General features: G+C 41.6%; 3 protein-coding genes, 1 non-coding gene and 1 pseudogene across 15 annotated transcripts; 4 read left to right on the plus strand and 1 right to left on the minus strand.

Annotated features, from left to right (window-relative positions):
• Positions 1–5,754: 5,754 nt before the first annotated feature.
• On the plus strand, positions 5,755–39,570 carry ZHX1 (zinc fingers and homeoboxes 1). Of its 12 annotated transcripts, XR_006354729.1 has the most exons (5): positions 5,755–6,186; positions 12,582–12,698; positions 30,376–33,385; positions 33,837–33,944; positions 36,270–37,903. XR_006354729.1 is itself a non-coding variant. In XM_043982272.1 (4 exons), the coding sequence occupies exon 3, from the start codon at positions 30,581–30,583 to the stop codon at positions 33,380–33,382; it is 2,802 nt and encodes a 933-aa protein (XP_043838207.1). In that variant the 5' UTR covers positions 5,755–6,186; positions 12,582–12,698; positions 30,376–30,580; the 3' UTR covers positions 33,383–33,385; positions 39,103–39,570. The 12 variants fall into 12 exon arrangements, 7 of the variants coding, with proteins under 7 accessions (XP_043838207.1, XP_043838162.1, XP_043838145.1 ...); XR_006354727.1 differs by having other exon boundaries at positions 30,376–33,944; XR_006354730.1 differs by having other exon boundaries at positions 30,376–33,944; positions 36,823–37,903.
• An 8,377-nt stretch (positions 39,571–47,947) lies between these two features.
• C1H8orf76 (chromosome 1 C8orf76 homolog) lies at positions 47,948–66,592 on the plus strand. The gene is made up of 6 exons (XM_043976091.1): positions 47,948–48,145; positions 52,014–52,109; positions 52,744–52,887; positions 58,032–58,501; positions 59,652–59,784; positions 66,225–66,592. The coding sequence occupies exons 1-6, from the start codon at positions 48,020–48,022 to the stop codon at positions 66,420–66,422; spliced, it is 1,167 nt and encodes a 388-aa protein (XP_043832026.1). The 5' UTR covers positions 47,948–48,019; the 3' UTR covers positions 66,423–66,592.
• Positions 66,593–81,250: 14,658 nt separating this feature from the next.
• FAM83A (family with sequence similarity 83 member A) lies at positions 81,251–110,406 on the minus strand. Its single transcript, XM_043979672.1, has 4 exons — positions 109,927–110,406; positions 95,209–95,376; positions 92,068–92,192; positions 81,251–81,812 (listed from the first exon to the last, which is right to left on the minus strand). The coding sequence occupies exons 1-4, from the start codon at positions 110,404–110,406 to the stop codon at positions 81,251–81,253; spliced, it is 1,335 nt and encodes a 444-aa protein (XP_043835607.1).
• Positions 110,407–127,072: 16,666 nt separating this feature from the next.
• LOC122736056 lies at positions 127,073–127,777 on the plus strand (annotated as a pseudogene).
• A 13,370-nt stretch (positions 127,778–141,147) lies between these two features.
• TRNAM-CAU lies at positions 141,148–141,220 on the plus strand. Its single transcript has one exon. It is a non-coding gene; the product is annotated as a tRNA-Met (tRNA).
• The last annotated feature ends 2,959 nt before the right edge of the window (positions 141,221–144,179 follow it).

A 144,179-nucleotide genomic window follows, 5' to 3' on the forward strand; every position in this document is an offset into this window, starting at 1 on the left:
CTTGAATACTACCAGCCAATTAGCTTGGAGCAGTATGTAGGGACCGCCTCTTTTCTGGACTGCAAGTAACTTCCACTCTGACGGGAACAGGAACTAACTCTTTTTTGGCCTAAGACTCTAGGTGAAGGCACCTTTTCCCCTCCTCTCTCTCCCCTAGATCCTAGCTAGGCTTTCCTATCTTTCAGAGCCATGTGTGCTTTCTTTACTAATATTTAATATACTTTAATAAATGCTTAATGCCCCAAACTGGCGCAGTAGCCTCTAATTTCTAAGTAACAAATATACAATAAACCTCAGCTAATTTTCCCTACCCTTGGGACAGAAATAAGGCAACCACATTAAATTTTATACATCACAATACAAAATGTTTTTTTTTTCCCCACCTCTTCTTCCACATCAGATAGGTAACACATATTTAGAAAAGGAGTTAACAATTCATGGAGGAATAGTGAGATAGATGATAGATAGATAGATAGATAGATAGATAGATAGATAGATAGATAGATAGATAGATAGATAGATAGATAGATAGATAGGTAGATACATAAATAGACACATAGCTCGATATAGTTTGACCAACATGGTAGCAGATTGCCTATTTCCCCATATCTCCTCACTATTAAATATTATATGTGCATGTATACACATGTATATGTATAAATATTTTTAATATATATAATATATTACCTAGTGATTACTATGGACTAGGTACTGTGCTAAGCACTTTTTATAAATATTATCTTATTTGATCTTCACAGGAAGTGGAGGCATATAATATATTGATATATTTATTATATAGGTGTATTGTGTTATACACAATATATCAGATATTGTATATATAATATATACTTTTTGTTTGTTTGCTTGTTTTTGTTTTAGTGAGGCAATTGGGGTTAAGTGACTTGCCCAGGGTCACACAGCTAGTAAGTGTTAAATGTCTGAGGCCAGATTTGAACTCAGGTACTCCTGATTCCAGGGCCAGTGCTCTATCCACTGCGCCACCTAGCTGCCCCTATACTTATATATATATAAATTTTATTTATATAAATTTTATATACCTCTTTACCTCCTATGAGGATCAAATAAGATAATAATTATAAAAAGTGCTTAGTGCAGTTCCTGGTCTTTAGTAGTCACTATATAACATATAAAAATATATATTTATACATGTACATATTTGTGTACACATAATATTTAATAGTAAGGAGATGTGGAGAAGCACACAATCTGCTACAGCATTGGTTAAACTATAAATTTGTACATTTAAAAAATATCATATACATTGAGTTACAACATTGGACCACTATTTAACTATATAAGTTACTAATTTTTTAAATACTTAGAGAAGAAATGGGGTACAACTGGAAGAGAATTCAACCCCCCAGATCTGCCCCTTCTTTTGTGTGATTTTAGTTGTCATTTAAATTCTCTGACCCTCAGTTCACTCATCTGCAACATGAGATGGTTAGACCAAATGTTCCCTTTCGATTCTAGATCTATGTAATGATATAAACCTATCATCACTAATGAGCCAATGGATCTGTGATCATATTGATGTGAATAACCTGCATATCACAACCCATCCATATTATCCATGTCAACAATTGGGATCTGCCTAATGTACTAAGGACTTTACTCACATTCTCTTGATCTGGAGCAGATAGATCATCTACTAATGATATCTTTGTCTTGCCATAAGACTGGGCCATCTTTTTCATCATATATTTCAGTGATGACATTCATTATACTACTTCTCCTATGTAATTAATTCCTCATTAATAATGTATTACAGTCTTCTCATTCTCTATATGTACTTCTCTCTTCTGTTTGGGTAATCCTCAACCTCCTCACTGCAGAAGCTATCATATCCCATGATTTATAGCCATGCAGTGTCACAACTAGAAGGATACTGAAATTAGAAAGAGGAGGCTTTGATTCAGAGAGAAATTTGGAGACAGTAAAAGAGCTGTGAGATTTATCAAAGGCGATTCACCCCTCTCTCATTCTGGGGCAAGCCCACTGTCTTTTTTCAGTGTTTGTCCATGATGTATCAAATGATTAATAAACTCAAATCATTTCATTTCATAATATGGAAAATTGGCATTCTACATCCTCTTGTTTTTTCCTGTATGGATAGTAAGGCCAAACTCTTTGGAAAGTGTATGAATCTTATTAAGGGGATTCTGCGGCATTCTGGGATCCGATGCAATCAGCACAGTGTCATGTACAAATCATCTGGAGAACTTCATTATCTATAGAGAATCCCTCTGTGAGTATGACTCTGTATTAGCTCTGTATTAACTGTCTTCATGACAGTTGTAAATATTTTTGAGAAACATGTCTGCTTTATGCCTTAATAATCAAAAGATCATGGAACAAAGTGATCTCTGTTGTTCTTGCAGCAGCAGCTGGTGACATGATGGATAGGGCTCTGGTTCTGGAGTCAGGAAAACTTGAGTTCAAATCTGGCCTCACACACTTAACTATTTGTGTGACTCCGGGCAAATCACCTTGCCTCTGTTTGCCCCAGTTTCCTTAACTGTAAAATGGAGAGAGTAATAACACCTACCTCACAAGTAGGTAAATAATAATAATACCTACCTACTCCACAGGTAGATGATAATAATACCTCTTCACCTCCTGTGAGGATCAAAGAAGATAATATTTGTAAAAAGGGCTCAGCACAGTGCCTGGTACATGGTGATCACTATATATATGATCCTTCCCTTCTCTTCATTCCCTTCCCTTTCCTTCTTCCCTTCCTCCTTTCAAAGAATCTTATATGATTTTGACATATGCATGGAAGATACTTTGCTGGAGGAGAGAATTTCAGGAAGAATTTGGCTACTGTAACTTGCTCTCTAATTCTTTCACTAAGGAGAAGCCCTCTGCTCTTGACACAAACTAGGTTGTGCTCTTGACACAAACTAGGTTGATCCCTGAACATATTACATTCCTCTGGGTTCCTAAAGCATATAGAGTGTCTGAAATTTCACTAATGATCTCTGCACATGAGGCATTCCAAGTGGAGATTCAAATGGTCCCCACAACACATAGGGCACCTCAAATTTTCTCAGTGGACCCTTTCAATATAGGACAATACAAACATAAGTCCAAACTAACCCCTCACTAGGACAAACAGGGTAGCTTAATAGGAAAATTAATTCAGAAAAGTCCTGTAGAGTTAGCAGGCTCTCAGAAAGGGATTGAGTACTTGGAGGTGGTTACTTGGAGTGTCTATACCAGCAAGCAACATATATACTATTGCCCTTAAGTCCATAAAGATGTCAGACAATCTCTAGTCACACTAAAGCAAATCTCCTTCCTTATAATCATCTTCACCATTAAAGAAGAGGAAGGGGCTATGAATAGCAAAGACACTTCTTTTTAAAACCTATTGAGGGGCAGCTAGGTGGCGCAGTAGATAAAGCACTGTCCCTGGATTCAGGAGGACTTGAGTTCAAATCCAGCCTCACACACTTGACACTAGCTGTATGACCCTGGGCAAGTCACTTAACCCCTATTGCCCAGCCCCCCCAAAAAAAACAACAATAACAACAAAAAACCAAAAACCTTAATTAGCATGAAGCTTGGTATTTAATTCTGGCTCTGTATTCCATATTAAAGTTTACTAAAGTCATCTGATCAGATATCTCTTCTATAATGTCTTTATGACGTTGGGTAAGTCATTTTTATCTCTTTGGGCCTCAGTTTCTTATATCTGTAAAATGTTGTTAGTCTATCTAAATCTGGACTATTTGTGCCTGACCTGTGGTAGAACTTTCCAAGCTCATACTGGTCTGATCAGTCAGAGTTGTACACACTGTGCCTTAACCTAAACATAGTGATGTCATTTTGGTCCTTTTTGAGCATGAAGGACAACAACCAACCAAAGAGGGGGTATGGTTTTAACTGGTGGTTATATGTAAAATTTCTAGACTCTTCCAATGTGCCAATCTACTGATTAAAATTCCTTACTTTTGTAGCCACGCAGCTGTTGAATTCAGACATATTTACAATTTTTACAAATGAGTTGATTTTAATAAAAACAAGTTACTCTGAAGCATGATCTGAAACCAGATTTATGTGGGCTGGCACAATCTGCTATGCTAAACATATATTCATATTGCTTGGGTCTGTAACAGCCAGTTTTTTGAATAGAGATTATGACAGTCTTGATTCATGCCAACATACAAAAAAACCTGGCAATTGATTTAAGATGCTAGTCTCAATGTGACTTTCATGGACAGTCCCTAGGGAAGGAGAACCAGTTATCACTCCAGTCCGGGTGGTTTTGGCACTGGACTCATGAAGGCTGCCACCGAGCTGCAGGAGATAGATCACTAGCTGAATCTTAGTCATTCTATCATTCTAAGCATATCATTATCACCAAGGAAAATTTGCTTCTTTTCTTTCTACCTTTAGGTTGTTTCTTTGTTATTTCTTTACCTCTTCAAGGCTGCTCTTTTTTATCCATTCAACAAGCATTTAAGTGTCTACTATGTGCCAGGTGCTATACTAGACACTAGAGATATAAAAACAAATGATACTGCCCTTACCCTCGTGGAGCTTACGATCTATTGGAGGAAAGTTAAATCAAAAAGCATTTATTAAACAGCCAAGTATGGCCCCAAAACAGTGGTATGCACTGGAAATATTGTATATTCTCTAATACTGCAATACGGTATCCATGGTCTATGATCACATAGATTGGGGGATTCTTCCAGTAATGCAAACTCAAAATCCCTTCATGCTTGCTTATCCTTTGTGACTGTCATCCATTTTCTCCAACCTAGCAACGTTCACACAGACAAATAAATATAAAACATATGTGAAGTATATACAATATAATATGGGAGGGAAGGAAATAAGAAAAGGCTGGAGATAAGAAGTGGTACTGGGAAAAAAAACCTGAAGAAATATAAAAATAAAAATATAAATATATTAAGAGTATGATTTGGTCTGGGACCACAGTAGAGCTGACTTATATCTGTAAAGTATGCAACTTCAGTTTACAAATAAGAAAAGGAATCTAATCTACCAAGGGAACAGAGTCAGCTTCGTAGAATAGAATGAGCATAGGCTCTGACTTCAGAAGACTGATTCAAACCTGCTTCTAGTGGTCATTTAACTGTATGATGAAGGAAAACTTCTTAATCATCCTGGCCTTAGTTCCCTTCTCGGTAAAATGAGGGAATTGAAATAGCTCCAGAGGGCTCAGAGAGAATGAGATCAGCAAGTAGAGGTGAAGAAAGGTTTAGAAGCCTAGAACTAAAGGAGGAAAAACGAAAACCCAACAACAGCAGAAGAGGAAAGCACCTACGGTGACTGTGAATGCTCATCTTGGAACCCAGTACAAACTATTACTACCATTTCTCTTCAACCAAAGTGAAGGAAAGAACTTCTGAGCAGAAGGGATAGGATTTTTAACTATTGCAATCCAGATTTCCAGACCCTCCTTTGAGGAAGCAATTGAAGAATCTAGTTGACTTTTTGTTTTTGTTTGTTTATGTGGTTAAGAAGGCGGGGAAGGGCACTGCGCTTCTGTACTACTTGGTGGGGGGGGGGGGGAGAGCGAGATGCCCCCAGGTGGCAAAAAGCTACTTGAAAAGAGGGGGGAAATTGAATGGAACACGTGGGGATAGGGGCGTGACCGACGGGCATGGTGACGCATGACGCAAGGAGGCGGGACTGTCATTGACAGAGGGGCGGGGCTTTCTCCTCCTCCTGGCCCCTCCTGCGTTGTGTCAAACAGTCGGGCACAGAGCTCCGCCAGCAGAGCCCCCGGCCGGGCAGAGTATACAGTGCAGAGTGAGGGGCGCGCGCGGCGCGCGGGTCCCCCCTCGGGCCGCCAGCCGGCCTCTGCGCGCATCTCGAGCCCCAGTACCACGAACTCAGTGCCCCCTTCCTTCCCCGTGCCCCCTCCCTTCAGGGGCCGCGGGGACGCCGGGGCTGGCGGGGCCCTGGGAGTATGTGAGGTCCCACTCCGGCCCGCAGAATGGTTCCGGGTTTAGAGTTCACAGGTCAGAGTTGACTCCCTGAAAAGTGCAGCTGGTTTGAAATGCAAGATGGCGGCGGCGGCGGGGCCGTGAGGAGAGCCCGAGCCCGCGGCGGCGGCGGCGGCAGCGGCAGCGGCAGCGACTACGGCGGGGGACCCAGGCACCGAGGCGGCAGCAGCCCCTCCAGGTAGCAGCGCTCGGGCGCAGGGCGCGGGCCGCCTGCCTACCCGGCCCCAGAGCAGAAGCCATTCTTCTTACTACTCACCCCTTGGGGCTGCGGGGGGCTCCTGGAGAAGGAAAGAAAACGCCGTCCTCGGAGGGAGCGGGAGGAGGCCCGAGGCCCTGCTATCCGGGGCGGGGTACGGGGAGGGCAGAGCCTCCCTTCCTGGGGGTGATGGGGAGGAGGGCGAGGGGAGGACGGGGCTTCCTTCCTTCCCTAGGGGTGATAGGGAGGAGAGTGAGGGGAGGACCAAGATTCCCACCCTCCCCAGGGGATGAGAAGGAGGGAGGGGAGGGGAGGAGAGGGCCTCCTTCCCTTCTCTGGGGATGCTGGGGGAGTGGGAAGGAGAGAAAGTGGAGAGGAAGACTGTGAGAAAAGTACACAGGGGTGTCAGGACCAGGGGAACATGTGAGGGGAGGACAGCATCTCGCTCCAGCTTTGCTGGGTGACATGGAGAGGATGGAGAGGGGGCGCATCCTATTGGGAAGATGAAGACTGCTGGAGGACGAACCTCCTTCTCCGGTGGGGGATGGGGGGGACAGGTCAGGAGAGTGCGGAGAAGACAGAAGCCCCATCCTCGGTGGGGGGGGGGGGACGGGACACAAGGGTTCGGGCATTGAAGGAAGCGTTTGCTTTCTTCTCCTGGAAGTGGGGTGGTGTCACACAGACTCAGATGGGAGGTCTTGAGGAAAAGATGTCCATGAATCACTCACTAGTCCTTGATTTTTGGATGTCAAGACCTGCCTTAGCTAGACCCCTATTAAGACTTGGGGTCTTAGTGAAGGAAAAACTGGAATCTCAGAGCAGAGAAAGTGAAGGGCACTGGTAAAAATAATTGAACCCTGCTTGAAGGGAGGGAGCCGTGGGAACACTGAATTGGACTCTAGGTGATATAGGGGACTATCCTGAGAGACTGTTTTTTTAGGAATATGTACTTAGGGAGTGGCAGGATGCGTTGAAGATGCAAAAGTTGTCAGAAAGATGTACAATGACAGGACTGGACTGATAGTAAGAGAAAAGTTGTTGGGGATAAGGGCAGGTTTTAATAAGACTACCCCTTTATTCCCAACAAAGACACCAGGCTTCTTAGGAATAAAGGAGAAATCAAGCTCCTTGGGAGGTGGGTGACGGTGAAGGAAGAATTGGAATACCTTAAGTGTTGTGCTGGAGAAATGTGGGGAGATTTTTGAAGTGGGGAATTTTGTCAGTTGAGAATGGGAACATTTAAAACAGGAAAAATACAAAGCAACGTGAAGAGCAGAAATGCTTTCTGTGAAGGGAGAACTACTTAGAGTAAAATTCAGTAGTTATGGAGTTAACATATTTGTTTGTGTAGACATCAGGATTAAGAACCCTGAAGTTCACTTGAAGAAAGTCTCATTTGGGGCCAAGAAAGGGAATGAGGCAAGAAATAGGTGGCTTATTTCTTTGAGAAAGAAGCTTCCTGCAGGCAACCTCAGGATTGGTTGATATCTATTTGCTATTTTGGAGGTTTTAGTTCTATTTGGTATGTTTTTGTGGTTTCTCCCCTTTTCACTTCCTGCTCAAATCCACTGATAGTGTTACATTATTTCCAGAAGGATGAAATGCCCCTTTTCCAAGAGAATTATTCACAAACTGTTTGGCTGGAGGTGAGGATGAGCAGATATTGAATGATAGTGATACTATATCCAGACATTTGATTTCTTAAATAGCAATTGTGCCACTGATGTTAAACTAAAGAATTATATACGGGCTGTCAAAGGCAATTATGAGTTAATGAAATGAAAAGGAAAGGGCATTCAACTGATTTCTTCTCCATGTTCTATTCTTTTTTCCCCTGCCTTTTGGGGGTTAAGTAGATATGTATATAAAACAAGAATTAAATTTTATGAATACTTTAAATATAAAATACTATTTCATTCATCAGTTTCTCTTCCATGAAAGCAATCTCTTACCAAATGCTTTAAATATAATTAAAATGAAAAAAGAAAACAAGGAGGGAATGAAGCTGAGGGATCAGTAGCTCATGCCAGCTGTGATTCATGCAGATTTCTTAAGCTGTTCTCCATTTACAAGAGCTTTTAAGCTCTTACATTAAAAGTACCTTTATAAATTTCAAATATTATTATAGAACAATTCCTAATTGCAGAGTTTTAAAAAAACATCGTGTGTCCTATTCTTCAGTTTTGGAGAGGTTCATATAGCTCTAGTTTAACATTCGGTTCCTAACAGATTAAGATGGGCAGACCAAGAGTAGCACCATTGCCAGATGGTATGAAAATATGCTAATACTGAAAATGCAAATGTGATTGTGGTGGGGAACACTCATTAGTAGACTTCTTCCTGTTGTGGCTGAACTTTATCATTTCATTAGATTTGGGGGCCATTATTCTAATTTATTAATAATGGAATGATTATTTTATATTTAATGTTTTCATTGAAAAAATCTAAAAAAACATACACTCAAAATAGGGAGATTTTCAGTTCTGGTAACATAATAGTTCATAAATGATGGATTATATTGGATATTTTCACCTTTATTACATATTTTATTTTAACATGTGAAAGCAAGGAGTTTTAAAGTTATGTTTTTATACTTTATTGTATTAGTGTTAAAAGAAAAAATAAGAAGGAATAACTTTTATTATAAGTAAAAGTTACAAGTGCTTTTACTCAAACAGTGGTTCTTGTACATTCTATTTCTCTAGTTATCAGTAAACTAGTCACTTAACATATTGTTGAAACCACACTTCATATTTCAAAGTTTATTGGGGATTTGGAATAAAATACTGTACTTGAATTTGGGAAGTGCTGAAGATTTTAGGCTGGAGGTGGTTAGCCTGTTTTAAAAGCTAGTATTTTATGATTAGCACACTCTTCATTTCAGTATTAGGAAGTAGTCTCTTCAGCATTGTTTGTAGTGAGAATACTTCACATTTACTGTGGAGCTTCTCATTTTTCTTCAAATTGTAAAAGTCAGTGTGCAGTTTTATGTCAGGATTTTTGTAAAGTGCATGGCATTATCAAGAGTATACTGTGAGACTTCAGATAAAAGTAGATCTTTCTATAAGATTACTAGTTGATGTTTTCTTGTGATTGTTGGTTTAGTTATATTTATTTATGCAGTCATGAATACTTACTTAGGTTTGCATAACTAAAGCAACTGATTTAATAGGATAGAAATATAATTTTTCCTGGAGATCTCCATATTTTACAGCTCATTATTTTAAAAATCAATAGGTACCAATTTGTATGTGATTGCTTTTTTGCTTTTTAGGGAAATGTAATCTTAGTAGCATTTTGTCTATTTTACAGTGTGATTGAAGGAATAAAATTGGTTTTGTAAAACTCAAATATTTTTAATCAGGAGTTGTTTTTTTTTAAGCACAGTGTTGTTTTAGTCAAGTATTTAGTGCCTCTGGACTAATGTGATATATGATGTGTGTGTGTGTGTGTGTGTGTGTGTGTGTGAGAGAGAGAGAGAGAGAGAGAGATAGGCAGTTAAATATTATTGAAAATTATACAGAATCAGTGGTGTTCATAATTTTGAATATATTTAATTTCAAATTGCTTAGAGGATGGCATGATAAATAATTCTAAGCTTTTCAAAATCAAGGAAACAATAATATTTTGGGAAAATATTACAGTTGTAGTATATTCTTATATTAGAATATACTTGCACTTGTCTTCTTGAAAATCATGTTTTAACATGTTTAAACATGTTTATAAAAGTTTGGCTTCAGAGCATTTCCTATGTGGCATTTTGGTTCTCCCTCTTTTTTTTTTTCCAGTGGTTTTCCCCCTCAACTTTTGGTTATTGGGACAAGGGATTGTATGATGGTACTGTCGACTTTAACTACTTTCCTCATCTCTGTGTATCTTGCTCCATCCCAGATGTACTCCTTTGAAGTTTTTTGTTAAACCCAACAGGCCCTCTTAAAAGTTTCTGGAAAATGTGACCCATATCTAAAAAAAAAAAATAATAAAAAATAAAAAAATTCAGGACATTTTCTCCTCTTATTGTTAAGATATTCATATGAGAATCCTTGTTAGTTTTGTAAGATGACACTTGAAAAGTTGTAGAGAAAATTTGCATTTCAAGAAAAAGCCTGGGGAAGGAAGTACAGAATAATTCTTCTGTCTTTCACTGAGGAAATAATTATCCATTAGTATATAGTTGCTAAAGCTGACTGGGTGTAACATTGTTTTATATTGTAATGACATGAAATGGAAAACATTGCTTGACCAACTACTTTATGTATGGTACATATTTTCAGCAAACTTAAGAAGCATCTTTTGGGTTATATAGAGAACTTTTAGACTCATTATATCACCACTCTAGAATACTCTTGGACTTCCATAGTGAATGTAATCTCAATTTAAGCAGGTTAAATAACATGATCTCTAAGATCTATTATAGTTCTAAAATACTGTTTGTGTGAATGGGAATGGTGCAGTTAATTCCTACATTTTCCATCTATCAAAATATCAAAACCACTCCGTTTTTGAGGGTTTAAAAAAAAACTTTCTCAAATATATTAAAAAGGTGACAATTTTTAGAAATCTTAAAGCAACTTTAAAAATTTTACTTTGGTAATTTTGAAGATGTTCTAAAATATACTTTATTAATGCTAGTTTTAGGAATCAATACAATATCAGATAGGTCTAATCATTTTTATCATCCAGCGTATTAAAGTATTTTTTAAAAAAATAAACAAAACCTACATTTTGAACCAGTGGACACTTATCCATATGAATTTACCCTAGCATACCCCTTTCCCTTTTAATCACTCTCTTGTTCTGTGAAGCATGTTGCAAATGCAATGCAATTTGAAAACATAATCTAATAGGCTGCTGATTTCTGCAATATCAATTATTCATTTTGGAACACATTTAAAATTTGGCAACTGTTTCCATCAATATCTCTAGTTCATATCCTGTTGAAGGCTAAAGAGTAACAACACAAAGGTACCAAATGGAATCTGTAGAATTTCAGCAATAGGCAAAAAATGTAATCCCCTGGGTTTATCAGGAAATGCTATTTATTTTCTCCTGAGCGCAACACAATTCTTAAGTGTCAGTATTAAATGCTCTTCAGAAAGATATATAGTAAGAACTATGAATAGAATTGTCATTATATAACTTGAAAAAGCCTTGGGTAGACTTGTTTGCCATATCTGAGGAAGCCCCCTGACAAGCAGAAATTATGTATCTTGGAAAAATTATCTCGCTATATATGATAGACCTCTGACTTACATATGAAAAACAAATCCAATTTTATATACACTTAAAAAATATTATTTTTTAAAATTATCGTGAGGGTGAGAAAATCATTTTAAACATTTGTTATATTCCCCCCAAGTCTTAAATACTCTGGTTATATGCCATGTTTTTGGAAACAAATCTTTTACTTTTCTGAGTAAAAATTTCCAGTTTATTGGATGGAATGGTGATAATGTTCATCCAACAAATGTTTGGATGCTACATTTTAAAATATGATCGTTGTAAAGCCATTTGCTACTAGTTTTCCAGCAGAAATAAATAGGTGGTTTCCTTAAAACAGACTGTCACCATCTGCCATTGTACTAGATATCATTTCATACCACTGGTTTACTGTTTAACTTGGACTATTGGTTTATGTAATTTAGCACTAATAAAAACAACAACAACTTCACTTTAAAATAATACAAATTGTTATGTTAGGGTAAAAATATTGGCATGTTTAAGTCTAAATACACATATTTCCAAAATCATAGTTTAAACATGCTATATTCAAATTTAGCAAAGATTTGTAGGATTATAGCTTTTAGAAACTTTGTAGATAATCTAGTTTTTTACATATGGAGAGACAGATCCAGAGAAGCTACAGGCAAACAGGTAAGAAGAAGTAGGATTAGGATTTGAACCTAGGTCCATTGATTTCAAATCCAGTATTTTTCCATTATACCAAAGTTATTACTTAATTTAGAAATTCTACCCAGATTTTAAAAAAGTTATCTTTGCATCTTAATTTCCAAAATTATGCTACACAAATAACATGTAACAAGTAACCTTAAAATTTTGAAAATGACTACTTACCAACAAGAATATTCATATTATGGAAAATTCATCATAATAGAAATTTAGTTTGGTAGCTTTATATCAATTTATTGTATAATCTTATAAAGACATTTGCAAACGGTGTGCCAGTCTTCCAGTGTTAGTTTTGGCCTTGTAGATGATCTGACATTTTTCATGAGGAAATTTTAAAAATCTGTTTCTTTTTAACAAAAGCCAGGGCCTCTCCTGTAGAGTTTTGCTAACTCCTATGCATAACCTTATGTGAATAAAAAGCACACTTGAAATATATCAGGATCTAATTGTCTTTATTCTCTTTGTAGGAAAAGGTGCATGGCTAATTCGGCATTTGTAGTTAGTAATGGCTTGAGCTAAACTCCTCTAACTGAAAGGCATTCCCTACTTCTTCGAAGGAGAGAGTACTGAAGAAAATATGGCAAGTATGTGTTCCTTGGTCTTGGAGTGGGAATGTTAGATATTTATATACTTAATTTATATTTTAGGGAGATTAATACTGCAGATGATCAAATCTTTCAAAGTTCACAAAGCTAGTATGTAATTAAAACTACATTTAAAACTTATTTTCACAACTTTAAAAGCAATGAAGGTACTGGCTGTTTGATTTTAAAATAATAGCATAAGATCTTGATGCAGATATAAATTGATTTAATAAAATTTTATTGTGCTTGTGTTTGCACATTAAGAACACCTTTAAAGTGAACAGCTGGAGAGAAAAATCCCAGAGTCCCTCAAAATGTATACACTGATAGTAGGAGATTAAACTAAAGCTTGTTATTGTTGTTTTATTTCTCTTACAATTACCTAAATCAAAATATTTGATAAAGTGTGTAATTTTTTTAACTCAGTTTTGAAATAAATTTTTTGTATTACACATTTTAAGAATTTGACTTAATCTGTTAATTCATTGATTTCTTTAGGAGGTATTAGTTAATCATCCATTATAAATAATGTTGTTCAATATATTTCCAAAATACTTTAATCCAACTACTAAAACTACAATAATTTAGCAAATACTTTTTACCTGATTTTTTTTTGGGGGGGCACGTGGGGCAATGAGGGTTAAGTGACTTGCCCAGGGTCACACAGCTAGTGAGTGTCAAGTGTCTGAGACCCGATTTGAACTCAAGTCTTCCTAAATCCAGGGCTGTTGCTTTATCCACTGTGCCACCTAGCTGCCCAGCAAATACTTTTTAAGTTCCTATAATATGCAAGGCAGGAATTTGTTTAGTAGTATATGAAAAATTCACTTAATCCTTTTCCCTAAACTGAAAGAGTTCACCTCATTTGACTTTATTAATACTGATGACTTTAAACCTGAAAGTAATTAAACTTTAATCTTTATGACCTCTGGTACAGTACGTAAATGTTATGCTTTGGAATTTAGGGAATACTAATGCACAGCAAGTGGCTTCTTTGAGCTTTTGCAGATAATCTGGGTCAGACCTGGAATAGGAACTTTTGTGTCATACTTTTGTGGTAGACTTAACACCCCTTCTTGAAAGAAGCAGGGAAATTTTATTTTTATCACAAATTTCACATCCCACAGTTATCCGTAGTTTTTAATAGTGGTAAGGATTTTCACTCTAGGACTAATATTTCACTAATACACTATTGCTATAGTAATGTTAGACATACGTATAGTTAGAAATATATGTTCCTAACTATATATTTCTGACTACACGTATAGCTAAGTACACATATGTGTATATATACACATACATGTATGCACTCTATCATGTGTTAGAAAAATTGTATGTTAGAGATGTAAGCTAACAGTCCCCCTAAAGGAAGAGTTCAGAGTCCGAGGGTAGTTCTTCCTTTCTTCTAGTTTTCCACTCACATTTAATAAAATTATTAAGGCCAACTTCCCAGTATTGTGAGATTAGAGGCAATACTTGTGCAGCATAGGACAGTATAGCAGGCACCAGCAGTTTTCACTGGGGACAGAAATCCATCAGACTGGGATGGTTATTGCTGCGTTTTATTTTTCTTTCTTTCCTTCTTTTTTTTTGGGGGGGGGGGGCGGGGCAGGGCAATGGGGATTAAGTGACTTGCCCAGGGTCACACAGCTAGTAAGTGTCAAGTGTCTGAGGCCACACTTGAACTCAGGTCTCCCTGAATCCAGGGCTGGCGCTTTATCCACTGCATCACCTAGCTGCCCCGATTGCTGTATTTTCAACAAAGCATGGTCAGGGTCAGATAAGGTAAGATCAGTTTTACAGGAACTTATAATTATGAATTATCATAGCTGATAAACTAAATTTACAGGCTGAGGACTCGGGGTACCCATAGGCCATTTTTATGCTAAGGCATGGTCTTTGATCATCTGTGCTTCTAATATTCCATAGCTGTGGTAGCAATAAAGCCTGGACATCATCCTCTAGTTCCTATGGGTCTCCACTGGTAGTCGCAGTTTATGCAGATACTGAAAACAGAAGACATTTATCAGGGTTGGTCAAGGTTCTGTTCTTAGTGGGCTCCCACTTAAACTTGTTCAGTGTTTAGCCTTTCTGAGTACTAGAGGTGGCCCTGTCAGTGCTGGGAGGCCAGTCCTTCTTAACCATTAGTCATTTCTGGAGAAGAGATCATGGCATTGGGAGGGGGTTGTTAGAGACCTAGATCCAAAGCAATAACTGGGAGAAAACTAGGTAGATACAAATCTCTATCTCTGTCTTTGCACTGGTTGTCCTTTATGCCTGAAATGTTCTGCCCTCTCACTAAGAGCTCCTTCATTTCCCTGCTTTCCTTCATGACTCAGCTCATATCTCATTTTCTTCTGGGGGCCTATCCTTGTCTCTCCTGACACTCATGCCCTCTCTTTTCAGATTATACATATATATATATATATATATATATATATGTATGTATGTATGTATGTATGTATGTATGTATATATATATATACATACACACATGTACATGTTATTTCTATTAGAATATATGCTTTTTGAGAGTAGGGACTTTGTATGTAGGTTTTGTTTTTGCTTTTGCCTTTCTTTGTATCCCTAGAAGTTGGCACAGTCCCTGAGACATAGGTAACAAATGTTTGTTGTCTGGCTGCCTGACTGCCTGATTAACATTGTTAGGGAGCTTTAGTCAAAGACCATCAAATTCACTACTTTCTTTATATGGAAGAACCAAATGTGCCTGATATCTGTCTTAGGGAAGAGCTAGTAAGTATAGAGGTTCTAGGTCAATTAGCCAGGCTTGATTACCATCTTGCAGGGATTTGCTTGGGGTTGGATGATGGCTGATGGTGAATGCCCCCTCTAGGATAGTTTGTGTATCTGGCTGAGTAGCTTTTATCAGACTACCCTCATAGTTGATGTGAAGGATTAGAAAAGCCATGGGTAGAATTCCGAGTTGATGTATTGTGAATGGAGATGGTAAAGGTGTTGTTAAAGCATTTATTAAGCACTTGCTGTGTGCCAGGCATTATATTAAGCACTGGAATACAAAGAAAGGCAAAAGACAGTTCCTGCCTTTAAGGAGCTCCTATTATAATGAGAGATACAACATGCAAACATTTACCATACATACTAGTTATATATAGAGTAGATAGTTACCTCAGGAAAAGGTGGTAGCAGTGGATAACCTAGAAAAGTCCTCCCAAAGAGGGTAAGATTTTACCTTAGTCTTGAAGGTAGACATGGAAGCTACTAAGTGGAGGTGAGGAAGTGGGGAGCATTCTAAGCATTGGGGATAGCCAGTAAAAGTCATGAAAATGGGAGATGGAGTATTTATGCAAGTAAGCCAGTAGAGTTAGATAATACATTTTTATAACTCTTGTGTCTCTCTTCTTCCTGCTCATTCCATTTCCAGATAGCTTTAAATGTTAAGCATGTTCTTCCTTATATCAAGCATAATACTGCATTTCTACAATTTTCACCCAATGCTCCCAGTGCTGCTCTCTGAGGCCAAGGTGAACATATCTAAACCTGTCAAGTCTCTGTAAAAACCCTTCAGATAATCCCTCACTTGCCACCTGCCCAAGTCTTCTAGTCTTCAGGCCAAATACACCTTTTGTTCTAGTTCTTTTTTCTTAAGATACAGGATAGAGATGGCATGCCTCTAAAATTTTCTAGAAGAGAGGTTACATATTAGATCTGCAAAGATCTTCACAAACTAGAATGGTGGGCTCAAGCTAATGACATGAATTTAAAGGGGATAAATGTAAAATCTATACTTAAATTAGGAGAATGTCTGCATTAAATATAAAATGGGGAAGGTATGAGCTAGATAACATTTCATATGAAAAAGATCTGTGTGTTATACTCAATATATTATCAATGTAAAATGGCAGCCCAAAATTTTAATGATTGCAGAGTACGTATTAATAGACATAATTTTCAGAACAAGAGAAATGATAGTACCTTCTATTCTATGCTGGTTGGACACTTTGGAGTATGGTGTCCAATTCTGGATACCATATTTTAGGAAAGACATCCACCTGCAAAGTAAAAGTCTACCCAAAAGAGTATAACTAGGATAGGGAGAAAACTAGGGACCATACAAGGATCATTTGAAAGAACTGGATGACAGGTTTATATATGTTCTGCTTGGCCTTAGAGGGAAGCACTGGGAGTAATAGGTGGAAAATGTAGAAATGAGGTCTTATTCTTGATATGAGGAAGAAATTGCCTAACATTTAAAGCTAATTTGAAATGGAATGAACAGTAAGCAGAAATAATGGATCTCCCTTACTAGAGGATCCCTGTTGGGGAAGGCTCTTACTTCCTACTTACTGACTAAACTACATGAACTCTAAGGCCCTTCCCAGCTCTGAGATTCTGTGACTACCACTAGATGGTAAGATCTTTGAGATTGTGGTATCTGCATCAAAGGAAGCTTTGACTCTAAGCAATTCCTTTTGCTAGATTGTAGTTTTTTTTGGAGAACACAAGGAGTAAGCATGATGAATTGTAGTGTAATCAGAGAATATGATCTCTATAAGGGGCATGTTCAAGGCCCCTGCTTCAACCATGAAGGCAAACCAGGAAAAGACAGTAGTGAAATGCCTCTTGAACTTCTTAAGGCATCTCTTTGACATGTATGTAGTGTAGGAGTGAGCATCAGGACTTTGGTGGTGGTTGGCTAGTAGCAACAGGAGTCTTCAGTCAGATGGCTATAACACCCAGTTAAACTCAGGGGCAGCTAAGTGGCACAGTGGATAGAGGACTGGGCCAAAAGTCAGAAAGACCAGAGTTTAAATCTGACCTTAGACACTTACTAGCTCTGTGACCCTGTCGAGTCACTTAACTCCTGTCTACATAAAACTGGAGAAGAAATGGCAAACCACTCCAGTATCTTTGCCAAGAAAACCCCATGGGCATTTGGTCCACAGGGTCACAAAAAGTTGAACACGACTGAATGACTGAACAACAACAACAAAACTCAGGAACTGCTGGAGGTCCTTCCTGGTCATGAGATTCTGAGATCAGGATGAATGTTGTAGGCATATATGGCATTTATGAACCACTGAGACGTGGTAGGCATGTTACAAAGTCCAATCACTTCTGAAAAGTGGTTTTTCAGTCATCTTGGAAAATGCAAATTAAGTTGTCACCCTGTTCCAGCCTGGTGAAAACCAAAATGTGCCTAAGTAAACCTATCTCAGATCAATGCCAGTGAGTACTGGACACAGATGATGTTTGCATTAATGACTCCTTAGTTGTTATAGTTTGAATTTGTCTTTATTTGAATGAAAACCCCAGATGGTTGGATTATGGCTAAGAATTCTTTAGGAGCCTAAGTCCCTAGACCATTAAGTATAGCTGTGCCTTTGGAATCAAAGCCCTCAGGACCAAATTGATTTCATCAAGCCTGTAAGTCCCTTTAAAAATGGTCCATGATCGGCTAGGTGGCGCAGTGGATAGAGCACCAGCCCTGGATTCAGGAGTACCTGAGTTCAAATCTGGCCTCAGACACTTGACACTTGCTAGCTGTGTGACCCTGAGCAAGTCACTTAACCCCCATTGCCCTGAAAAAAAAAAATGGTCCATGAAAGTGGCTACACTGGCAGTAGCATGGTATATTAGAAAGACTAAAAGACTTGAAGTCAGGAGAGATCGGGGTTCAGATTCTGCTACTGGTGTTTATTAGATGTTTGATCATGGACAAGTCACTTAACTCCTTTGATCCTCAGTTTCCTTACGAAAAAACAAAGATAATATCTAGAATGCTTACCTCACAAAATTAATATAATTAAATGAGATAATTTATATAAAATGCCTTGCAAACCTTAAAACACTATGTAAATGTAAATTATTATTCTAAGCAAGCCTGACTTACGATATAGAAAACATTGGAGTGAAGAATTACTGAGCATTTTGATAAATTGAAAGTATAAGACTTGTTTCTTTAGCAACTTGATTAATATATTAATATGTTTTATATGATTTAATGTGTATAATCTATAGCAAATTGTTTACTGTCCCAGGGAGGTGGGAGTTAAGGGAGGGAGAGAGAAAATTTGGAACTCAAATTTTTTTTAAAAATGAATAGTAAAAATTGTCTTTACATGTAACTGGGGAAAAACAAAATATTTTTTTTTTAAAAAGAAAGTATAGGACTTGGAGTCAGAAGACCAGAATTTGAATCCCCTCTTGCCATTTATCAATTGTGTGACTTGAAATGAGTCACTTAAATTCTTTGAATTACAATGTAGTTTAGAGGTCATCTAGTCTGTCTCCTCCAGTTTGCATATTAGGAAACCGTGCAGCAACATTCTGTAATTCTGCATCTTGTTTACAGACCATTACATCATGTTACATCTTCTGAGAGTTTACACCTAGTACAGGTTTTCAAAGTTCTGTTAGATCTCAGAGACAAAACTAAGCCACTAAGCAGGAGTCCCTATTCTGTAAACAATGTTATTACCTATTAGGGCTATTCTTTAATAATTAATAAGCTAGCAGATCAACTTTGGCTTGATCATGAGGGGATTCATGGGAGTGGAGTTTGAGGTAAAGAAGTAGATCCTTTAACCAGTCTGGGAGTTCTGCAGCTGCAATGTCTCTGGGAAAGATCTCACACCATGTATTTGGGCTTGAGAAAATTTTTGACCATTAAAACATGTGAAAGTATGCAAAATGCAGGCCCTCCTGGTGCTGGCAGTTCACACTAAGACAGTTCTCACTTAGATGGGAGTTTAGTAGAGGCCAGCTCTTACAAAGATAATCCATTCATTCAGGAGAAAACTATACACTGAGTTCAGGGTTTCTGACAAGGAAGGTTCAGAAAATTGGAATGAGTCACATACGGAGATATCAGCCTTTGTAAGAAGCATATATGAAGTGGAATTTGCATTTCTTTCCTCTCTTTTTTGGGGTCATCATTATGGCTAGTTCCCCCCCACCACCATCCTCACCCTCCATGGGGAAAAAAAACCCTCTGTAAAAAATAAGCATAACTAAGTAAAACATATCCATTTATTGGCCATCTCTAAAAATATTTGTCTCAGTTCTACATCTCTTTGTCAAGTAGTGGGTAGCATGTTTCATGACTGTCTTTTGAGTTATGGCTGGTGAGCACATTGATCAGAGTTCTTAAATCTCAAAATTATTTTTCTTTACAATGTTATAGTTATTATATAAATTATCTCCCTGATTCTGCTCACTTTACTCTGTATTAGTTCATGTAATCTTCTCAGGTTTCTCTGAATCCATCCCTTTGACAGTTTGTTTTGGCTCAATAATATTCTGTTATATTCATATACCATAATTTGTTCAGTCATTTCCCAGTTCATAGGTCATCCACTTTGTTCTTTGAAACAACAAAAAGTGTTGCTATAAATATTTATATATTTATGGGTAATTTTCATGTGTTGTTATTTTTTTCCAATCTCTTTGAGGTATGGGCCTAACAGTAGTATTGCTAGGTCAATAGCTACAGTTTAGTGACTTAAGGGGCGGGCCTATGTCAAAATTGTTTCCCAGAATGACTGGGCCAATTCCACCAACAAACAGTGTATTGATGTGCTTATCCTCCTGAAGGCTTTCCAACATCTGTCAATTTCTTTTTTGTCATCTTTGCCAGTCTAATAATTGTGAGACAAAAACCTAGAGTTGTTTTAATGTGCCTTTATCACTTTATTAGTGATTTGGAACATTTTTTTGAATGACTGTTGATAGCTCAAACTTCTTCCTCAGATAACTGTCTCTTTATATCATTTGACCTTCTATCTATTGAGGAATGGCTCTTGTTCTTATATATTTGAATCAGTTCTTTAAGTGTCTTAGATATCAGACCTTTATCAGAGAAACTTTCTTCAAAGATTTCTCCCAATTAACTGTTTCCTTTCTGTTTTTAACGGTATTGATTTTGTTGGGGGGGGGGTGTTTTGTGTAATCAGAATTGTCTGTTTTATCTTCTGCAATCCTTTAGTACTATTAAAACCTTTGTGCTATCAAACATTTTTATCAGTGACTTAGGCCTGAATGGTATGCTCATTAAGCAGATAGCCCCAAGCTGAGGGATAGTTAGCTCACCAGATGACAGAGAAGATTCAAAAAGATCTCGACTAGCAAAAACATTGAGCTGAATCTAATAAGATGAAATTAATTTGGAGTAAAGTTTTGCTCTTGGGTATAAAGAAATCTGCTTCACAAGTGCAGGATGGGAAAGGTATGACGACATAGAAGTACAAAGAAAGATCTGTAGGTTTTAGTTGAATGCAAACTCACTAAGTGAAAAGTATTATATGGCGTCTAAAAACTAATATCTTGAGATTAGCTTGTTTGTATCACAGCCTTTTGTCTGTCACAGTTACTTCTTGTGGGAAAAACAGCTTCCCTTGTCCCTTGTGTCCCACTCAATTAAATTCTCCCTTGTAACAAAGAAAAACAGGTAATTAAAACACCTATTATTATAATGACTTCATTTGACAATATATCTAACATTCTTCTCTGGTAGGTCTGTCTTTCATTCCTTTCCCCACTTACCTGTCTGCCACAAGGAGATGCATTTTATTATCTAGTCTCTGGGGCTGTCTTTGGTTTTTCATTTGTCCAATTTGGATTCCTTTTAGTGATCATATATTGTATCTGGACTTCTGGTCCTGCTTACTTCAATGTGTATTAGTTCATAAAATCTTCCCGTGTTTCTTTGTTTTTCTCATATTCCTCATTTCCTTCTCTGTATGTATATGTATGTATATATATGTATGTCAGTTATTTTTATACCACTTTTTTTCCAGCCATTCTTAACTCTCCAGCTCAAGGTCAGTGAGCTTATGATGGGCTGGGTGCCACATTTTAGAAAGGCCAATGAAAATCTAGAGCATTTCAAAAGTGTATTGACATGGTTAGGGGACTGAAAACTACACCATACATGGATCAGTTGAAGGAACTAGGTGTGTTTAACTTAGAAAAGGGAAAATTTCAGTGAGAGGGTGGGGGGTGGGAATGATTCTAGTGTTCGAATATTTGAAAGGTTGTCATGTGGAAGAGAGATTAGACTTGTTTTCTTTGTCCCCAGACAGCAGAAATACATATAAGTTGCAGAGAGGCAGATTTGGTGGATCACAAGTAAGGAAAAATTTACCAAGAATTACAGTTGTCCAGAAGTAGAATTGGTCGCATTAGGAATTAGTGCATAGCCCATCATTGAAGGGCTTCAGAAAAAGGTTGAGTGGTAGTTTAAATAAAACCTTCTTGACAGTCATGGCCCCAAAAATGGAATCACTTGTCTCAGGGGTTAGTGTGTTCTTATTTACTAGATGTCATCAAAATAGAGGTGGCTTCTATGACCATGTTATGGGAATATTATAGATAGAATTCATTACTTAGATGCTTGTGTAGCCAAATCTTTACCAGAGGTCCTTTCTAACTCTCATCATATAACTGTGTGTGATTCAGTTTCTCTAGTAATGTTCTTGCAGTGTCCAAGATTTGAGGGCACCTCCTTTGTTAGTACTTTCTAGTGTTTAAAGTTAATGACAAAGACTTTACTATGGGTATAGACAGCAGTTAATTTCTGAGCAACCACAGGATTCAGAACTGAGAGGTCCTTAGGGATCATTAGTTCAACTTCTGTTATCAACGAAGAAACTCAATCCCAGAAAAGTTAAACGTATTTATCAGAAGAAGAGAATTTTCTAGTAACTTATACTATCATTTCTTAGAGACATATGACTTTTTGTGAATGCCACAAGACTGTTAACTGTTTTTGGTTAAGTTAAGCAAATTTGAGATTAAGATACTTGGGATTCCATGCCATACTCTGCTGTTTATTCTCCTCTAAAAGAGAGGTAGTGAGGTGGTACATTGGATTGAGTGCTGGGATTATTAAAATCCAGCCTCACACACTAGCTGTGAAATCCTGGACAAATCACATAACCTCTCTGTCTCAATTTTCTCATCTGTAAAATGGGGATAATAATAGCACCTACCTCCCAGGCTTATTGTGAGGATCAAATGAGATAGTATTTATAAAGGGCCTGGCACATAGTAGGCACTTAATAAATATGTATTTCCTTCTTAAGTCATCCTATTTTCATATGTTCTTAACACACTCATTCAACAAAATATTTATTAAATGCTCACAGTGTGTATGACCCATTATTAAATTCTGAGAAGACATAAAGAAAAATAAAACCTGTTACCTGCTCTTCGGGAATTTATAATCTTAAGGATTGCTAGTAATTATATATTTCTAGGCTTTCCTAGAAGCTGGCCAAATTAGGGGCATTACTGTAAGCTAATTGATTTTTATCTCAATTATGATAACCTACAAGTTAGTTAAAAGAAATGCCATTTATAGTCTGTGGTAGGAAGTATCAGAGCCTACTCATTTGAAGGGGTTTGCTTAATTTTGGCCCCAGAAGCAGGCAAACTATTTTCTCTACCTTTAGTGTTAAGTAGATAAAATAATGTATTTTGTGATCCAGGACCTTCCCCAAGGAATACAAGGAATATTGGGGAATATGAACCAGATTCAGTCTTGGGACCTCGACCCCAGAAGAGTCAGGTTCTTTCCCTGGCCATGGCCCCACTTTAATCCTTCAATTATAGTGTCCTCTTGTTGGCAATCTACTTTTCCTCTGAGGAGGATGCTGTTAAGGAAATCTCTCCCTGGGTAACCTGCATTCTCTCTCAAACTCACAGCACTAGGACTTTCTAACTCAGATTTCCCTATTAAGTAGCCCCAAGACTGGAAAAATCTGTTATCAGGATTGTTAGTCTTTCTGTTCTGTGTTCAAAAGAGGAAGCAGACTGAAGATATTCAGAAACTGGGTCTAAGGATATAAGTCTCGGGGGGGTAGGGGAGAATGGGAGAAAAGTCCCTCTCCCACCTTGCTGTGCTCTGGAAGTCCAAAGCAGGAAAAGGGCAAGACAGCTTTATGGTCTTATACACCATAAGACTAGTACCTCCAACAAGTCTAGCTTCCTGGACTTTAGTCAGCCAATCAGAAAGAGTCACCCCCCAATCACTGGGGAAACCAGCCAGGGACATCCTTGTCACCTTTTAGCAAGGGGTTAGAGAACATGTTTCAGCAAGAGCTTATGGTGAATTTCTAGCTCCTTTGGGGGTCCTTTTGACAAAGTTTCATGCCCTATAATTTCATCAAGCTGATTGGAGGTAGGAGAAACTCATCAAAGTGATCAAAACTTTCCCTGATTATCCCCCATTGCATCAACTTTTAGTAAAATACCTTCCATAATAATACTAATATTTCATATTTTAGAATTGTTTTAATAAATTGTATGTTACATATCAGATTCCATTATAAGTAAAAATTCACTGATAAAAGCAGTTCCAGTTTCCATGATTCAGCAAATAGCCTATAACAACAACTATATATCTTTTAATACTTAAATTCTCTTATATAATTAATTTAGCAAACCTGCTTTTTCCCTAATCCTTGCCTCTTGATTTCTCTATTTTAAAAAATGTTTGGTGTTCAAGGCACTTCACAGCTTATCCCTTCCTACCTTTACAAGTCTTCCTACACCTTGACTCCTTCCACTCCATTCCCCATCCAGTGAACTTTTCAGTCCAGTGACACTGGTGTCCTTGATTTTCTTCAAACAAGACACTCCATTTCTCAGCTCTGGACATTTTCTCTGGCTGTCCACGATGTATGGAACCCTCTCCTGCCTCTCTCCCTCCTGGTTTCCTTCAAGTCTTAGCTTATATTTCACCTCCAGCCTTTCCCAGCAGCACTTAGTTCTAGTGCCTTTCTTCTGTTGATTATTTCCTTTTTTTCCTGTACGTGGTATATTTGTACATATTTGTTTGCATGTTATTTTGCCATTAGACTATGAATGCCTTGAGGAACAGTGACTTTTTTTTCCTTTCTTTGTATCCCTAGCTCTTAGCACAGTTCTTGACACATAGTGGGCATTTAATAAATGCTTCTTGACTGACTGACTTTTTCCGATATTTTCCTACATGTTTTAATTTACTTTTCCTTTCAACAACAGTCTTTTTTTATAATCAGCTCTCATCTAAGGTAATGATCTACAAGCAAAAGTGTTGAGAAGTATGGAGCCCTAACTAGGAAATGAGGTGGTCCTTAAACAGGATTTCACAAAATTTCATTGTTGGGAACAATGTTGGCCAAAAAAAAGCATTCCTACTGCAATATTCTGGCATGTGCTCATTTAACTTTTGCTTGAATATGTCCAGTGAGGAGTTACCCATGCCTTCCAGAGGAAGCCCATACCTATTTTGGATATCGCTAACCATTGGGAAACTTGACCTGATGTCAAGCCAAAATTTGCTTTTTTTTTGCAACTTCCACCTGTTGGTCCTAGCTTTGCCAAGCAGACCAGGTATGATTACTCTTCTGTATCCCAATGTGCATGTACCTGTGCACAATGCCTGACACATAGGAAGCACTATATATATATATATATATATATAGACACACACACACACACACACACACACACGTATATATATAAGCAATTACTGTTATACCATCATAAACTGCCTGAGCCTTCTCTTCCCGAGGCTAAACATTCCCAGTTCCCTCATCCAATCCTTACACATGACCTGGACTTAAAGCTCCTCTGGGTGTCCTTTAGCTTACCATTGTTCTTTCTAAAATGTGACGTTAGTACTCCAGATGTGACCTGACCACACAGCGTTATTACCTCCTCATATCTGGACACTGCCTCTCCATACAACCCAAGGTTTCATTAGGGTTTTTATGGGGGTTTTTTAGCTAAGACTTTTAAATTTTTTTATTTTTATAAAGTGACTTTCCCAGGGTTACACAGCTAGTGAGTGTCAAATGTCTGAGGCTAGATTTGAACTCAGGTCCTCCTGAATCCAAGCCTGGCGCTTTATCCACTGAGCCATCTAGCTGCCCCCTTTGTGGGGGTTTTTTGGCTGTATGTCACACAGTTGACTCATATTGAACTCATAGTCCACTAAACCTCCTGGGTCTTTTTTAGATAAATTGCTCTTTAAATATGCCTCACCTGCCCTGTATTTGTGAAGTCAGTTTCTTAAACTGAAGTATAAAACTTTACATTTAAAATTATAAATTATTAAATCTCATTTTAAAAAAATTTTAGCCCAGTTGTACAGCTTACCCAGATATTTTTAGATTCTGTTATTTATTGTGCTAGCCATCCTACCTAGCCTTGTGTCATCTGCAAGTCTGATAAAGATGCTTTCTATGCCCCTTTGCAAGTTATTGATAAAAATTTTAATGTTAAGTCAAAAACAGATTCCTGAGGCAGTCCACTGGAGACATTCTAAATTGACATAGACTATTGATGACTTCTCTTTGAGTCTGGTTATCCATCTAAGTCTTTGGACAGGGATAGGGATTGAGCCTGTAATTTCATTGGCATAGGGAATTTCTGTATCCCTCTCCCAATATAGGTTGGTACCTTCTCCACAACTTATAGTGTTAGATAGTTACTTAGAGCAGAGGTGTCAAACCAGCCAAATTAAAATGTAATTGGGAAATGTTTAACAAAATGAATAAAAATACAATACAACATAGACTGTGTTAGTTTATGATTTTCTGAGTCCATATATTTCTTACAGGGATCCATTTCTATTTGAGTTCAACACTTCTGGCCTACAACATGGAAAGGCTGAGTAACTTGCTCAGGGTCACATAATCCCAATATGGGTCACAGGCAGAACTTGAATCTAGATCTTCCTGCCTCAAAGACAATTTTCTGTAGACTTTCTAATTCATCTCATTGGACTTTTGTCTAGTTTGCATCCCTCCATTTTCTCCCCATAAATAACATAATAAAATACTTAGTTAAAATCTAGGCAATTATATCTATAACATTTCTCTGATTACTATAGCATTTTACCATCCCACTGACAACAAGAAGAGGTTTGACATGACCTGTTCTCTATTCACAAAAAGCTCAGTTGATGCCTTTTGTTACATCACAGTTATTTCTGAAAATACTTACCCTTCCTCCTGTACTTACTCCTATCTACTACACATGTAGAACTGGAACTAAAAACCAAATGAATACCCATCAATGGGTGAATTGCTGGAAAAAACCAAACACACAGGGCATGTGAAAGTAAGGGAATGTTATTGGTTTGGAAGAAATGACAATATGAAGAATTCAGAGAAACATGGGAAGATTTGTCTGAACTGATGCAGAAAGATCCAGAAGAAGAATGTTTAATGACCACTATACTGTAATGCATAAAACCACTTTATGGAACCCAAACTGGCTATAAATGAAAAACCAATAATGATTCTGGAGAACAGATAAAGAAACATAACTCCTTCCTTTTGGCAGTTTGGTAAATGGGCTCTGAATGAGGGCCTGAAGAATCAAGCTTCACTTGAGCTTTTAGTGAATTGTATGCCTAAACTTGGTGACATTCATTTTTCTCAGAGACTTCTTTTGCTTAATACCTTTCCCCTCCCCCCCCCCACTTCCTAACTCAACTCACTTGTAACAAAGAAAAAAATTTTTTTTAATGATACAGGGGCAGCTAGGTGGCACAGTGGATAAAGCACCAGCCCTGGATTCAGGAGGACCTGAGTTCAAATCTGACCTCAGACACTTGACACTTACTAGCTATGTGACTCTGGGCAAGTCACTTAACCCTCATTGCCCCACCCCCCCCCCAAAAGATACAGTGACCTTATCTGGCAGTGTCCTTAACAATCTTTTGTAGTAGTTTTCTGTCTGTACCCATGTGTACCAAAATATTTAATGTGGCAAGGAAGTAGAAACAAAAGCGGGTGCCTAATAAGTGAGGAGTAGCTAAACAAATTGTAATATATGACTTTAATGGAATATTATTTCACAGTAGGAAATATAAAAAAAAACATGGAAAAGCATATTATCTGATATAAATTTCAATGAGCAGAACCAGGACAAGAATAAAAACAATCACAACTTGAGAGGATGTATGATGAAGAAAATTACTCACCTCCTGATAAGGGTAGGTGGACTCAAGATACAGAAGTAGAAATACATTTTTAGATATGACCAATGTGTGGATTGGTTTTACATGACTGTGCTTATTTGTTACAAGGGTCTTAGTTCTCTTTTTCATTTAGGGAGAATTTTGAGGGGTGAAGGAAAGCAAGAGTTGCCCCTCCAAAAGGGTCATTGAAACGTTTAAAAGAAAATGCACAGAAGAGAATGGAAGTACATTCAAATGAAAATACAAACAGGCAGGATAGCCTTGAAAGTAATGTGTTGAATTTATTACATTTTTCTTTAAAAAGAAAGCTACTACTAGGTCTGTATCCCAAAGAGATCGAAGAAAAGGGAAAAGGACCCACATGTACAAAAATATTTATAGCAGCTCTTTTTGTGGTGACAAAGAATTGGAAATTGAGGAAGTGCCCATCAATTGGGAAATGGCTAAACAAGTTGTGGTATATGATAATAACGGAATACTGTTGTGCTATTAGAAATGATGAGCAGGATGATTTCAGAAAAGTCTGGAAAGACTTAGACAAACTGATGCAAAGTGAAGTGAGCAAAACCAGATGAACATTATACACAGTAACAGTAATATTGTACAGTGATCAACTGTGGATGACTTAGCTATTCTCAGCAATACAGTGATCCAAGACAATTGCAAAGGACTCATGATGAACAATGCTACCCATATCCAGAGAAAGAGCTGATGAAGTCTGAATGCAGATCGACGCATACTGTCTTTATTTTTTTCATGTTTCTTATGACTAATGACTAATATAGAAATATGTTTTAAAAATAATAAATATCCACATTTATATAGAAAAAAGCAAGCTCTGTAATATAAAGTTTAAAAATATACATAGAAATAATCTGTTTATGTTCTATATAGGAAGTGTTGTTTTTTCTTTTGGTGTTAAGTTCAAATGTAAAAAATTTTAAAGGAAAATTAATTGAGAGTTTCAACTTGGAATTCCAGAAATATCTCCTATCTCTGCAGGGAATCAGGGACTCCCTTCCCTGAACCATCTCCATCCAGACTTATTGAAAGATAGGACTTTCACCAGGTCCCAACTATTAGTTTCAGATTCCTAACCTATGTCAGAGGTGAAGGCATTTAATGGGGATTCTGTGAAGGGAAAAGAGTCCCTAGAAATAAAGTAAAAACCTAGGATCTGTTCCTTCTCCTGGTATAAGCCTATGGCACTGGTTCTCTAACCTAGATTAGCTCCTCAGCTACCTCTTTTCTTTTTCAAGTTCTTGAATTCTAGCTGCCATTTTTCCACAGCAACTTTCAAGGATTAAAATTGTCTTCTACTTTATGTTCTAACACCTACTACTCCTTTCTCACATAGAGCCGATAGAGAATGTTTTAATAAAATAAGATTAATTTATTCAGGATATCTTGTCCTGGTTGCTTCAACTCAGGAACTGGAGTAAGAGTTTAAGTAAGCTTTTAGGGTTAGAAGCAGGACCTGGCCTTTTGGAAAGACAAGATGAAATGGGTCAGTCTAGAACACTGCCAGAGAAAACAAGGAAAATAGTAGAAGTGATGCCTTTGGGGGTCCAAGGAGGCATTAGACATTGGAGGGGATGGAAATCCTGAGTGTAATTGGCATCAGGAAGTGAAGTAGAGAATTTCACATCCTGGTCCCAAATTACGTTTTTGTTATTATTTTATATTACCCCAGTTTCTATACTCTTTTGGCCAGCCCTCTTACTGTTCCTCACACAGGACATCTCCTGTTTCTGCCCTTTGTACTGGCTCTCCCTGAATAAAAGAAATGCTTATCCTCCTTACCTCCGTTTCTTAGAATCCCTGTTTCCTTCAACTCTCTGTTTAACCTCCATTTTATCCATGAAATCTTTCCCTTCCCATGCTCCCCAGCCGCCAGAGCCCTTATTCCTCAAAAGGCATATATGTAAATAGCTTCCCAATAGAATACAAACTCTTCGGGCAAAGACAATTTCATTTTTGTCTTTTTATCTCCAAGTCCCAACATATACCTGACACAGAGTAGATACTTGATAAATATTTGTTGACTTGGACTTCCAGATGATCAATTATTTATAGTGTACATAATCTGGAGATTTCCTTTCAAATTAAAAAGCCAAAGAGACTTTTGAAGTTCTTAATAATCTTCAACATAGTCCCAAGAACATCTTTGTATTCTGCTGCAATCTACTTTAGGGCCTTTTAAGGTATGGAGAAGCTATTTGTCCCTTTGTTTAAGGGCCTTAGATTCTGCTTTCTGAGTTTTGTCTAGGTTTTTTTTTTAACTTTTTTTGACTCTTTCTTCATTCTCAAGTATAATTTCCTCAATATCTGTGTGTCTGCCTATTCTCCCACCCTGTTATTTGGTCTAGGAAGCCAGGTTACTCTTATTTTTACAAAATTCTAAAAAGTTTGGTAAATGGACTCTGAATGAGGGCCCAAAAGAGTTCTCTCCTGAAGAAAGTACAACAATTTTAATACATTATATAAACTTTGTGATAACCATTTTGCTTCATTTTCTCAAAGGATCAGATTTGAATATGTATGTGTGTATGTTTGTAAACCTCTAAGTGCTATGTAATTATCAGCTATTATAAACATGATGATTACTGATAACTTCTGGGTCTTGTCTGTGTTTTATAGCTGATTTCTATACAGTGTTACTGTATTTAATTTTTTTAAAAACCATAATCATTCACTGTAAAACTTGTTTTTCTTAATATAGGTGATTGGGTGTTTGCTTCAAAAGTTTCAACAACTCAGCTTTGCAACTACCAGCTACAAGCTCTTTTCTCGATTGCACTATGAAAAAGCTGCAGATGGGATGGACTTGCAGAACCAAAAGCCATTTTTTTCAAATGAAGATAACTGAAAGAGTTTGATCTTCATTGCTTTCTAATCACAATTGAGATTTTCCCCACAGAAATAGAATGGCAAGCAAAAGAAAATCAACAACACCTTGCATGGTCCTTGCCAGTGAACAGGATCTGGACCTAGAATTGATATCAGACTTGGATGAAGGTCCCCCTGTACTTACACCAATAGAAAACACAGCAGCAGAAAGTATCTCAAGTGATGAAGATGTACAAGAACTTGTAGATTCTGACAATCAGCAAAATAAAAAAGTTGAAGGTGGCTATGAATGTAAATATTGTACTTTTCAAACACCAGATCTTAACATGTTTACCTTTCATGTAGATTCAGAGCATCCCAATGTAGTGTTAAATTCATCCTATGTTTGTGTTGAATGCAATTTTCTTACCAAAAGATATGATGCGCTTTCTGAGCATAATTTGAAATATCATCCTGGAGAAGAGAATTTTAAGCTGACTATGGTGAAACGAAATAATCAGACAATCTTTGAGCAAACAATTAATGATCTGACTTTTGATGGTAGTTTTGTTAAAGAGGAGAATTCAGATCAGGTAGAATCTATAGAAACTCCCTCATCAGGGATTTCTATCAGCAAAACTCCTATAATGAAAATGATGAAAAATAAAGTAGAGAATAAACGAATTGCAGTTTTCCATAACTCTGAAGACATTCCAGAAGAAAAAGAGAATGAAACTAAATCAGGTCATGAAGAAGTAGTAAAAAATCCAACTTCATCAGCATCTGAGTCTAATACAAGTACTTCTATTGTAAATAGTATACATCCTAATACCACAAACACAGTAGTTACCCCAGCAGCAGTTCTTCAACCTGGGCTAGCACAGGTGATAACAGCAGCTGTATCAGCTCAGCAGAATTCTAACTTGATTCCTAAAGTTTTAATCCCTCTTAACAGCATTCCTACCTACAATGCTGCTTTGGATAACAATCCCCTTTTGCTCAACACCTACAACAAATTCCCTTATCCAACAATGTCTGAAATTACAGTTCTATCTGCTCAAGCAAAATATACAGAGGAACAAATCAAAATATGGTTTTCAGCCCAACGCTTGAAACATGGTGTTAGTTGGACTCCAGAAGAAGTAGAGGAGGCAAGGAGAAAACAGTTCAATGGCACAGTGCATACTGTACCACAAACAATAACAGTGATTCCTACACACATTTCAGCAGCTAGTAATGGGTTACCTTCCATTTTGCAGACATGCCAAATAGTTGGTCAGCCAGGTCTGGTCCTTACACAAGTAGCTGGCACCAACCAATTGCCAGTAACAACACCTATAGCTTTGACAGTTGCAGGAGTTCCCAATCAAACTCATATGCAGAAAAGTCATATGCATAGTGCTCAGCCTATTGCAGAAACAAAGCCAGTAGCTGCAACCCCAGCCCCAACCCCTGCCCCAGCCCCAGCCCCAGCCCCAGCCCCAGCCCCAGCCCCAGCCTCAGCCCCAGCCTCAACCCCAGCCCCTGCCCCAGCCCCTGCCCCAGCCCCAGCCCCAGCCCCAGTCCCAGCCCCAGCTCCAGCCCCAGCCCCAGCCCCAGCCCCAGCCTCAGCTTCAGCTCCAACTCAGTTAATCAAGCATGAAACTGCATTGGTGAATCCTGATTCATTTGGTATCCGGGCAAAAAAGACAAAAGAACAGCTGGCAGAATTAAAAGTTAGCTACCTTAAAAATCAGTTTCCTCATGACTCAGAGGTGATCAGGCTCATGAAAATAACAGGGCTGACTAAAGGCGAGATCAAAAAGTGGTTTAGTGACACAAGGTATAACCAGAGAAATTCCAAGAGTAATCAGTGTATCCATCTCAACAGTGAAGCTTGTACCCCAATCGTTATAGACTCTAGTGATGAGACTGCAGAATCCCCAACAGTTGTTGCTCCACAGCCTAAACATCTGGGAAATTCTTTCCCTGACTTTACTTTACAAAAATTTAAAGAGAAAACTTCAGAGCAGCTTCGAGTCCTCCAAGCAAGTTTCCTCAATAACCCCGTACTTACTGATGAAGAATTGAACAGGTTAAGAGCACAAACCAAACTTACCAGGAGAGAAATTGATGCTTGGTTTACAGAGAGAAAGAAATCTAAAGCTCCAAAGGAAGAGAAAACAGAAATAGATGAAAGCAATGCAGGCAGTTCCAAAGAAGAAGCTGGAGAAACTTCTCCTCGAGATGAATCTGCGGCACCTAAATCAGTGACCACCACAAACAAAGTGTGTAAAAAATCACCAGAGCAGTTGCACATACTTAAAAGTGCATTTGTTCGAACACAGTGGCCATCACCAGAAGAATATGACAAGCTGGCTGAGGAAAGTGGGCTTGCTAGAACAGATATCGTCAGTTGGTTTGGAGATACACGATATGCTTGGAAAAATGGGAATTTAAAATGGTACTATTACTATCAGAGTGCCAGTTCAAATAGTATGAATGGACAGGCTTCCTTTAGGAGAAGGGGGAGAGGAAGACCAAAGGGAAGAGGAAGGGGAAGACCTCGTGGACGGCCTAGAGGAAGCAAAAGGCTAAACAACTGGGACCGTGGACCATCACTCATAAAATTTAAAACTGGAACTGCAATACTTAAGGATTATTACATGAAGCACAAATTTCTTAATGAGCAAGACCTTGATGAACTTGTTGCCAAATCACATATGGGTTATGAGCAGGTCAGAGAGTGGTTTGCAGAAAGACAAAGAAGATCTGAGTTAGGAATAGAGCTATTTGAGGAGAATGAAGATGAGGAGGAGGTAATAGATGATCAGGAAGAGGATGATGAAGAAACAGATGACAGTGACACCTGGGAACCCCCACGGCATGTTAAGAGGAAACTCTCTAAATCAGATGATTAAAATGTAAGTGTTTTAATATATGTATATGCACATTTCATCTATATACATTTGGAAATGTCACTTTGTTTAAATGACCTTCAGATGTAACAACTTCTAGGGTTACTTTTCCTTTATCTAATGAAGGAATCAGATTCTATTAGCATGGCCAACAAATACTTTGTTCCTAAATTAGCTAAAAAGAATATGCTTATTCTCATACTGAGACTGAGTATTTTCTATTACATCCACAATTAGTGGCCCCCAGTGTCATTTAGTAGTAAAATGGTTTAAAGTATATATCTCTTTTCCCACTGAATATTATATGTAAATGTATTTTAATTGTTTTAGCTTTTTACACACTCCTTTGGGGGAGGGGACTTGATAATCAAAACTAGAAATTACTAAAATGTGTTTATTTCTCTTTTTTTTTTTGCAACCCACCCTTCACTAAAGCTTCATTTTTTGCCTATTTAAGGAAAGAATTCAAAAACGAAAACTAAAAAGAAGGGGAAAAGTATATCCGAAGGAAAGAATAACTACAGGGGTGAGGATTGCTCAGTTTTAGGAAACTAGGTGAAAATAGGTATTTGTTTATTTTTTTCTCGTTGTGTTTCAGGTTTTACTGAACCCTAACTTGTTTCCCCTCACCCACTAAATTTATTAGCCTTTTAGTTTAGAATTTAAGATGCTTCATGTACTAAGAGTAGTCATCTGTTCAATTAAAAACCAACAGATCTATTCCATGCCATATTAGAATTCATATTTGATTAGGCAGTTGTTTTGTTTTTTGAGATTTGCTTTTGAAAGCTGTAAGATGAATTTATTATCTATAGTATGTCCTTGGTGTCTCGGAGATCAAATACTTGCAATTCTCCTTGTAATGGGATCTCCAGAGTAAACTAAAGTGTCTCATCATAAAAAGAGCTTACACTTCTATAGTGTGTAGCAGTTCTCAGTATTTTTCTTGTGAAAACCCTGGGAGATAAAGGATTTATCACTCCCACATTGTAGATGAGATCAAGGCTTGCAGGTGTGGAATCACCTGGGAGATTACAGAGCTGAAACTTGTGCCAGCAGTTTGGCTCCAGTGGTTTTATTCAACTTACCTCCCAAATGAAGGCTTTGTCTAGACTGTGAACCCAGAATCTCATAGAATTAAATACTCCTAGACCAATAAAACTTTCCATTTGTTTAAAGCCTGGCCATTTCCCTCTGCAAAATTCAGTTGTTTATAACTTTTCTGTAGTTTTAAATTGGAAAAGTTATTTCCGGTTAGAAATGTAGATTCTTAAAAGTTCTCACTGTCAATATTCATCCATATAGTTATCTTAGATTATTAGGCGTTCTTCTGTTTTTCTTTTCTTAATATTTTGAAACATTTTGTTTATTTCAAAGATAGACATGCAGTTTAAAAAACAACAGTAATCATAAAATGTTAGTGTATCTATCTATACCAAGGACTATGGTTGGACATTCACATAAAGTAGCATTATACTGTCTGATAATATTGTAATGTTCTCAGAATGGGGGAGGGAAAAGATCCTTTTCTCACTATTGTGCACATGATATATAAATACATAGTTGTCTCTTTCCTTAGCCCATTCTCCTTCATTCCCTAACCTCTAACTTTCTTCTCCCAGTCTGTTCACTCTTGCCTTTCATGCTATCCCCAGGTTTACAAGCATTCTATCTGTGATTACCAAAATAGCTCGTTTTCTAGTTTTAAAAATGTAACATTTTGGAACCATGAAAACAGATGAGACTAAAAATGCAACTACTTTATTAAATAATATGAACTCCATTTCTGATAATAAAGCATAACATAACCATTATAAGTTATAACTTAAATATTTTGGATAGATTAATCCTAAAGTTCCCTTTGCCTTTTTATAGTCTCTGAATTATTTAAGCCATCCTTCTTCTGACCCAGATGCACAAAATGCTTTTAACAGGCTTTTCTTTCCCTATTATTTCTAAAAAACAAAATACTTATGCAGCCAAAATAAATCAAGAGAATTGCTGCTGTGTTGATTTCTCTATCTTATACTCTGATGTACTTTTTGGGAAGGGATTGAGATCTACTGAAAACATGAAACTCTTTGCACTACTCTAAAATGTAATATTACTTTAACAAGTTTGCATGGGCAGTATTTCTGTTGCATGGTAAATATAATAATACTAATTTTGTTCAGAAAATTCACATGACAACCCTACTGTTTTCAAAAATCTTATGTATATTGTATATGCATTTGTGTGCCATGTAGATAGGGTAACTTTCTTCTAAAATAAATCTGGATTTACAAAACAGATACATTATAAGAGAATTTTTAACTTTACAAAAGGACCCATTATAATTTTGTTTCAAACAGTTCTGTTAGTTTAGTAAAAATGAGTTAATCTTACTAAATGGCATAAAAGAGAGTATACCTGTGTATACCTACATATATGTACCTATATATTTATATATATATACATATATGTACCTATATACATATATAGGTACATATATATATATATATATGTCAGTCTTGCAGATAAAAAGCATACTAGTTCCTATGCCCCATAATGCTCCCCTCTATATACATATACACACATTTATAAATACATGAAACAAATAAATAGAATCTACTTTTTTAAACTAATCATCTTTGATAAATCATTATAGGCCCTACTCATAAGTAAAAGTTATTATATGCAAGGTTTATGTATATAGTTTATACATATATTAGTTACACATGAAATCTAATGCATTTTATAAACTCTGGATGGCAAGTAATTTCACTAATAACCAGAAAGAATAAAAGATGTATTCACTTTTAGTTAACTTTTCCTGTAGTTATCATGTCTAAAGTACTTTAAGAAAAATCCAGATATGGTTGTGACTAACATTTTTTCTTGACTTTTTCAGTCTCATGTTTTTCCTTTATAGTTACCAACAGTGGTGAAGGGGACTCAATTCTTGAAATCAAGATATCTGATTAACTGTGAATGGGCCTAATCTTTTATGAAACTGAGAATATTTTTGGATATACACACATTTCTCATAACATAGGATTGAATACTCGAAAGGAATGGAACTTAGTGTTGTGCCAAAGTTAAACTACTGCAGTTGGCGGAAGTTCTGCACTGTAAATAGAACACTGATTAAAAGACAACTTGTAAAAATTCAGATTTTAATACAATACATTTTTATTCTGATCCAGGATGGAAACATTCTGTTTCTTAGGCTTTTTTGAGGGAATTAAGTGACCACTAGCTTTTGTCCTCTTATAATTTTGTCCCGCTTAATACTGTATGTTCTAGTAAGATGGGCTTTATCGCCTGTGTTATTTGATATGTGATTAAGCTTATAGCTTTGAGTGACCAACATTTTACAGAGTAAAAGTTCTTAGAAACAGTAAAAAAAAAATCAAAAAACAAAACAAAAAACAACTGATTTATTTCTGTGTCTTATTTATCAGGCCCTGTACTAATGTTGAAAGTTGTACCTGTGCTTGTACAACTTATACATAAATGAAAATGCAGCATATTTATACATTTTGGAACCCTAAGTCACAGGGCCTATGTCATTGGCTTTTTCAAGTTGAAGACATCATTGGATGCTACTATTAATATCTGTAATGCTTCTGGTTCTACTTTAATAAAAGACTTTTGCTTTTCATTAAATTGAAGAAAATGATGTACTGAAAAAGGGGGAAAGCCGGCATAAGAATTTACAGAGACTCTCTGAAATAAACTTTGTACCAAAAATGTGAAAAAGAATTATCTAGTAAATATATGCTTAATGAGTGTTTTTAACAGTAATGTAGAATAATGTACAGATAATGCATCAGTCCAGAATTTTCTAGAATTCTCAATCAAGTTATATTGTGTATAACAATTTCAGTGGCTTTAGAAAAAAATACCTAAACTAATAAGTACCATTAGCTATTTAAAAGCTAGCTTTTGCTTGCAAAATGTTATAGTATTAACAACTATTTTTGCCATATCAACAGACTGAAAGTTCATATTAACTTATTTGTAAAGACTGGTGCTTTTCATTCCTATTTAGGGAGACACTTTTGTTTGTGACTGTAGGACCATTTAAAAAAATATGCTGTCTTCATGAAGGAAAAGTTTAGTTGAGTTTTTTGTTTTAAAATGCTTTTCTGAGTGACCAGATCTAGTGGGCTTGGCTAGTTTGTTTCACCTAATTTAATGAATGATGAATATTAAGCTTTTGATTTTTACTTTAAACACTTGTCAACTAAGAAAAAGTTATGGAGGAGCCTTGAATATACATGCTGTTTTCGTTTTTATAAATTGTTATTTTTTATTTTTAAAACACAGCTTTATAAAGTATTTCCAAAATACTACAATTTAGCTGATCTATTCACTACAGACATCTGGCTTTATGGATGGCTTTTTTTCATACTACTGTTAACTTTTATTTTTACGATGTAAAGACTGCAGCAATTTAATGCACTATTTTTTTCACTTTTTAATAACTTCATAGAGCACTCTGTAAACTATAATAATTAAATTGCTCCTTTTTTAACCTTTGCTAAATGTAGTCTGAGTTCTGTTTGACAGTAGGTTTTTTAAAAAATGTTTTCAGTTGCTGCAATAAGTTGTGCTTGGAGTATTGTAAAATTAAGCCTTTGAACATATTTGTTGTGTTTCCATTTCAATAATGTTAACTCTACATAGTTATAAGGAATTACTAGTTATTTTTTCCAGCCCCATGTCCTTTGTAGGCTCAGCATTTGATATTGCTCTGACATTTGCTAGCTTTTAAAATAATTATTTCACAGAGCAAAAGAAAAAGTCATCTAGCTGAAATGTGGCTGCATATATAATAAAAGTCAGTGATCAGTAGTTCTTTCAGTGATTTTTTTTCCATTTTCTTAAGCCAAAAATCTTAAAACACAATAAAATACCCAAGTATTCTAAAATTTGAGCTATCATTAGTAGTTTTTAAGTGTAGGAAAGTAACTTAATGGAAAGCTTTGTTTTTTCCTGAAAAGGGAAAGTAGTGGCCCTATAGGTCAATACTGAGAAGCAATGGATGGAAGTTAGAGAAAGATTTAAGCAGAATGTTAGAAAACCAAACTTCTTAATAACCAGAACTATCAAAAATTATACAGTCTGCCTCAAGGGGTAGTAAATTCTCCCTCACTAAAGGTCTCCAAGTAAATGCTACATGACTACTTGATGGGAATTTTGGTTTAAGATACAGATTTAAGTAAGTGGCACCTGAGGTTACTTCCAGTTCTTGAGATTTTTTTATTCTGTTTAATTTCAGAGCTTATATGTGTTTTATCCTCTCCTGGTCAGTGATGAATATTTATTTAGCTCAACTAATATTAAGTGCACATGTGAGAGACATCATGGCATAGTGGATAGAGAGCCCAGTCCCAAAGCCAAGGAGACCTGGGTTCAAGTTTAGCCTCTAACATATACTAGCTACATCACCCTGGGCTAATCATTTAACTTTCCAATAGCTGTAGGTAGCTCACTCTGAACTGTATTGGTAGCAAGGGAGTTCTTCATCTGGGAGTTCCCTTTAACAAGTTACAAGTGTCCAGTTTCTATCCTGATGTGCAGATGGTTCCGAAAAAAGTTTGGCCTGACACCCAGCTAAGTTATCTCATCCAAATAGCATTAATAGATTAAACTGCAAAGAAAACAGCAAACAGATGAAATAGAAAATAGATTTTGTCGGCATTTCTTTTCATTTTTTTTTCCATCATTAATGACAGTGGAACTACCACATGTGGACTCTTAACATCCCAGTCCCTGATAAACTGAATTAGGAAGTAGAAAATGTACTAAAGAAGATGAAGACAAGAAGAGAAATTGAACCAGACCAAGTACATAGAGAAGAGATCTGTGCCGAAAACAATATAGTTTCATAAGCCTTAAGAAATAAGTTTCAAGATCTATGAATAAAGAGAAGAAAGTGAGTGGAAAAAATCATGGGTAATATTGTTATTACCACCACTACCCCCAAAAGACATTTGAGAGGACATACATGAAGACCATTCTTATAAAGATGTAACTTTATGAGAATGGTCTAAATGTATATTAAGGAATCCTTGATAAACATATGACAAGGAAAATTTAAAAATCAACATTTAAAAATACGACAAGGAAATGGGCAGTATTTTTTACAGATCATATTTTCAGTCACACAGCTGACTGAAAGATGCAGAGAATGCAAAGATTCTTCCCTGTTTATTTGTGGATTATAAAAAAGTCTGAGTAAAACAATATAGTCTTTTTAAAAAATAAAGTATTTTATTTATTTTTTTTCCCATTACATGTAAAGATAGTTCTCAACTTTTGTTTATACAAGCTTTCCAATTTCAGATTTTTCTCCCTCCCTTCCCTCTTTCTCCCCTCCCCTAGACAGCAGGTAATCTGATATAGGTTTTATATATATATATATAACATTAAACATAACAATATAGTCTTAAAGTCTCTTCTCTAACAAGATATATCATGCATATATTAAGATCATAAAAATTCCCTGATAAATTCAACCACAAAGATAACTTTGATCAACAGTCCCATGATTATGCACATCATGTACAGCATAAAGCAGGAAGGCCTATTCTTTCCAAAATTGTTCAGTCTTATGGAGAATGTCCAGTGTAGAGTCATTGGTTGGATGAGGTGGATATTTGCAGATGTTGAAGTCTTCTGGATGCTCCTATTCACAAAATATACTATGTCCCACAATACTCTAGAGCAGAGGTATCAAATACACAGCCCAAAGGCCCTATGTACAACCTACATCATTCCTGAGTGCAGCCTAAACTAAATTACAATGTAATTAAGAAATATTTAAGACAATTAATGAAAATACAATAAAACATAGCAATGTGTTTTTCTGTCAAATGTGGCCTTCAGGGAACCTTATTATGGTTGAGTGGTTCCCATTTCTATTTGAGTTTGATATTTCTTTTGAGCTTCCTCACAAAAATCTGTGACAATTCAAAAGGGAGCAGTTAAACAATTCGCAAAGGAGAACCCAAATAGGTAATTTCTCTTGTCTAGACAGTAGTGTGCAATTGGATGGCATCATCCCATTGTATGTGTCCATTAGTGGACACACTAATACTTGGACAGGTGCTGTGATCTGGGGCTAGCTTTGAATATGGGGGGAAAAGTAGAATGGGCTTAATTTGATAAACTGCATAGCATTCTCAACGATCATAAACTACTGACTGGGACAAAAACCCAACAATAACATTTTTAAATTTAAACTTTCTTTTTATTATTTTTGCATTCATTTTTTAAAATGTTGACTTCCAAATTCTCTCCCTCCTTCCAGCCCCTCCCCCACCCATTGAGAAGGCAAGAAATATGATACCCGTCATACATGTGAAGTCATAAAAAATTCCATTTTACCCATGAACAACATTTTTTAAACATCAGTATTCTTCTAGTCATACCATATAGCTGTGAATAACAAAACAGTAATTTCTAAAGAACTGATATTACAGTTGAACCAAAGGGCAACAGGGGGAATGGAGAAGGTGGAGAGGCCATTTTGTAATTTTCTTTTTTTCATGGGTTGTCAGGGGCCAAGGGAATTATTATTCATGCTACCTTATTGATTGACTTAGGGATGACCCAGATTCCTCAAAGGCTATTCCAAAGAACATAAACCAAAGCCTGTCAGGTCCTACAAAGCTGAAAAAACCTTTAGTTTTGATTATAATCAAGTAAAGGTGAGCTATGCCAACTATCATCTAGTATACAAAAGGTCCAAAATTTCAACATGGATCAGATCCATAATTGTACTAGGGGGTTTTGTTTGCTTTGTTCTATGAAAGGACTTTGCTATCCTTCAATAAAAATGTTTTCCCTTTAAATTCAATTCTATCCCATAGGCACTTTGTTAAAAAGACAAAAATGAAACAAGTTTTTGCTACCAAAGAATTTGCATCCTGATATGGGAGATAAACATATGAGTGGATAAAGAAATAGAAGACAATTTGATAAGGAAGATAGCTTTGAAAATCAGAGGAGTATTGATAGGACCAAGGAGGTCAGTGATAAAAAGAAGGTTCCACTAATGTAGGGAAGGAAGAAATAAACATTTATTAAGCACCTACTATGTGTCGGGCACTAAGCTAAGCTATACCCCATTTCATCACAACAACCCTTTAAGGTAAGTACTATTATGATCATCATTTTACACTTAAAGAAACTGAGACAGAGGTTATGTGACTTGCCAGGGTCACACAACTGTTAAGTATCTGAGAATGGATTTGAACTTAGGTCTTAATGATTCCAGGTCCACAGCTCTATCTATTGTGCCATCTAGCAGCCTCTGCAATAATGTACTGTTGATAGAGCTGGAAATCATTTGGTAACTATAAGTTAAAAATTACTAATACCACTATTATAACTAGTCATATACTCCAAAGAGATCCTAGGGAAGGGGCCTATATGTATGAAAATATGTATAGCAGCACTTTTTTGTAGCAATGAGATGGAAACAAAGGGGAATATGTGGACAAATTATAATATGTGAATATAATTAAAAATTATTGCCTCATAAAAGTAAAAAAAGGAATGGATTCAGAGAAATTTGAGAGGAATAGTATGAACTGATGCAATATTGTGAACAGAACCAAGACAATTTATGCAACTACAATATTGTAAAGAAAAGCAACTGTAAAAGGCTTAAGAACTCTGAACCATGCAGTGATTAACCATGATTCTAAAAGACATGCTTTCCATCCCTTGGAAGTAAGGTAATGATGGACTAGAGGTGCAGAATGAAACATAAGTTTTTAGACATAACCATTGTGAGAGCTTGTTTTATATGACTATACTTATTTGCTACCTAGGGGACCTTCTTGGGGGGAAATTAAAGGTGATACCTATCCCATTTCCTTGCAGAAGTCAGAACTATGGGTGTTGAACACTTAGAGATAATCTACTTTTTAAATTAATTGGTTAATTTGCTGAACTGTGAATAAAATAATATTTATTCAAATACCCTAACTTCCTAGTTCCTCAGTTTTCATGACCTACTCTACTTCAACTGTATACAGAGTTGACCGTACCCTTGCTATGACCATGGCCTACAAGAATTCCATTTCTTTGTTCACAAACTCCAGAATATCCATATCTCATCATAATCTTTTATCATTCCATTTTCCTCTATGTCTTACCATGCTTAACCTTGTTTACCATGACCTCCATTCCCTCTCTCCTTCTGTTTTTTTTTCCTGGCCCTCATCCATTTACTGAGTACATTATCTTCACCCCCCCTTCCCTATCGCAACCTCTTGGTGAACCTATTCAACTCCATATTATTCTCTACTCATGAATCACATGCTTCTTTCTCCTGTTGACAATCATGCCTTGCCAAACCCCAGCTCCCGTCATCAGCCTACTTCTATTCATGTGCTAATGTATGGATCTGAAAAAAATAAAAACCCACCACAAATTCATTTTTTCTCAACTGGGTCCTCATTGCAGTAAGGCAATCTTTTCCTTCTTAATTAATTTGCTATCCCACTCCACAAAGTCTGTTCCAAATGTATGTTTCTCTCTTTTTTTAAATCTCTCACAGCAACCCCTTCCCCCACCATATCAGCTGAAGATCTTGCCTCATTTCATTGAAAAAATTGAGGTAATTTGCCAAGAGCTTCCTCTTCTACCCTTCTCCTAAATCACATCTCTCAGATGCCTTCTGTGATTATATCCACCTAAATGTGCCTGCCTCACATAAGGTGGCCCTTTTCCTTGCCACAGGCAAACACCTCCAACTGCACAAATGATTCCATTTCATCCCATCTTCTCTAGCAGATTGGTACCTCTGTCATACTCACTCAATTTTGACACTATTGATTATCCTCTTCTCTTTAGGTTTTCATGACTCTGTCCACTCCTCCTTCTCCTTTCTATTTGACCACTCCTCAGTTTGCTTTGCTGGACTGTCATCCAGGTCATGCCCCACTGAGTGTCCCATGGGACTCTGTCCTGGTCCCTCTTCTCCTCTATACTATTCCTCTAGGTGATTTCTTCTCCCATGGATTCAGTTATCATCTCTGCTGATGATTCTCTAAAAGGTGAAAGATTTATTCAATCTGAAGAGAAACCAGAGTATCTGCTGATGATTCTCAAATCAATTTTACCTTTATAGCATCTCTCATATATGTCTTCTCTGCAGACTCATCACCTCATGCCCGGACCTCATGCAATAACCTGTTGGTTGGTCTCCCTTCCCAAGCCTCTTCCCACTCTAGTCCATCCTCTGCTTAGCTGCCATAAACTTCCTAAATACAGGTCTGACCATGTCATTCTTCTACCCAATAAACTACTATGGCTCTTTATCATGTCCAGTACCAAATAGAAAATCCTGTCTGGCTTTCAAAGCCCTTCATAACCTGTTCCCTTTCTACCTTTCCAGTCTTCTTACATTTTAGTCCCCTCCACATACTCTATGATTCAGTGACACTGGCTTCCTTGCTATTCCTCAAACAGGTTGCTCCATCTTCTGACTCCAAGCATTTTCTCTGGCTGTCTCCCATGCCTGAAATTCTCACCCTCCTCATTTCTGCCTCCTGGCTTCCCTGGGCTTCCTTCAAGTCCTAGCTTATTTCCATGATTGTTTACTGGTTTAAAAGTCTTGTGGTATATTAATGTTTCTTCTGTTATGTCTAGCCAAAAAAAGACAAAAAACTGTCCCAGTTTTAGTACAAAAAACAAAATTGATGCCTTTTACTGTTATTAGAGACAATTTCAAAGTACATTTTTGAGCAGTTTGTGTTAATGCTTTTTTTAAAGAGGAATTACTCTAAAAAGCCAAAATATTAACCAGATTCAGTTGTTTCAGTTTATACATAATTGGGCAAAAGTGTGGCTGGTTTTGGTTATTTGATGTTGAGGTCTTTAATGCCGTTTACATTTTTTAAAGTATTTGAAAACCAATAAGAGATTTAATAGTTTAACAAAGTTAGGTTAAGCAAGTTTACATAACTTTTGCCTTTGTTAACCAACTGAGCTATACTAAATATTCATTGTGTGTCAGCACTATGAAAGATGCTGAGATACAATGCTGAAAAAAAAGGGAACTTGAGGCCCACATCTTCAAGAGTTTGTATTTGCATCAGGAAATGGCATAAGATGCAGATTTTTTTTTTAAATCATAAACAGGGCAGCTAGGTGGCGCAGTGGATAAAGCACTGGCCTTGGATTCAGGAGGACCTGAGTTCAAATTCAGCCTCAGACACTTGACACTTAACTAGCTGTGTGACCCTGAGCAAGTCACCTAACCCTCATTGCCCTGCAAAAAACAAACAAAAAAAAATCATAAACTATTGCAATAGTTAAAAGACTGCATGAGACATATGAGTAAGGTAGAATGGGAGAAAATGACAGCATAGGTCCCCTCCACCCCTCTCCTCCTCATACAAATACTTCAACAAAGATCTCAGAAAAGTAAGATAGGAACTAAGGAGAGACCACAATAGGCCATCTTTTGAATACAAGATCACAAATTTGACTAATAGGCAAGTGACCAGAATAGGAACTCTGGAATGGGGGTGAGTTTGGATTATGGAACCAGGACCCAGGATCATAATAGTGGTGTAGTGATACTGTAACTGATCCCACATGGAGGAAGTAGTGTGTTGGACTCGACCCCCTGAGGTAAGGGGCCCTATCACTGCATAGGTGGGTGTGCTGGTAAATGTCTAACAATGAGCTCCCTGGGGGGGGGGGAATATATATATATATATATATATATATATATATATATATATATATATATATAACGTGACACACTTTTAAGTTTAATCTGCCTTTTGGGGGGGGGCAGGGCAACGAGGGTTATGTAATTTGCCCAAGGTCACACAGCTAGTAAGTGTAAAGCATCCAAGGCGGGGTTTGAACTCAGGTCCTTCTGAATCCAGGGCCAGAGCTTTATCCACTGCACCACCTAGCGGCCCTAATCTGCCTTATTAACATTTTCTCCATCACTTTCTTAAGTCTAGAAATCAACAAAATGATAAATCAACCCCTGATTTGTAGCATTCACCAATCTCCAAAGGACAAATGCTCACAATGAAAATGTAACAATTCAGCTGACTCCCTCACATTCCTATAGGCAGCACTGTGGTACTACTAATCTTGGAGATGGGAACTTGGACTCAGCCCCCAAAGACTAGTTACTCAGTGCAAGGACTATCACTCCAACTGGAGAGAGGTAATGTCAGAGACAGAGCCCTGGTACATAAGTGGGCCAGAAGACTAACACACTAACCCTGGGAGAAGAAAGGTACTGTCTGTCTTTAACCCAGGAGAAACCAGATCCCAGGAGTAAAACAAACATGCTATCTCTGTCACTCTAGACTAAGAGGGGTGGGGTCTCAGAGTCAGATGCTGGGAGCATAACCGATTTGGAGTTCTGTAGCTCTGACCCCAGCCACCTGACACCAAATAAGATAGGCCAGGACCATGAAAGGACACAGCAGTGCTCAGAGTTTGACCTTAACTCAAGGTCCCAATCAGGGAAGAAAAGTTGGAAGAATGAGTGAACAAAACAAACAAGGAAAAAAGATCTCTATTATGATGCCAAGGATTTTCGAAATACGAATCCAGAAGAAAAGTTCCCAAACACCTAGAAGCGAAACTTCAAAGAAAGGTTCATACACAAGAACAATTGGAATTCATAGAAGAAATGAAGCAGGAGTTTTACTTAAGTTAAAAATATAAGTGAAATGAGAGTGCTACAGGAAAGAATTAGAAAAGCAAAGAGAGCTAAAAAGGAAAGACTTGGAAAGAGACTTAATATCTTTGCACAAGAAGTCCAACACATTACCAAAGTAACAGACTCCCTAAAAATTAGAATGGGCCAAACTGAAGTTAATAACTCCAATGAAGCAACAAGACACTTGAAACGTAAAAACTCACACAGAAAAGGTGCTTAAAATAAGGGGTTGGGAATCCTGAGAGCAATTTGGAACTATGCCCAAAGGGCAATAGAACTGCGCATACCTTTTGATCTAGCAATACCACTGCTAGGTTTATATCCCAAAGGCATCCAAAAAATAAAAGAGAGAAAAAGACCTATTTGTACAAAAATATTCATAGCAGCTCTTTTTGTGGTGCCTAAGAATTGGAAATCAAAGGAATGCCCATCAATTAGGGAATGGCTAAACAAGCTGTGGTATATGATGGTGATGGGATATTATTGTGCTATAAGAAATGACAAGCAGGATGATTTCAGAAAGGCCTGGAAAGAACATGTATAGTGAAGTGAGCAGAACCAAGAGAACATTGTGCAGAGACAACAATATTGTTTGATGAAGAACTGTGAATGACAACTATTCTCAGCAATACGATGATCCAAGACAATCCCAAAGGATTATTGATGGAACATACTATCCACCTCCAAAGAAAAAACTAACATTGATTGAACACAGAATGAAGTATGCTATTTTTCGTTCATTCTTTTTTCTTATATTCAAGTTTTCTTGTACAAAATGACTAATATGGTAATGTTTTACATAATTGCACATTATAACCCATATCTGCTTACCTCAGGGAGAGGTGAAGGAGGGAGGGAAGGAGGGATAATATTTGGAACTCAAAACTAAAAAATGTTTATTATTTTTTAAAATAAAATAAAATGGACCAGAATTTTAAAAAGAAATAAAATAAAATTTTAAAATAAGGGGTCAGGGGGCAGCTAGATGGTGCAGTGGATAAAGCACTAGCCCTGGATTCAGGAGGAACTGAGTTCAATTCTGGCCTCGGACACTTGACACTTACTAGCTGTGTGACCCTGGGCAAGTCAACTTAACCCTCATTGCCCCGCAAAAAAAAGGGGGGGGGGTCCAGGGCAAAATCTATTATACTTCAGCTGAACTCAAAAAAGTCAAGGTAGCAATTATGATCTTAGATCAGGCACCAGAAAAAATAGACATGAGACAAACAGGAAAACATCATTTTCCTGACAGGTACAATAGAAAATGAATTTATTTCAGTACCCCACTAAACGGCCTGGTATCTAAATACTTAAATAGCTAAATGAGTCACCGGGAGAAACATTAAAACTCTAAGAGTGGGGGACCACAATGTATCATCTCCTTTCAGAGCTAGATAAATCCTGCAGAGGAGGGGCACGGAAGATCACACAGCCGCTAAGCGTACGAGACAGATTTCCACTTCAACGTTGTGCCACCCTCTGACGCTTCCTACGCCTCTGTACTTTTGCGGCCGAGCTGTGGAAGTTGTGAAAGGTTAATCCACCTGACATTTAGTAGACTGTGACCAGCTTCTTCAACAGTAAACAGTGGGGTTTGAACTTGATGCCTTCTAATGTCACTTTCAGCTCTGAATCTATAACCCTTACGACACAGAACCCAGGGCCATTATCACCTCAATTAGGGCCCTTTGCTTCCAGTCCTGGGTCGACTACAATTCCCAGAATGAAAACCGGCATAATGCTGTATGCTTTCATTTGACTACAATTCCCAACATGCCCGGGGGCGGCTTCTGCGAGGAAAGCGGGGCGCGAGGGCTAGACTCGAAGGGCTCTGCGCATGTGCATCTCTTCGGGCGCCCCCCCCCCGCCCTCTTTTTTCTTTCTCTCCCCTCCCCTCCCCTCTTTTCCCCTCCCCTAGCGGGGCTCGCAGACTTTGGGCCATGGAGACGGAGTCTTTCTTTCCGGTGCTAGGAAGCGAGTTCGAGGACTCCGTGTTTGAAGAGTGCCCGCGGGCGCGGGAGCCTGAGCCACTGCTGGCCTACAGCCCCAAGCGCTGCGAGCCCCAGGTGAGAGACGCGGCGCCCGCGAGCGTCTGCCCGGTTCCGGGCCATCCCCTACTGACCAGTCCAGCCAGCAACCAGCACTTACAGAGCGCCTGCTGTATTCGTGGGGTGGGGGTAGGGGCGGGGCCTCAGGAAGACGGAGATACGGGGTGTAGCCGCACGGGGAAAGTCCAGAGATTTAAGGCTATTCAAGAAGACGCTCTTGAAGGAAGCGAGGGGTACCCAGAGGTGGAGGTGTGGAGGGAGCGCATCCCAGACGCGTGGGGACAGCCTGTACAAAGGCGTGGAGGCGGGAAATGAATGTCCCGCCTGAAGAGGAGCCGCTAGGAAAAGGGTGTGAGAGAGAAAAGGTTGTAATCAGCCTGCAAAGAGGATGTGGAACGGACCCCAAAAGACATTTAAATGCTAAACAGAGGAATGGGTGTTTTCTCCTAAAGGCAGTAGGGAACTAAGTATATATATGTGTATGTGTGTGTGTGTGTGTGTGTGTGTGTGCGCGCGCGCACACACACGCGCTCTCTATGTGCTAAGCACTGTGCTAAGTGCTGGGAATTGTGCCATAGCGGGGTTTATGTATTCCCCAAATCACTACCCCATGCAAAACTGTGCAATAAAACCCACAGAATTTATGGGGAAAGCGGGTGTGGGGCACAAAGACATAAAACTGGAACCTAATTTTAAAAACTGGTAGCACGGTTGTATGTGTGTTAGATAAATACCATAATTGGTAGTGATAGCTGTGAAGGTTGAAACTTCGGATCTGTGAAGGGGATGTTTGGGAGAGGGGGGTTGTTGGGACCAAGCCTTCTTTGCCCATACCTTCTACTGCGGAAGATACAGAGTAGACTCGACCTTTTGCGAGACAGAGACCTGTGGTTTGCTTGTGGAAGTAGGGGTAAGAAGGTTTGCAGCTTGTGAGTTATGGTGAAGCGGCTCAATTTTCTGCATTCTCGGTGTTTCTTGTAGGAGGAGTGGAGCAAAAGCAAACTCAAAACTCCAGTTATGCTCAAAATGTTCCCGATAGAGCAATTGAATTGCAACGAAGTTGTGTTTTCGGCTTATAACATGCATTCTATCAGAGAGGACTGTGGGGGCAAAAGTAAAGACTGTCCACTCCCTGCTCTCAGTGAGCTGACATTTTAATAGGGAAGGGCAAAACTTGACAGCCATCTGACTAGGGGCCTGGGGGTGGGGAGAGCCACTGAAGCTTCTTGAATGAGAAGTGTTTAGTCAAACATGAGCTTTAGGACGATCAGTTTTGTTGCTATGTAGAGGACGGTTTGGAGAGGGAAGAGGTTGGATAGAGAGACCAATTAGGGGGTTATTGCAGCAAGGTAGATGAGAAGTGAGGAGTGCTCGGACCAGGCAGGTTGGAGTGTGTATATAGAGAGAAGGAGACCTGAGACTGGTACCAAGTGATTAGAGGGAAGGAGTCAAGTTTGATGCCTGTGTGGCAGGCTTGGGCAACAAGAAGAACAGTTGTGCCCTCGAGGGAAGTAGTAGGTCAGTAAGCATTTATGAAGTGCCAGGCACTGTACTAAGTATACAAAAAGAGGCAGAAGACAGTCCCTGCCCTCCAGGAGCTCACAGTCTAATGGAGTAGGAGGGGGGACAACAAGCAAATAGATACAAATGGGATAAATAGGAAATAATTAAAAGAGGGCCTGGGAAAGGCTTCTTGTAGAAAATGGGATTTTAGTTGGAACTTGGAGGAAGCCAAGAGACAGAGATGAGGAGGGAGAGTTTTCCAGGGATGGAGGACAAAGAAAATACCCAGAACCAAGAGAGGCCAGTTTCACTAGATCAAAGAATACCCATTGGGGAATAAGGTATAAGAAGACTGCGAGGTAGGAGGACTGGCTTTGAATGCCAGAGGATTTTGTATTTGAGTCTGGGGACAATAGGGAGTCACTGGAGTTTATTGGTACGTGTGTTCGCTTGTGTGCATGGTAGGGATGGGGGGTAGGTGGACCCACCAGCAACTGTTCAATAATTCAGGTGTGAGGTGATGAAGGCTTGCCCCAGGGAGATGGCAATGTCAGAAAGAAAGGGGGCAATTGGAGAGATGCTTCAAAGGTGAAATGGACAAGCCTTGGCAGCATATGAGTGCTGAGATATAGCGGGGAGTCCAATGTGACTCCTAGGTTGTGAGCCTGGGGTGCTAGGAGGGCAGTGATGCCCTCTTTAGTAATAGAGAAGGGAAGAGGGTTTCTGGGGCATGATAGAGAATTAGGAAGAAGATTGGATTTAGGGCCTGTTTTGGATATTATGAGTCTGAGAGACCTATGAGACATTCAGGGGACATCCCATAGAGGCAGTTAGTGTTTGGGGCCTGAAAAGCAGGAAGGAGATGAAGGCTGGATATGTATATTTGGGATTAATTTGTAGAGATGATCTTTGAATCTCAGGGAGCTGATGAGTTCACCAAAAGAGAATGGAGAGAAAGATGAAGAAAGACAGTTCTCACATTGGCCATGTCCAAAAAGGTGTCTCATGGTGCAGCTGACATCCGCCACACCCCTTTGGCAGGAGATGGACAGCAGGCTTCTTCTTCCATCCTCTGCAATTGTAGTTTGCCATGCATTGATCAGAGTTTCAGAGACTTTCAAAGTTGCCCTTCTTTCTAATATTGTCATCATCGTATGATATGAATGTAATATAAAGAATCCCATTCTGTGAATGTAATGGAATTCTATTACATTCACATACCACAATTTGTGTACCATTTCTCCAGTAGGTGGGAATCCCCTTAGTTTTCAGTTTGGGAGGGCCACGTTGACTAAACTTAATTGAGCATTTCTGCCTGTGGAAATCGCCTAGGGAATAAATAGTCCTTTACCTGTTCAGTTAAAGGAGCTAGGACCCTCAACACAGCCATAGGATCCAGGAGAGATGAAAGTAAAACAAGGTTGCCTTTGAGTTAAAGGGAATAACCTGGAGTCTAAGTAATTTTGACTCAATAAAAACGAATAAAATATTTCAATCCTGTGTTTCATCAGATTTTTTTCAGCCGAGGACCTTGTGGCATGGGACTGAAGTTTAAAACCGTTATGTTCTAATTCTCATCTCTCTCATTCCTTCAGGCCTCTCTTGTTGTTCAGTCGTGTCAGACTCTTTGCACCCTGTGGACCAGCCTGTCCACAGAGCTTTCTTGGCAAGGACACTGGAATGGTTTTTCATTTCCTTCTCAAGGCAAACAGAGTTTAAGTGACTTGCCCAGGGTCACACAGTTGGTAAGCTGCTGAGGCTGGATTTGAACTCAGGTCTTCCTGATTCAGGCTCAGTGCACTATGCCACTGTAGCGCCACCTAGCAGCCTCTGTATAGGCAGCTGTTTTTGATTTTGAATCAGAGGTAGCCATTGTAGTAGTGAGTAGAAAGCTAGTCTTGGAATCGTGAAGACCTGGTTTCAAGTCCCACCTCTGACACGCATTGGTCATGTGACTCTGGGCAGCCTGCTCTCTAAGACTTTGTATCAGTACTGCTCTGCACTGGGAGGAAGTTTCCTCACTTGGAAATTCCCTCTGCCGATCTCACATACAGTCCAAAACACAACACTGACTTCCTTCTTGTATTGTTCTCTTCTGTCTCCTTCCCTCAAAGTCCTGCTGACCCTGCTCTTTCCCTCTTTGTCCACTGGAAAGCCATGGGCCATGCCTCTGCTGAAAGTGTTATAGGCCCAAAGACTTGGTACCTGGTGAGCCTATAGTTTTGTACTGAGTTCCTTTAGCTTAATGGTTCCCAATATATTTGTATGCTTGTCTGGCTTCAAATTAAAACATTGCAGTTTTGGTTTTATAAATTACATTTTCTTTTAAGTTGTTGGTACAATTGATGGTTTTACTCTGTAATGTGAAATTTCTGTTTCCTAGTGGTATTATGAGGAAACAGGAAGCAAGGATGAAGTTGAAATACTCACCATCAAGAAATTTAGAGGGGACTTGGCGTACCGGCAACAAGAATTTCAGGTACGTAATCTCCTTACAGGTGAAAATCACATTACTTTATGGGGAACGACACTTTCAGGAAATTTAACAGGGCTAACATATTTAAATTGTGTGAGATTGGGATGTATCAAAGCAGATTTCACCTTTTATAAAGGAAGTGTTTTTGCCTATCTCAGAATTCTATTTGCCTGTTCTCAGAATACTGAAATTCTTTCCATATCTGGGTGTTTCTAGTCAGTGTTGGTCTCCTGCCCCCAAATCCACATACTCCATTACTGTATGACTGTCTTCCCCAGTGTCAGAATCTCACAAATGCAGGAGTGCCTCCAGCACAGATGGATGTGTTGTAGTGGTAAATCCCAGTCAAAAGCTATAGGAGCCACCTGTTCCCTGTGCTGACAAGGTGTTTTTTTCCAGACCCTTTTCCAGTAACCATTAGAAACACAGTCCTGGAGCTGACATCCTATGTGTTTTATACTTTGGGCTCTAGTATCTTTCAAATTGGGGTGGGGGCAATGTCATATGAAGATACCTTCCATTTTGCTCCCTACACCCTCACCCCAATCACATATGAACCCACCAACCTTTTACTACGTTCCTTTCTATAATACTGGGTGGTTGGATTTCTTTTTTTCTTAAACAAATCCCTACATAGAAAGCACTTCAGGAGTACTCCAGCTGCTTTGAGTTGTTGCCACCTACCAACTTTGCCATGAGAAGAGACGTCCAAGAAGGGCAGGCTCGATGTTTAACCCGCTTGGGAAGGCATGTGGAAGCATTGGAGATCGCTGAAAAATTGGTGAGTGGTATATGTGGTCACTTTCATGTCTTTTCTAAGTCCTGTTCTCCAGAGTTGAGTTGGTTTTCTGATAATGCCTCTTATTAGTGAAAAGTGCAGGATTTGGGTCATAGAGCTCTGTGTTGGAGGTTGAGCCCCAAATACCATGGTTACCATGTAACTTTTTTCTGAATGTTGAAAATCTTCAGTTCTCTGAGAACTTGACCTTTGCAGGGCTACTTCCCTTGTTAAAGGCAAACACTACCACTCAGCATGGCTTAGTAGCCCCTTTCCTTACATTCCCAAAGTAAAATTGTGAGTGGGACAAGAAAGGCAATTCTCGGTTTGTTAATGTTTATGTTTAATAAAAGTTTGTTGAATTTACAATTTCATATACAATTTTGGTTTTTGAGGGGTTTTGGGGAGCAGTGAGGGTTGACTTGCCCAGGTTCACACAACTAGTCAGTGTTAAGTGTCTGAGACCGGATTTGAACTCAGGTCCTCCTGATTCCAGGGCGGTGCTTTATCCACTGCACCACCTAACTGCCCCCACTGCACCACCTAGCTGTCCCCTGGTTTTAAGACATTTTATGGCTGATTTAATACTACTTTTGGTGTATAATTGAGAGAATAAATTTTAAAAGAATAACACTTTAAAAAATAGAGTAACAATATTTTGTAGGTGTCCTTTTTTTCTCCTTCAGCAGTAGTTTATGAAAAAACATTGCAGTGATTTTTGGACTAGGTATCATGGCTGTGACACCTTTAGCAGGCCTGAGGTTAGCATTATGTTTTCTTGCAGATTTAACCATCCTATTTCGTCATTAATAAGTTTTTAACCCTTCCCTGGTAATTGTTTTGTGTTTTCTTTATTGTGTAGGTGCTTAGCTTTGGGAAGTAGAGGAAGTTTTGGTAGTACCTTAGATCAGATTATTTACTTCAAAACAGGAAAAGAATCTGTCTTGAACTTTTAAACTCCATATTTAAAACACGTGTTTAAAACAGGCTAATTCTTAAGTTGGAGCCTAGTCGGCCTTGTCCACTAAGTGATGGTCCTGTAAATTTCATCAGCCTACAGAGAAGCAGGCTGCTTTGTCTTTTCCTTTCCCTTCTAAACTACCCATCATCCCTATTATTCAAGACTCCTGCCAAATTACCCTTACCACCCTCTACTTCATACTTGCCCATTCCAGTTTTTTCCTTTCTTAGACTGCCCATGACTAGCACTTGCAGCAGTCCTGGGGTTTGAGAAGGGAAACAGGAGCAAGGGACTATCCAAAATCTTTTTTTTTTTTTTTTTTGCAGGGCAATGAGGGTTAAGTGACTTGCCCAGGGTCACACAGCTAGTAAGTGTTAAGTGTCTGAGGATGGATTTGAACTCAGGTACTCCTGAATCCAGGGCCAGTGCTTTAACCACTGCGCCATCTAGCTGCCCCAGACCGTCCAGAATCTTAAAGCAGGGAAAGCTTTTGGAGCTTGGCTGCTCTGACATGTCACTTTGCAGATGAGGAAAAATTCAAACTGAGGCCTCCTAATTCTAAATCTGAGACTCTTCCTACTGGCTCATACGGCATTGAGGCCAGTATCAGGTTGGTCCACATGGCGTGGCAGCTGCCCTGTAGGCAGATGACCACCCAGAATCTGATACCCACATCAAGAATGTCAGAACCTTGGGGTGGCTAGATGGTGCAGTGGATAAAGCACCGGCCTTGGATTCAGGAGTACCTGGGTTCAAATCCGGCCTCAGACACCTGACACTGACTAGCTGTGTGACCCTGGGCAAGTGACTTAACCCCCATTGCCCCTCAAAAAAAACAAACAAAAGAATGTCAGAACCTTGAGGGTCACTTTTCACCAGGCTCCATGCTCGGGAACAGTAGATTGGAAGGAGTACAAGATAGAACAGCAGATGCTACCCAGTTGGCTGACTTTGGTCCTTTTCTCTTCCATTCTCACTTCTCCTACTTCTTCCCAACCATGTCCTTTTCTGGTACTCTCTTTTTGCTTTTAGCCCAGAATGCTCTCCTGACCTCTCATTTGCCATTTCTTGTTCACTTCTTTTATTATTTTTTGCAATGGTTGCAGGCCACTCCTTAATTCCTGGCCTTTTTAACATTCTGAAAAGGAAATTGAGTACCTTGATTAAAAAAAGCCATCAGGGAGCGGCTAGGTGGCACAGTGGATAAAGCACTGGCCCTGGATTCAGGAGGACCTGAGTTCAAATCCGGCCTCAGATACTTGACACTTACTAGCTGTGTGACCCTGGGCAAGTCACTTAACCCCCATTGCCCTGCCCCCCCCCCAAAAAAAGCCATCAGGTTGTAAAATTTTTACATTCTACCTCATTATATATATATATATATATATATATATATATATATATATATATATATATATATATATATATATATATATATATATATATTTTTTTTTTTTTTGCAGGGCAATGGGGGTTAAGTGCCTTGCCTAGGGTCACACAGTCAAGTGTCAAGTGTCTGAGACCGGATTTGAACTCAGGTCCTCCTGAATCCAGGGCCGGTGCTCTATCCACTGCGACACCTAGCTGCCCCTATATTCTTTTTTCAAAACTTCATTTGGTGGTTGATTTCTAGATAAAATTTACAGTAAACTTAGTTTCTGCTGTTCAGCACCTAATTAGATGTTTTTACACAGTGCTAAGTACGAGTGGACTTTGAAGAGTTTTAATTAGCGAGGTGGGATAAGTCAGCTACCAACAGGGAACAGTTAGACTTCCTTATATATGCAAATATTTTTCCAAGTATGTATACAGTCATTTATAGGATTACTAAGAGAACCATGAGGTTTCCATATCATCTAGCAGAATCTATAATTTTTCAGAATAGTTTACCTGAAACCTCTCAGAACGAGTCATAATTCATGCATACAATGCATATGACATGATGCGTGTGGAAGTGTGTTAAAAGGTAGAAAGCACCATACGTAAGCTAGCTCTGTCTCCTTTGCTGGATCTGCACCAACCCTGGGTGTAGCCCAAGGCTCTGCCTTGGGCCTTCTCTTCTCCCTCTTGACAGTGTCTATTAGTGATCTCATCATTGCTCATGGGTTCAATTAACATAGCTATGAAAATGAATCCCAGATCTTCAACCGGATGTCCTGACAGCCCGGTATGGCCAAAGTAGAACTCATTTTCCTCCTCAAACCCTTTCCTCTTCCTAACTTTCCTATTATTGTTGAAGGCGACACCATCCACCCCCCCCCCCCAAGGTCACTACCTCATTGTCATCCTTGGTTCCTTAACTGCACTCACCCCATCTCTGTTGTCAAGTCTTGTTATTTCTACCTTCACTACATTTTTTAATATGTCTCCTTTCCTCCACTCCCTCATCCCCCATCCTCTTAGAAGCCTTCATCACCTCTGACCTGGACTATTGCAGTTGCCTTATAATTGATCTCCCTGACTTGAGACTCTTCCCCATTCCAATCCCACTTCCACACAGCTGCTAAAGGGCAGGTGTGATCTTGTCATCTCCAGCATTCCATATAAACTCCTCTGACCTTTAAAGCTCTTCACAGCCTGATCCTTTTCCTTCCTTTCCATTCTTCTTTCACTGCTCCCCTCTTTGTACAGTACGGTCTACACTGACCTATTTGCTATTTCTTACACACAACATTCCCATCTCCCACCTCTGTACCTTTGTACTAGCTATCTGCCACCCTTCAAATGTTCTCCTTCCTCACCTCTGCCTCTTAGAATTCCCAGCTTCCTCCAGTACTCAGATCAGCAAGAGTCCTTTCTCAGTCCCCTGTACCACTTGTACCTTCTGAAATTACCGTCTGTCCAATTTGTTTATGTATCATATGTGCATGGTTATTAATATGTAGTCTTCCATTCCAAATGCAAGCTCCTTGGAGGTAGGAACCATGTGTTTACCTTTCTTTGTATGCACATCATTGAGGTCAGTTCCTGGTACATAGTGTTGTCTGACTCCTTTTGTTGGTATCAGGGTACAAGGATGACTGTGCCTTCCTTCATTGCACACATGCTGTGTGTGAGGACGACAAGACGGAATTCCAAGACAATGGATGCTGTGGCAGAAGGGGCTCCTTTAAAACGAGATCTTCCCTACATGCATCATTTGGAGCCTCTCCATCTTTTACTTACCCACATAGTTTTACTGGACCACAGACTTATTGAATGCACCTTTTATGCATGAGAGTATGACACTGGTACCGTTAAAGCCAGCTCTAAGTGCTAAGATCAGGGAAAAGGTATCTGTGCCTTCCTACTTTATTTGACTTAGCTGAGAGGAAGAGGGCTTCTATCCCCCCACCCTGGAGGCAGAGATGGGCCTTGCTGTGGCATGAAGCAGCGCACCTAACTTAGAAAGACTTTCTGTCAGCTAACTTAGGAGTTTGTGTTCTGGGGGAGGCCCAGCAGCCCTATCTCTGGCCAAGAATAATTGACCTCAATAACAGTTACTAAGGAAGGCATTTGGATTCAATTATCATGCATCGGGAAGCACTGAGAGCTTCAGGGCCATCCTGCTTAAGAAGTGTCGGCCAAGTAGAATCTGAGCTAGAATCTGCTCAGCTCCTCAAGGACTTAACCATTTATGTTTGAAGATAACCATGGAAAGTAACTGCTGACCCAGGCCTGAACTGAGGCCAAGTCTGCAAGAAATCGGGCTTTGATCAATCAGAATGATAGCAGAAACTGAAAATATCAGCCGCAGTTGTAATTAGCTTCTAGTAGTAAATTTCCTCCCATTACCAGTGCTGGTTATTGCCTGGCTTCTCCTGACATTAGGACAGGTGGGGAAGCTTGTGAATATTCTGGCATACATTTGTAGATTTTAAGAATGCTGTAGGGGGCAGCTAGGTGGCACAATGGATAAAGCACTGGCCCTGGAGTCAGGAGTACCTGAGTTCAAATCTGGCCTCAGACACTTAACACTTACTAGCTGTGTGACCCTGGGCAAGTCACTTAACCCCAATTGCCTCACTAAAAAAAAAAAAAAAAGAATGCTGTAGGATGGTTTAACTATGCATAACTTAATTTCCCAAACATTTTGACAAATATCATGCATTGTTATGGATTGATATTACATGGAAAAATGTGCCTCAGTTTATCTAAGTGTCCAGCCTATTCTGCAGTTTAATATTTTTGATCTTTTGGTTTTCAGAGGAATGGAGCCACTAACAGTGACCATTTAACTACTGTACTCTACCTCCAGTTCACTATTTATTCAAGTCTGAAGAACATAGAGAAAACAATACTGTGCCTACAAAAACTGATTTCTTTGCATCATTTTAATCCTTGGTATTGGACCAAGCTTGCAGAGGCTTACCTGAGTCTTGGACTAGCTTTCTCAGCCTCATTTGCTTCATCTCAGAAAGAAAACAGTTTTACCTCAAGTGACCAAGAATCCAAAGCTCCCTTCCCATCACCAAAAACAGATCTTTCTCTACATTTTTCCAAATCCTTGAATGGAGACTCTGGGTTTTCTATGGGAACAAGTAGTAGCTGTGTCCAGAAAAGTGAAAACTCTGTCAGTCATGTGTGGCCCGCAGCAACAGAGACCCCCTTCCGTCTGGCATTTCAGTCTTGGGCAGAAACTCAGCTGAAGGTTTGTGCCTCATTTGTCAGAGCCAGGTAAGCTAAAGATGAATGAAAAGAGGCAGGATAATGCTGTTGGATAAGGGTTTTTTTGTTCTGCCAATTGGCACATTGTGCTTTTCATTTTCAGCCTTTTGCTTTGGCTCTGATCAGTACAGGGCTTCAAAAGGACATCCAGTTTGGGTAGAAAGGGAGACAGTAAAATGCCCCTCTGTTATACAGCTCATGCCACCTGTGTTACTCTGATTCATAAGAAAAAGAATACAGCTTGTCTTGCTCTCTGACGTAATAAATCTGTGAGAATTGAGAAAATTGAATGTCAGATTTATCCCATTATATAACTGAGAGTGGCTTCGAAAAAACCAGATGATTCTTTTTAGTATGTGCTCTTCTCTTAAGAAATTAAATGCTCAACTCTCTTGGTGTTTGTATCCACAATAATGAGAGTAGATCACCCTTACCTCCTCACCCTACAGAGGGGTCAGAGGATCCACCCCTTGTGAATTCAAGCCTCTGGTCTCCTTAAAACAAAGAAATTCAGGTACTTGCACATTTTATGAGCAAAGAAACAGCCTCCTAGGTGTATGTTTTTTTTTTTAAAGCCAAAAACCTAAAAAAATTCAGAAATATTTTAAAAAACTCTCAAAAACAAAAAAAAAACCCACACAGTCTGAAGAATGTGTGTGTGTGTTTATGCATGTACTTATCATATATATATATGTGTGTGTGTGTGTGTGTGTGTGTGTGTGTGTGTGTGTGTGTATATATATGCTTAGCAAATTCTACATTACCTCCAGAAGGCCAAGCCTAAAACATTCAGTTTCTTAGTTGATAGGGTTGGGCTCTCTCAAATCCTGGTTACTAGAAAATAAAGACACCACTTAAATTCATTGGTATTAACACATGTTATTTCCAGATAGCAATGAGCTATTGTAAGGGTATTTGCCCCCTTAAGTAGTATCACTGATAGATTGTAGTATATCCAGTTTAGAGGCAGTGAGTCTAAAAGGCCAGCCAGCAAAATAAAAGAGAAAAAGCAGCTCAAGGAAATCATTCAGATCCACCTTCATGATGATGCTCCCTAAGTAATACTCAACAACAGGATTACTTCCAAAGTGACCATAAATACATTCTTTATGCATTCCACTTAGATAACCTATAACCCGTCACCCATGCTGCTTTTCAGGCTTTTGCTTCAGCTCACTCAGTCTCAGCAGACATCCTTTGCTTTGGAGAAGAACTTCAAGGCTCAAGAGGAAATTGAAGACAGACTAAAAGGATTCAGCTTTGGAGAAGAAACTTTTCTTCTGATTTCCGAGGTGTGTGTCCACCTGACTTGGGGGCAGCTGCTCTGCATTGTGTTGTGAAGGCATCTCCTTGGGAGAGACAGTGCGAGTGTCTCACAATCATTTCAGATCCAGAGAGGAGCCTTCTGTTGTCAGTTCCCCTCCCGCTCTTATCCACACTGTCCTTCAAAGCCCTCCAGAAAAAGTCTGGGGAAATAGCATCGGAGACCATTGACCAATATAGTTTGGGGACACTTGTAAATTGCACTGTGTCCTCTGTGGGAGAGCCTTAGAGGTCATCTGGTCAAGATTGTGCTTCCTTGTGGTGACAGGATTGGCTCTTTGTGCTCATCAAGCAGTGTGTCGCATTTTAGAGGGCTCTCCTAGTTAGAAATATCTTCCTTAGAGTGAATGGAGACCTACCTGCCTCCTTTCACTGCTGCCTTTCCTTCCTAGAAGTACGGTATGTCCGGTCCTCCACCATCAGCAGCTCCTAACGAGTACATTCCTTCTATCCAGTGCTTAGTTTCTCCTAATGATACAAACGATCTACCCTTCTCACTCACTCACACTGGAATAACAAGTAGCTTCAAGAGGCTTGTAAGTCTCTCCTGTTTCCATGCCACGTCACAGGAATGCTGTGTGTGCACATTTTGGCTCCCGAGGATAACATCCCCTGGATCAAATGAACAGACAGATGACGTGGTCAGACCTGAGCTTTAGAAAGATTAATTTGTCGGCCAAGTGGAGGATGCGGTGGGGAGAGACTTGAGGCAGAGAAACCAATTGGCAGCTTGCAGTAGCCCAAGATGATGAAGGTTCACACCAGGGTGGTGGAAAGAGTGAGGAGCGTACAAAAGATGTTACAAAGTTAAAATGGACAGGTCTGGGCAGCAGATTGGATATGAGGGTGGTGAGAGAGAATGAATAGTCGAGGAGGTGCTTAGGTTGTGTGGAAGAACGACATTAATAGGCAAGTTTGGAAAATATGAATTTAATCCTAGATGTGTTGAGTTTGAGTTGTCTAAGGCACATCCTGTTTCAGGTGTCCAATAGGCAGTTGGAAATGTGATTATGGAGGTTAGAGCTGAATAATTCTATTTGAAAATTATCAGCACAGAGATAATTAAATCCATGGTAGCTGTTATGATCACCAAGCAAAATACTATGGAGGGATAAGAGAAGAGAGCCCAGAACAGCACCCTGGGGGACACCCACAATAGCCGGCATGACCTAGACAAAAATCCAGCAAAGGAGACTTTTTTTTTTTTAGTAAGGCAATGGGGGTTAAGTGACTTGCCCAGGGTCACACAGCTAGTAAGTGTTAAGTGTCTGAGGCCGGATTTGAACTCAGGTCCTCCTGACTCCAGGGCCGGTGTTCTATCCACTGCACCACCTAGCTGCCCACTCAAAGGAGACTTCTAAGGAGTGGTCAGACAGGAAAGAGCAGCGGTATGGAAATCTAGAGAAGAGGCTAAGAGGATGATCAACAGTGTCAAAGGCAGCAGAGAGGTCAGTAAAGATGAGGTTTGAAACAAGGCTTTAGCCATTAAGAGATAATTGGTCATTTTGGAGACAGCAGTTTTGAGTGATGATGCTAGACTGTAGGAAGTTAAGAGAATGAGAGGAAAGGAAGGGAAGGGGAGACACGAATTGTAGGCCTTTTCAAGGAGTTTAGCTGCATAAGGGAAGGGAGATATGTGACTCTCTGGGATGAATTGATCCAGTGAGGGTTTTCTGAACATAGGGGAGACTTGGGCATGTTGGGAGGCAGGGGGGAAGCAGACAGCAGTCAGGGAGAGATCTAAGTGGAGGAGGAGGCAGCCTGCCAGAGGAGCCTGGATAGAGTGGAATCACGTGCACAGGTGGAAGGGCCATCCCTTCATGTGAGACTGTTGTGGAGGAGAGAGTGGCAGAAGGCATCCACAGGATGTAAGATGAGGAGGGGACAAGAGGAAGTTTTCCACAAATGGCAGAGAGGGTGGGGCTGGAGGAGGAGTGACAAGATTGGAGAGAACTGCTGCCCTGATTCCTTCAGCTGTTCCTTCTTCTTATCGCCTTCTGTTCCTTCAACTTATGATCACAGCTTTTTGTGTGGCCACACGATAGTTTCCTTGTGTCCAGCTTATAGACAGCTACAATTCCTTTTTCAGATGACTGCTGTTAACCCACCTCTTCTGTACCCGTGCTTAGACAGGTGGGTCTTTTGAAAAAACTTTGTAAGTACTAAAGTGGGATTCAATCACATCTTCTTAGATGTGGCCCATCTTTTCATCATTCCAGTCATTTTAAATCTTTTGCCATCTGGCTTCTTTAATTCACTGGATTAGCTAGCTGTCTTCAGCTTTGTGTCCCCTGGAAATTTGATGAACCATGCCATCGATTTCATCATTTAAATAATTGATTTTAAAAAATTGAAAATCGCAGCACCTTCCTCCCAGTTGGTCTCAGTTCCTTTATCGGTAATCTTTGGGTATGGTTGTTCTACCAGTTAAGAATCCAATTCAATGCATGATAGTATCTTTCCCACATTTTTTCATCTGTATGCAAAGATACCTTGAGAAACATTGTCATGTACCTTGAATCCAGATAACAGTGTGCAGCATTTCCCTCATCTACCAGTCTCATAATGCTATGGAGAAAGGAGATGAGAATAATTTGGTATGATATGTTCTGATTGAGCCAAGTTTCTCTCTTCCTATATTTGCCTCAATTCCTAGAACTCTCTATTCTCTGAATGGATATTCACCTCTAAAGTAAAGACACTGCTGCTCTCCAAAGATATCTTTTAAGGAGTAAAATAAATAGTCTGCCAGGAGCTTTTATTTATGCTATTTCAGTTTCTATTAACATGGATAATTTAATGTTTCTGAGGGAAACTCAGGAGAGCACAGGCCCATTAACATGGACAATTAAGCCTTGACTACAAATAGGGGAGGCAGTATAGCATGATGGATAGAGTGATAGACTTGGAGTTCAGATCCTGCCTTCAAATATTTAACTAGCTGGATCTGTGAGTTTGAGCAGATCACTTAATCTCTTGGAGCCCTAGTTTGCTCCTCTGTAAAATGTTTGTGATGGCTGTAATACTTACCTCATAGGGCTATTGTGCACCTCACATGAGGTAATGTGTGTAGAGCATCTTCCAAACTTCAAAGCACTGCATATAAGTCAGTTATTTTATTATTATTGGCATTTTTATCATGGAAATAAGTAGACCTAGTCTCTCATCCTTCCTTATGGTCCCAGAGAGCTCACACTCTTACATCTTCAGCCTTCCTCCCTCAAATGACTATCTCTGACTTTTTCTTCCTTCTCCAGCTGTCTGCTGGACCTTCCTTTTTGGATGTCTCACCTTCACTTTACACATAAGAATTTTTAAAACCGCTTTCCCCAGGATGGACTCTTAATCATTTCTGTATCCCTGACAGTGCTTCACACAGAGTTAAGTGATCAGTAAGTATTCCATGAATGAAAGATGAGGGCTCTTTTTCCTGGCTTCCTTGTTTCTGTTGGTTGTCTATCTCCTGTCATCCAAGCTCAGCACCACGGCAGAGCCCTGTCTGATTCCTCCCATTCTCTGATCATCTGTATCCACACAGTCATTGTGGGACTTTCCTTCTTAGGAAGGAGCATCATCATGAATTCCTTTCAATGTCTGTCTTCCCCAGACATTTTTTTCCCATTTAATGGCCACACTTCCCTAATAGTGGGTCCTCATGTCTCTTATTTAGATTATTATAATATCCTATATCATGTATATACATATACCTACATATATATCTATAAAAACACCCTATAATAGACATAGATATGTGATACAATATGCAGTCTCTCTGCAACCGGACTATCATTTAATCCATTCTGAAAACTATTCCAAATGAATGTTTTAAAAATCAAACTTTGGTCAAGTTACTTTCCTTCTGAAAAACTCGGATTGGCTTCTCATAACCTACAGCAGGACTTCTTAAAACGCTTTCCACTCTCAAGTCCTTTTTCACCCAAGAAATTTTTATGCCACCCTGGGTATATAGGTATGTAAAATAGGTGTACATAACATTTTACTGTTGTCAAGTTTATTACAACCCCCACATTCAGTTAAGTGGCCTCACACGGGGTCATGACTCAGTTTAAGAAGCTTTGACCTACGAGAACAAAGTCCCACCTCTTTTGCATGGCATTCAAGGCCCACCAAACCCAAGTCCAACCTCGTTTCCTGCTACTTTCCTCACACACATACCCACGTCAGGCTAACCCACGTTTCCCAGATGTGAGTCATGCCTTCTAGGCTGAGACCGTGGCCTGATGCCAGTCCCTTTGCTCAGTTGAAAGGCTGAAGCCAACCTGGCCTTCAGAGTCCATTTCAGGCTCCATATTCTCCATGAAGCTCTTCTCACAACTCTAGCTCACAGTAATTCCTGCTTCCTCTGCAATCTCCAGAATTGTCCAAACCACTTATTTGGCACTTTTAGCGTGTGTGTGTGTATGTGTGTGTGTGTGTGTGTGTGTGTGTATGTATACACACACTCACAACATCTCCTCCCTTAGTCGTCAGAGACTTTGGTTATATCTATTGGGGGGTGGGGGTGGGGAGGAGAGAGCCTTTAGGGTTGAAGCTCTAAGGTCATGGGAATCTTTAGGGATCAGTGGCGGTTGGGGTGTGTTTGGGGCAGTGGCAGTGGATGGGAAGGGTTTATTGGGGAGTATTTGATTGTTGGTTTTTTTTTTTTTTTTTTGGTGAGGCAGTTGGGGTTAAGTGACTTGCCCATGGTCATACAGCTAGTAAGTGTTAAGTGTCTGAGGCCAGATTTGAACTCAGGTACTCCTGACTCCAGGGCCGGTGTTCTATCCACTTCGCCATCTAGCTGCCCCTATTGGGGAGTATTTGTAAGGAACAAGCTGGAAGGTTCTAGCTTGTGTATGAGAGCAGGCTCATCTTGTTTTTCCAAAGGAGATTCTAAATCTCTTGAAGGTAGAAACCATCTTGCAGTTCTTTAAAGATCCCTTAAATAGTGGTGCTTCATAAGAAAAAAAGAGTGGTGCTTCATCTCTCATTCTTCAGAAAGGGGAAAATCATTATTTAATTTAGACACTAAAACAAAGTCACTGATGGTCAATTTGTCAATACATAATTCACTTGCTTTTGTTTCAAACAGCAGTTTGGGGCCATCTGAAGCATTTCTCTCTCTCTCTCTTTTTTTTTTTTTTAGCGAGGCAATTGGGGTTAAGTGACTTGCCCAGGGTCACACAGCTAATAAGTGTTAAGTGTCTGAGGCCAGATTTGAACTCAGGTATTCCTGAATCCAGGTTGGGTGCTTTATCTACTGCACCACCTAGCCGCCCCTGAAGCATTTCTCTTAATGAGTTGCAACTAGGTGCAACTATTCTTATAAAATTTTCATTCTTTTTAGAACTACTTATTGAATATATTAAGGTGATTTTTAAAAAGTTTTACTTGATATTGCTTGGCTTAGTTCATTCCATAGGATATGAAATGGTTTCAGATTTCTCTTCACACATTGTAGCAAATTGAATCACATATATTGGCCAAGAGCTATGACTTGATGTCCACTTTAAGGCTAGTTTTTTTGTTTTTTCCTACCAACTACCTTTGCAAAGGCCCTACAGAGAAGGGTTTCCAAAATCTAGCCCAGAGTTTTGAAAACACACCCAAATAGCATTTGCATGGACCTACTTCTCCCCAGTAGGGAGTAGTAGAGTGTCCTCATTATGTTCTGCATAGCTGTTGTTTGGTTTCCCTACCCCTAATTATATATACATTAGCTCCTTGTGTCCCTTGTTTCTCACTTGTACTGGTTTTAGCATTTACTTTGAGGGGCTTCTGGTGCCTCAGCACTTGCATATTTTGACTTTTTAACTTAACAACCCCTAGAATAATTTTTTGGGGGGGCGGGGCAATGGGGGTTAAGTGACTTGCCCAGGGTCACACAGCTAGTTAGTGTCAAGTGTCTAAGGCCAGATTTGAACTCGGGTACTCCTGAATCCAAGGCCGGTGCTTAATCCACTGCAACACCTATCTGACCCCTAGAATAAATTTTAATCCCAGAAGGCAACAAGATTCTTCCCAACGATGCCTCTCTATGGTTTGACTAGGTGTGAGAAGGAATGTGAGTTCTATTTCTAAAATCAGAAGGTGCTTGATACGGAAAGGTTAGACCCTTATTCTGTGAGAACTGAATCCCACTATTGGTCTGGTCCATTTTAATGGCACTTTCCCAAGGGGAGGTGAGATTGAGATGGAAACAAGAACATTGTGGAACTAAAAAGGGACCTTTCCATCAGCACAAGAGAATGAGACTTTCTTCTCCAGGTTGGAAATGTCCCCGTTTCTGCTCTCATTTGGAAGTATTTAAAATCAGTAATTCACATTCTCTTCTCTCCTATGCCTGTCTGCTGCCTGTTTTATTGGGAGTGTGTTGTTTTTATTGTTGTTTTTTTCCTTTCTGCTGCAGGTTATGAAAGAAGATCTCATTCCAGAAAAAATAAAAGATGAAGTTCATTCAGAGGTGAAATGTGTAGGCTCTGAAGCCTTGACTGCCCTGGTAATCGCATCTTCCAAAGAATTTGAAGACAAATGGTTCAGAAAGATCAAAGACCATTTATGTCCCTTTGAAAATCTGTTTCACACAGAGATACACATCTCGCCTTAGCAGCCCATTAAAACAAAACACACTGAAAAATCTTGTTCTGGATTATCTTTTTTTATTTCATCTGGGGCTATGGCACAAAATGAAACATAGCAAATTAAATTGTTGTTTTTATCTTTTTTGTAAAGTAGCTCTTCCCACTTCCCACCTCCCAAGATTATTTCCATTATATTTCATTGTCCTTTATTTGTTTTAGAACTTTCAGTATGTTTATTTCTATTAAGTATTAAATTTTAAGCCTTTCCTTGAAAACCTTGGGAACATTCTTGTTATTTAGCACCACTGAGTTAACTGACGGTGTACTGCCCAAGTCTGAAAGGTCCATGACAAGGCATTAATTCATTTCTTCTACCTTCAAGTATCCCCGATTGTTTTTGTGAACTATCTCTAATCTTCATTACTGTACTCCAAAAAGACCTCTGGACAGCATGCTCTTTCAAAACCGTTTTTGTGCCCTCGCCAACAGTTTGGTGGTCTGTATTGCTTAAGACCCTACAGTTCAGCAAATCAGGAAACATCAAGTGGGAGAATCTGAAATACAGTGTTGAAAACCTTTGTAAGGAGATCATCATCTTTATGATCCTTTCAGCCACACAAGACCAGAGCACTTGTTACGGCAGAATTGTGTTAGACCAAAAAACCCTTATAAATCATGAGGAGCAGACAAAATACCTCTCTGCATTGCTTCTCTTTCTAGGCAGTTGAAGATACACAGGGCAGGTCTGAGGGAAATCCAAATTTGTCTTCATCCTTTGCTTCTCAGTTAGGACACTTCTACTCTGCTTCAAGCACCCAGTGCCCTTTTCCCCATCAAAACAGGAAAGGTATCGTTATCTATACTTGTTCATCAACTGATGACACCTTAAAGTGAATAAGGTTTGGAGGGTTTCTTTACATTTTAAATCTCATCTCTAATAATTGATTTGTCTTATTAAATTTCGGTCTAGTTAATAAGAGATTTTCAGGGCAAGGGAGGTTTTCTAAAATCCTTTTAGGCCTACCCTTAAAGTTGGTCCTGAAAATAAACTTGATTTGATCTTTTTAGGGCAGGAGTTCCTGACCTCTGGGGTATGAAAACCTTTTTTTTTTTTTTTTTGAGTGAGGCAATTGGGGTTAAGTGACTTGCCCAGGGTCACACAGCTAGTAAGTGTTAAGTGTCTAAGGCTGGATTTGAACTCAGGTACTCCTGACTCTAGGGCCGGTACTCTATGCACTGCACCACCTAGCTGCCCCAGTATGAGAACTTTTAAAATATTTTGATAACTATTTCAATACAATCGTTTTTCTTTGCAATCATGCATTTTATGCATTTAGAAACATTTCTGTAAATGGAATGCATAGGCTTCACCAGACTGTCAGAAGGGTCCGTGGAATTAAAAAAAAAGTTTAAAAGCCCTATTTTAAAGTGACTAAGGATCATCCCTTTGTTCCTAGAGGAGGAGTGGGTAAGACTTGGATGAAGGGGAAGAAGGGTTGGTGGGAGGTAGCTGCTAGAAATAGATTCCTGGGAAATTCTGGGGCTAGACTAGTGCCCATACTTTCCTCCCACAGATCCTCTAGTAAGACTTCCTCCTTCTAAATACTCTTCCCCTTCCCCCAAATATACCTAGCATGTGGAGCCTGAGGACAAGAAGCTTCTATTTTCTAGCATATGTGATGTTATTTTTGTTTTTAATAATATTTTTATACACCTGCTTGAAAGCCCAGACCACGTTCCAGCATCTTTATTATTTTTACTTCTGGTAATGAAGTTTCTGAAAAAGTATCATAGGCTTTGTGATAAAGTATTACTCTACTTTCTTAACCCACTCTTGGCAGAATCTGATGGTGTCATGACACTCATATGTATCCTTTTGTCTGTGCTACTACTTGACATGATCACTGGGGAATTGGCCAAATAAATGGGCATGGGCCTATGTACTTTGTGACAGCTGCATCCAAAGGCCAGGAAGAAAGATAATAGAAAAGAGTAGCTTTTGTGCTACTCTTTTGTGGGGAAATGGAGAAGGAAAGCCCATGAAAGTAGAATCATGCCATGGTGGACTAGGGGAAGTGGGTAGAATGTGAGGATAAAGAGCTAAATTTTAAACACCATTCCTTGTGAGGTGATGAGGAAATCCTCGAGATGGCATGAGTGTTGGGGGAAGAGGAATTGCATGTTTCCCAGCCAGATGCTGCCAAAGCTGTGAGTGCTTCAGAGAAATTCATCCAAGTCAATAAAAATGGTGACCAGATTAGGACTGAACACTAACTCTTGAGGCCCTCTGCTAAGGGCCTCTCTTCCAGGCAGCCACCAGTCCCCTTATCACAACTCTGGGTGCATTTGTTCAGTTGCTTCTGAATTCATCTAACTATACCATCGCTCATGTCACATCTCCATCTTTTCAGTATAGTATGAGAAGTTGTAGGTAGGATATTCAAGTGTATCATCTCTGCCATTTTCTTTGCACCAGTCTAGTAATCCTGACCAAAAAAAATAAGATAAGCTTAATCTGGCATGTTTTATACCTAGTGAACCCATTCGAGTGCCTGATGACTACCACTCTTCCCCTCGCTAAGTATTCTCCAACCACCCTTCACGATCTCTTCCAGAATTTTAGAAGGATGGAGTCCTAATGAAAGTGATATTTAAATTTAGCCTTGGAAGGATTCGTAGGGTTTCAGCAGGTAGCCATGTGCAGAGAGAGGCGCTGAGAGGGAGAGAATGATGTGAAGGAGACTTGGATTCTGGGAATGTCAGGTAGTCTTGTTTGCTGGGGATTCGCAGAAAGGCAGAAATAGGCCCTGCCCTCAAAGAGTTCACAACTAGGGGAAACAGCTGTGTACAATCAGGATATTTACAGGATAAATTAGAGGAAGTCTCAAGGGGAAGGCACTTATATTAAGGACTAGGAAAGGCTTCTTGAAGAAGTTGGGATTTTAGATGAGACTTGAAAAAAGCCAAAGATGAGTCGGGAGAGCACACTAGGCATGGAGGGCAGCCAGTGAAGTCAACATCAGGGTGGAGTGAGGAGGTGAGAGTCATTGGAATAAGCTGTAAGAAGACTGGGGTTGGGTTATGAAGCGCTTCAGAAGCCAAACAGATGGTTTTATGTTTGCTTTTGAAGGTAATAGGGAGCCACTGGAGATGATTTGGATAGAGGGGTAACATAGTCAGACCTATGCTTTAGGAAGATCACTTTGACGCCCAAGTGGAGTGAAGAGGGGAGACACTTGGGGCAGGGAGGCCAATAAACACCCTGTTGCTATATTCCAGGCATGAGGTGATGTGGGCCGGAACCAGGCTGGTGCCAGTTTCAGAGGAGAGAAGGGAGCATATACTAATATAAAATATAAATATAAAATGACAGGACTGGGCAACAAGAGGGTGAGGTGTTGAGAATGACACCTGGGTTAGGAGCCTGGGTGACTGGGAGGATGGTTGGTGCCCTCAGCAGCAGTAGGGAATTTTGGAAGAGTTTTGGGGGAAGATAAGGAGTTCAACTTTCATGTTGAGTTTAGGATATCTGTGAGACACTCATTTCAAGTCGTCCAGTTGGCAGCTGGAGATGAAACTGATGAGGTCAGAGAAATCGATCTGAGAATTATCTGCTTAGAGATCATTGAACCCTTGGGAGATGACAAGGTAACCAAGCAAAAATAGCATGGAGGGAGAAGAGAAAAAGGCCAAAGACAGAGCATTGGGGTCACCCATGCACTAAGCATGACCTGGGTGAAGATCAAGTAAAAGATACTCTAAAAAACAGTTACATAGGTAGGAGGAAAACCAGGAGAGAGCAGTGTCATGAAAGAGAAGAGGGTGATCAGCAGTATCAGAGGCTGCAGAAGTGTTAAGAAAGAGGATCAAGAAAAGATCGTTAGATTTGTCAATAAGAGGTTATTGGTAACTTTGGAGAGAGCAGTTTTAGTTGAATGAAGATATTTGAAGCCAGCCAGAGATTTAAGAGAGTGTTGGAAAGACAGGAAATAGAGACAGTGCTTGTCACAGATGGACTTCTCAAGGAGTTTGGCCACCAAAAGGAGACGAGGTAATAGGATGCTGGCTTAGCGGGGATGGGCCAAATGAGTGGGTTTTTTGAGGATGGGAGACATGGATGTGTTTATTTAAGCCAGGTAATTTGTCTTTCAAATTTAAGACTTTAAGGTTGAATAGGGGAACGATATAATTAGTAAGATTAAACAGGTATTATTGTGTAAATGGGAAAGAGGAAGTAGTTTAAAAAAAAAAGCCAAAAAGTGAAGCGTTTAATTCTTTAAAAAAAAATCATCTCAATCATGTAGTGAAAGCAAGAGATGCCAGCCCAAGTGTCACACTGTTATCTACAAATGGTTTGAGGCCCAGCCGGCCAATGCACTGACTAGAGCCTTGAGGGAAGATTTCTGGAGGAACATGGGCAAGGATTACACAGGATGAAGAGGCATAGGTGGGTTGCTGTTTATACAGGTGGGTTCCACACTGATGCCTCTACAGATCTATCAAATTACAGTTTTCCAAGGAAGAGGCCACAGGCAAGGAGGCCAGTTAGGAGGATTTTGAAGTAGTCTAGAAGATAGGCAACCAGTTGTACTAGGATGATGGCAGTGGGGAAGGCAAGAAGAAAGTCAATACAAGAGGTAGAGTTGACAAGATTTGGTAGCTGACTGGACATGGGGTAGGGGAGAAAGGTCATAGGATTATAGTTTAGAGTTGGAAGGGACCTTAGAGGTCATCTCATCTAACCCTCCCCCCTCATATTCCAAATGAGGAAACTTCAGCCAAGAGCAGTAGGTGACTTGGCTCAGGTCACACAGGTAATAAATAGCTGAGCCAGGATTCAAACTAGGTTCTCTAAAATCTAGCAATGTTTCTGCTGGATCAGGTAAGAGTCAAGAATGACAGTGAAGTTTGAGGCAGGTTTGGGAGAAAAGATAGACCTATTCAGTTGGAGGCATTCTTGTAACGGCCTGATGCTAGGCCAGCTTGAATTTGCAACCTTATTTGTATTCCTGAGAACTTTGGCAGTGGTGGACAGACTCCCCAACAGACAAGAGATCATTTACTTTTAGTTCCCACCCATTCCTCTTGGAAGAGACTGCAGTTCAGTACCTTTTATGGTGGACAGGGACCTTTCCTGGAGGACCCAGCCATATTTCTGGCCCTTCAATCAATAAAATATGATGTTAGTAATAAATATTAGGCACCTGCTATGAGCAAGATGCTTCACCTCCTGTATTCCACCTGTGATCTGAGGAGTAATGGAATCTTGACAGCCACCAGTTGAAGACATGCAAGGTCTTGTGGGTTGCAGGAAAAGGGGACACTACTACCTATGAACAACTGGCCTTTTCCCCCACTTCTGTAGACAGTAGTGCTCCAGTGGGATGACTCATCAGTGATTCTGAATATGATGTATACTGCAGGCTGCTAGGGGATTTCAGGCTGCACACTCCAGTTATCTAGATTGCCTTCAAAGCAATGATCTCAGTGTGCTAGATCACTCTTATTTCCTCAGTCAGTAGCCTGAAGCCATTGTAAGGAAATAGGCTCAGGCTCTTATTTGAACACCAAAGGCTAAATCTGTCAATACTTTCATCCAGAATTCATTCAGAGCACCTGAATAAACCTGAGGTGACTTTTTACACAGGGAAGTTCTATTCTGATAAAGAGGATCATTAGACCAAGAGGCATATAGAGTCATCTAGCCCCTCTCCTGCCTCCAAGAAGGGCAGTGTTAAATTGTCTCAAGCAGAAGACAGTTGGTTGTCTTTTTAAAGATTTCCAAAAAGGGAGATTCCCCATACTTCAATAATCCTTCATGTTCAGTAGCCCTCACTATTTGAAAATCCTTATATCTAAATGAAATCTTATACGACAGAGTAGAGACATTTTTCTCTTCTGCAGAGTTGAAGAGCTGGTCCTGTCCTTTATGTGGAAAGACTCATCTCATGGGGTCTTTCTTCATAGCTGTCACTTTTTCAGGAAATGAATCCCTATTTTTTTCCTTTCTTTTTTTTTTTTCTTTTGTGGGGCAATGAGGATTAAGTGACTCATGCAGGGTCACACAGCTAGTAAGTGTCAAGTGCCTAAGGTTGGATTTGAACTCAGGTCCTCCTGAATCCAGGGCCTGTGCTTTATCCACTGAGCCACCTAGCTGCCCTTTTAGCCTTCTTTTTTTTTTTTCTTCCTTAATTTTTTTTCAAACCAGGTCTAAGTCATGTGTCAGAGGATCCCTTCCTGACCTAAAGGACCTGGGTAAACTGGGAACTTCTCAGTGCTCCCTACCCAGATGATGCGGGGAATTCACTCATGAGCTTCATAAGGGCTCCAAATATTAACAAGTTTTAGAAGTTCATTGAAACCTGTTGTCTCCTCGTGAGAGCCCATAGAAAATACCAATACTCACCAAGGAGCAACCCTTCCCTCAGAAACCTGCAGTCCTACAGTTTTGCTCTGGGGTCAGGCCGCTTAGTCACTGCACCCTGGCTGCTTTTGGAGGTGCTGCTTTTGGCTACTCCTCATTCAAGTTCAACTTAGTACAGCTCTACTCAGTTCTCAGAAGGTGGTGGTGGCTTGTGAAAGGGCCTTCATGCTGGCCTCCTTTTTCCCTCTCCTGCCTATTCTCCTGAGATGTTGGCACTTGCTCCCTTTCCCAGGAATTTAAACTCTACAACCACACCTGAGATCATGCCCAAAATCTAGAGCCAGAATCCAGTGCTACACCCAGATGACATCCCAAGAATCATCTGAGAAAAGACTTCCAAAGACTTGAATGGACATTTTCCTGTTTTCCTTTTCCATTGCATACGCTATTTGTAATAGTCACCTCTTAAAGGGGACTGCCTCCTTTAATTTTTGTCAATGCCTTGCTCAATTTCTTTTCTCTCTTTTCATTCCCTTTACATTGTTAGTCATAAGTAGCTGTAATGTTATTGCTTCATTTAAGGAAACTATGTTTCTTAATGAAGCACAGGGGGGATTGTGAGAAAATTACTAATAATAGGGGTTTGCGGACTTTCAGGGGCTCCCCTGCTTAAAGAGCCTGGCTGACCTTTTTAAGGTCAGCCCAGCGTCAGGAAGTTACCTCCCAAAGCCTTGTTCCCACCAGAGAATCTGAACTCTGACCTCAACATGTTCTATTCATGGATGGCCTTCAAGTCATGTCAATCAATGGACTTGAATGCTACCAGCCAATTAGCTTGGAGCGATGTGTAGGGACTGCCTGTCTTCTGACCCTCGGGGAGCTTCTGCTCTGAGAAGCACAGGAACTTCCTCTTTGTGTGGCCTGAGACTCATAGGTGAAGGTGGTTTTTTTCTCCTCTCTCTCCCATAGATCCTAGCTAGTCTTTCCTATCTTTCAGAGGCATGTGTTCTCTCTTTACTAATATCTAATATACTTTAATAAATGCTTAATGCCCCAAACCGGTGCTAAAGCCTCTAATTTATAAGTAAACCCTAGCTAATTTTCCCTACATTTGGGACAGAAACAGACCACCAAAAATTTGTTTTAATCGTCACAGCATTAGAAAGGAGCCACTTCAATGCCACCTGAAGCATAACTACCATCTCCAATGTCTCTGACAAACAACTACCCAACTTCTCTAACCCTGAAGACCTTTAGTCGTACCATTCTCTTCCCCCCTGCCTGCCTAAGATGCCCAGTAATGTTTGGACAAGCCACGATTGTTAGGGAGTTCTTTATTTTTAACCCAAATTTGCTTCCTTGCAACTTCTACCCATTGGTTCTACTTTTGTCATCGTGGAATGAGCAGAATAAGTCTAGTCTCTTTTCCAGAAGGAAAGCTCAGATGGCCTCTTTCAATCTTTGCCTAAATATGCACCATACTTTTCACTGAGCCTTGTATGGGATGGTTTGAGACCTCCCCCTCCCTTTTTCTGTTGTTCCTTTTTCATTGGAAACCTCAGAGCGCAGTGCTCAGAACTGAGAGCAGGATCTGGGGGTGGTCTGGGCAGGGCAAAGTCTGAAAGGTCATCTTTTTAACTGCTCTACAACTAACCCCCCCCCCCCCGTCAATAGAAGAGCTGGCAGGGAGAGGCATTTTAAAGTTTGGTCCAGGTGCCCTTGGAAGTGTATTTGATGATGTTGCTATCCCAGCGCCCTCCCAACCTGCCCTTTCCACTTTTCCATGCCATCTAGATAATTAAGATACATAAGCAGCTATTTGTCAGCTATGCCATTCCATTCCTGCAGTCCTCTCCACACTTCCTGCTTATATCCTTAGTTATGGAAAGGCAGAGATTAAATGAAGGAAAGGATTAAGTCATGAATTACTCCTACACGTTGTGCTCCTAATTAGGTGTCCCCCTTAACTGCATTTCTATTTGCCTTCCTATTCAACAGTGCTATACTCCTTAGCCCTCTTAAGAAGTATGTTGACATTTAATAGGAAAACGGCAATTATAAAATCCTCTGAGTCTTCCCCTTTATAGATCCCATTTTTGAGGAACAACCATCAGAAATGTATTCTGTTGGCATTCTGCCCACTCAGAAGACTCATTAGAGGGTTCTCAGCAGAGATAAGAGACATATGTCTAGTCTAGTGCTTCAGTTATATTGGGAAAAGTGTAGGACTTTCAGAGGACTTGTTCAGTATGTAATCAGAAAGCAGTTTCCTTGATGTGTGAAGCTCTGACCATTCTGCTTTGGTAGCTCCTGTAAAATTACCCCCAACCTCTCTTTTTTTGGAGATCTGTCCTGCCTTGTGGCAAGCTGTCTCTGCTGTAGGCACTATCACCATCATCCTACTGACTGTTGCTAGAAACATCTCTGCCCTTTTCTGGAATCTTCCAAGCCTAGAAAATCCCACTCTGGAAATGTGTGTTCCTTGACAATACCTACTGCCTCTCTGCCTGTGACATCAGAGAAGGGAAATCAATCAGACCTGCCCAAGTGAGATGTTGCCCCTCCCTTTAAATCCATGGTGCTCAGGGGTGTCATTGAATAGCCTTCGTCATCAAGCTGCCCCATTTGGCATGTCCTGCCTAGTTTGGAGGTTTTTCTGGTTGCCTTTGTAATTGTCTCTTGTTGCCCCTACCCATGTTTTTGTCCTCAGGCATCTTCTTAAGCCAAGCCTACTCTTATATGAATAAAAATGTGCTAGAATAAAGGCTAGGTACTTTAAGCATTCACAAAAGGCCAGTTTCTTTTTTGAATCCTTTAAATCCCCAGACTACTCCAGTGTACCAGGACATACACTGATACCAAAAGTGGAGTAGATTTCACAAAGGATCAAACTAATGGTTCTCTTCTTGGAATTACCAGATGTCCCTTAGATGAGGAGCAGCTCAGTTGGAAATCCAGGGAGGAAAGATGGGGCTTCCAAGGCTCACATCACAGACCACAAAGGTTGGATTGAGACTGACTTTCCTCTTCCATTCTTCTACATAATGGACTTCACAAATTGGCTTCTACATATTTCTGATTTACATAGAATTTCAGAGTTGGAAGGGTCCCCACAGTCCGTCTAGCTCAATCTATTACCCAGGGAGAACTATCCATAATATATTTGACAAGCAGACATCCAGCCTTTGCTTGAAGATCTCCATTAAGGGGAGCTCACTACCTTCCAAAGAAGCTCATTCCCCTTTTAAATCACAACAACAATTAGCAGGGAGACTTTTTCATGGCCAAGGTGGGACCCTGCCGGGTGGACTCAGGAACCCAAAAGATTTGAAACGAATACTGTAGGAGAATGAGTTCTCCAGCTTATGATCCAATTCCACAGACTCTTCCTTTGACCCTGTTTAAGGGTTGCTAAGATAATTTCCCTTTTTGGTTCAGTGGTGACCGGTCAAACCTACCGCATGACCGTGGGGTAAGATTGCTGACACTACTAACCAAGAAGGTGATTTCAGTCCTGGGAAATTCCAAGGGTTTGCACAACACCACTCACAAAATAGGTGAATTTCTGGTGGCTCTGCTCCTCCATCTTGGCCATGAGGGAATGGGGTCTGCAAAATTCCTTGAGGGCTATTTAGAAGTCTCCATCAGATTTGGTTTCAATTGGGGGAGGGGGACAGTGAATGCTAGATAGTAATCACTTTCATGTTGATCCAGGGTCTTGCCTTCTCCATCCCCCACCTGGTTGACCACAGGATTCTCTACTGTACTCTTTGAATATTATGAAGACATATTGCATGGATTTACAATATCAAAGCAGGATGAAAGGAAACAAGGTCCAGCAAAACTCTGTAAATCTGGAGTTCCTTTTCAGCCACAGAGGCCAATGTAACAAATTACTTTACATCAAGAGATTGGTGAAGGATATTACTGATCAGAGATGAGGTCCAAGTATGTGTGAGGGATGCCCTCCTCTAGAAGGTATAAGGAATTAATTGTGATTTGGAGTTTTTATAACCCCATCTTTGCTTCATCATGGTCAGACTGAAAAGATGCAAGCTTTAAAAGCCTAAGGGAAGATGGGTATGTACTTTAAGAGATTATGGAACAAACAACACAAAGAATATTTATTGAGTCAAAATATCAAACTTAAGTACCTAAGCCCCATCTGGAGTTCCCCCACACCCACATGGGCCTGGCCAAATTATAATGGGGACAGCCCAGGGGGTATGTTAAACCAATTGGAGACTCAGCCTGGCTATAGAACCACACTTCCTGTGAGAGAGGCAGGAAGGGGGAGAAAGTACTCTCAGAGAGACACAGAGGAGGAAGGTTGAGAGAGGAGCTGCTTCCAGGACACACTGTTTGAGGGACTTTGAAGAGAAAGTAGGAGAAATAGAAGAGAGAGAAAGGAGCTGGTGGGTCTTTGATCTTCGGACCTAACCAGGAGACACTGCAAAGCTGATTCTCCTTAGAATGGCAGATTCCTGGTGGTGGTGAGTGTGTGTTCCTTCCAGTGAGGCTGGCTCATTAAGCCCCTGAGCTGGAAACAAGTTTAGTGTTTGAGTTAGTTTTTGCCACACCTAAGATGTTCTGAGTAGCTGAGGAGGCAGAGCTTATTCGAGGTACCTGGGAGCTTTTTTACCCATAGAGATTTAGATTCTAACTATCTCTATCCCCTTTCTCATTGTACCTGGCTTTATTAACGCCATTTGTGTTGTATTATTGTTACCATTAATAAAACCTGATTTGTTTGTGGAAAAGAAGCTGTTAATCTCCTTTCTTATTAGTCTGGGGGACATAACTGAAAAAGAGGCAGTTTGGAGAAGGGGAAATTCTGGACCTAGAGGTCTTCCATTATTTTCTGAACCCCAATATTATGGCGATCCACCCAATGAACTCTCCCAATACTAAGTTTGGCCCTTACAAAGGCTAATTATAAACTAAGTTAGAGATCCCTTTATGAACACATCTCTGATAATGTAGATGCCAAGGGAAAGGATGCAAGGGCTGGATAAGAAGTGTGTCAAAGAACCTTTCTCTACAGGTAGGTGAGTATTCTAATTTTTAAATTTTTTTCCATCCCCCTGCCATGTCATCCTACTCAGAAAGTCAGTGCTTCAATGGTGAGACCCTTGCTCAGCATGAATTCACTCCCTGGACTGCTTTATTATAATTTTAAATTTTAATTCCACCCTCTTAGCAAAGAGGGCATGCAGACCTAGTTGGGTATAATTGTCTTCAGGTATAGTCATCTTATTGATGGATAGATTTGCTAATCCAAGGTTCCTCTCTGGGCTTTGAGGCCTAGCCTGTCTTATTACATGCTGCTTCTCCCAAGGAAACTTCCCTTCCTTCCTCCTGAATCTTTTCTTCCATTATGGAAACACAACAATGCTCCATACAATTTAGTCCCCAGTGGCACCCTTCTTGTTACATTAGAAATGCAAGACCAATTAGATGCACCCAAGAGAGACCTTCCCATTCCCTAGAAAACTTGAGCACCTTGGTGATATCCCTTCTGTGCCTTGGTTTACAGGTGCCAGTTCCTGGCATGCTTTTGGGGTGTTAGTCATGGCTCCGATGTGGAGCTTCCTGAGGCTACCCTGATTGTATCCTTTCCTTGTAGCCCCTGTTCCCGTGTTTCTGCCTCCGTGTACCACCATTACCCAAAACTTCCTTTGTGTGAGTTAAAACATCCCATAATGAAGACTTGATGCTTTGAGCATTCATTCATTCATTGGTCAGTCTGATGAAAAACGGGTCATGAAACCTTTTAATTCTGATAACTACTTCAGTGACCTGGGATAGACTCCCATTGATTCCTTCCTCTCCAAATTAAGAAAGGACACTCAGAGAATTTTCTTCCCACTTCTCTTCAGGACCTCAGCCATGGTTTACCACTGTTCTATTGAAAGTCTTCTTAAGCATGTCTTGTAGATAGACAAAAGTTTGTATCGATGCTTAAATTTGTGCGTCTGCAATATTTACAGTTTCTCCTTGCAGTTTTTCTGACACACGCTCTTCAAAAGGAAGCTGTGAAAGTGAGTGACAGCGTCTCTATGTTAGACAGCTCCTAAGATTGAGGGAAAATAGAGCCTCTGTGTGTGTGACTCATCTCTGCTACCTAGGTAGCAGGCCAGCCACTTAGAAGAAGTGAACTGAGAATAAGGGAGATGTGCGTGGGCCTAACAGACTTTCTGCTGTCCTTCACTAATTGCCACAGGGTTATTTAGGGAACTAGGTTTGTATGGCCCTGCTAATATTGAAATACTTTGTAGGTGCCTGGAGGTGAAGTCTGCATCAATAGCAGATGAATGATGAATGTTCACGGGAAAAAACTGCCTGGGATCAGGATTGGGGTATAAAGTGGGTGTTTGGGTATAAAGGAGGTACAGGGCAGGCAATGAGAGATTAACCTCAGTGAATTTGGTTGTACTGAACATCTATTTTTTTTAAGTTACATTGATGCTTTTTGTTTTTTATACCCAAGTAATTTCCTGTTATTATACCTCCAAGCCCTTGAACCCTCCCTTTAAATGAAGGAAAACTATTAAGGAGTCCTGACTGACAGAATAACCACTTCTGAAGGCAAAGGTAACCCTCTTAACCTCTCTCCTGAGGCATAGAGGGAAGCGGGTTCTCCAGGACCTCAGTTGGTCATTTCAATTAAACTTGTTTGATTGTCTTTTGGTGTTTGCTTTTATTTATATCATAGTCGTCATGTATGTTATTTGTCTGGCTCTGCTTACTTTACTCTGCATCAGTTCATACAAGTCTTCCCTCGTTTCTCTGAGATTATATTTGTCCATTTTATAGCACAATAATATTCTATTCTATTAAAATAACACAGTTTGTACAATCATCCCAGTTCATAGGTGTTTTCTCCCACCCCTTCATTTCTAGTTCTTTGGTTTCATACAAAAAAGTGTTGCTTTGAATATTCTGGTGTATGTCAGAACTTTCTTATCTGTGACCACCTTAGGGTATATACCCAGGAATAAGCTTGATGCATCAAATTTAGTGACTTTGAAGGGTCTCTTTTACTAATTCTCATGCCCAGTGTGAGATTCGCTGATTTCCTGTCTGTGTTGTCAGGGACAGTGGAACCAACACCTGTTAAGACGATCTTTGTGAAATCCAACAATCAATTTTTACTCCATCACCTACAGTGATAGATATCATACTCTGATGGGGAAAACATCCATATTTGAATGATGTAACAGCATTTGGGTGACTGTAATTGTAAGAAAAGAGAAGAAGAAAGTGCAGGACAAAAGAGACTTCTATTCATCAGCCTTCCCTGAAATAGAGGCAGCAACATTGTGTAAATGTTGATAGGAATTTGTGGCTCAAGAGAACCATGCCCCGGGGATGGGGTCTCTAATGAAGGGCAGCAAGGTCTTTGCACTGTGATCTCAGCACAACGTGCTTTCAGGCTCTGAGTGGTGGGATCTGTTTGTCAGATGCTGGCTGAGAGGAAACCAGCCAAAGCCACTTGAGTTGAGGGTATTGGGTTTTAGGGCAGGGTTGACAAACAAGAAAATCCTTTCCAAGGAGTTGCTCCTAAGCATCCAGAAGTGACATTTCCACATGGTCAGTTTATCAACCATTGCTGGAGGATGTGGATAGATGCTCCCTCCTGTGTACTCCCAGCAGTTCACATGTAGAGACATTTCCGTTCCCCCCCTACCCCCCTTCTCCACCTCGAGGTTCCTATGGTTCTCATTGGAGCATTGTTGATACAGGAATCATGGTATCACAATAGGGTTCCCTGACACCTCAGTTCCCCAGCAACCCCTCCAGCCCTAGTTAACCCCCCCAAAGGCAATACACAACCTTTTGGCTCAAATCAGCCCTGCATCCTCCTGACCCCCACATACTGCTTTGCCAAGGCTAATGACTGACATTATCCAAGAATTGCAGGAGAAGACAGCTTAAGGGTACAATTTCAGGGGCCTGATCCCTAAATTGCCTTGCCTGTGACCTCCAGTCTCATGCTCCTGGATCCCATTTCTTGACAGCAGTAGGCTGGCCACTTCAATCTCCCAGAATCCTATATGCTGCTTTGAATTTCCAGGCATGAACATTTTTCTTCCTGGATGCTCTGGTTGGGACAATCATAGGCAGCTGAATGCTGGAGAACAATTCCACCATGATCAAGTGTCATATCACCTCCCAAGCCCTGGGATTTCTGTGGTGGTTTTTCACTGTTTTTGTCTTTGCAGACTCAGTGGGGAGTTTCAGTCTGGAGGAGTTCAATAAACGTTGAATCAGATTGAGGCCTGGAACATGCTTAGTAAACCTGAGCTGGGACTATCGAGGGACTCCAGGAGCCAGGGGCCAAGCCAGGGTACAGGGGTTAGAAGTGAGCTTATCTGAGAGTCATTAAATCTCGCAGGATTTTTTTTTCCTGAGTTAATACCTCCATTGAAGGCATTATCAAACCCCATTAGCCTTTCAATTAAGGTCCAAGGCCTGGGAATGTAGGGACTATTCAGACACCAGGTGAAGCTTGGAAAAGGGCCTCCACCCTGGAGCTAGCCTGGCCCCTAGACCCAATTCCTCCAGCCGGAGCCTCCCAGGCCTACTGTAGACATTGAGATTGCTGCTGTAGAGGCCCACTGGACCGTCGGTGACAAAATGCCTTGGATGGTAGCTGGCCTGGGGAGCCTGAGGTGCCCAGGGGACATAACTCCTTCCATTCTGGAAGGCATGGACCCTGGGAAGTGGGGGGTTTGGAGCGGAGGGGCTGCTTGGCCCCGAAGACACAGCGTTGGACTGGTGGTGGGGATTGCTGCCAGTAGATGGGCTGCTGAAGGGGTCAGAGGTGGTGTGGTCACTAGATGGACAGCTGCTGTCTGTGAAGTTGTCCTGAGGGAATCTGGACCCTCCCCTCAGCTGGGGGGGCCTGACCAGCCCAGGAGATCGCTGGCCCATTACAGGTTTAGAAGAAGAGTACAGGTGGCGGAACTCCTCCTCAAACAACTCCACGGCCTGGCCCGTGAACTTGGAGAGGAAGTTTCGGTGGACTTGGCCACAGAGCCACGAGAAGCTAGAAGGTAAGAGAGAGACCGAAGAGAGCAAGTAAGACAAGGTGGGAGTGGGAGGGAGAGGCAGCTCTGAACCAGCAACTTCTGCTGGGTGTTCGAACCAAACCCCCAGAATCAGGCTTGGGGGTTATCAATCACCTCTGCTATGAAGCACCCGCCAACACTTCTGTCGGTTCAGTCCCACCATACAGAAGGGCTAGTGGCCTCTGAAGATAGTTTCACCTGGAACACTTTGGCCATGTGTTCTTTGGCTTCCTGATCCTCAGCCCAAGACTATAACCATGCCTGATGCACCGTGATCACAGCCTTGGGTAAGAAAAGCCAAGTGGGATTCTAGGCCTAGTCTGGTCACCCCCTGGATAACCTACTTCACTTTTTTGCTCCTCTGATCTGCTATAATCCAGTCATATCTGCCTCTCTTTCCTTCAGCCCCTCGCAGGGGCTTTCCACGTGACAAAAGAGAGAATCGATACAAAAGTGCTTAAAGTACAGGTTTGGGGAGAGGGGAAGAAAGTGTGTCCAGAATGCAGCTATTCACTCTCCCTGGGAGGTTGTAAAATGTCTATGGAAGAAAGGTTCTAGACTCCCCCCCCCCCCAATGAGGAAGGTGATAGCATCCCTAGACTGGTTGGGAAGAAAAGGAAGAATCTCAATCAGAAGTTAGCTTTGTTTATGCTTATGTTTAAGGAGGAAACGTGTCCACATCTTCCCATTTGAAATGCTGTAGATTTCTATGGCAGTCTTTTTTTTTTTTAATTTTAAGTGGAGCGATGAGGGTTAAGTGACTTGCCCAGGGTCACACAACTAGTAAGTGTCAAGTGTCTGAGGCTGGATTTGAACTCAGGTCCTCCTGAATCCAGGGCCAGTGCTTTATCCACTGTGCCACCTAGCTTCCCCTATGGCGTTATTTTTTAAAAGGCTATACTTAAATCCAGACAGACAGAGGTTACTAGGTACCTTTACCCAAGAGTACTTTTTTATGACTTCCTATTATCTGAGAGCTCTTGTACCCAACCTGTAAGGTACTTGCTTAATTTGTTTCCTTCCCTCCTTCCCTCCCTCCTTTCCTTCTTTCCTTTCCCTCAGCCTGCTTGCGAGAGGAAGATGGATATGAACCTTTAAAACCTTTAAAGGGTCAAGTGAACTAAACTTACATTATCACTATTCCCAGACTTTTCTACCATCACTATCACTACAGTCTTGAGCCGCCCTCTGCTCTCCTGTTCTGTCAGGTAAGATCAAGGGAAAAGGGGACACAGGATCCTAGTCTTTTGTTGATCCCTATAGGCTGAAGCAATTATTATGATGATGTTGCAGATAAAGCGCTAAAGTCTATAGTAAGATAGAACTTCTTTCAGCTTCTTCTGCCTTACAACCTGGGCAAAACAACTTAGCGCTTCTCTCCGGCTCAGTTTCTTCATCTATAAAATGGGGGTAATAATATCACCTAGTTCATAGGGCTGTTGGGAAATCAAACTTTAAACCACTCTCTAAATGTCAGCTATTACGATGTAGCATCTCCCTAGAAGTCCACAAAGCACACTCCAAAGGATGATTGGCTGATTATTTCCTGACAGCTATGGGGTGGTACACTGTAGAGACCAGATTTGACACCTGCTTATGACCTTCACAAGTCCTCTGAGCCTCAGTTTTCCCATGTGTAAAGTGAGGGGGTTGGAGCAGATGAATCAGTTATAGTATAAGGATGTAATGGGGTAGTGTGCCAGAAGGAATGACAAAAGGCACTGTTTCAAAGAAAACTGGAAAGGTTCGTATGAGCACAAGAGTGGAGCAAAGTGAGCAGAACCAGAGCCATCTGTATGGCTATAATATAGAAGGTGAAAACCAAAAGACTTCAGAACTCTCATCAAGGCAGTGGCCAGTTAGGGCTTCGGGAGACGTGACATAGCATGTTTCCCAGCTCTTGGCAGAAAGGTGACGGATTAGAGAATAAGACACATATTTTCAGATAAAGGCAACGTGTTGATTTGTTTTGATTAGCTATATTTGTCACAGTCTTCTATCTGGGTGGCAGGAGTTTGTGGGCAGTGATAGAGATGTCTCCTGCCTCCCCTCCCCCCCCCCAAGAAAATTAAGAGCATAAATAAAACTTTCTTTTTCTTTTTCTTTTTTGAAGGGCAATGAGGGTTAACTGACTTGCCCAGGGTCACACAGCTAGTAAGGGTCAAGTGTCTGAGGCCAGATTTGAACTCAGGTCTTCCTGAATCCAGGGCCAGTGCTTTATCCACTGTGCCACCTAGCTGCCCCATAAATAAAATTTTAAGAAAAATACCCAGGAAAGAACAGAACAAAATTACAGTAACTGACTTCTAAGGTCCATCCAAGCTCTAAATCTATGAAAAGAAATATGAAGAAGGTTGTATAGTATAAAGTTAAAAAAACAAAACAACACTAGAATTCGAATACTCTTTCCTGTATTTTCAATTTAGTCTTCCAGGCCATTTGGAACATCCAATTCTTGACCCACATGTCATTACTGAACTAGGTGTGTCTAAAGCCTGCCAGAGTGGATTAGCTTATGCCATTGCTTTATTCCATGTAACGAGTTAAGAAAGATGCCTCTGATGACTGTTCTATTAAACCTGCTCATGTAGTTATGTGTGTGTATGCTAAGGATACGATGGAGAAATGACATAATCCCTGACTTCGTAAAGCCTATTTATATTCTATAGGGAAGACTAGGATATCTCCACAGTTCATTTGAAGTTAACTCTGAAACATTTTAAGAGAACTTGTAGGTGGAAAGGAGTCATCCCCAGTCTTATTTTTTTTTTTGGCAAGGCAATTGGGGATAAGTGACTTGCCCAGGGTCACACAGCTAGTGTCAAGTGTCTGTGTTGGGATTTGAACTTGGGTACTCCTGACTCCAGCCCCAGTTCTTTATCCACTGTGCCACCTAGCTGCCCAATCCCCAGTGTCTGAGGGCAGCTGTCACCTGGTTTGGGAAGGAACAGTTCTTGGGATTTCACTATCAAAGAAACCTTTTGAGGTAGGTACTATTATCACCATTTTATAGATGAAGAAACTGAGACAAACAGATTAAGTGACTTGTCCAGGGTTATACTTGAACTTGGATCTTCCTGATTCTACATCCTCCATCCGCTTCACCATCTTGCTGCCTAATTTACATATCACTTACAGGAACTTTACACATATAACCTCATTTGATCCTCACAACAAATCTGTTGGGGCTATTATACCCATTTTACAGGTAAGAAAACAAGCAGAGAGGTTGAATGTCTTGTCCAGAATTACATTGCTGATAAGTAGTAAGTAGGATTTGAACTAATGTCTTCCCAGCTCCAAGTCTTTCCATTAGTTGCTGACCCTGTTTAGATACTTCAAGGATACAACAGACTTTGTGAAACTCATCCTAAAGCTAAAGACAGGGAAGCTCATATTGGTGAAGGATTATTTGGTCATGGCCACACTGGAAACAAATCTCTTGAAATAGGAGTGGTTTATGAATCTAAAATAATATTACTACTAGAACACCTCTAGTAGTTCCCCTTAATGGATAAAGCCAGTGGGCCATTGCATGACTAATAATGTATGTCAGTTAAATTCATTGTCTTATCCCAAAGTAGCTATTTATTATTATTGCTGTTAAGGATTATAACTATAGCAACAATAACCTTGATGATAATCAGCAACCTAATGAAATCAGACATGCTCCTTTTTTTTTTTTTTTTGGTGGGGCAATGAGGGTGAAGTGACTTGCCCAGGGTCATACAGCTAGTAAGTATCAAGTGCCTGAGGTCACATATGAACTCAGGTCCTCCTGAATCCAGGGCCAGTGCTCTATCCACTGTGCCGCCTAGCTGCCCCCCATGCTCCTCTTTTTCAAACATGGGCTATGGACTTATTCTCCCAAAGATGGTGCCACTGGATCTTCCATTGTGAATTTCAAAGCAAATCAACAAAGACAAAGATCTCCATCACTGTTCTCTTTAGAACAAAGGTCATTTGAGGGATCAAAGGAAAAGGCTGACACAATGACCTTGTGGGGAGGGAGGGAAATGAACATTTTGATGAGTTTAATGTCAAGGGAGTCCTTCAAGATTCACCTTCCCTGAAGAAGCACCACAGGCCTGAGTTGTTGTTCATCCTTTGGGTTTTTTTGTTTGTTTTTTTGTTTTTTGGCAGGGCAATAAGGGTTAAGTGACTTGCCCAGGGTCACACAGCTAGTAAGTGTCAAGTATCTGAGTTTGGATTTGAACTCCTGTCCTCCTGAATCCAGGGCCAGTGCTTTATCCACTGCACCACCTAGCTGCCCCCATCCCTTGTTTTTCAAAGAGGACCAGTGGCATCACAGGGTGATGTCTTGATTTGAGAGTGAATTGGATTTAAGTGAGGCAGAGTTGCACAAAGTTATCAGCTTCACTCTCCCAGAGTCATCCAAATCCAGTGGCAAGACAACAGTCCGGATGACCTGTTGGTTGCAATGGTTGACCTAGGCGTCTTCAGTGTCTGACCAAGCTCCACAGCACCTCTCTCAGCTGCCTTCCTGACTGTTGGAACAAATTGTTCTCATCTGCCCATTCCGCCTGGGGAACTCTTCACGTGCTTGGGCTGGACATCTCCCTAACTAACCCATGGGTTTGAGGCCTGTCAGTTTACCCTAAAAGACGGTGGTGGTGATTCGAGGAAGGGAGTGGAAATAAGTCTGAAATGTGTTTCCACTTGAGTGGAGCCCACCCAGAGCAGGAACCTTTAAAAGATTCTTGCCACGTGAAAAGCAGATCTGGCAGACCCCTGTGTATCCCATAGTGGACCCAACTTAAATTTCCATGAAACAATCCCTTGGCCCTAAGACTTTTATAAACAGCTCTGGGTGGGAAGGAAAAAAGAGGGGAAGGGAGGAGAGGGCAACCAAGAGGAGGAGAATCATAAATCCATATGAAATCGGGGCTGCAGCTGGGCTCAACTTGGCTCCCTCATGCTGAAATCATCTCGGATCACTGCCCTTCATTATGCTTGATGATAGTGGGAACTTGTTATTTTGCCTTTTATCTCTACATCAGTTCATTAGTGCATTTCCAAATCTTAGTGTTCCCAGGCCTCAGGGGAAACTTCTTGTCCCATCTTGGTGGGCTGGGTTTGGGAATTTTCTTTCTTTCCATTAGGATCACTTCACCCTAGACTTTAGGGTGCAGCAGACCTTAAGATTGTCTCAGCAACTTGCAAAAGTTGCTTGAAAGCATTTGCCTAATTGCTAACTTTGAGGCAAAGCTCTGCTATGAAGAAATGTTGTGCAGGGAAAGAATAATTTAAAAAAAAATTCAGCAACTTCGGTCTAGTGAAGGGCAAAAGCATTCTAAATCTGATCCCCATGTCGTGTTTTGGGGATGCGAGAATTCCAGAGGAGGGGAGGAGGAAAGAGGGAAGGATCACTCGATTGTTTATTTCTTTCCTGAGTCACAATAAATGTCAAATTTTTCCAGCTGGACCCAGACTCCCCCTCTCCTCTCCAGCCAAGAGGGAAGCTTCGAGTCCCAAGAGGAAAACATTTGTATAGAAATAAGGATTTGGAAAGGGAATCTGCTGAGAGAAAGATTTTCTTTGTCCCCTGTCTCTTTCTGTTCTTAAGCTCCCTTCAAAATGAACTGGCTGGAGCTGCCTGGGTTCGATCTCACAAGCTCAAGGGACAGGCCCAGTCCCTCTGATCTTGCCCACAACTGTAGGCCCAGAAAACCTTTGGATCAAGTTTGGGTTGAGTGTAAATCTCCCAGATGGCAGGCTTCTGTGTGGAGCTGCCACCTTATAAGGTGATGCTTCATTTGCTTGTTGCCATGTCCTGATCTCTAGTAAATGAATAAAAGGCAGAAGAAGGCAGACAGACCACCACATGAGGGCCCTTTGGTAAGACGCCCTTCCCAAACTGCACTTGGGACGAGGGGAAGTCCCTACAAATGAGAAACATGTGGATTCCATTTCCCCTTAAAATGCACCAGGGAACATGAGAATAAAGAGAAAATAAACCCAGAACAACATGCCTTTTAGATCTCAATGAAGCAAAATGTTTGAAATGGCAAAATGGGTCCCCTCTGGTCACCAAGCCCCTCCAGCAGCAAGCACTCTGGCCCAGGCTCACAAGCAACAGCTTCAAACCAGAGAGTTCCAGCCCAGTTAGGACCAGCCAATGGAATTTCAGATTCCAATTCCAACTGTTGGTCTGAGCTGCATATGGCAGTTGGAATAGGGTCTCTGTGGGAGGGGAGGGGGGAGGTACTGAGCAGATGCTGTTCATTCCTGGGTCTCCTATGTTTTCTTGCTGTTTCTTCTTCACCTTTCAGCATTTCCTGGGATATTAAGTCTTTATAACCCAGGGCTGGCCTTGGGCAAAACAGTGGCCTTATGTAGCTGGGTAGCACTGTAGCCAGACCTCTGGACCTGAAGTCATGAAGGCCTGAGTTCAGATGTGAACTCAGACACTACTACCAGTGTGACTGTGGGCAAGTCACTTAACCTCTATCTCAGTTTCCTCACCTGAAAAATGGGGGTAATAGCACTTCCCATCCAGGGCTGTGTAAGACAGCTAGGTGGTACAGGGGGTAGAATGTTGGGCCTAAAATCAGGAAGACTCATCTTTCTGAGTTCAAATCTGGCCTCAGACATTTACTAACTGTGTGACATTGGGTAAGTCACTTCACCCTATTTGCTTCAGTTTCCTCATCTATAAAATGAGCTGGAGAATGGGGCAGCTAGGCGGTGCCGTGGATAGAGCACTGGCCCTGGAGTCAGGAGGACCTAAGTTCAAATCCGGCCTCAGACACTTAACACTTACCAGCTGTGTGACACTGGGCAAGTCACTTAACCCCAATTGCCTCACCAAAAAAAAAAAAAAAGAGCTGGAGAAGGAAATGGCAAACCACTATCTTTGCCAAGAAAACCCCAAATGGGGTCACGAAGAATCAGACACGACTGAAATGGCTGAACGACAACCAACACTATGTTGGAACTCCTTCCACACTTAGAAACTCTAACCACCCAGTTTAGGACTTTTATACACTGTCTCATACCACTTACATCTGCTTCATTTGTGAACAGTTTATTTCTCCAGCCAGATTATAGCCTGGGAGGCTGGGGTCTGTGTTTCATAGAACTCCTCTATCCCCTACCAAGCCCAGCACAGAACTGGACCTACAGAAGGTGCCCAGGAAACACTAGTTGACTGACTCCCCTGATGGGGTTTGTGGGTTTTTTTTTTCAACATGAGATATGGTGCATTTCCAGTCTTCTCTATGCAAAACACATGGAAAAGATTGTCACTTAATTTGTAATGACAGCCACTACTTGTAGAGACCAGCCCTGCTTGAGATGTTGTTTCTTCATTTCCCTGGCAGATTTAGGGACCTGGCAGCCTACCTGGCCTGAACTGTGCTGCCCTCAGGGTTATTTGGGGCCCTCCTCCCATCATCTTAGGAGTTACTTGATCCTACTATTGTCAGTCTTCTGCATGGGTCCTGCTCAGAGTAACTGAGCACTGGCATCTTGCGTCATGCTCTGATGTGTCTGTCCCAGGAACTTATCCATGATCCCATCAGGACAGGTGGTTTGCAGGTGGAGCAAATAAAAGGGCTTAAGAGGAAAGATGGAATGTCTCTAGTTGATCCAAGCCAAGTTGATACAGGCCTGGAGATCTCAACGTTGGGTTCTTTTTCCTTCTCCTTTTCAAGATCCTTCTTCCCTGCCTAACCCTGACTGACAATTATTGTCCATTCACTAAAACTCTAGTCTCTTTCTTGGGGCAGCTAGGTGGCAGGGTGGATAAAGCACTGGCCCTGGAGTCTGGACAACCTGAGGTCAAATTCCACCTCAAACACTTGACACTTACTAGCTGTATGACCCTGGGCAAGTCACTTCAGCCCTATTACCTCAAACATCTGGGGCCATCTCCAGTTGTCCTCATATACATCTTGCCAATAGACCCAGATGGCTCTGGAGGAGACAGTGAGGCTAGTGACTTTGCACATCCCTCCCTCACTGAAATCCTATTCACTGCAACTTATGATATCACCTGCTAATGTCATGGTCCTCTTGGAGAATGAAGGATAAGCAAAAACAAGTCTGTATCTCACAATCTTGCTTGATTATTTCTTTGTAGCATTTTTTCTCTCTAGTTATGTCCTGTGCTTGTTATGCATCACTAGATAGTAAGCTTCTTGAGGACAAGGAATAGGTCTTACGGTTTTTTTAAATGTTCATGAGACTAGTGAGTGCTTAATGCATATTTCACTTTCGGTAAGTTAGTCATTATTATAGGCAATTGACCAAGCTGACCCTAAGAAGTGGCCATGACCCTCATTTCTAAAACATATAGGGAACTAAATAAAATTTATAAGAATGCAAGTCATTCCCCAGTTGAGAAATGGTCAAAGGATATGAACAGGCAGTTTTCAAATGAAGAAATCAAAGCTATTGCCATATGAAAAAATGCTCTAAATCACTATTAATGGGAGAAATGCAAATTAAAACAAGTCTGAGGAACCACCTCACACCTATCAGATTGGCTAATATGACAAAAAAGGAAAATAATAAATGTTGGAGAAGCTGTGGAGAAATTAGAACACTAATGCATTGTTGGTGGAGTTGTGAACTGATCCGACCATTCTGGAAAGCAATTTGGAATTATGCCCAAAGGGCTATGGGACTGTACATACCCTTTGACCCAGTGATACCACTAGTAGATTTGTATCCTAAAGAGATCATAGAAAAGGAAAAAGGACCCACATGCACAAAAATATTTATAGCAGCTCTCTTTGTGGTAGCAAAGAATTGGAAATCAAGGAAATGCTCATCAATTGGGGAATAGCTGAACAAGTTGTGGTATATGAATGTAATGGAATACTATTGTGCTGTAAGAAATGATGAGCAGGCAGATTGCAGAAAAACCTGGAAAGACTTAAGTGGACTGACACTGAGTGAAGTGAGCAGAACCAGGAGAACATTGTACACAGTAACAGCAACACTGTGTAATGATCAACTGTGATAGTCTTGACTCTTCTCAGCACTGCAATGATCTAAGACATTCCAAAGAACTCATGATGGAAAATGTTCTCCACATCCAGAAAAAAACAACTGTGGATTCTGAATGCAGATTGAACCATACCATTTCTACTTTTGTTTTTTGCAGTTTTTCCCTTTTGTTCTGATTCTTCTTTCACAACATGATTCATGCAGAAATATGTTTAATGTGATTGTACATATATAACCTATATCAGATTGCTTTCTGTCTTGGAGAAGGGGGAGGGAAGGGAGGGAGGAAGGGAGAAAAAAGTGTAACTAAAAATCTTATGAAAACAAATGTTGAAAATGATCTTTACATATAACTGGAAAATATTAAAGTATTTTATGATTAAAAAAAGAAGTGGCCATGGCTCAGAATTGCTTTCTCTTTTCCTCAAAGCATGAAATGAGAGAATATAGAAGAAGGAGTAGCCAACAGAGTCAAGCATTACGGGGAGGTCAAAAAGGATGAGGACTAAGTACAGGACTTTGGAGACCTTGGGTGGATCTGTTCCAGTTGAATAGTGGAGTTGAAAACCCACCATTACAAGGCTTTAATAGAAAAGAGCAGGAAGTGAGACAGCTGCCCCCAAAACTGCAGAAAGCTTTTTCTAGGAGTTTGGCTATGAAAGGGAAAAGAAAATTAGAAAAGTAGTTGGAGGAGAGCCAAGCAAAGGGGGAAATCTGGACATGTTTGTAGGGAGCACAGAAGAAGCCAATAAATAGATTTTTGAAAACCAAGGGGAGAGAGGAAGTGATTAAAGGAGCATGCTCCCACCCTAGTTCAGAACCTCATCTTCCCTCACCTGGTCTATTATTGCAATTGCCCCCTAATTGTGCTTTTATGCAGCCTCCCTAAGAGCTGCCAAACTGATATTCCTAAAACACAGGTCTAACCATGACATTCCCCTGCTCTAGAAGCACCAATGGTTCCCTATTGCCCCTCGGATCAAATACAAACTCAACTATTCTGTTTGACATTTAAAGTCCTTTACAACCTGGCTCCAGTTAAGCTTTCCAGACTGATTTCACATCACTCCCCATCATGCACTCCCTGTCCCAGCCAAACTGGCTGACTTTCTGTTCCCTGTAGATGACTTGCCATCCAAGCCAGGAATGCTCTTCCCCTTCACTTCTGCCTCTTGGTTCCCCTAGCTCAATGTGTGAATGGGCTTCTAACTGGTGCACCCCCAGCAGAAGATGAGGATGCTGGATAATAGGTCTCACCTGTATGATCCAGTGAGGACATATCTCCAATCAGAGATGATGAACTTTTCCTGGATTTGGCCTGAGAACTTCTTGCCAGACTTGGCACAGTAGGTTTCTCCTTCCACGCTCCGGACTGAAATGTTCTGTTAGAAGGAATGTCAGGATATAATTGAATGATCCCTCCATTCTCACGGAAACCTCAATCTTAAAAGCAACCAAATGATGTAGTGGAAAGAACACCAGATGTGAAATTAGAGGGGATGGGAATGAATTCGAGCTCTCCCTGCCTATTTGGGTTTGGGCAAATAGTTTCACTTCCTGGGGCCTCAGTTTCCTTTAGTGTTCCACTTTGGCTATGACATCTTATAAAAGAGCATTAGTCATCTGGAGAATGTCCAGAGAATAGTCAGGAAGGGCCTAGAGTTCATGCTAGGTAAAGATTGAATGAAGGCACTGGAGACATTTAGCTCTGAGAAAAGCTTCAGACTAATTTTTAGCCCAAGGAGATGAGGGAGGCGGGGCACATGATAACCATCTTTAAGAATTTAAAGGCTGTCATATGGGCAAAGGAATCAAATCTATACTGACTGGCTTCTGGCAACCGAAGTAGGAACAATAGATAGAATTAGATTTAGGCTTGATGTCAGAGCTATCCAAAGGGCTGCCTCCTAAGGTAGTGAGTTCATCGCTGGCTCTTCAAGCAAAGGCTGGATGATTGCTTGTTAGGGAGGATGTAGAGGGTGGTGCCTCCCAACTTGGAGATTCTGTGACTCTGAGGTTATTGGACTAGAAGTTCTCAAATATCCCTTTCAACATAAATAAAAATCGGGCAGCTAGGTGGTGCAGTGGACAAAGCACCAGTCCTGGATTCAGGAGGATCTGAGTTCAAATGCGACCTCAGACCCTTGACACTTACTAGCTGTGTGACCCTGGGCAAGTCACTTAACCCTTGTTGCCTGGCCAAAAAACAAAAACAAAACAAAAACATTAATAAAAATCCGAATTTTAAATGAAGCAAGCTGAGTGAACTTAAAGGGTATGAGAGATCATGTAATTAAAACAGGTAGTCAGGTGGTGCCACTAGTGGATAGAATAGTAGACCTGGAGTCTGCATAGACCCAAGTTCAAATCCTGCTTCAGACACTCGTTTAGGTGTATTATCCTCGGCAGGTCACATAACTTGTCTGCTTCCATTTTGTTGTAAAGACCAAATGAGAAAATATTGGAAAAGTACTTGACAAACTTTAAAGTGGTTAGAAAAGCTACCTATTATCACTGTGACTAGCATGGGTCCAGTGTGAGCACTGATAAGTGGCTCAGAAATGTGAATTCATGCAGCACGCTGGTCCATATGTAATGGGGAAGAATGGCCTGGAGACAAGGTAAGCTTTATCTGTGCCCCTGGGACGTCCTCGTGTGACCTCTGTTCAACTCTAATCACCTGCTGTTTCCTGGCATTGTCCCTGAGACGCTACAAAAGGTAAGAAAAGAACTCCCTCCTACTAGCGGAGTGACCTTGGCTAGGTCACTCACCAAATGGCTTTAGATCTCAATTTCCTCATTTGTAAAGTGCACCTGCCAGGTGTTTGGTTCCCCTCCCCCCATAACCCTGTAAAACTTATAGAATTAGGATGCCAGTTGTCAAGGAAACTTGATGTAATGGAAAGAGCACCACAGGAGGAGTTGGCAGAGCTCCTTTGATGTCCCAGTTCTTCCAGGCCTAAAATGGTATGGTTCCTGGAGGGTCTTGCATGAGCTGATGATGAGTGAGATGATCAGAACCAGAAGAACATTGTACACAGTATCATCAACATTGTGTGTTGATCTACTGTGATGGACTACATTCTTCTCACCAATGCAATGGTACAGAAGAGTTCCAGGGAACTCATGATGGAAGAGGATCTCCAAATCCAGGGGAAAAAAAAAGAACTGTGGAGTATAGATGCTGAATGAACATACTATTTCTTTTGTCTTTGGTGCTGTTGTTTTTCTATTTTGAGGTTTTTTGTCATTGCTCTGATTTTTCTCTTATAACATGACTAATGCAGAAATATGTTTAATGTTATTATGTATATATATATATGTATATTTTACATATATATAACCTATATCAGATTATCTGCTGTCTAGGGGAGGGAGGGAGAAAAATCTGAAATTGGAAAGCTTGTATAAACAAAAGTTGAGAACTATCTTTACATGTAATGGGAAAAAAATAAAATACTTTATTACAAATAAAAAAAAATTTAGTTTGGGAATAAAAAATCTAATGTAAGGAAAAACAAAACAAAAAACATGGTATAGTTCCTTCAATGCCCTTGATGGCTTCTAAATAACTGGCACTAAGCCAAGATTTGGGGATGTAGGGAAGAGAACTTGGGGGGAAATGGTTCCAAATCTTATCAAGCATATGCTGGATGGGTATGGGGATCATGATTCCTTGTGTGAAGTGTAACTTTATAAATGCTCGGCAAATAAATGAACGAATGGGTGCATGGATGGTTTGTTGAATGACCATTTGTCATATCGAGATAATGAGTAGTACACCAGAACTCATTTGGCCTGTGAAGTCACCAAGACACTTTACCAAGCAGGTTCCCTTGGAGGAAAGGGGTGTATCTTCCTGTAGTTCACCCACCCTTTGAGCACTCCTCTAAATATTGAACAAACATTTCTGTAACATTCATTGAAGGCATTTGGCTGTTCATTCAAGAAACATTTGTCAGGCTCCTACTGTGTACAGCATCCCTGGCTATTTCTAACAAGAATGTGAGTTTAAATTTAAGACCCCCAAGAAAAAATGTAGGAGGGTCCACTACTGACCGTAGGCTGCAAAAATAAATCTTCAGGGGCAGCTAGGTGGCGCAGTGGATAGAGCACCGGCCCTGGAGTCAGGAGTACCTGAGTTCAAATCCGGCCTCAGACACATAACACTTACTAGCTGTGTGACCCTGGGCAAGTCACTTAACGCTAATTGCCTCACTAAAAAAAAAAAAGTGATAAAAAAAAAATCTTCAGTGGAGAGAGGTCCTATCTTATTCAGGGTACAAGGCTATATGAGTGTTTCTACACCGCCCATTGTCAGACCCTGGAATCTTCCCTTTCTGGGGGGCAGAGAACTGAGGGTCATAGCCAACAAGTCCCACTGGAGGCCGTTCCTACCTTCAGGTGACTGTCCAGGATGTCAGCCTTGTCACACATCTCCCGAAAGAGCTCCACACCACACTGGTCCAGGAGCACACACACAAACACGGCCCGTTTGTTGGCCGCCTCCAGCACATCACAGAAGATCTCTGTATCCGTGAATACATCCATTAGGATGAGCAGGACCTGGGCCAGGGCAGACAAGACCATTCACTGGAGGACTCGCGGGTGGACATTTGCCTTATTACACTTCTGAGCTGGTTCTGTTTTCTTAGGTTTGGGCTAGACCTGGTCTAGCTGGGGTCCCAAGGCCAAGAGGACAGAAGAGACTCCCCACCCCACCCCCAACAGCAGCATTCAACTTCATTTAATGCAACATCCATTTATTAAGCAGCTCTTATTGGGCAAACCCCTGCATTAGAGGCTGGGACTGCAAAGATGGAAAAAACCAAACCCCAACAGCCACACCCAAGCTTACAATACCTGGCAGATAGAGAGAGTTATAAGGTCATAAATTTAGAACTAGAAGCCACCTTGGAGGTCAACGCTCTTCCATTTTACAGCTAAGAAAAGTATAATCAAGTGATAGAAAGTGAAGGAAGGGAGGGAATGAGGGAGGGAGGGTGGAAGGAAAAAGGAAGGAGGGAAGGGAGGAAGAATGGGAAGGAGCAAGGGAGGAAAGAAAGAAGGGAGGGAGGGCGGAGAGGAGGGAGGGGTTTCTAAGAGAATCCTGGATGAAGAAAATGGCTTTCTCTTGGAAAAATAGCAGGGCCTTCGAAACCCAGCTGGGATGTGCTCAGAGACCAGGCTGAAGCGATGGCCACAGCAGCAACAGCAAATGCAGGTGTCTGAGTCAATCAGGAACCGTAAGGACCTGCTAGAATCATGACAAACAGATGAAGTGTCCTGGAAAATGGGACCTCGGAAACACGCCTGCCATGGTCCCCATCCAGGTGTGCGACCAGCTTTGGGGGGCTTCCCTCCAGTGTCCCCAGTCAGGTATAACTCCTGGTAGATTTCAAGGTGAGGAAGAACAGCCTAATGACAGTGCACATTTATAATGCACGGGAAGGTTTACAAAGCTAAACCTCCCCTGACCACCCCTCCAGCCCAGCCACACCCACATTCCTGGCTGGGACACCAGCCACACACTTGCTGGCTTTTCCATCATCAGTTTTTCTCATCTTTAAAACAGGCAGTTGCACTAGATGACCCCTACAGGCCTGGGTTAGGGTACGTCTCAAGCATCCCAGGCCCCAGATGGTCCCAAACTGATCCTAGAATGCTCAGCCAGGACCACACAGGTTTTCTTTTGGTCTGTTCCTGACCCCAGGCCCCATGAGCCCACAGAGAGAGGTGGGAAACAACAACAGGGCTATTTGAATCCATTCCCCCTCTGCCTTTAGCTTGTGGTCAGTGAGGTGGCACAGAGATGGGGCAGCCCAAACTGGGTTCTTGGACATTTGGAATCCTAGGCCATCAGTAACTCCTTAGGTCCTCCCCTTCCTGGGCCTAACCCTTTCCTAAGGGGTCTGTGCCCTAAATTTGGAGAGATGTGGTGGTCCAGTGGATGGAGTGCTGGACATGGAAGTAAAAAAGATCTGGGTTCTAATTCCGCCTCAGACACCTAGCTGCTGTGTGACTCTGGGGAAGTCAATTAACCTCCTCCGGCCTCTGTTTGCCCATCTGTAAAATGTTGTTGTTTGTCTTTCCTCCTCAGAGAGGACCTTGACATCAGGGTGATATCCCAACTTGCAATGAATTGGATTTAAGCAAGGGAGGGCTGTGCAAGGTCACCATCCTCACTCCTCCAGAACCATCAGGGTCCAATGGCAAAACTATGCATCAGGATGACTGGAGATGGCCCCAGATGTTTAAAACAATTGAGATTAAGTGACTTGCCCAGGGTCACACAGCTAGTAAGTGTCTGAGGTGAGAATGTGAACTCAGGTGCTGCTGACTCCAGGGCCAGTGCTCTCTCCACTGTGCCACCTAGCTGCCCTCTATAAAATGAAAAGGCTGTACTAGAGCCCGGAAAAAGGGAGGCTCAGTGAGATATGGAGGAGTCACTTCTGTTCTCTGGGCCTAGAGTGAGAGAGGGCCTCAGGGACCTCCAGAGGCCCTCCAGGTTGAATGAGTCTATAATTAGCTCTGACATTGGTACTGTAAAGTTTACCAAAACTTATTCAAATCCATGATTACATAGGATTCTCACGCAGTCCAGGGAGGTAGTCAAGGCAGTTATTATTGATTGTTATTATCATTATTATTATTATTATTATTATCCTCATCTACAGATGAATCTGAGTCACTTGCCTAAGGCTACACGATGGGTAAATAAATGACTGTAAGGACTTGAACCCATATTTTCTGTCCCTCTGCCTCTGAATTCCAGGAGAAGAGGCTCCTCAGAACAAGTCTGTCAGTCAGTAAGCCCCTACTAAGCTCTTACATGCGTCAGGCACTGTGCTAAGGCTGGGAATACAAAATAGTCCCCCCAGGAGCTCACAATGTAGAGGAGGAGACACGATGTAGACAAATACAGAGAGCAAGCTGTCTACAGGATAACAAAGAAGTTATCGGAATTAAGGGGAATTGGGAGGAGCTTCCTGAAGAAGGGGGGATTTTAGTTGGGACTTGAAGGAAGTGAGGAAGGTCAGTAATCAGAGCAGCAGAGGGAGAGCGCTCCAGGCTCCAGGCTCCAGGCGTGAGGGACAGCCAGAGAGAATGCCTGGAGCCGGGAGATGCCAGGAGGTCAGTGTCACTAGATGGAAGCGAGTGGGTGAGGGAGGAAGGTGTATGAAGCCTGTAAAGGTAGGACAGGCTAAGGTGATGAAGGCCTTTGAATGCCACACCATTTTTGTACTTGATTCTGGAGGCGATGGTCAGGGGGAGACTGGCGTCGTAGGCCTACGCTTCAGGAAAATCTCTTTGGTGGCTAAATGGATGGAAATGGGGAGAGGCTTAGATTGTGAGCTCCCTGAGGGCAGGGACAATTTTCATCCCTGGTTCTTAGCAAAGTGCCTGGCACATAGCAGGTGCTTCATAAACACTGATCAGTGGGCTGATGGCGTACATTTTATATCTACTTTTCTGTGCTTGCTTAGTTGGGGTTGGGGAGGGGGATGGGAAAGCAAGAAACTCCTTGAGAGCTGAGACTTTTATTCTCTTCTTCGCATACCTAGCACAGTGCCTGACACACAGTAGGGGGTTAATAAATGCTTATTGAACTGAACCAAATTGAATTCTGGCCTCAGACCTACTATGAAGTGTGTGATGTTGGGCAGGTCTTCTAACTTCTCCAACTATGAAAAGGGAGATTATACTTGTCCCAAATCCATGATGGGCACATGGGGGGAAAAGGAGGCCTCCCTAACTAGCATTTATAGAGCTCTGAGGTTTGCAAAGCTCTTTATAAATATTCTCTCATTTGGTCCTCACAACAACCCTGGGAGGGAGATGCTACAATTATCCCCATTTTACAGATAAGGAAACTGAGGCTGAGAAAAGGTAAGTGACTTCCTCGGGATCACACATCTAGTGACTGAGGCAGGATCTGAACTTGTAGGTCCAGCACACCACCCAGCCACCTCAAATGCTACCCCTATTTAGAGTGCTTCATGGTTGACATTAAATGCTTGTCACAACAGTCTGGGGAAGTAGGGAATACAAGTGTGATGATTTCTCTTTTGCTGAAAAGGTAACAAGCTCAGAGAAATGAAAAAATGAATTGGCTTAAGTTACCCAGGTAATGTCAAAGGCACCTCGGGATAATGCTGGGCTGCAGTCAGAGGGACCCAAGTTCAAATCCTCCTGCCTCGGATATTTCACTTCACCCTGGTCTGCCTTAGTTTTCTCATCCGCAAAACAGAGATAAACTATCCCTTCCCAGAGTTGTTGGTGAGGATCAAATGAGATAACTGTTTGTATAAGAGCTTTGCAAACCTTACAGGTGTATAAATACTCTTATTCAAATTCAGGCCTTCTGACTCTCGGGGTCCCTGTGGATGGATGTAAAGGCATTTTTTAAAAAGTTATAACTGTTCTAGGCAGATTTCAGAAAACCTAGAAAGACTTTCATGAGCGGATGCAAAGTGAAGTGAGCACAACTAGGAGAAGGTTGTACACAGTAACAGCAATATGGTACAATGGTCAACTATGAATGATTTGGCTGGTCTCAGCAATACAATGATCCAAAACAATTCCAAAGGACTCATAATAAAAAATGCTATCCAGCTCCAGAGAAAGAACCAACGGAGTCTGGATGCAGATCAAAGCCTACTATTTTTCAATTTCTGTATTTTTTCCCATGGTTTTTTTCTCACTGGGTGCATGTCTTCTTTCACAACATAACTAATATGGTAATATGTTTTACATGATTGAACATGTACAACCTATATCAAATTGCTTACTGCCTCAGGGAGGGAAGGAAAGAAAATCTGGAACTCAAAAATCTTTACAGTGAATTTTTAAAATTGTCTTTATATGTAACTGGGGAATAATATTATTTTTTGTGGGGCATGAGGGTTAAGTGAGACAGAGGGATATAGACATGGACATGCACAGAGAGCACTTGGTGGAAGGCAGACTATTTCAGAATTAAGCAAGTCGATGATATGACTAATGAATGGAGGAGGAAGAAGTTTTAATTCTGTAAAGGAGAAGAGAGGTAGGGGACTTGAAATAACAGCCTGGAGTGAGGAAGCCCTGAGTTCAAATTCAGCCTCAGACATTCACTGTGTAACCTGGGCAAGTTATTTGTCAGTTGCTTTGTTGGGAAAATGGGAATAATAATAACATCTACTTTCCAGGGTTGTTGTGAGGATCAAATGGAATAATACTTGTAAAGCACTTTGCACACCATACAATGCTCTTAGTATTATAATAGTCATTATGGAAAAAATTTGCAACATGAACTAGACATACCTGGGAGAAGGCTCAGGGAGGTGGATGGGTGATGGTTTATTGCCAGAAAAACAATCACAAAAATACCACTGTTATGGTACACATTGGACCCCAAAGTGAAGACTCTCCAGGTGCCTCCTGACTGAATTTGATTTCCTTGTATTGTTGGAAATCCATTCATCAGCCGCTTCTGGAGGGACCAGAAGGGGCCAGGTTGACTTAGGTCTGAACGGGCACTACCAAATGCCACTTGGGGCAATTTCTGATGCCCCTCTACCTCTCCAGCCCCTCCTGGGGCTCCTCCTCTTCTCCCTCCCTCTCTCCTCTTTCCCTTCTCTCTTTTGCTTGTTCTCTATTTTCTTCCTCTCCTGTTTTAGGGCATGTTTTCACTGGAACTGCTCTGATGTCTCTGTAGGTGTCAGTGTCAAAAGTGAAAAGCATTGTCAAAGAGCAGGGACATGCAGTAGGTGACAGACCAGGTGTACAGGTAGCGGTGAGGGGCAGAACTCACTTCGTGGGAAACAACAACCAATCACAGGCAACGATACATCGGTAGGCATACGCAGACTGACATCGAGACACAATCTATATGGATTAATGTATGGACAATGGGACATGGAGAGATGAAACAGACACGCAAGCATCTGAAGGCCTCATAAGGAAATCGCCACCATGACTTGACTTGCCTTCTCCCTCCATCCCTGTGGTCCCTTTTTCCCATTGGTGAGTTATTCCCAGAACCTCCATTTTGAGGAGGGCCCAGGACAGGCATCCTTCATTCCCTGTACTTTGCCACCAAACATCATTTAGTGTTTACTTCTTCTACTCTTCCCTTCCCCTGCCAAACCCTTCTCCCCTTTTAGCTTCCTTGTATGTGTTGTCTTCCCTTATTAAAATAGATCCCTGAGGGGGCAACTAGGTGTCACAGTGGATAAAGCACTGGCCCTGGATTCAGGAGGACCTGAGTTCAAATCTGGCCTCAGACACTTGACACTTACTAGCTGTGTGACCCTGGGCAAGTCACTTAGCCCCCATTGCCCCGCAAAAAAAAAAAAAAAATAGATCCTTGAGAGACTTCTTTTGTTGTTGTTTCTGTATTTGTATCCCTAGCTCTTAGCACACAGTGCCCGACACCTAGTGGAAATTTAATAAATTCTTGGTAATGTTCAGAAAAGGGACTTTTCAGTATCAGTTTTCAGAAAAGGGACTGTTTCTATTTGCTACTAGAGGAAAGAAGAGTAATGTATTAAAGTTGAAAAGAGATGAATTGGGGCTTGATGTTGGGGAAAAAAATTCCTAACCAATGGTGCTATCCAGAAGTGTGATGGGCAGCCTTAGGAGGCAAAGAGTTTCCCCTTACTGGAACTATTCAAGAAAAGACTGGATGACCATTTGGAGATATTGAAGGGGAAATTCGTCATTATATGAAGTCCTTTTCAACTCTGAGTTTCTGGGATTCTGTGATAGACAGAGGAATGAAATAAATACACAAACAATGTACATACACAGAGCTATGAATGGACACACACACACACACACACACACACACACACACACACACACACACAGACATGGATAGACTCAAGAAAGGAGGTTGCATATCTCCAAAGGCCAAAGAGAATCCAGGAAAACTCATTTGTGGACTCTCTTCCCCAAGACCACATCTTCCAACTTGTTACTACCCACTCAGAGGCCTCTGTCTAATGCCTCTCATGGAGAGATCTAGTGCACTTCAGGAGAGTCTATTATGGGCGGTGGGAAAGAGTATTGGATTTCAACCAAAACTCATTTCTATTTCCAGTTCTGCCACTGACTTTTTTTTTCTTTTTTTTTTTTAGGGCAATGGGGGTTAAGTGACTTGCCCAGGGTCACACAGCTAGTAAGTGTCAAGTGTCTGAGGCCAGATTTGAACTCAGGTCCTCCTGAATCCAGGGCCAATGCTCTATCCACTGCACCACCTAGCTGTCCCCTGCCACTGACCTTCAACAAGTAATCATTTTGTACCCATTTCTTTGCCTCACTCTGTGCTAGGTGTTGGGGGCACAAGGACAAAAATGAAAGTCTGTGTAACCTTGAGGCATCTAAATTCTATGGGGGACATAATTTTTTCAAATGTAAGTGAGAGACAGAAGGACAAAAATTAATAGTAGGTAATTGGGTTGGGGAGAGGCGGGGATACTGAAAGCCAGAGGGATAAAGAAAGGCTTCATGAACAAGGTATTGCTTGAGCAGAGTATTGAGGGAAATTCTAAGAATTCTAAGTGGTGGAAAGGAGGTAGGAGGGCATCCCAATCTTGGGGAATTCTCAGGGCAACAGCAAGAAAGTCGTTTTGACTGGACTGTGGAGTGAGGGAAGGGGAGTTAACATAGAGGGTTTCCTAAAAGTCTGTAACCTATTAAGACTTAAAACTGCACCAAATAAGGTTGAAAAGGTAGGTTGGGACCAGATTATGAAGGGCATTAAAAATTGCACAGAATATGTTTTCTTTTGTTGTTATTCAATCATTTCATATGTCCGAATCTTCATGACTCCTTTTAAGGTTTCTTGGCAAAGATACTGGACTGGTTTGCCATTTTTTCTTCAGCTCATTTTATAGATGAGGAAACTAAGGCAAATGGGGTTAAGTGACTGGCCCAGGGTCACACAGCTAGTGAGTGTCTGAGGTTCAATTTGAATTCAGGTCTTCCTGGCTGAAGACCCCACAATGCACTACCTAGCTGCAACATGGCTAATATGGAAATATGTTTTGTATGACATCACATGTTCAATCTATGTGTTGCTTGCCTTCTCTCTCTTTTTTTTTTTTTGTGGGGCAATGAGGGTTAAGTGACTTGCCCAGGGTCACACAGCTAGTGTCAAGTGACTGAGGCTAGATTTGAACTCAGGTCCTCCTGAATCCAGGGCCAGAACTTTATCCACTGCACCACCTAGCTGCCCCTGTTGCTTGTCTTCTCAGGTGGTGGCAAGTGGGGCTGGAGGGAGGGAGAGCATTTGGAAACTCAAAATTTTAAAAAAATTAATGTTGGGGGGCAGCTAGGTGGTGCGGTGGATAGAGCACCGGCCCTGGATTCAGGAGGACCTGAGTTCAAATCTGGCCTCAGACACTTGATACTTACTAGCTGTGTGACCTTGGGCAAGTCACTTAACCCTCATTGCCCCACCAAAAAAAAAGAGAAGAAAAAAAAGAATGTCAAAAATTTTACATGTGATTGGGAAATATTTAACAAAATAAATACATATATATTTTTAAAGGAAAAAACGTTATATAAGGGAGTTTGTCTTTGAGCCTAGAGGTAATAGGGAACCACTGGAGTTTACTAAGCAAGAGATGGGCACTGTTCAAAAGCACATACCTGTGCTTTAGTTATGTAACTTAGCCAATTTTGTATGGAGGATGAATTAGAGAGGAGATGTGAAGCTTAAAAATCTAACTATGATGTCTAAAAAATCAAATGTGTGGTCACCTTAAATTAGAAACTCATAGTACCAATCTTTGGGCATTAAGTATTTATTAAAGTATATTAGGGATTAGTAAAGAGAACGTGTAGAGAAATAAAGAGATTTGTCTACTCTCTCTATTCTGCCTACCCCTGCTGCCAACAGCCAGTTCGAACAAAAAGGAAGAGTCTCAGTCTCCTTGAGCAGAAGCCCTCTGCGGTCCGGAAGAGGGCAGTCCCCACACATAGCTCCAAGCTAATTGACTGGTCCATTGATAGACATAACTTCTGGATGCCAATCTGACCTTGGAAATCTCAGAAAGGTCACCTCATGCTTTCTCCTCACGGCAGAGCTGCCCTGGTTCTCACAATGTCTTTCTCAGCAGGGTGGTGGCGCTCTGATTCTCACAGAGAGAAACCAAAGAGGCCAAGTGGGAGTTTTCTGGTAGTCCAGGCAAAGAGATAAGGGCCTAATCTAGACCCTGTGTATTTAATTGGCGGTGCCATGAATCACTTCATCTTCCTGTGCCTCAGTTTCCTCATCTGTAGAATTGGGATCATATTACTCATACCTCCTCCCTTGGAGGGTAGATCATGCATGTGAAAGCCTGGGTAGCCATGGAATGTCATAAAAATGAAAGTTCAAATATTTAAAAAATGTTTAAAAGTTGTTTTAACATGTAATTGAGAGAAATATTTTTAAAATAATTTAAAATTTTTAATTTTAAATATTTTTAAAATAAAAAGGAGATTTCTCATTATACCCTGAACACACAAGTCAGCTGGTATTACTTGAGGCCCAAGAGGTGCTGCTCTTCAGACCAGGGAGGGAGCTCTGGATGTATGTGTTCTTTCTACTTCCCAGGAATTTCCCCATGGAAACTTGCCCCAGGGGCAGTCTGGGGAGCCCGAAGACATCAGGGCTTGCTGGCTTTGCCTTCTGGTGGTCAGTGTGCATGGCAAAGATGCAGTCACTCCTTAGGGGGGTAACAGATTAATCATTAGATTCCATTAGTTCACTCTGAAGCATTTTTGTGACCTACTTGGCTGAACTGCCCTTGGGTAGTTGGCACAGAACTGATGCCAGCTCATCAATGCTCAGTGGCTATGTATGACAGGAGAAGGCTGGTTCTGGGATGTTTTTCCCTTCATAACTGTGCCCTCTGATTGTACCCTGCCGGTCACCAGAGGTCCTGTTTCCCATCATCAAGTCAACAAGCATTTATTAAGTGCCTACTGTGAGCCAGGCATTCTGCTAAGAGTTGGGGCTACAAAGAAAGGGCAAAAGACAGACCCTGCTGTTCAGGAGCAATATGTCTGAGGGAAATGGGTTGGTCACAGCACGCTCTATGCCAGGTGCAAACCAGGCACCTATGGGCTAAATTGGGGGTTATCTCAAAGGGAAGGCGTTAGGATGCAGGCAGACTGGGAAAGGAGGACCGCAGACGGTGGGGTGGGGTGTGGGGCACAGCTGAAATGTAGAAATGAGCGGGGAGAGCATTCCGGGCATGGGGAGATGGCCGGCAAAAAGTGCTGGAGCTGGGGGATGGAAGGCTAGCCAGGAGGCTGGTCAGGGTCTCTGTATATGTGAGTAAGTGGGGTTGGGGGCGGGGCGCGGGGGGAGACAGAGACACAGAGAGAGACAGAAGAGACAGAGACAGAGAAGAACGGGAAAGCAGGAAGGTCAGGGATGGGGGTGACCTCATGGACAAGTAGAGGGGCAAAATCACGGGGGCAATCGCCACTGGACTCTGGGGCAGAGAAGGGCCCCTTCTATGGGGAGGAGGCCTCGAGCAGATGCCTCCTCAGAGGCAGGAAGTTCCCTTTTGCTGGAGGAGGGGAAGGGCGGAGGGAGGGTGTGTTTCAAGACCTGGATCGAGGGCTTTATGAGTGACTGGTGTTGACACCACTAGCCCACAGCACCTACAGGGATGACTTACGTTTCTAGACCATTTTAAGATCATGGCTGGGGTAGGGCGGAAAGAGGGCCAGCCTGGGAATCAGGAAGGCCTGGGTTCAAATCCACCTTCTGGTTCCCTGAGCTGGGACGGGTCACCCGCCATCTCCTCACTTCCGGCATTTGATGCAGCTGCCCCCGGTGCCTGGAATGCTCCCCCTCCTCATCTCTTCCTTTACATCCCAGCTAAATTCCCCACCTTTTCTGATCCCCTTTAATGCTGATGCCTTCCCTTTGAGACTACCCGCAGTTTATCCTGTATGTCTCTTGCGTGTACATAGTTGTTTGCATGTCGTCGTAACCCGGGGTGACTGGGAGCTCCTTCAGGGCAGACACTCTCCTCTGCCTCTTTTTGTATCCTCGGGACTTCACCCAGGGCCTGGCACAAAACAGGCGCCTTCAGCAGGTCTCAAAGGCTGTGAGTTGCGCAGAAGGGCCATTGGTAGAGGGAGTCTTCCTTACCTGGCCGTTCGCTGCACTGAGCCTGCCCCTATTCCACAGAATCAAAGATCTGGGAGGACCTCAGAGGGCATCGGGTCTAACTTGAAGGAGAATTACCTCTACAACGTCCCCCCAAAGTGGCCGACCCGTCCCCATTTATTTGAACACCTCTGGGGATAGGCCACCACGGAGATTTAAAGGCGGAAGGTCATCTACTCTAATCTCACCCTACGGACCAGGAAACAGATCTAGAGAGGCAGAGGCTCGCTGAGGGTAGTGTAGTGGACACAGCGCTGCACTTGGAGTCAGAAAGGCATGGGTTCAAATTCTATCTCAAACAGTAGCTGCGTACCCTGTGAAGGCAAGCTAATTAATTGCTTGAAGCCTCAGGCTCCTTATCTGTAAATAATAGCACCGTATCAATGGATTAATAAGCCTTTATGAAGAGTTCAGAGCTGGGGATGAGGCAGCTAGGTAAGGTGGTACAGTAGATAGAGTGCTGTACCTGGAGTCAGGAAAACTCATCTTCCTGAGTTCAAATCCAGACTCAGACACTAGCGTGACCCTGGACAAGTCACTTAACCCTGTTTGCTTCAGATTCCTAATCTGTCAAATGAACTAGACAAGGAAAAGGCAAACCATTCTAGTATCTTTGCCGACAAAACCCCAAATGGGGTCATGAAGAGAGTTGGACCTGGCTGAAAACAACTGAACAACAACAAAACTAGTTGGGGATAGAAAAAAAACACAACAAAAACAATTCCTGCCATCAAGGAGCTTAACAAATTTCTATAAATAGGCACATGCAAGATACATGCCAAGTAGAGTAGGCAGAAAACAACCTTAGAGGGGAAGATTGTAGGAGCAGAAGTTGGGGGCTGGAGGGTAGAGAAACCAGGAAAAGTTCACTGAAAAGCAGGGCCTTGGGGGCAGCTAGGTGGCACAGTAGATAAAGCACCGGCCCTGGATTCAGGAGGACCTGAGTTCAAATCTGACCTCAGACACTTGTCAGTTACTAGCTGTGTGACCCTAGGCAAGTCATTTAACCCTCATTGCCCCCCCCAAAAAAAATAATAATAATCAGGGCCTTGCCTGGAACCCTGACAAGGTCGTAGTGGGACTCACATTACATTATACACATTAAGATGATTTGCAAGCCTTGAAGTGAGACTACTAATTAGCAGAGCTGGTATTCAAAGCCAGGTACTCAGACCCCAAAACCGGTCTGCTCAATACTTATACTGAGCCTGGGTCTCCCTAAGGCACCTCTCTCATCACTGCCTCCAGTGCCACAACATTTTTACTCCGCATTTTACGGATGAGGAAACTGAGCCCTGGAAAGGTTAACACGTTTGGCCAAGGTCATACAAGAAAGTTAGTGACAATGGAGCCGGAAGTCAGACCTCAGGCCAGGCTCTTGACTCCCAGGTCCAAACTGTCCCAAGGGCACCATTCTCGGGGTGCTCATGTGTCAGCACCCAATAACGTGGTCACAGAGATATAAAACAGAGCTGAGATAAATCGTGGTGCCTTGACAAGCCAAGGAGCCGCCCTCTATTCCCATTCCCATCTCCACCCCCCAGATGCCCTGAGCCAGCTTCTCCAATAACAAACCAATAATAAATTACTTTTATATTGTACTTTAAGGTTTGATCTAATTTGAGCCTCACAGAAACCTTCCGGTGTAGGTTACTCCAGCTATTAGCCCCATATTATGGATGAGGAAACTGAAGAGCCTTAGGGTTCTAAATATTTGCCCAGAGAGAGAACTCAAGTATGAGACTGACCTCAACATGAAAAGCAATTGCCAAGACCTATGTTAGGGATGCATGTCCTCTTTCCATGAGTTACTGTAAACTGCAATCATTTAAAAGGTGGGGCTTAAACAAGATGATTTCTAAGGCTCCTTCCTGCTCTGAAACCAATTTGTATGACAATCTTAGCCTTGGGGGAGAGAAGGAAAGGGAGGGAGAGAGAAAAGGAGAGAGAGAGAGGGAGGGAGAGAGGAGAGAGAGAAAAGGAAAGAGAGAGGGAGGGAGGGAAGGAGAGAGAGGGATAAGGAGGGAGAGAGAGAAGGAGAGAGGGAGAGGGAGAGAAGGAGAGTCAGAGGGAGGGAGAGAGAAGGAGACAGAGAGAGACAGCGAGACAGAGAGAGAGAGACAGCAAGATGAAGAAAGATGCAGAATGACCCATCCTCTCTAAAGAGGACAAATGTATTTCATGATTAGACATATACAGTGAAATGATCCTTCTTTGCACTCTCTCCAGAATCATATTCAGTATAGATTTATGTGGAAGGACACTGTTCTCATCAATCAATCAATATTGATTAAGCACCTCCTATGGATGTGGCGCACACTGTGCTAAGCACTGGGGATACAAAAAGAGGCAGTCCTGATATCACTATCTCCTATCACAGATGGAATGAATGTAGGGCACTGGGTGAGGAGCTCTGCTGGTGCCTGCAGTAAGCAACTGCTGCTGTCCTGTGATTTCTCAAGTGATTTCCCCAACTACCTGTCATGGTGTCTGAAATTCCACCGTTATAAGTTATTTTGGGGGATCTTAAAAGGATCTAGCATATGTATATATTTGTATATGTATACATATATACATACTACATATTTAATATACATATAATAGCTAATATTTCTATAAGTTGGACAAAGTACTTTCAGTCATCTCTTTTTGTCGTCACAAGGGCCCTTTGAGGTAAGTGTCACAAGTATTAAAATCCCTATTTTGAAGGGAATTGAGGAAAGTGCCTTGCTCAAGGTTGACTACCTAATAATTATAGCTAGCATTTAAATAGCACTTTAGGGTTTGCAAAGCATCTTACAAATACTCTCTCATTTGATCCCCACAACACCCCTGGAAAACAGGTGCTATTATTATCCCCATTCTACAGATGGGAAACTGAGGTCCAGAAAAATGAAGCCAATTGCCCAGGGTCACACAGCCATTGTGTGGTAGAGGTGAGACTTGAACCTAGGTCTTCTCTATCCAAGACCTGCTCTTTATTCACTACAGCCCAGCAACAATTTGGGGGCATGTAGGCTTTGAACTGACTCGGTGGAGATAACATAAAATGATAAATTTTCTAAGTGTCCAGCATGTTGTCCTGAAAAAAAATCAGAGGGTCTGGGACCGAATGCAGGTTCAGCTACTTACTAGATGTATGACTTTAACTTCTCTGGGACTTAGTTTCCTTATCTGTAAAATGGGGGATTTGTAATAGTGATCTCTAAGGCCCTCCCCAGTTTCAGATCCTATGAGTTCTAAATCAAAGGGCCTTGACTTCCTATTGCATGGTGGAAAGCACACTGGATTTGGCATCAGAGGACGTGGGTTCGAATCCTGCCTCTATCACTTACTATCTGTGTGACCTTGGGCAAGTCACTTCCCCCAAGGCCTTAGCTCCCACCTGAGCTCTATTACCCCCAAGATCCCTTCCAGTCCTAAATGGAGGATGCTTACATTCAAAGCTCCTCCCTTGAGGGTCAAAGGGCATGCTATGTGTCAAGTACTTTGTGAGCATCAAAAGTACTGCATAGACTTGAGTTTGTCTTTGTAGTGATATTCTTTTAGCACCACCCTGCTAAGCAACTGAAATTCCCTAGGCTAATTAACTCAAACCAATCAATCCATACCAATCAATCAACTCACACCAATTAAACAAGTGCCTACTGTGTACCTGGCACAGGAGGCTAAAAAAAGGAAAAAAAGAAAAGAACACGAAACTGTCTCTGCCCTCGACGAAATTACTTACACTTGATCGGGTCAGGAAAACAGCTTACCATGAGAAACCACAGTGGTCAAACCAAGTTGAGCTGACAGAAAGAGGCTGAGGCTACCGGAATCAGCAGGCTTCAGTGGGAAATGTGCCCCAACACCTGTTCTAAGTCCCATTCCCCTACCCCCCACACATATATCCTGCAAAGAACAAGGACCTGACCCCCTGGGCCCAAGGAGCCCCCCTGCATTCCCCTCTCTACCTGGCTGGTCTTGCTGATGCAGCGGCGGATGAGGTCCCTGATATTGTTGTGCTTGTCTGTCTGGAAGTACACAGTAGCGCTGGACTTCTCCTTCAGATAGGGCTTCTCGGTCTTGCTCCAGCTCTGCAGCAAGGCTGGCTCACTGCCCTCGGACAACATGGGGAAATAGGTGCCAGACTGGAGAGAAATGGTGTCATTCACCCTTGGGCCCAGTTCTCCCTCCACAGGGGGCTCCTTGGCATAATAGGGCTCCTTGGCATTTTCCTGAATATACTGAGCTTCCACAGAGGACAGGAAGTCCACCTCCCCTTCTTTGCTCAAGGCATTCTGGTATGACTCTGGGCCCCCATCCAGAAGAGCATCCATGGCCACCCTGGCACTTTCATTGTGACTAAAATCAACCTTGTTCAGCTGGCTCCATTGGTTCTTGACCTCTTGAAGGCGTTTTTTGATCTTGCCCACAGGTCTTGACCTGCGCATTCTTCTAAGCTGGAGGAGGAGACTTTTCCCCAAAAAGCTGAGGGTTTGACCAAGGAGACCAGAGCTCTCCTCCCTGCTCCCATGCAAAGAGAGTTCTGGAGTTCACTTAGGTGGGCCAGGCAGGATCAGGCAAGAGAGGAGGAAGAAAAGGAGGGGCTGAAAATGAGTGTGTATGTGTGCCCTGGGAGCAGACAACCTGTCCAGGGCTTGTAGGTAAGCGTACTGACACACCACCCTCTCACACACATGTCCAGGAAGTGAATTTAGTAATGCATTTAAACAATGGTCCAGATAGACCAGAAATCTGGAGCCAAGTGATTTCCTTATCTGCAAATAAAGGACTCACGCCCTACCCAGCAGGCAAAGGGGAGAATCTGTCTTCATTTCTCTGTTGAAGTTAGTAATGGAATGATTTCCTCTCCTCCCCATAGTGCCTCCAAAGTTGCAACAAGTCCTGCTTTCAAACTCTATTGCACAACTTGCCTGACAATCTCTGAGTCTGAAGCCCCTGGGGCCTTTGTTACAAACCTAGCTGTCACTCTCAGGTATTAATGGACCACTGAATGGCCTTGACTCATGGGACGGTAGACAGATGTTTATTAAAAGCCCAGTATATTTAGAGCCATGGGAGGCATCCCACTAGAGTGGAAAGCACACTGGACTTGTAGTTGGAAGATCTGGGTTCAAATCCAGACTTTGCCAGTTGCCAGGTGTGGCCTTGGCTGAATGAGATCGCCTATCTGAGCCTGGTTTTCTCATCTGGGTGGTTTGAAATGGCTAATCTCTTAGATCCCTTCTGCTTCCACAATTCTACAGTTCTGGGGAAGGTATAATGGTAAATAAAGCTTCATCCTTACCCTCAAGAAACTTATAAGAAGCTTAGTAAAAGAATTCAGACTCATATACAAGTCAATCAATCAACCAATCAACAAGACTTTCTTAAGCATCAAATATGTGCCAGGCACTGGGGTAGGTGCCAGTGAAACAAAGACAAAAATTAAACAATCCCATCTCTCTCTTTTTTTTTTGGTGGGGCAATGAGGGTTAAGTGACTTGCCCAGGGTCACACAGCTAATAAGTATCAAGTGTCTGAGGCTGGATTTGAACTCAGGTCCTCCCAAATCCAGGGTCAGTGCTTTAGCTACTGCACCACCTAGCTGTCCCCAACAATCTCTACTCTTAAGGAACTTATATTTCTTTTGGGGGGGTTGGTAGGGGGTGGGAGAGAAGAAGGGAGAGAACATGTATACACAGGGTATCCCAAAAGTCTTAGTGCAAATGTAAGCCATTAATGTTTAAGTTTATTTAAGCTTAAAATGACACTAAGACTTTTGGGACATCTTCTGTATATAAAGAGATTCAGAATAAATATAAGTTAAATGATGGTAGTTCAACACAAAGTAGTTAGGGAGAGGAGGTGCTAGCAGTTGGGGAGATCAGGAAAGACTTTAGGCAGAAGAAGGAGGTACTTGATCTGCATCTTGAAGGAAGTGAGGTATCCTAAGAGACAGAGGTGTGGAGGAGAGAATTCTAAGCATGGGGGACAGCTGATGCAAAGGCACAGAGATGAGAGACAGAGTATCACGTGTGAGGAACAGACCGAAGGCCAGTTCATCCAGACCATACAGTGGGGAAGGGGAGTTATCCCTATCTTTCATACTGGGATTGGACCCGATGACCACCAAGGTTCCTGCCAGCTCTCAGTGGATCCTCCTAAAATATCTGACGCCATAGCCCTTCCTACTCCAACTGGCTTAGTTTTGCTGAAGAATATTGGCTAGTGGGACCCAACTTCCATTAATCTCCTACCCTGCTTATAGTAGCTAATGAGTAGCACTGATATGTTATTCAGTTGTGTCTGACTCTTCTTGACCCTATGTGGGGTTTTCTTGTCAAAGACACCGGAGCAGTTTGCCATTTCCTTCTCCAGCTCATTTTACAGATGAGGAAACTGAGGCAAACAGGGCTAGGTGACTTGCCCAGGGTCACATAGCTAGTAAGTATCTGAGGCTACATTTGAACTCAGGTCTTCTTGACTCCAGGCCCAGCCTTCTTTATACCAGGGTATCACCTGGTTGCCTAGAAATATATCTCCTATTTTTAGCATTCTTATGATATTAACTGCCCCCCTGTAATGTTGTTTCATCTAATGCCATGTTTTTGTGGAAGCAATGAATCATGTTAGATGATGTGTGCCTGCATAAGATCTAATAAATTCTCTGCAAAACACATTGTAACTATGGAAGAAAGAAACCACAAACATCTAATGATACAACTAATATTATCCAATACATTAAAGTAGGGAGAAGCAGAGCTGCCTAGAACTGTCACTGGAGGGAATCCCCCTGTGAGCATCTCTGGGGCATTCTTGAAAATAGGTCAGGTGCAGAGGATCCAACTGCTTGGTGTCCATTGTGGGATAAAGTGCCCTTAGAATGTCACATTTCCCAATGATCTCTGACATAAGGATGACTAAGAGAAAAAGGAAAGCTCGGATTAGTGTTGGATGCATTTGCTGATCTTGTAACATAAAACCATCATCACTCAACCTTTTTATATTCATTATGCTAAAGACCTCAAGCAGTTCTCAGCATAGCATAGAATATCATATCTCCCCAACACCACACATAACACAGGGGGCACAGAGACACAAAGGGAAAATCACCCAGGTTCTACTGCACAGAAATGTCACCTCTCCCTCTTTCCCAACCAATTATAATGTGCTTGGTTATAAAACTAGACAGCCTAAAGATTCACTCATTTATTGGCTCAACGAATATTAATTGAATACTTTTTATGTGGCTGGATGCTGGAGATACAAAGACAGATACACATTAACCCTGCCCATAGATATCTTACATTCCGCAAGAGGGGATACACACACACACACACACACATACACACACACACACACACACACACACACACACAAAATAACATGATTTTTTAAAGAGAGCAATATCAGCACAAAGGGGATTGAGGAAACTATAACAGAACTGTCCAAGCATGGGGGGATCACATGAACAAAGGGATGATAGAAAGCAGAATAGGGAAGCTAGGTGGGCTCAGAGTCAGGAAGACTCATTTTCCTGAGTTCAAATCTGGCCTCAGACACTTACTATCTGTGAGACCCTGAGTAAGTCACTTAAGCCTGTTGGCCTCAGTTTCGTCATCTGCAAAATGAGCTGGAGAAGGAAATGGCAAACCACTCTAATATCTTTGCCAAGAAAACCCTAAACGGGGTCCCAAAGAGACTGAAATAATTGAATTGTCACACTATAAACACATAAAACAGAAACTGGGAGAAAGAGTTTGGAGAGTAGCTAGGAATTCTGTTTTGGATATGATGAATTTGAGATACTAGCAGGGCACCCAGATGGAGATATCCAGTAAGTAGTTGGAAATTTAGGAAAGGCTGGTCATGGAGACATAGATTTGGGGTTCATCTGCAAAGGTAAATAATACATGGAAGTGAATGGAAACCACCAAGGGGAAGACATCAAAGAAATATGTGGGTTCCGGGCTTCTGTTCCCAAATTACCTTGTATTTATGTTGTATATATGAGTGTGTGTATACCAGTTGTCTCCCACAGTAGAAAGTGAGCCCTTTGAGGGCAGGGACTCATTAATTTTATCTTTTTAGCCTGAGCACCTAGCATAGTACCAGGCACATAGTAGGCACTTAATAAATGCTTATTGATTGGTGTATGCATGATATTATGCTCAGCACTAGGAATACCAAAACAATGAACAATCTCTGCTCTCAAGGAGCTTACCCTCTCCTAGGGGGAGTCAACATGCACACAAATAAATAAAAACAGATATGTGTCACTCAAAGGTTAGGGGGTCCCTCCTACAAGGGACTCCAGATCTGGGCTCAGTAGTTTGCACCTGTATATGGAGTAAGAAGAATTAAAGGAAGAGGAAGAGGAAGAAAGAGGAGGAGAAGGAGAGAAGGAGGAGGAGGAGAAGAAGAAGAAGGAGGAAGAGGAGGAGGAGGAGGAAGTGGAAGAGGAGGAGGAGGAGGAGGAGAGGAAGAAGAAGAAGAAGAAGAAGAAGAAGAAGAAGAAGAAGAAGAAGAAGAAGAAGAAAAAGAAGAAGAAGAAGCCATGTCCTCAAGTCTTGTAGCAAGGTAGGAGGAAGGGCACCATCCATCTGACCTTCCATACAGCTTAACAGTCCTGCTTTTTCACTGCTTCAAAAGAGAGGAAGAGATGAGTAAGTCAGTCCTTGTGTGTGCCCACTTAGTTTCCGAACAGCAGCTCCTTAGTCATCACTTCTTTCAGCTCCACAGCCAATTAGAAAACTTTTCATCATCAAGTAGGACCTAGCCCTGACTCATCAAGGGTGGAAATTGGCTCCCCCAAGTTCCCACATGAATGTTTGAACTGAACTCAGGTGAGGAATATCTAGACTTACTTGCCAGTTTAGCCCACATTAGAGTAATAACTAAGGAGATAGGAAAGCTCTCGTGTAGGAAGTGGGACCTAAACTACACACTGATGGAAAACAAGGATTCTGAGAAGCGAAGATGGGAAGGAGGATCAAAGGCTGACGCCTTCATTAGCAGTCTTAGCAGCACCAGCTGTCTTCTTACTCCATCAATAACTGCTCTGCCATCCTGAATGGGATAACGCTGTCTACTCCAGAGGTCAGGGAGGAAACAAGAGCAACAATGACAGAAGGGCCATCAACCCTAATAAATCTGGGCCTCAGGACTGCTAGGGAGTGTGGAGAACTATGTGGAGCTGACTGTGGCTCTGCCACAGTGCTTTCCTGATCATTACATGCAGCCCTTCCTTTCATCTCATATTGGAATTTCCCTGAATTGTGAGATGAATGACCTGAACCTCAGGGTTTCACAATCCCTTGAGAGACCCTTCTGAAGGTATTGCAGATGAAGTGCAGTAAGTCTGAAACAACAGTGATAGAACTTGGTATTCTGTGCAAGTTCCCACGGATTCAGGAGTTGAAGGGTGGGGAAGTCTGCAGGGCAAAGTGTCAGGAGAGAGGGTGGAATGACTGCAGCTAATAAGTGAGGGGAGTGTTCCCCCCAGGCCCGTGGGAGGTAACTTCCAACACTGTCCTACTACTCCCTACCCTGCACTTCTCACTGTCCCCAACATATACCCTAATTACAACTGCTTTAATGTCTTTGTTCAAGCCATTTTCTGTGCCTCCTATGTCCCTTTGGCTTTAAATGTTCCTCCTTTCCTTTCCAGCTATCTAAAGCCTTCCTTTCATGGTAGATGACATTTACACACACACACACACACACACACACACTTTACCAAACCCATGTGTAAGGAACTCTAAAGGTAAAACCCCTTTAACTAATACAGTTTGGCCCTCTCTCTGCAACATAAAATCTTATCAAGTTGACAGTGACACTGAAAAGTTAAATAGTTTGTCCAGAGTAATATGGCCATTATGTGTTAGAGGTGACATCTGCACCCAAGCCTTTATCCCTGACACACAGTCTCTTAATGGTTAGATATTATTATTAGCTTATTTAGTATTTTAATTTTATAAAGTGTTTTACCTACATTAAAGGAGAGGTAGCATGCTAGAGATGAGAGAGAAAGCTGGCCCCAAAGCCAGGAAGGCCTGAGTTCAAATGTGACCTCAGACACATACTAGCTGTGTGACGCTGGGCATAGCTCATAACATCTCAGTGCTCTAGGGAACTTTCTAAGAAGATGAATTGCAGAGAAGTCATCAATCTGTATTGGTAGGGAGTTTTCTATGCTGATGAAACCATAGGTTACCTCCACATCCTTCTTGTCGTGGGTATTCAGTCGTGTCTGACTCTTCGGTGACTCCATTTGGGGTTTTCTTGGCAAAGATACTGGAGTGGTTTACCACTTCCTTCTCCAGCTCATTTTCTAGATGAAGAACTGAGGCAAGCATGGTGAAGTAAGTTGTCCAACATCACATAGCTAGCAAGTGTCAGATTGGATTTGAATTCAGGAAGATGAGTCTTCCTGATTCCAAGCCCGGTATTCTATCCCCCGTACCACCTAGTTGCCCCATCCTTCTACCTACTGTTTTGTCATGTAATCCCAATAAAAACCTTATGAAGAAGTCAATGCAAGTATTATTGTCCCCATCTCACAGACAAGGAAATTGAGACTAAAAGTTGTTGAGTCTTTTGCCCAAGATCAGTCATGTATGTTTTTTTCCTATTAAATCGTGTAACAACATTTCTGTCTATGCTTGAAGTTTCCTATCCAGGGGTAAGCTCACTTGAAGCTATGTCACACATAAGACCAAAACTCGTGGCTGACTTAATAGTCATTTATTTGGGGCCATAGTTTTGTCCTAATACAGAAGGTATGTGGGTTGTTCAGGGAGAACTAGCCCCTCTGGTGTGAGGCTTACTGAGCCCTTCTCAGGGTTGCTCATCCACCTTTGGTGTCTACCTGTCATCCAGCTCTCACCTGTGGCTCCAAGAAGCCGTAGCATGGCAGCCTCCACACCCCAGTAAACCATCTTCACAGACGGGCTAAACAAGGTTGAGGGTAACTGACAGGTCTCAAACCAGTGGGCGAGTTAGGAGGATGTCTACCCCAAGCACATGAAGACATCCCCTGGCTGAATGGGCAGATGAGAACAGTTTGTTCCAACAGCTGTGAAGACAGCCAAGGGAGGTGCAGTGGTATGGTTAGATTGCTAAGGTCTCCCACTCCATCCTGGGCCAGTGCCAGTCATCTTGACTTTTGTCTTGCCATGGGATTTGGCTGACTCTGGGAGACTGAGGCTGATGACTTTGTGTAGCTTAGCCTCTCCAGTCTAGAACTCACCCTGTGGAGTCCTTGGTCCTCTTGGAAAGGGAAGGAGGCACAACAATGCAGAAGGCAGTACTTGAACCCTGTCTTTTGTCTGATAACCTTTCCCCCACACACTAAGGACCAGTCCCTTCTGCCCCATCCATGACCTCTTCCTCAAATATTCTGGCCCATCCTTATCTCTCCCTTCTCTGAATTCCTATGGGAATGTGATTTACCACTATCATCTATTGTTTACTTTTTGTGTGTGTATGACTTGTTCCCTGGACCAGAGAGCAAACTGCTCACATCCTGTGTTTCCTATGGCATCTAGCACAGGGCTAGCTGTGGAATGGACAATCAATAGGTAGTACAATGTCAGCAGCTAGAAGTGACTTTGGGCAGCCCGGTGGTGCAATGGGTAGAGGGCCAGGCCTGCAGTCATGAACACTCCTTTTCTTTCAAATCTAGCCATAGACACTTACTAGCTGTGTGACCCTGGGCAAATCACTTCAACCTGTTTGCCTCAATTTCCACATCTGTAAAATGAGTTGCATTCCAGTATCTTTGCCAAAAAAAACCCAAATGGGATCACAAAGAATTGGACATGAATCAAAAGTGACTGAACAATAACAGAAGGGATCTTTGAGATCATTTAGAGTAATGGTTCTTATCTTGGTATCCAAGAGCTTTTTTTTTTTCCTTTTCTTTTTTTTTTTGCGGGGCAATGGGGGTTAAGTGACTTGCCCAGGGTCACACAGCTAGTAAGTGTCAAGTGTCTGAGGCCAGACTTGAACTCAGGTACTCCTGAATCCAGGGCTGGTGCTTTATCCACTGCGCCACCTAGCCACCCCCTATCCAAGAGCTTTTAAAAAAGATAGATGATAGGGGGTGGCTAGGTGGGCAAGTCACTTAACCCCCATTGGCCCGTAAAAAACAAACAAAAAACCCCCAAAAAGATAGATGATAGATATCTAGATATCTAGATAGATAGATAGATAGATAGGTAGCTAGGTAGGTAGGTAAATAGATAAAGTGCACTTGAACAAAATTGGCTTTCTTTGTATTCCTATGTATTTTATTTTATGCATTAAAAATTATTATGAGAAGGGGCCATAGATTTCACCAAACTGCCAAAAAAGTCCATCACACAAAAAAAAGGTTAAGAACCCCTGATTTAATCCCACTTCCCCATTTTATAGATGAAACAAATGAAGTTAAAGAAAAGAGAGGTTAAATAACTTACCTCAGGTCCCATAGCTTGGGGCAGCTGGGTGGTGCAATGGATAGAGCATTGGGCCTGGAGTCAGGAAGACCTGAGTTCAGATCTGGCCTCAGACACTTGCTATCTGTGTGACTCTGAGCACATCACTTATCCCTGTTTGACTATTTTCTCATCTGTAAAATGAGCTGGAGAAGGAAAAGATAAGGCACTCTAGTATCTCTCTCTCTGCCAAGAAAACCCCAAATGGGGTCACGAAGAGTCAGACACAGTTGAACAACAACAAAAGGCCACATAGCTAGTTAGGCTTTGAAGGTGGATCCATAACTCAGGTCTTCCGTCTCTCAGCCAATTGATTGTGTTAATTCACTTTAATTCAATAAATAATTATCCTAGACATCTCCAGCCATGCTCCCTCTACTCAGGAACCACACTGGGTTTTGGGATAAAAAAAAAGATATAAAACACGATTCCACATCTCCAGGATATCTTTGGCCATAACGATACCTCTTTTATATATTGTCTTCCCCTATTAGAATGTTTTTTTTTCTGATAAACTAATAATTTAGACTTTGAAACACATAATCCAGAAATAAAAAGGACATAAAATAGAATTCCTCTTCCACAGTCAGAAACTGAAGGAAATTCCTTATAGGCAGACCAAGAAAATATATCTGGTCACCTCCCCATCCCAAGGTCAATTTTTTATAATTAATAAGCATTTTTTTTCTCATCTCTATTCAATGTAAGAGAAAAAACTCATGTAAAAATACGCATACCATCATCAAGCAAATCAAATTCCCAGTGGCCATATCCTGGACCTTGAGGCCATTACCTCACTGTCGGGGGTAGATGACATGTTTCATCATCAATCTACTGGAATGATGGCTGGTTGTTGCATTTATTGGAGTTCTAAATTCTTCCAAAGTTGTTTGTCTTTTTAACATTGTTATTGTATTAATTGTTTTCCTGGTTCTGCTCACTTTACTCGACATCAGTTCAGGTTTCTCTGAAACAATCCCCTTCATTATTTCTTATAACACAATGGCATTCCATTATAATATTCCATAATTTGTTCAGTCATTTCTCAATCAATGGGCACCTCCTTAGTTTCTAGTTTTTTGCCACTACAGAAAGAGCTGCTGTAAATAAATTTCTACATGTGAGCCTAGTAGAGCTATTGTTGGATGGAAACATATAGAATATAGAGTTTAGTGACTTCTTAGGTATAGTTCTGAATTGTTTTCCAGAATGACTAGACCAATACATAGCTTTACCACCAGTCCATCAATGTACCTGTTTTCCTATATTCCCTCCAACATTTGTCCCTCTCCTTTTTTGTCTTCCTTGCCAATCTGATGCATCTAAGATGGAACCTTAGAGATGCTTTAATTTGCATTTCACAAATTTTTAGTGATTTGGAGCATTTTTCCAAATGGCTGTTTATATGTTAGATGTTTTTCTTTTGAGAACTGCTGGTTCATATACATCGACCATTTATCAATTGGGGAATGCTTTATCTACATTTGAAACAATTGTTATCAGAGAAACTAATTGAAAAGATTTTTTCCCACAGGTTTAACCCTGTACTTTCTATATTTAGCTGCATTATTTTTGTTTGTGAAAAGCAAAAAAGCCAACCAATCACCCCACTCCTTGAAAGCAGTCTGTCTTATTTGTGTATTCACTGTAAGCTTTGAGGGTCCTTATCCCATCTCTCACTCTCAAAGACGAGTCTTTGATCCTAGAGCAAGACTACATCTCCTTTCTGTCTATCTATATCCATCTATCCATCTATTTAGTTATCATTTATGAAGATCCCTTAGGTGCAATATACTATACAAAGTGGGGTTGAGGGGAATAGAAAGACCAAAAAAAATTAATTTCTGTCCTCAAGGAACTTATAGTTCAGTAGAGAGGTAAAGTATCTATCCAAATAATGACCTTATAAGTTAGAACATAATCAAATGAATGGGAGGGATGAAGGAGGCCTGAGATCCAAGGATGAAGGGAGCAATTATCCATGAGGAAAGACTAGGTGGATAAGCTGGCACTGAAGCTTTGCCTTCAGAAATAGCTCTTCAGGGAAGAGCAACCAATGTGGGTGGAAAGTGGAGGGTCACTCTAGGCAGGGGGGATAGCCTATGTAAAAGTCCAGGGCTGATAGAAGGCAATACAAAATTTCAGTCTTTTTTTTTTTCAGTTGTGTCTGACTCTTCATGACCCCATTTGGGATTTTCTTGGCATGCCTTGCTATTTCCTTCTCCAGCTCATTTTACAGATGTGGAAACTGAGACCAACAGGATTAAGTGACTTGCCCAGGGTCACACAGCTTAATAAGTGTCTGAGGCCAGATTTGAACTCAGGAAGATGAATATTCCTGACTCCAGGCCTGGCACTCTATTCACTCTATCACCTGGCTGCTCATGACCATCATGAGCCTCAATTTCCTCATCTACAAAATGGGGATTATAAATTATTTTTGCACATGTTCTATGGAATTCAGCACGGGGAGTGTGAGGAAGGCCTTATTATTCCCATCACCACCTTCACAAGGAGCAGTATGGGTGACCAGGAAAGAGAAGCAAATAGTAGACTATGTTTGCCTGGATGTACAGAGAGGAGAATTTATGGACTTTGAGTTCCTGGCTGTCTTCTGCTTTTACTTTTATTTTTTCTGAGCAGAGGTCAGAAACTAGAGTTCCTTAGAAATGATGTTCCTAATGCTAGAGTGTTATCTTTTGGATTCTCTCGTTTTTAAAAAAAATTTTCCCCCGATTATATGTAAAAATTATTTTTAGCATTTTTTTTAGATTTTGAGCTCCAAGTATTCTCCCTTCCTCCTTTCCCTCCTCCCTGCCTGAGACGATAAGCAGTTTGATATAGGTTATACATGTGCAGTCATACAAAACATATTTCCACATTAGTCATGTTGTGAAAAAAATAGACCAAAAAAAATCCATGAAAAAAAATAAAGTGAAAAACAGTATGCTTTAATCTGCATTCAGACTCTATCAGTTCTTTCTATGGAGGTGTATAGCATTTTCACCGTGAGTTCTTCAGAATTGTCTTTGATCATTGTATTGCTGAGAAGAGCCAAGTTCTTCATAGTTGATCATCATGCAATGTTGTTACTGTGTACAATGTTCTCCTGGTTCTGCTCATTTCACTTTGCATCAGTTATCTTTTGGATTCTCTTGAATTTGAGAGTTCCCATGTTTTAGAGTTCCTCAGTTGTATCATGACCTCTGTTTTTTAAAGGCCCAGATTTCCAGAATTCATAGCACTAGATGTTTTTGGGAAAGACTTCACAGGTTGCCCGTCTATGAGTGTGCAGCCCTGGGACTGGTTTACAAAGATTTCTGGGAAGAAGCTGGAGAAGAAGAATGTGTGGAGTTTGAATGTTCATCTTGAGAAGGGGATTTGTAGGTTGTATCCACACCTCTGACACGTTGCTCCAGCCCCTGCCTCCAGAAGGACTGTAAGAATAGGTACTATGTCCCAAATCTCAAACTCTATTCAACTGAGCAAGACCTGATCATTTCTCCACCAGACTGCCACACAGAAAAGAAGGATTGATTGTCCCTCTTTTCTCTGGGCAGTAATCTCTCCTGTTCTGGAAGTCACAAACCCTCTGGCTCATATACTTCAGTGTCTGCATTGGTTAGCTTTTTCTCCCTGTGATCTTGCTTGCTTGCTCTCCCTTTATGCATACAAACATGCATACATGCATACATATATACCCATACATACAACACATGTATGTACATACTTATGTATGTATAATGGGTTTAGCATATAAACCAGCTGGTAACTGAGTAGCATCTGAGATGGAGAGGCAGAGCAGTAGTGGGAACAATAAAATATTACCAAACTGGGCTTAGGGGATAGAGGAGTTAGGGCCCTTGGGACTAAAGTAGGAGGACAATGAACAGTCTTACAGAGCAGTGGAACTGTGGTACTATCACCCACTATGTTTTAAGCAGGCCAAGGAAGAAGGAAAAAGAGGAAGAACAGATAGTGACTTAATACACAACCCAATCATTAACCCCTAGACATAATATGAGTTCAACATAATAAACATGGGAGGACAAGGAGGGAAAGGGTCACCATGAGGAGCCATGCTTCTCCAACACTACCAGGATTCCTTGCTTCCTCACTGAAACTGCGGTCCTTTATCTAAAGTGCTATAGGGTAGATTCCCAGCTGCCTTGCTTATGCTTCTGTTTCCTTTGGGAAGCTATCACCTCTAACCTCTGCACACAAGGTGAGTCAATCTATCTTTCTTTATGTAAGATATGTGGGTCACCATATAAAGTGAGTCAACGTGGGTTGTCTAAATGTATAGAAATGGCTTTCAGGTGGCATGGATAGGTATTTCTGGAATCTGGATCACCCCTCTCCAAGGAAGACATTAATTTCTGCATTGAAGATAATATCTGCTTTCCTTCCACTTGCTGGTCTAGGGACATGAAAGTTTCAAAACAGAAGCCACTTCCCTGGGCATATTTTATTTATTTATTTATTTTTTAGTGAGGCAATTGGGGTTAAGTGACTTGCCCAGGGTCACACAGCTAGTAAGTGTTAAGTGTCTGAGGCCGGATTTGAACTCAGGTATTCCTATCCACTGTGCCACCTAGCTGCTCCCCTGGGCATTCTTAAGAAGAGTATCCCTTAGCTTACACTTGCCGGTTTAGCTTCTTCTAACCAAATTACACAAAAGACCATCACAAATAATGAGTAAAGCATAAACCCATTTATCCAAGCTTGCAGTATACAGAAACTGGAGCAGTTCCATAGATTAGAATATACTAGGAAATGCACAAAAGCAAGGTCTAGCTAGGAGTGAGATGACTTCTCAGCTCAAGACAAGAGAGGGCCTAATCTGACTCAGGGAGTCCATTTTAGCAGTCTATAGGGAGGCAAGGAGGAGATCAGGAACATGTTGAATGAAGAACCAGCTTCTTCTACATGTCTACTTCATTCTCCATGTGAATCATCCAAAGAGTTTCTAGAGCCACCTATGTTTTTATGTGTCTCTTTCAAGAAGCACTGACATCAATGCCATCCCTCACACAGGTATATAAGCCCCATATTATATATTTTTTTTTGCCAATCTGTAATCATCTCTCCTTCCACACACAACAACAACACACAAAACACCCCAGGCTTGGTTGGAAATTTGATTACATTTACACAAGAAGGCATAGAACTCACTGTAATCCATAGAAACCAAATCTTTTCTTCCTTATCCCTCATTACACACGACCAAAAAAATCACCAAAAAAAGTCTCATTACAAGAACATTCAGGGCACCAGAAGTGTCCAGACCATCGGCCATGTCTTCATTCCTCTGTGGGCTCTACTCCTGACTCTCTATCACACTCTTGTGCCAGTTACCTTCTCCCCTTCTCCCTTTCTTCCCTTCTCCCCTTCTTCTCCCCTTCTCCCTTTCTCTCCTCCCTTTCTTCCCTTCTCCCCTTCTTCTCCCCTTCTCCCTTTCTCCCCTTCTCCCCTTTCTCCCTTTCTCCCCTGCCCTTTCCAGCTTCCTTTTATGCATTGCTTCCCTCATTAAAATGTAAGGTTCTTAAGGGCAGGGATTATATTTCTGTCTATATTTGTATCCCCAGCCCTTAGCACAGTGCCAGGCATATGGTAAGAACTCAATAAATGCTCGTTATCTTGATCAGGCTCTCTAAAGGGAGAGTAATAATGGTAATGATAATAATAACTAACATTATTAATAATATCAGCTAATAACTTACCTTGTGATGGGCACTGTGCTAAACACTTTTAACAGATATTATCTCATTTGATCCTCATAATAACCTTGGGAAGTAGGTACTATTATTATTCCCATTTTTTGGTTACTGTTGTTCAGTCTTTTTTTTTTTCAGTCATGTCTGACTCTTCCATGACCCCATTTGGGGTTTTCTTGGCAAAGATACTGGAGTGACTTGCCATTTTCTTCTCCAGCTCATTTTAAAGATGAGGAAACTGAGGAAAACAGGGTCAAGTAATTTGCCCAGGTTCATACAGGTAGTAAGTGCCTAAGGCTGATTTGAACTTAGGAAGAAGACGAGTCTTCCTTACGCTGGACCCAGCACTCTTTCCACTGGACCACCTAGCTATCCAGCACCAAGTAGCTATGCCTTTTATGGATGAGGAAACTGAGGCAAACGGGCTTAAGGGACTTGCCCAGGGTCACACAACCAGGACGTATCAGAGGCTAGATTTAGACTCTGGTCTTCCTGACTCCACTACCACCTGTTGCTTTAACAGTGTGCTTCTTGGAGAAGGAAGAAGACTGATTTGTATCTGGAAGACTAAAGCCTCATGCTGTGGAGGGTGGGGCAAGAAGTGAGGATTTAGTCAATCCTGCTCTTGCCATGAGTTGCTCTGAGAGTTGACTGGGGAGTGTTTGTTCGGCAACCCCTGACCTTCAGTAAGAGCAGCCAGTTCTCCCATAGTGTTGACAACTTAAAACGTGCAATTAGTGGTGATTCTTCAAACAAAGAACTCTGTGCCCTGAGCAAAACAAGCTGGAGAACCACGGGTTCCCTGCAGGAATTTGTTTTACTTGACTTATGCATATTTCTTACAAGGGCTGTGTTTTTCTTTAGGGGGAAAAAAAGCTAGCATTTATAAAACATTTTAAGGTTAGCCAAACACTTTACAAATATTTTCTCATTTGATCCTCACAACCCTGTGAGCTAGGTGCTATTGCTATTCCCACTTTATAGACAGGAAAACCAAGGTTAAGTGACTTGCCCAGGATCACATAGGTAGTAAGTGGCTGGATTTGAACTCAGGTCTTCCTGACTTGAGGCCCAGCTCTCTATTTGCTAAGACAGCTAATTGCCTCTTGTTTAAATGGTGGGAGAGAAGTGGGAGGCAAAGAAAAAGTATTTTTATTTATTAAAAAAAGACCTCGGGGCAGCTAGGTGGCGCAGTGGATAAAGCACTGGCCTTGGATTCAGGAGGACCTGAGTTCAAATCCAGCCTCAGACACTTAACACTTAACTAGCTGTGTGACCCTGGACAAGTCACTTAACCCTCATTGCCCTACAAAAACAAAAACCAATTTAAAAAAACCCTCAAAGAAAATCTAAAAAAAACCCTAACCCCTACTGGCTCTTACCTGGAGATGTTCTCATGTAGACTTTAATCAGAATATTAGAAATTAATCAAAGCAAATTAAAAATCAATGCAACCAGAATGAGAACTATTTGGACATAGCCAAAGGCGGAATTTGTTTTTGACTCTACACATTTGTTAAAAGGGTTTTTTGCTTTTCTTTCTTTCTTTGACTTCCTTCCTTTTTTTTCCTCCACAAGGTGGCTTGGGAGGGAGAAAAAATAGATTTTTATTATTTGAAAAAAATAAAATTTAATTAAAAAATTTTAAAGCCCCCAACTCCCTGAATTTCACAGGCCACGAGCTTCCTTCAGTACCCCATAAATCTCCCCATGGATCCAGTGAATCAGAAGCCTGGAAATTCATTTGCCCTGTTTGTTTCCAGTGGGGAGGTAGAAAAGGCATTTATTTTGTCCCTACAGACAAAACCTCCATAGTAGGACAGTGCCCAGGATGTTTTTCTGGTCTCTGCCAACTGCACGGGCAGGACTGTACCCAGAGTGGAGTCCAGGCTACCAAATGTCCTCACCTTCCCCTACACTTTCCTATCCTTAACCTATTAGATGTCTATCCTTGTATCATAGGTTACCCCTTTGGGATGCTTTGCTTCGGACCACTTCTGGCCTCCACTATTTCACCCAGGAGCAGGATGAGAAGACATCTATCCCCGCAAGGAGCAAGCCTGCCCTTATTCTTCATCCCTTTCTCTCTGACTTTGAGCTGAAGCCTGGCCTTTTGCTACTGTCCTCTGTTCTTATTGCCATTTTTCAAAGTCCCACTGAGAGGCAACATAGACTATAGGGCTGGACCTAGATTCTGAAAGAGCTGGGTTCAAATCCTAGATCTAATACTAGCTGTGTGTCTCTGGGAAAGTAACAATTCTCTGAGCTTCAATTTCCTAATCTGTAAAATGAGGGAGTGGGGCTAACTGACCTCAAGGGACTCTTCCCCACTCTCCATCAATGAGTCTTTGCTCCTCACAGCAGAGTGAGGGAAGGACAGATTACCTCAAATTCACAAAGGAGGGTTCAATATGGGTGGAGGGGCTCTGCAATATTAGGAAATGACTGTTAAAAAAATTTTTTTAAACCATCAATAAAGCTTTTTTTAAAAAAATCTAGTTATGTAGTACAGTTGATAAAGCACTGGCCCTGGATGCAGAAGGACCTGAGTTCAAATCTGACCTCAGATACTTGACATTTACTGTGACCCTGGGTAAGTCACTTAACCCTCATTGCCCTGCCCCCCCCCAAATCGATCTAAAAAAAAAAATCTACAGACATGGTATCATGGCATGACCTGGAGGTATGTGATATTTATCCTCAAACATTTTAAGGGTAGCAATATGGGGAAACCTCCATAGTAGCACTCGGCTCATGTGTCATCACGAGGTCACTGCACCCGACTGCACCCTCCAAGTTTATTCCATCAGAGCACAAGGTCTGGCAGGGTCTGCCCCACTGGAAAGGCTACAAGGGTGGTCCTGTCACAGACTGAGCCTGGAGTCCTGTCTAAAGATCAGAGTAGTTTTTTTTCCACCATGGCGCAAGATCAAGGTGAAAAGGAAAACCCCATGCGGGTACTGCGCATCCGAAAGCTCTGCCTCAACATCTGTGTTGGGGAGAGTGGGGATGGCCGGCCCCAGGCTGCCCAAGTATTGGAGCAGCTCACAGGCCAAACCCCAGTGTTCTCCAAAGCTCTCTATACTGTCAGATCTTTTGGAATCAGGAGAAACGAGAAGATCGCAGTTCACTGTACAGTCCGTGGAGTCAAAGCTGAAGAGATTCTGGAGAAGGGGCTAAAGGTGCGAGAATATGAGTTAAGGAAAAATAACTTCTCAGACACAAGCAACTTTGGCTTTGGGATCCAAGAGCATATCGACCCAGGGATTAAGAACGACCCAAGCATTAGCATCTACGGCTCGGACTTCTATGTGGTGCTGGGCAGGCCCGGCTTCAGCATTGCAAACAAAAAGCGAAGGACAGGTTGCATGGGGCCAAACACAGAATTGGCAAAGAAGAAGCCATGCGCTGGTTCCAGCAGAAGTACGATGGCATGGGGCAGCTAGATGGTGCAGTGGTTAAAGCGCTGGCCCTGGATTCAGGAGTATCTGAGTTCAAATCCAGCCTCAGACACTTAATACTTACTAGCTGTGTGACCCTAGGAATGTCATTTAACCCCAATTGCCCCGCAAAAAAAAAAAAAAAAGAAGAAGTACGATGGCATCATCCTTCCTGGCAAATAAAGTCCTGTTTTCTATAAAAGATCAATAAAATGATCCCTGAAGTATAAAAAATAAATAAATAAATAAACAAACAAATAAATAAATAAAGATCAGAGTAGCTCATGCTCCAAGAATAGGAGACCCCATATCTGGAGCTGCAGGAGACCTCACTCATCATCTAGGCCAGGGCTTCTTCAACTTTTTCCACTCGCAACCCCTTTTTGCCCCAGATATTTTTATGCAACCCTGGCTATACAGGTATATAGAATAGGTATACATAAACTTTTTTTTTTTTGCAGGGCAATTGGGGTTAAGTGACTTGCCCAGGGTCACACAGCTATTAAGTGTCAAGTGTCTGAGGCCAGATTTGAACTCAGGTACTCCTGAATCCAGGGCCGGTGCTTTATCCACTGTGCCACCTAGCTGCCCCCTATACATAAACTTTTACTGTTGCCAAATATTTCATGACCTCCACATTCAGTTACATGACCCCATAAGGGGTCATGCTCCACAGTTTAAGAATCCTCTCTTTGATGAGGAAATAAGAAAGATGAAGAAACTGAAGCCCGGGGAGGTTGGGACTTGCCCAAGGTCCCTCTGGTAGTAAGTGAGGTAAGATTTGACCCCAGATCCTTTCATTCTGGAGGCAGTAATCATTCCACTGTTATCACAGATGGTATTTGAGCCCAAGCCTGATGCCACAGCCTGTGCTCTTTTTTAACCACTGACCTTTAGGTGATGAAGTCTTTGCCTGTGACATGCCATAAAATGCAGACAAATGTAAAATGTCCTTCGGTTCAATGCGACCTCTTCCCATTTCTTCAGTGAAGATCCCAAGTGGACAGGGCAGCAGGTGATCAAAAGAACCACATGGTTTTTAGGTCATTTGTAGACATTAACTGAATTATTAGTTCTCTGAGTGTAAGATCCTTCTCCAGTGACCAACAAGTTAAAATTCTGCTGGAGAAACCAATCATATCAACACAGACATCCTTTTAATAAATGAATCTAAAAGGCATAAGGAATTTGTAGCCAAATGGAAGGACGGTTCACTTTCTCTTTGGGGAGGGGCAGGGCAAAGTTGGCAGGATTGATCTTATCCTATACCCTGAAGCAATAAGAAAAAAAATTTCATAGGACATTTGGCAGCTAGGTGGTGGAATGGATAGAGCAATGGACTTCGAGTTACGGAAACCTGCCTTCAAATCCTGCCTCACACATACTAGCTATTTCATCCTAGTAAATCACTTACTCTCTGCCTGCTTCAGTTTCCTTATCTGTAGAATGGAGATAATAATAGCTCCTTCTGGGCTAAATGTTTAATAACCAGCTGGAAGATGGAAAAAAGGATGTAAAACAGCTAACACTTGTAAGTTTAATCTGAATTATTAACATTAAAAAAAAAAACACAGGGCAGCTAGAGAGTACCAGCCCTGGAGTCAGGAGTACCTGAGTTCAAATCCAGCCTCAGACACTTAACACTTACTAGCTGTGTGACCCTGGGCAAGTCACTTAACCCCAATTGCCTCACTAAAAAAAACACACACACACAATAAAAACAAAACATTTTTTCCATCACACTTGGTTTGTAGCAAAAATTTTAAAGTATAAATGTTCACACTGAAAATTTAACAATCAGCTCAATTCAAGCTGCCTCTCCCACACTCCTCCTGCATTTATCCCATAGGGTTGTGGTGTGAATCAGATGTGATAAAATATTCGAAGTGTCATTTAAATGTTAGATATTATTAGCTCTTCATTCCAAGGCTTACTCTTACTGTCTAATGAGATTCCAAGGGCATGGCTATTCTATCCCCTCATGGCTCAAGAGATGTAGACCTGAATTATTTCAGAGTTGTCTTCTATAGTCCTAGAAAGTTCATGAGCCCCCATCAGTGTGTTTCTTGCCATGATTATGGGTTGGTTATCAGCACTTGGGCTCAAAGTGGGCTCAAGCTTAGAAAGCATATTTGGCAAAGGGAAAACTATCTTAATTGTTGGGAGCCCTTTCCTCCCCTTGGTGGTGTGCTGAAGTGCCCTTAAAGCATGCAGCAGCTTCTTTGCTGGGCTCTTTATAGATCTGTAAAGGCTCGTACAGTCTGTCCTTTGTTACCAATGCAGACACCACTGCCATCCACTGTGATGGGAGCAGGGGGAGGGGAGAAAATGCTAGCATGTTGATGGAATGTCCAAAATTCTCTGGACCCTTTGAAATGTGCAAGGTCCTTCCTTGGTCAGGGAATAGGAAAGGGTAAGGAGACCAAGGCCAAAGCTGAAATGTTCTCTTCCCTCTAGATCATTGCTTCTCATAGGACTTGGCTAGAATGCTCTCTCTAGATTTCTCTGTTTTGCAATATCCTTCTATTTGATAGATAACCCACAGAGTGTGACTAAATTGCTTCACCAAGCCCAAACATTTTTCTTGTTCACATCATTCCAATTCATTCGGTGGCTCATCAGAGACATTGAAATTGATGAGGCCTTTTCACATTTAGTTAGAATGCCTTCCCATTGACTTTATTCAATGAAATGCATTCCACCTGGTTAAGGTACCAGGGCAAGGCATTTTATCACTTACTTTAGGTGAGGTAAGATTTACTCAGTGATACCCTATGCTTGCACATTTTGTAAAACTGATAGAACACTGCACCCAGATTCAGAAGGACTTGAGTTCAAATAAGGCCTCAGACATCTTACCAGCTGTATTATCCTAGGCAAGTCACTAAACCTGTCTGCTTCAGTTTCCTTGTCTGTAGAATGGGGATAATAACACCACCTCCCTCCCAGGGTTGTAAATGATAAAATGAAATAATATTTGTAAAGCACTATATAAATGCTAGTTATTATCATTATTATTAATTTACAACCCTAGCATGTACCACAGGTCTCAGTACACACTAAGTGCTTAATAAATTCCCCCCCTCTCCTATCACCTCCTTATTCCTAGAAGCTATGACTCTCTTCATTTAGCCCAAGGTCATAGTAGCTTTTTTAGCTCTGATATCATCTGTTTACTTACATTGCGCTTGTAGTCCACTAAACTTCTCAGATCTTTTTCAGGCACATTGCTCTCTAACCATGGCTCCTTCATCTTGTACTTGTGAAACTGATCCATTTGTTCCCAAGTAAAAGACTTGACATTTTTCATTCCATCTAATTGGATTTGAGATGACGTAACTCCCTCACTCCTATACATACTTTCTCATCTCTATTATTTAGGAGAATAATCTATTCATATGTCCTTCATGAAAATGTGAAAAGACAGACTTTCAGAAATTATTTTAGAGAGTAGATTACATCTTCACTATTACACAATTGTAATTAAAAGGTGCAGAGGACGGGGCAGCTAGGTGGTGCAGTGAGTGGATAGAGACCAGCCCTGGATTCAGGAGGACCTGAGTTCAAATCCAGCCTCAGACACTTATCACTTACTAGCGGTGTGACCCTGGGCAAGTCACTTAACCCCAATTGCCCTGCCAAAAAAAAAAGGTGCAGAGGATACAAGATTGCCACCTTCTGCAGGAGACCTTAACCACCTCTCTGCCATGTGATACCCTTAGCCACTAGGATCTCCCCATCGAAGGTCACCTTCCAGCCACTTAGTGTATATATCTTGTATATACCTACTTATGTGCAACATTGTCTCCTCAATGAGAATGGAAGCCCTTGGGGGCAGAAACTGGTTTTGCCTTTTCTTTGTCCCTGGCACAATGCTTAGCACATAGTAAGCACTTAATGAATGAGTGAGGTTGCAGCATCAGTAAGGCAAAATTCAGCCATAAAAGCTTTCCCCTAACAAGGTGTCTCTCATGCAAATGTTAAAATCAAGACCAACCACAAAGAAAGTGTGCTTCAAAAGTCCTTTGATCGAGGTTCTGATGTCAGCATCAAGGGAGGTGGCACCTGAGCTGTGCTGTCAAGGAAGCTCCCCAAGAGGAAGGGGAGGAGGAATCATTTTCCAGGTATAGGGAATGGTCTAGGTAAAGACATGAGGTCTGAGAGAGGAAAAGTCAAGTTTGGGGACAACAAGTTGGCCAGTTTGGCTGAATGTAGAGTATGTGAAAGATGAGGCCAGATTGTAAAGGCTTTTGCATGTCAATCTGAGAATGTATTTTTTACCCTAGCACCAATAGGGACCCACTAAAAATTCCTGGGCATGGAGTGATGTGATCAGATCCTTGATATAGGATAATGATCTTAGTGGCAGAGTAATTGGAGAGGGGGAAAGACTGGAAGCAGGGAGACCAGTTAGGAGGCTATTGTGATAATCCAGGCAAGAGTGCTGCCCTTCAAAGAACTGAAAACTGAGGGGATGCCTATCAGCTGGGGAACGGCTGAACAAGTCATGGTATAAGATTGTGATGGAATACTATTGTGATATAAGAAATGATCAGCAAAAACCTGGAAAGGCTTACATGGACTGATGCAAAGTGAAATGAGCAGAACCAGGAGAACACTGAACATAGTAACAGCAACATTGTAAGGATGATCAACTGTGAATGACTTAGCTATTCTCAGCAATATGAGACAATTCTCAAGGATTCATAATGAAAAATGCTCTCCACCTCCAGAGAAAGAGCCGATGGAGTCTGAATGTAGATGAAAGCATGCTATTTTTGACTTTATATTTTTCATCATTTTTGGTCTGTTTTCTCTCACTACATGACTAATATGGAAATATGTTTTGCAGAGCTGCACATACATAACCTATATCAAATTGCTTACTGTCTCAGGGAGGAGGAGGAGAAGGGAAGGATAGGGGGGAGCAGAGAATTCAGAACTCAAATTTTTCAAAAACAAATGCTGGGGGCAGCTAGGTGGTGCAGTGGATAAAGCACTGCCCCTGGATTCAGGAGGACCTGAGTTCAAATCCAGCCTCAGACACTTGACACTTACTAGCTGTGTGACCCTGGGTAAGTCACTTAACCCTCATTGTCCCACCCCCCCACCCCCGCCCAAAAAAAAAAGAATGAAGGAAAAACTGGTTTCATGTAATTGGAAAAAAATTTTGAATTTTTTTTTTTAAAGAATATTGCTATCTTCTGGGGGTAGTGGTAAGAGAATTCCTGTTCAAGAACAAATTGGAGCCAATGAGCTCTGAGGTCTCTTTCTGGTCTGAGATACTCTCAGTTTATGGTTCTAATGACATACTATTTGGGTCTGTTCTATGAGTAGCTCCAACAAAGTGGGAAACTCCAGCTCAGGGAGCCTCCTGTCTGTAGCTGTTTTGTCTTCCAATTCCAACCTGTTTGACTTTGAACAGGTCACTTCCCCTCTGAGGGCCTTTGTTTCCCTCTCTGTAAAATTGGGGGGGGGTGGCTTAGATCTTAACCTAGATCCATCAACTTTTTCTTTTAACATTTTGATAGCAGGGCAGCTAGGTGGTGAAGTGGATAGAGTGCTGAGCCTAGAGTCAGACAGACCTGAGTTCAAGTCTGACTTCAGATACTAGCTGGGTGACCTGGGCAAATCACCTTTCCCTGATAGCCTCTGTTTCCTTCTTTGTAAAAAATTAGCTAGTGTAGGTAATGGCAAACCACTCCATATCTTTGCCAGGAAACCCCATAGCGAGTTCTTCCAACAAAGTTGGAAACAACTAAACAACAAGCTGTATTTCAATATAATTAATTTCCTTTCTGATCCCAAGTATTTCATTTTATGCACTTAAGAAACATTCTTCTGAGAAAGGGTTTGTAGGTTTCATGAGAATGCGAAAGGGGTACATGATACCAAAAGAAAAAAAAAAAGTTCAGAAGCCCTGGCCTCTATGATCTCCAAGGATCTTACTGAACTCTGAGTTCAATGATCCGAACTAGGGATCAGTTTGACCTTTGTGGATGATGAGGTTTTTCCTTCAGTAAAGGAATCAAAAGAAATACAAATTAATTATCCAGTAACCTGCTAAGTGCGATTACGTTGAAAAGTCATTGACATAATTAATTAGACAGGTAAATAACTCCCTGTCAACCTCAATAAATCCATTTTATATAAAATCTACTGAGCTCCGACAGGTAGAGATTGCTTCTTCTGGTTTCCTCTTGATGGGGTAGTGAGGGGAAGAAGGTGGGGTTAGGCAGCCCACCAGAGCACCTTTTAAAAGATTTAGAGAATCTCCAAAACGTATTCCCCATTTCTGCAGGTTCCCTAGTTACAGGGGCTAGGGAGTTTGATGTGAGAGAAATGAATAGAAGCTGGGGTGGAAGAGCTACTTCTGGAAGGTACCCATTTATTGCCCCAGAAGGGTGGATTGTGGGAATGGAAAGGTGGAGGATGACCTATTAAGCTTAGTTAATGACCAATCATCTAGTATGAGTGGGATATTGAGGACATGAAAAGAAATGAGAAATGAGATTGGAAAATTAGGTAAGAGTCAGATTTGGGAGCTTATTAAAAGCCAAGGAAGTTAGATTTTATCCAAGAGGCAATAGGGAGCCACTGAAGATTTTTGAGCAGGGGAGTCATATGGTTAGATCCGTACCTTAGGAAGATGGTTGTTGCTGTGGTTGTTGTTTTGAAGAGTGGGCTGGAATGCATCAGGGAAGTTGAAAAAAGCTTTTAATGACCTCAGGTGTTTCCCTGAAACAAAGGTCCGTCTTTTCTACATCATTTCTACATTACAGGGATGCTGTATGACTATGAAATATCAGGCTCTGAAGCGGCAATTCAGAGGTCACCCAATGACATAAAAGATATCAGAAAAATGTACCCCTTGAAAAGGAGAGGGGCTGACCATGTAGAGAGAGCAAGGACCAATTCATTAATAGTTTGTGTGTGCCATTGGTATCCATTCGATGTCAAGAGAACCAGGGTGAGGCTCTCTCCAGCATTTGGGGCAGAATCCCTTTGGAGAATTTAGAGGAGGCTATGGAAAGAACAGAGACTGATGGGGAAGCTGTGGGTGGGCTGTGTGAGGTCTGGTTGGAAAAAGTACCCTCATCATTGAGATGCACAGATGCATTTGAGAAGGGAGAGAACAGAGGCAGGGAAGCCAAGTAAGAGGCAAGTATGGAAGAAGTGATCAGACATTGAACTAAGGTGGTGGCAGGGGCAGTTAGTTAATAAACATTTATTAAGTGCCTACTATGTGGCAGGCATTGCACTTCAGTGCTAGGGATGCAAAAAGAAGCAAAAGAGAGTCCCTACCCTCAAGGAACTTATAGTCTAATCGGGGAGACAGCAAGCAAACAGATATGTACAAACAAGCTATAATCAGGATAAATAGGAAATAATTAACTGGAGGAAGTATGAATAAAGAGCCAGAGAAGAGAGATCAGATTAATTATATGTGACTCCAGGGGGAATTTAAGGGAAGGAAGAACTTCCTAACTGAGCTATCCAGAAATGGGAAGAGCTAACTTGTGGAGTAGTGTCATTGGAAGTGTCCAAGATGAGGTTGGATGACCATCTGTCAAAAATAGGGGGAAGGGGGGGCAGCTAGATGGTGCAGTGGATAAAGCACTGGCCCTGGATTCAGGAGGACCTGAGTTCAAATCTGACCTCAGACACCTGTCAGCTTACTAGCTGTGTGACCTTGGGAAAGTCACTTAACCCTCATTGCCCTGACCCCCCCAAACCCAACAACAAAACAAAACAAAAAAATGTGGGAGAGGGGATTGCTTCATGGGATGGGAGGTTAAGAAAATATAAAATTCTCTGATTCTGAGATTCCATCCTAACTTGTGAAACCTAGAGAAATGTTCTAACGATGAATTCTAGAGAAAGTTTCTCCAGGACTGACCTGTGGGTGGAAGCAAAATTGGCCATGTCCTTGTGTGAAAATGAGGGGGCTGGATCAAACAGCTTCTGAAGTCCCTTCCCTGTCTCCATCCAAGCCTTGGGTGGGTAGGCAGGTGAGGCTGGTTCGTTCACATTCCAGCAGCCCCCACTCCAAGGAACAGCAGCAGTAGCAGCAGCAGCAGCAGCAGCTATCTCAGCATTGAGCTGATGCCCACGTGCTGATCGGAGAAGGGGAGGTGGACAGAGCAGCTGCACAGGTGGGGAACAGGGAGGCTGAAGGCACAGGCACTAACATGCACAGTGTGACTATGAGATATAGGATGCCTCCCTCCCACCCAGCATATGCCCTCAGAGGGTAGGGAGCAGCCAGACTCTGAATAGTGGAGGCTAACACCCTACTTTGGTTACAGTGGCCCAGCTGTTTTGAAGGATTGATGAATCAGCTAAAAACCTTTTGATATGCAGCTTCCTTTGAGCTAGTGGAGACCTGCCTCTGTGTGTGTGTGTGTGTGTGTGTGTGAGAGAGAGAGAGAGAGAGAGAGGAGAAAGAGGGGACCAAAAGAATGGATTGGGACGTGTGAAATGAGAGCAGGGCCCCATGTCCCCAAAAGATAGGGAAAGAAAGCAAGACCACCCCTATCCAGCACTGATCTGGGGTCAGGAGACCTGAGGTCCACCATCATTACGGATGGCTCTCATTTCTAAAGCCCTTAACATACTTTGCTCATAACTACTGAGGACCAACTCAGGATTACTGATCATCTGAGATAGAAAGTCCTCAGAACTCACCCAACCCAGTCCCCCCCCCCCTTTTTTTGTTTTTTGTTTTTTGTTTTTTGTGGGGCAATGGGGGTTAAGTGACTTGCCCAAGGTCACACAGCTAGTAAGTGTCAAGTGTCTGAGGCCAGATTTGAACTCAGGTCCTCCTGACTCCAGGGCTGGTGCTCTATTTACTGTGCCACCTAGCTGCCCCCCTTTTTTTTTAACTAAGGAGAAAATGAAGGTCCAAGGAGGGAACCAAGTGATGTGCCCAATGAGACACAGGTAGAAAGAAGAGCTGAGATTTGAATGCTGGCCTTAGCAGCATCTGTCCTTTTGCTAATTCACTGTATCACTTTGGACAAGGACCTTCCTCTCTCTCTGGGGCTTGGGTTCTTCCTTTGTAAATTGAAGGGGGGGCAGGGACAGACTTCATGACCTTTGAGCTGGAAAGGTGGAATATTCGATTCCTTTCTTATAGGAGTGCAGAAGGGGCAGTCATCGAAGAGTTAAAATGTTCTTTGTCTCTGTCTTCCCTCTCTTTGCCAACTGCTCACAAAGGATCCTTTGCTAAGTCCAAGAACAACAGTTTGACTCAGGGCCATGTAAACCCTGCTGAGTCAGAAAGCAGAAAGGGGAAGGTGGCCCTTGGGGGTCCTTGTGTGTCTCCCTCCCCACAGGTGTTTTGCAGGGGTCACAACCCAGGGAAACATGACACATCCCAGCAAACAAGTGTCATGGCCCCCAGGGCTCAGCTGAAGTTGTCCTACCACCCCGCCCCCCACCAAGGATCTGGGATTTGGACAGAAAGGGTATCCCTAAAGCAGCGATGCCAAATCTGAGCTGCTAATGTTATAAACACGGCCTCTCCCCAGCAGAAATAATGGCATTAGACACCTCGGCCCCTCCCATCCCCTCTGAGGCCAAGGGGCTGGGAAAAATGCTGAGGGTTTTACTTATTTATTCATGAATTGGGAAAATCTACTTGACAGATAGCTTGATGAAGTGGAAAGAATGCTGGAATCAGGAATGAGTGGATCTGGGTTCAATTTCTAGCTGTGCTACCTAGTTACTACTGGGTGAACTTGGGCAAGTCCTGTCCTCTCCAGACCTTTGACCCTTCCCCTAAAAAACCAGGGGGTCTAAGGAGAGCACTTCTTCTAGCTCTAAATCTTGGGACAAAAATCCTCTCCTCCCTCACCAGGTAAAAAAAAGCCGTTTTGAGATGTTTGATAGTATGAGTATTTTGAGTTATCATTCTGATTTTCTAAGTAACGGGGTTGGGGAGAGTCCCCGAAGGTGGGCTACTTTAATCCCCCTCATTGGAGAGAAAAAGAATTTTGGCCTCACCCCTTATTTTACAGAGGACACCCAGAAACTAGCAAAGTGACTTCCCAAGTCTACACAGACGTTTAATGGCTGAGCTGGGACATGAGACCAGGTCTTTTTACTCCTATCCCAGTATGATTTGCACTGCCTCCAATTTTCTCCCCTATTCAATAGTCTCTTAACATGGACCACCTGGATAGATTTCAAGGGGGCACATGAACTAGGATGGGGGGAAATTCTTTATTTTCATTAACTTTTTCCCCCAATTAAAAAAAAAACATTTTAATTTAAAGTTTTGAGTTCCAAATCCTATACTTGGGACGGTAATCCCAGCAATCAGATATAGGTAATGCGCATTTTCATTAACTTCTTAATGAAACTTGGTACTTCCTTTGATTCTGATGTGTGTGTGTCTGTGTGTGTATGTGCTGGGCAATGAGGGTTAAGTGACTTGCCCAGGGTCATACAGCTACTAAATGTCAAGTGTCTGAGACTGGATTTGTTTGTTTTTTGTTTTGTTTTTTTGGTGTTTTTTTTTGCGGGGCAATGGGGGTTAAGTGACTTGCCCAGGGTCACACAGCTAGTAAGTGTCAAGTGTCTGAGGCTGGATTTGAACTCAGGTACTCCTGAATCCAGGGCGGGTGCTTTACCACTGCGCCACCTAGCTGCCCCCTTGAGACTGGATTTGAATTTAGGTACTCCTGAGTCCAGGGCTGGTGCTTTTATCCACTGAGCGACCTAGCTGCCCTGATTCTGAATTTTAAAAAACTATTTTGGGGCAGCTAGGTGGCGCAGTGGATAAAGCACTGGCCTTGGATTCAGGAGGACCTGAGTTCAAATTCGGCCTCAGACACTTGACACTTACTAGCTGTGTGACCTGGGCAAGTCACTTAACCCCAATTGCCTCACAAAAAAAGAAAAAAATTTAAATTATTTGGAGGAATTCAGGCTGCCAAAGGGATCTACAATGCAAAAAAGGTTAAGAACTTTTGCCTTATTTTGAAAGCTGCCTAATAGGAGTTTGTGCTCTCCCCACTCCCGAACTCATGGGTAGTAACCTGGGGGGAAAAAAAAACCAACAACCAATGACTGGAACTAGAAGATCCGAATTCAAATCCTACTTCTGAGGTTTATTCGTTTCATGGCCTCAGGAAAACTTTATCCTGAGCCTCAGTTTCCTCATTTGAAAAACTCCCTGAGGTCCCTTCTTGTCCTTGAGCCACAGTAATCTTAATTTGCAATTCCCTTAGAAGGGAGGAGAAAACGACTGTCCAATTTCCCTCCATATTGAAGCAAATTCCCAAACTGTCCTAGAAAGGAATGTTAACAGGCTCAGTCCCTCCCAGTCTCTTCTCCATTTGGAGAGGTGATTGGTGAGCACTGTTGTTAGAAACAGCCGGGGTTGTGTACTGTGGCCAGATCAGATGGGACCTACTCACACTGTCCTAGTTTTGAGCATCAGAAATCTGGTTTTAATACACACAAATATGTACAGAGGCAAGTGAGCCATGGGTGGGATGGAAGAGCAGGCAGAGGTCAGAGGTGAAAAAGAAGACAGAGCTGGCAAAATGAAAAGAGAACTAAGGTTGTTTGTAAACTTGAAAGTGACATGTACATATCTATATCTAAATCTAAATCTAAATCTAAATCTATATCTGTATCTATATCTATATCTATATCTATATCTATATCTGTATCTATATCTATATCTATATCTATATCTATATCTGTATCTATATCTATATCTATATCTATATCTGTATCTATATCTATATCTATATCTATATCTGTATCTATATCTATATCTATATCTATATCTATATCTGTATCTATATCTATATCTATATCTATATCTATATCTATATCTATATCTATATCTATATGAGTTGGCTTGACATTCAAGGCCCCTCTTATTCTTCTCTGCGTACATGTTGTACCCTTCCCCCAGAAGACTGGAAGCCCTTGAGGGTACTGACTATTTCACTTTTGTCTGTATATCCCCAAGATTAAATAAGATACTATCTCTAAAGCATTTAGCACGGTGCCTGGCATTGGTACCCATTTAATAAATACTTCTCTTCTCCTTCCCCTTCCCTTCTTCCTATACCTGGTGCTTTGTATACAGTAAGGGCTTAATAAGTTTTTGTTGAATTGAATTATCTTCCTTTGCACATGAGGACCTGAGGCCAAGTCAAAGTGACTTGTCCATGGTACTCAAACCCAGGACCCCGTGAGCCTAGATCTAGGGCATTTCCCACTATATCACATTGCTATCCCTCTCTTTGGTTTCTACTGAAAATGATTCGAATTTGAGCTCACTATACAGTGTGTGTTTATGTCTATTTCAAAGTGGAATGGGCCAGGACAAGAACCGGCAGGAAAGGGAAATGTTTAGGATGTTTGGACAGTTAGGTGTCCAGCTGGATAGAGTGCTTACCTCCCAGGGTTGTCGTGAAGATCAAACGAGGTAATTATTGTAAAGTGACAGACACACAGTAAGCACTATATGTTTTTGTTGTTGTTTTTCTGTCGTTTCCAACTTCTCGTGACCCCATTTGGTGTTTTCTCAATAAAGATACTAGAGTGCTTCCACATTTTTCTTCTCCACATAATTTTTTTTTTTAGTGAGGCAATTGGGGTTAAGTGACTTGCCCAGGGTCACACAGCTAGTAAGTGTTAAGTGTCTGAGGCCGGATTTGAATTCAGATCCTCCTGACTCCAGGGCCGGTGCTCTATCCACTGCGCCACCTAGCTACCCCCTCCAGATAATTTTACAGATGAGGAAACTGAGGCCAACAGGATTAAGTGATTTACCCAGGGTCACAACTAGTAAGCGGATAATTCGAAGTTGGAACTTCCGGATTCCAGGCAGCGCTCTATCTACCTAGCTGCCTCCTCCTCCTGAACAAGTGTCGGCCTCAAGTTCCTCATCTATAAAATGGGGTAATAGTAGTACCTACCTTAAGGGTTGTTAGGACCTAACGAAATAATATTTATAAAGGTCTTGGCAAACCTTAAAGAGCTCTCCTCCCCCTCCACTTCCTCCTTCTCCTCCCCCCTCCCCCCCCCCGCCCCCGGCCCTTTTCTGGTCAAGGCACTGCTAACCTTAAAAAATCCTCCCTACTGCCTAACATGTCATTTTCTCCACTCCAAAGCGCGCTCCAGCCAACCAGGACTCTCTGTCCCTCTATCCAGGATTTTCTACACAATTCAAACGTCTCCTCCTCCAGGAAGGCCCCCGTCATTGCCCTCCCCCTGCACCCTGGTTTGTGGGTCTCTCTCGCCCTTATCCAGTCCCTAACTCTCTTTGGGTCTTTCTGCGGGGTCCGGCTCTTTAATCCAGCCACTGGATTGATTATAAGCCTCGAGAGGTCAAAGGTGGCACACGCGCGGGCTACGTTGTGCGCATGCGCCCGACCCAGACTAGGGCAGAGGCTGTTAGTTTCGTGTACCGGAGGCAGAGAGGAAAGGGGATAGAGGAACCAGAGCGTCTTTTCTTCACTGAGCATGCGCCAAAGTTCCGTAGTCTCCATTCAATACCCTGAAACCGGAAGGAGCCGTCAGGTGCCTCGTTAGCGCAGTAGGTAGCGCGTCAGTCTCATAATCTGAAGGTCGTGAGTTCGATCCTCACACGGGGCACAATACTTTTGTCTTTCTCACTGAAGAGCCGCATTCACAAGAGGGTAGTTTTTACGTTTCTGTCGGCCTCGCAGATCCTGCAAACCAAGGCAAAGATCCCGGCCTGGCTTTGCAATGGGCAAGAAGAGAATTGTCCTGACCGGGGAGAATCCAGTCTCCACTCGCTCCAAACAGGTGGAAATGAGGAGAAAGAGCATTCCAGGCAAAGGCACGGGGGCAGGAGACCCGCCGAGTTGAATCCATACACGGCTAATACAGAAATAGGTTTTGCATGATTTACACGGGTATAATGGGCACCATCATCTTGTTTGCCTAACTCAATGGATAGAGGAGGGGTTGGAGGGAAGGGGAGAGATTGGAATTCATTAACAAATGCATGTTAGGAGGGAAGGAGGGAGAGGAGGGGGGAAGGAAAAAAGGAAGGAAGGGAGGGAGAGGAGGCAGAGAGCAAGAAAGAGGCGAGAGAGAAGGACGGAGGGAGCAAGACAGGGAAATTTTGTTGCGTGCTACATATTGTGCTAGTTGCTGGTGATACGAAGTCAAAACAGTCCCTGGCCTCAAGGAGTTTCCGTTCTATTGGAAGGGAGGGGTGCGGATTAAGAAGTTTGTAGGAAAGTTAAAAACAACAACAACAACAAAACAACCTAGTAGAGATGCAAAATCAATCCAAAATGAGATCCGGGTGCCAAGGAGAGCGCTGAATAGCCGCCCCCCAGGTACAAGGGTGAATGCACAGATGGGATAAGTTCCCAAACACACCGGGGCTCACCCGGCCGGCCGGGGTGGGGGTGGGGGAAGGAGGCTAGTGTGCAGGAGAGGATCGAGATCAGAGGCAGAGGGTCCGCAGAGAACGCTTCCTTTCCACCCACCGTAGGTGAAAGAGATCCCGTGTTCTCATTCGGTCCTCAGAACCCTTCTCTGACCTGAGTGCTGCAGGAAAAATTATTCAAACTTTACAGATGAAGAACCTGAGGCTCAGACGAGTTAAGTGACTTGACAGTCACACGTCTAGAATCAGAGGGGATAGCTGAACCTCAGATCTCCACCAAATCACCTAGCTTACAAGTCATTAGCAGGGAGATAAGACTGGGGCTCAATCAAATTAGGTGGAGGGAAGTAGAACAGGAGACGTGGGGAGTGCCGGGAACGAGCTGAGCAGGGATGATCAGTCTAGGAGGTGGCACTTAAGTTGGGTTAAATCCAGGATAATGGTTTGCAAGGGAAGGAAGGAAATCTCTTGCTCAATTTTAGAACTGAGGAGCAAATAGAACTGAGAATGCCCCCAACAGAAGTCATTCTATTTTTCTTTCTAACCCTTCCCTCCCACTCTTCCTCCGCCCTTCCCCATATCTGCTGTCACCCAGGTTCCCAGCCTTGGGGTCCTCCATCGCTCTTCCTCATCCTCTGCAGCCCATCAGTTTCCAAGTTCTGTAGTTCCTACCACCGTGACCCATTTTATTTCTGCACTGTCCTCTTCTTTTGAGTCCTCTGGCCCTTTATCATACCACTAATTGTGCCCTGTTAAGTCTTAGCCTTGGATTGTTCCCACCACGATGCTTTTGCTCCTACACTGGTGCTGAAGAAATGAAGGTGGAGAAATTCATGTCACTTTTCTGATGAGGTCCACTATAAATTAATGTTTTATAGCCTCAACTGGGCCCTCACTGCTGCTAGGCAATCCTATTATCCCTCCCTTGATCAACTCACTATCCCACTCTCCACAGGGGCTCTTTCAAAACTTTTTGTCCCTCTTCAGACCTCCTGTGCCTTCTCTTCCCATTCTCTCAACTAAGAAGCTTGCCTTGTATTTTACAGAAAAAATTGAGGCCATTCCCTGTGAACTTCCTATTCCCTTCTTATCTCATATCATTTTGTCTTCTGCCCTTCTCCTTCATTCCTCTTTTGCATCAAGAGGTGGCCATTCTTCTTGCCAGGACAAACCCTCCACTTTCACAAATGATCCCACTCCATCCCTTCTTCTCGAACAGATTGCTCCCTGCCCCTATCCCACTCTTCTCCACTTTCTTACTTATCTTCAATTTCTCCCTCATCCTCAAAAAACCTTTACTTGTTCCACCCATCCCCACCAGCTGTTATCCCATAGGAAGATCCCATATGAACTGGTGCAGAGTGAAGTGTGCAATATTAGAATAATTTCTACTCTAACATCAATATTAAAAATGAAAATTTTGTGGAGTTTTAGAAATCAAAAATGAAATAAGCAGAGAGAGCACAATTTATACAACACTAAAAAATCCCCCAAACCTTGAAAGCTATAAGAATTATTATTAATACAATGACCAGCCATCATTCTGAAGGGCTGATGTTGAAGCATGGTCTTCACCTCTTGACAGAGAGGTGATGGACAGACACAAGCCTCAGAATAAGACATGTGTATGTATGTGTTTATATATCTGTATGTGTATATATGTGTATAGTCATTGAGGGAATTAGTTATACTTCACTGTATAATGTTACAAGGAATTTGTTTTTCTTTTTTTTTTTCTCTCCCAGTGGGGCTGTTGGGGAGGGGGGAAGAAGGAAAAAAAAAAGCTTTCTGTTATTTAAGAAAAACAGAGGGGGTTACCTCAGATGTGGAATGTTGGCTGCACTTTTGGATAAGATCCCTGTATCATTAGTCTTACTTAAGTGTTTTACTTTGTTGCAAGAGCCCTCTCACAAAGTGGGGGCAATCTGCAAATGTCTGTAATATAAAAACAAAACACAGCAATAATTAAAAGAACAAGTGGGTGGCTAGGTGGTGCAGTGGATAAAGCACCAGCCCTGTATTCAGGAGGACCTGAGTTCAAATCTGGCCTCAGACGCTTGACATTAGCTGTGTGACCACTGGCAAGTCACTTCACCCCCATTGCCCCACACACAAAAAAGAACAAAATAAATCTAAGTTGTGTCCCCCCTTCCCCATAGAATGTAAGTTCCTTAAAGGGTAGGAACTTTC

Source organism: Dromiciops gliroides, chromosome 1 (assembly GCF_019393635.1).
Source record: "Dromiciops gliroides isolate mDroGli1 chromosome 1, mDroGli1.pri, whole genome shotgun sequence".
Taxonomy (NCBI): Eukaryota; Metazoa; Chordata; class Mammalia; order Microbiotheria; family Microbiotheriidae; genus Dromiciops; species Dromiciops gliroides.

What these genes read in the sequence shown, in the direction of transcription:
- ZHX1 (XM_043982272.1), top strand. Translation starts at nt 30,581, where the DNA reads ATGGCAAGCAAAAGAAAATCAACAACACCTTGCATGGTCCTTGCCAGT.
- C1H8orf76 (XM_043976091.1), top strand. Translation starts at nt 48,020, where the DNA reads ATGGAGACGGAGTCTTTCTTTCCGGTGCTAGGAAGCGAGTTCGAGGAC. An exon ending in ACCGGCAACAAGAATTTCAG is followed by an intron (nt 52,110 to 52,743) that starts GTACGTAATCTC and finishes ATCCCTACATAG; the next exon opens with AAAGCACTTCAGGAGTACTC. An exon ending in TGGAGATCGCTGAAAAATTG is followed by an intron (nt 52,888 to 58,031) that starts GTGAGTGGTATA and finishes TTTGGTTTTCAG; the next exon opens with AGGAATGGAGCCACTAACAG.
- FAM83A (XM_043979672.1), bottom strand. Translation starts at nt 110,406, where the DNA reads ATGCGCAGGTCAAGACCTGTGGGCAAGATCAAAAAACGCCTTCAAGAG. An exon ending in TCCTGGACAGTCACCTGAAG is followed by an intron (nt 92,193 to 95,208) that starts GTAGGAACGGCC and finishes TCCTTCTAACAG; the next exon opens with AACATTTCAGTCCGGAGCGT. An exon ending in GTCCTCACTGGATCATACAG is followed by an intron (nt 81,813 to 92,067) that starts GTGAGACCTATT and finishes CTTACCTTCTAG; the next exon opens with CTTCTCGTGGCTCTGTGGCC.